This window comes from Dendropsophus ebraccatus, chromosome 14, assembly GCF_027789765.1.
Source record: "Dendropsophus ebraccatus isolate aDenEbr1 chromosome 14, aDenEbr1.pat, whole genome shotgun sequence".
NCBI lineage: Eukaryota > Metazoa > Chordata > Amphibia > Anura > Hylidae > Dendropsophus > Dendropsophus ebraccatus.
Window position 1 is genome coordinate 19,190,634 of NC_091467.1, and position 144,179 is coordinate 19,334,812.

Genomic DNA, 144,179 nt, shown 5'->3' on the forward strand with positions numbered 1-144,179 from the left:
ACATATTTATATACACCTGGGAATGAATTGCACTTAGTCACTATAAATTATGTTTGGAGAGGGTACCAGGCGGTATACTATCCCATCACAAAATAGCATTGGAATGGATGGAATAGTGAATATATATATATATATATATATATATATATATATATATATATATATATATATATATATATTTCTCATTGAATGGGGCTAAATCTACATCTGAAACCTATGGCTGTATCTATGTTTTGCCGAACTCTCTAGGTCTTTTTACATGAATAAATGTTCACCCTCCGCGGCCGCAAAATAGTGCCAAACAGCCAGATCAGCGCTCGTTTCTAGTGCTTTTAAAGGACTGGATTAAAGGGGTACTCCGGTGAAAATCTTTGTCTTTCAAATCAACTGGTTTCAGAAAGTTATATAGATTTGTAATTTACTTCTATTTAAAAATCTCATGTTTTCCTATACTTATCAGCTGCTGTATGTCCTGAGGGAAGTGGTGTATTCTTTCCAGTCTGACATGGTGCTCTCTGCTGCCACCCCTGTCTATGTCAGAGGTCGGCACCAGGCCGACCTTGCAAATGTGCACCTTTACTAACACGCACACCGTTGCGTTCACTATGAGAGTTGCGTTCCCCTTGAGACTTGTCTCCGAAGTATCTGTGCTATTGTGTCAACCCCCTTGTATCCGTTGGCTGGTGAGCTACTTTCATCATATGTTCATTTTGTTTATGATTATCTTATTATACTATTTTTGCACTTATTTGACTAAAACTGACTGATAACGACTCTCAGACACTGACAGACACTGACTGCCTAACTGACACTGACGCTGACTGACTGCCTGATAATGACTGACTCTGGCTGACTGACACTGATGCTGATACTGACTGACACTGACTACCTAACTGACACTGACTGACTGACACTGACTGACACTGCCTGATAATGACTAACTCTTGCTAACTGACACTGACGCTGATACTGACTGACACTGACTGCCTAATTGACACTGACTGACTGCCTGATAATGACTGACTCTGGCTGACTGACACTGATGCTGATACTGACTGACACTGACTACCTAACTGACACTGCCTGATAATGACTAACTCTTGCTGACTGACACTGACGCTGATACTGTCTGACACTGACTGACTGACACTGCCTGATTATGACTGACTCTGGCTGACTGACAGACACTGAGCACCGGGCTCCTCTCCCTCTCTGGGCTCCTAGAGGCACTGTGGGCCTCCGCACTTGCCTGGGTAAGCCCTGTGCCGGCCCTGATCGTGACACATAAACAGTTAGAAGGTGTGCCATTGGTGGTTCGGGGGTCTGATTGGGACCCCCGTACTGCAATTACAGAGTGATAATCAGTTGCCACGACAATCAAAGCTCTTCTGAAGGCTATTAAGAGGGAAGGCTGTCAATCACTTATAGGACCACCCACGGGACTCCCAAGCCAGAATGAGCATGAATTACATGAATAAATGTCATGTTCTATGGAATTCTTTCTCACAAAACTATATATTGTTGCTCGTGTCCTCCTGCCCTATTACATGCCTCCTGCAGCTCAGACATCATGGTCAGCGTGAGAGGTTCCCTTTAATACACCGCTATGCTTACTCAGCGTTACACAACCTGGCCAACAGATAAAGTCTCTTGTGTCACCTATCTGCTAATATTAAGTAATGTCTGACAGGACGGCCGTCTGATAGCCTGACATCTCCCAAGGTAATGTTAGGTCGGAAAACTGTAAAACAGTTCATGGTGTGTTCTCTAAGTTCACTATGTGTCAAACACGTGACTACCTTAGGGACAGATTTATTATAGCTAATGCACTGGAATTCTGGGATAAGCTGCAAAAAAAAAAACTTGGATAACTTGTCCCAACAAAGAGTCAAGGACAGGAGTAGGGAACCTTGGCTCTTCAGCTGTTGCAAAACTACAACTCCCATCATGCCTAAACAACCATATGGCTATCCAGGCATGATGGGATTTGTAGTTTTGCAACAGCTGGAGAGTGAAGGTTCCCTACCGCTGGTCTAGGAATTAGTCTGTACAGGGAAATCTGTCCCTTTGTCTTTTAATATACCAATGGTGGCTCTCCATAAAGTCATCTGAATAAGGTTTCGTTCACACTGCGTTTTGTGCCTCCATTATAGATACTTGTTAACATCCTGGTGAGAACATATACTGTGGCGGAGAGAGCTGAAGAAGGAACCTATTGGTGCATATGATTCCATTCGTCCTATATATGCTTTTTGAACAGGGCTCAGCTGTAATGCAGCAGAATTAAAGTGGTAGTGTGGAGCTAAACATTTATTCACAAAATAACACACATTACAAAGTTATACAACTTTGTAATGTGTGTTATGTATGTGAATGGCCCCCTTCCCCTTGTTCTCCCCCCCACCCCGGAAGTGTGGTGCAGTTTAATTACCGCATTCGTGTCGACCCCTGGCCGCCATCTTGTGACAATGATGACATCTTCGGGAGGCCGGCCGAACCGCTCCAGCCATCCCTCATGTCGGCCCCCCTCTGCCGCGATTGACTGAGCACAGTTATGTGCCGGGGGTCGACACGAATGCGGTAAGTTGGCGGCCGGGGTTCGACACAAATGCGGTGAGTATAATGCACCACACTTCCGGAGTGGGAGGGAACACGGGGAAGAGGGCCATTCACATACATAACACACATTACAAAATTGTATAACTTTGTAATGTGTGTTATTTTGTGAAAAAATGTTTAGCGCCGCACTATCCCTTTAAAATTAGCGTACATGGCCTGATCTCTACCACAGTACACATTGGCATGAGCGAGATCGAGATGCCGACTAGACATGAGCGAACATCGAGTTCTGAGAAGTAGAGTGAGCTGACAACAAAAGATAGGAGCTTGCGCTGAGGCTTCAGAGTAGTGGAGAGGAATTTGTGCTGAGAGTCCCAACCCAAGGTAGTAGTGTGCTCTGCCGGAACTTTAGAAGAAGAAATAGAACACTGTATAAATACTTGAAGATAGAAAAAAATTTGTGCCCGTGTTTTGACCTTTGCTGTCGTTGTACAACCTGTTGCCCTACAGTGTCGGGTGACCCGTCCTATCAGGGTGACACAACCCCTAGACCTTGTTACCAGAGTTGAGCAGAGTGGCCAAGATTTCCTGGTTACACCCACGCTGTGAGTTAGAGTACGTAGGCTTGTAGCAACTTTGCTCTATCCGGATCAGTTCCCCTTGTTATCAGGATACTGTCCTGCACTGTCTCTGACTTGTCCTCTCCTGAGTAGCTTAACACTGCATAGTGTGTAGAAGTGCTGCTTTCAGGAAACTGGTGTCTGCATCTCCCATGTGCGTCTGTTCACTACCACCGACTAGACTACACTGGACACTGACTAGGTGTGAGTGTGTGCTTCCTCTTCCCATGTGACGACTTCCTACAGAGTGGTGGAGAAGAAAGTATAAAGAGAAAGGAGCATAAAGATAGGTAGAGAAGAAAAGAGGGCTCTCATTGGTGTGCAGATGATAACAAACAATAACCCCTTGGTTACTGCATCTGTGCAATATACAAGTAGTTACATACAGTAGCGACATCTTGTGGTAAAACTTAGGTACTACTTCATTACCACTTTTACTTGAAGTACAGACTTTTGCGAGGGGTGTAAAATACTAGTAACACCCGTGGTGGGATACCACTGGCACACTGCATGTGCTGATAGATGCACAGGGGTCAATGTACTCTATGGTACCGCAGATAGAACAGGGTGCAGCTATGTCTCAACGTTTGGCAGAACATGCCACAAGGTACATGGGTGAAGTATGGGCTCTTAGATTTTTATAGGTCTGTAATACGGACATGTGCATGAGCCCTGACTCTGGTTTAGGGGTGTATAGGCATGACACCAGAACCACTAAATCTACCTTCTTGTAACAATATCACAATTACCTGCCGGAGCTGATCTCCTCCCCACCACAGCTACTCTCCATACAGTTCCTGGCTTCCCTGCTCGGCATCATGTCTGTGGTCACTCTCCTCCTGCTGGGTCCTCTAGGGATAGATAATGCACATGCACTTATTCTTGGCATCTTAAAGGGCCTGTGTGTCCTGTCATCTGCTATTTCGCAATCCCTATCCCATCGCTCCATGCCTGATCAATAGGTTTCCTAGATTCCTGCATTAGTTTGTCCTGTCAGTCCAGTTTGTCAGTTCAGTCCAGAGCTGGTTTATTTCCTAACCTCATCTGGTTGTTGCCTGTCCTGATCTCCTTACCATTAAACATATTGCAATAACTCTGCCTGTCTTCACCTCGGCTGGTCCACTGCATAAAAAAAAAAAATCTGCCTGCTATGATCTTGGCCCATCTGATCCTGCTATTTATTTCCTGCATTACTGCCATGCAATTGTCAGATGCTACCAATGGAGACTGCCCTGACTGCTCTCATTGCTCTGAGGGTTTACACCTGGGGAATCCCTAAGGGCCCTATTCCACCGGACGATTATCGTTCAGATTATCGTTAAATCGTTCGAATCTAAACGATAATCGTTCGGTTGAAATGCAGTTAATGATTAACGACCGAATGAGAAATCGCTGATCGCTTTATAAGACCTGGACTTATTTTTATCGTTGCTCGTTCGCAAAACGTTCGCATTGAATAAGACGTCGTTCGGTCGTTTGCAGTAGATACGAACGCAATAGCGAAGAAATAGCGAAGAAAAAACGATCGCAAATACGATCATAAGTAACGATTATCGTTACATGGAAATGAGTGAATGTTTTCAGGTCTTTCGCAATAGCGGTCGTTTGAAATCATTAATCGTTAACGATTATGTGAACGATAATCGTCCGGTGGAATAGGGCACTAATGCCCCTATTCCACGAGTCGTTTGGAGGAGCAAACGAGCGCTATTAGCGCTCGTTTGCTCCTCGTTCCCCGCTCGCTGCCGCCGCTATTCAACGTGGCGTCAGCGAGCGGGTGAGTGCAGGAGGGGCGGCGGGGAGCTGCTGGGGGGGCTGCCCGGGGGATCGCTGATCGTCCGGGCAGCCCATAGGATATAGCAGCATCTGCTGCCGATGCTCCTATTCAACGGAGCGACGGCAGCAGATCGCTGCTATATCAGTCGCTTGTTTTTCAACATGTTGAAAAACAAGCGACTGCAACGATCAGCCGACATGAACGATGTCGGCTGATCGTTGCATTCTATTCCATGGGACGAATATCGTTCGTAGCGGCCGATATCGGCCGAATACGAACGATATTGCTCCTCTAAACGACCCGTGGAATAGGGCCTTAAGGATTGGATTCTCGTAGACTCCACTCCTCCATTTAGCTCTGTGTCAAATCCACTGCAACTCAAAGGGGGAGATTTATCAATGGGTGTAAAATTTAGACTGGTGCAAACTACCCACAGCAACCAATCACAGCTCAGTTTTAGGCAGTGCTGAAAGGAAAGCTGAGCTGTGATTGGTTGCTGTGGGCAGTTTGCACCAGTTTAAATTTTACACCCTTTGATAAATCTCCCCCAAAGGATTTACCTGCTCGGTATTTAGTGTCCCAGTACAGTCCTATAATCCACCTGTCCAAAGGTAACTCTATCAGATGTCACACTCTGGATGATAGGTGCCTTTCCGCACCATCACCACTTGGTGTCTCACTCTCCTCTGTTTGTTGGCACAGCTGAAGGTTTGCCAAGGGTTAAAAGGGGTATTCCACTCGAACATAACTTTTGCTATGTTTCTGCCCATGGTGAGACTAACAATTCCTTCCATACTTATTATTATCTATTAAGTCTCCTTCCCCCAGTTCTCAGCTGCTGCTTTCTGCTTAAAACACAAAAATCTGTGTGTGAACTTTTCTCTCTGTCTCCCCCCTCCCCTCTGAGACACTGATGTACCAAACCCCTGGCTGGCTTTATCTGACACATTGTAGCTTCCTTGTATTGCTGGGAGGGGTTAATCACATTAAGTTCCTCAGCAACTTGACCTCATAATAACCCTTCCAGCATTACAAAGAAGTTTCAATGTTGCAGATAAAGCCTGCCAGGGACTTGTTTACATGAGCTGCCTCAGAAGGGAGGGAGGAGGAGTGGGAGAAAGAGAGAAAAGCTCACACACATTTTTTTATGTATTCAGCAGAAAGCATCAGCTCAGAACTGGGAAAGGAAGACTGAATGGATAATAACAAGTATGGTTAGTCTTATCATGGGCAGCAACATACCAAAAGTTATGTTTGAGTGGAATACCCCTTTAAGTTTGTTCTCACTGTTATATGTTAGCCAATCACTATCTTGGGTGACTCACACTCTTACCCTATCACACTCTTAACCCTCACTCTTTCTGGCACTTTCTCCACCAATAGGAGGTTAGTCTCAGTTACCACTATTTAGGAAGGTTTGTTCCTGGTGGAAGGGTCTTTTGTTCCAGTTTCCTGAAGTGAAGAAGATACACAGAGAGAGAGTTGCTGCTGCAGTCTACAGCCAGGGCCCTGCTATAGTCTTCTGTTAGCTGGAGGAGGAGAGAGAAGAAAGTTTTGTGAGAGTATGTGAGGAACTTCTATGCAGCGCTAGTAGGGTAACTCACCCGAGTGGGGTAACTGTCATCTGGGTTCAACCTTGCCTACACCTGGGATTCTTATACTAGTCAGGACAGTCCAAAGCCTGGATATGTCTGTAGTGGAGCAAACAGCATAAGCTGAAGTACTCCACTGGGTCTTGCTCGGCTTTTCAAGTAATCTTGAGAGGTTAGCTTCGCCCAGTTGTTCAAGCCTGGTACTATTAAACCTGACACTAGCTAGACTTGTTTGGCATAAGGCGGTCTTCTTCACCTATCTTCTGATTCTAACCGCCAGTACGAGAGTCTTCATTCTGCACCAAGTCACTACCAGTCATCCCCTGCACCCATAGCCTACTCAGCTACATCTTCTTATGTCTGCCCATAGACTTTACGGGGCAGGGATCTGCAGCGGATCTCGCTGCGAATTGGCAGCGAGAAATCTGCTTCGGATCCGTCCGTGTGAATTTAGCCTAAAGTGTTATCCTGGTTTAAGTGTTGGACTCTGTGCTCATTACTACCTGTCGCACCTGCACCCGCACACCTGGTTCTACCTTTACAAAGCCCAGTGCTTGTATACCCAGGGGTGGGCATCACCACTCCTGGCCACTGTGACAAGTGCCCATTCAAATACCAACTAGCCCACTGCTATCACCACCCAGAAATCCCAGGTTATGGCAGGTAGGCCTTTTGGAAGTGGCAATGAGACTGTAAATAGGGTATTATTTCCTATGTGCTGTAAAGAGGAACCTTTCTGTATATTCTCCATTCCACCTCTCTGTGTCAGCAATGGGTGTGGTGTATGAATAGCAAATATGATCTTATTTACCTGTGACCTAAACCAGTGAAAAGGATGTGATAGATCCTGCTCTATGCAAACCTGCTGACTGCAGCAGTCTTTTTCTGGTAAGTCTTTTACATAGTTTTCTTATGTAATTTTATATTTGCTTTGTAATATTTTATTCTTTTGGCAAATATTGTTTGTTCTTTCTGCATTATGAGACGTTATGACATTATACTATTGACACTAGTCACATTGCAGCTGAGAGGTGTCCAGCCAAGACCATTGCAACAGGGGTATTTCAGGCTGTGTTCACACAAGGGGTATTGTAAGATACATTCGTCTGACTGCCTAAGCCAGCTGTCCAGCACGCTGACCACCGATCTTGTCAAGAGTTTATGCACTTGAGTTTCTCTTGTTGCACATTGCTATACTGTGGCACTTATGGACTTCTTTGGGGCTATATTGTCCATTGATTTATACAGAGATTATTTAAAGGGGTCGTTCACCAAAATAAAATTATTTTAAGTCAACTGCTACCAAAAAGCGCCAGAGATTTGTAATTTACTTCTATTTAAAAATCTTAAGTCTTCCATTACTTTTCAGCTGCTGTGTGTCCTGCAGGAAGAGGTGTATCACCTCTGTGCCACCTCTGTCCATATCAGGAACTGTCCAGAGCAGGAGCAAATCCCCACAGAAAACCTATCCTGCTCTTCTAACTGGAAATAATACAGCATTTCCTGCAGAACATACAGCAGATTTTTTTTAATAGAAGTAAATTACAACTCTCAGGCACTTTCTGGCACCAGTTGATTTTATAGAAAAATTTTTGGGTGAACTATCCCTTAAAATCTATCAGGGTATGGACAAGTGATATGGAGCCCATATATTAAAAGGATACTCCAGCGTGGGGGAACTTTTTTGCTGGGACCGGGGAGGAGGTGGCCGGGGAAAAGACGTCCATTCACCTCCCTGGTTCCAGCGGCGGGGTCCCGCATCGCGGCGCTCCGGTAGCCAGTTCCCGGCCGCTTCTGGGTGTCTGACTCGGGCCCGAGACGTGATGTCTCAGGTCCGCTCAGCCACTCCGGGCGGGATCCGTTTGAAGTCCGCTCAGATCCCACCTCCTTCACTGAGTGGCTGAGCGGACCTGAGACGTATCGTGAACCGGCCACCGGAGCGCCGCGATGCGGGCCCCTCTGTTGGAACCGGGAAGATGAGTGGACGACTTTTCCCTCAGCCACCTCCTTCCCGGTCCCAGCAAAAAAGTGCCCCCCCCCCCGCTGGAGTACCCCTTTAACTTTGCCATTAAGAGCTTTTTAAGGGGGAGCCAAAATGAAGCAGAGGATAACTGAACTTAAGGGAAAGCAGGATCAAAGTCATGTTCTTAAAGCAACTCTCTACCCACAATCTGACCCCCCCCCCCCCAAAACCACTGGTACCTTTAGATAGCTGCTTTCAATCCAAGTTCTGTCCTGGGGTCCGTTCGGCGGGTGATGCAGTTATTGTCCTAAAAAACAACTTTAAACTTGCAGCCCTGTGCCAAACGACCGGGGCTTAGATTGTGTATGCATTAGGCTGGCACCACCTCTCTGTCCCTCCTCCCCACCCTCCTCATCATTAGGAATGCTCCAGGCAGATTGTCTCCTATTCATCAGCTGTGTGAATACTGAACATGGGCTGGATCGTTAAGGCACCTGTGCAGTGTTTAGACAGGAGAAATGATGAGGAGGGTGGGTAGGAGGGACGGAGGGGTGGTGCAAAGTTAGAGCACAGATTCTCCCGTTGGGCACTGCAAGTTGAAGGGTACAAACACACTTGCCGGATCCGCAGCGAGAGGACTCCATGTATTTCCAGCAAGACTCGCTGCGGATCCCGGCCCTATACTTTCAATGCCAGACAAACTCGCAGCAGGGATATACATCCCTGCTGCGAGTTTGTCCGCAGCCCGCCCCGTTAACCCCCCGCCGGCTGGACACTATACATTACCGGGTCCCCGCTCCTGCTTGCTTCAGGGCTCCCGGTGTCTGCACGTCCCACTCGGCCAATCAGTGCGCTGTGGCGGGGCAGCGCACTGATTGGCTGGGCGGGACGTGCCAGGAACCGCCGAATCAAGCAGGAGCGGGGACCCGGTAATGTATAGTGTCCAGCCGGCGGGGGGTTAACGGGGCGGGCTGCGGACAAACTCGCAGCAGGGATGTACATCCCTGCTGCGAGTTTGTCTGGCATTGAAAGTATAGGGCTGGGTAAGTGTGTTTGCACCTGAAAAGTTGTTTCTTAGGACAATAACTGCATCAACTGCTGAATGGACCCCAGGACAGAACTTGGATTAAAAGCAGCTATCAGAAGGTACAAGTGGTTTGAGGGGGGGGTCAGATTGTGAGTACAGAGTCACTTTAAAGGCAAAAAAAATCTTTTTTTCAAATCAGCTAGTGTCTGAAAGTTATACGTATTTGTAAATTACTTCTATTTAAAAGTCTTCCAGCACTTATCAGCTGCTGTATGTCCTGCAGCAAGTGATGTATTATTTCCAGTCTGACACAGTGCTCTCTGCTGCCACCTCTGTCCATGTCAGGAACTTTCTCCATAGAAAACCTATTCTTCTTTGGACAGTTCCTGACATGGACATACAGCAGCTGATAAGTACTGGACAATTTGAGATTTTTTTTTTATTGAGGTAAATGACAAATCTGTATCCCTTTCTGATACCAGTTGATTTTGAAAAAAAAAAAATTGTACTCCTTTAATCGATAGTGTTGCTAATACTATTGGTGAAATAGGGCCCCATTGCTATTGCCATTCTATGGAGCCCCATAATTGCATGTGACGCCCTTTGCAACTGTGACATAATAAGATTCTAAACAGCTTTCTATTTCTGGAACTGTAATTTGCAGATTACGCTCCAGTCCATGAGTCAGAGGCCATTATATGATTACGTCTCTTTATTTACTCACTGCTAATGTGCCTGGACCAGACCTGTTAGTATACAATTTTTCCCAATTAGCCTCTAAGATCATTTCTACCTAGAATAAAGAATTCAAGGATGAGCTTCTGACTTCTTTCTATGGGCCCTATTCCACCGGACGATTATCGTTCAGATTATCGTTAAATCGTTCGAATCTAAACGATAATCGTTCGGTTGAAATGCAGTTAACGATTAACGACCGAACGAGAAATCGTTGATCGCTTTATAAGACCTGGACCTATTTTTATCGTTGCTCGTTCGCAAAACGTTCGCAAATCGTTTGCATTGACAAAGACGTTTGGTCGTTCACAATAGATACGAACGCAATAGCGAATAAATAACGAAGAAAAAACGATCGCAAATACGATCATAAGTAAAGATTATAATTATAATTACAATTATCGTTCCATGGAAATGAGTGAACGTTTTCAGGTCTTTCGCAATAGCGGTCGTTTGAGATTGTTAATCGTTAACGATTATGCGAACGATAATCGACCGGTGGAATAGGGCCCTTATAAAGCGATCAACGATTTCTCGTTCGGTCGTTAATCGTTAACTGCATTTCAACCGAACTATTATCATTTAGATACGAGCGATTTAACGATAATCTGATCGATAATTGTCCAGTGGAATAGGGCCCTAAGGCTGCCTGGAAAACATGAATACAGCCATAGGCCTATGGTTATATCCATGTTTTCCCAGGGCTCCCTAGGGCTGCATCCAACTTCTTCAGGCACCAGTAATCAAATGCTGAACGATGAGACGCGAGCATGAGTGAGTTGTGCTCATCGTTTTCATTGGCATTTTTCCAAGATTTTTAAGAGGTATTTAAGGGAAAAACAGTATGGATAGGGGAAAAGTAGGAGATCGCAGGGGTAGGACCTCTGTACCCCCCCAATGATCTCCGTAAGGGCCCATGTCTTCTGTATTATGAATAGAGCCGGGGGTACGGCATGTGACTCACGCCCCTATTCTTTCCTATGGAGCCGACAGAAAGAGCACAGTGCACAGTGCTCCTCCTGTGTACTTTCCGTTGCTCCACAAGAATGAATAGGGCCGTGGTTCACGTGCCGTACCCCGTTCATGTACCGTTCATTATACAGAAGCCGGGGCCCAATATGGAGATTGCTAGAGGGGACAGAGGTTGGCTCCCATAACCCCCACCCAAGATCTCCTACTTTTCCCCTATCCTGTGAAAAGGGGAAAAGTTGTTTTTCATTGGAATACCCCTTTAAGGCAGCGTGAGTCCAGCTTAATACAGTAGTTAAAAGTGTTACTGTTGTTTATTTTTAATTTTTTTTTGCAGAAATCACTAGTACAGGCGATTTTAAGAAACTTTATAATTGGGTTTATTAGACAAATATGCCATTATCTGCATTCAAAAAGACTTTCCCCAGGTGTCCCCCCCCCCCTTCCTCTCCCTCATTCACTGCTCATTATCAGGAAATCTGGACGCTTTTACATCAGTTGAGCCTTGTGTAATCTATGGAGAGGGGAGGGGGGAGATTAGTCACCAGCATAGAATAGAGAACAAAGGATTACACAGCAGGAGCTGCATGAAAGGCGGTATTCAGAGGTCAGTGCTGACTGTCAGAGGAGATAGCTAGTGATGTAGCTGTAAATTAACTCTTTGTTGTCCTGTTTTGGTGCCTCATCTCCCTCCACCCCTCCCCTCTTCATAAGAGAACAATGAAGACAGGTGGTAGAGCTTCAAACTGCTTTTTCATGATAAAAATGCATTTTGCGGCTAATAAACCTAATTACAAAGTTTCCTAAAATCGCCTGTACTATTGATTTATGAAAGAAAAAAAAATTAAACGACAGTGACACTTGAAAAAAAAAAAAAAAAAGTTGAGATATTAGCCATATTGCATGCTGTTCCACACTGTATAAAAGCCTGTCTTGTGCCTTATTGTGTCATATTTTCCCCATATGCAAAAGAACACTGCAGAGACACCATCACATGTCTCGGCGTCAGTGAACTAGCCAGACCTTCCCTCCGGGAAAGAACAACCAAGCCAGAGGCGTTTTCCAGTCAAGGAAACCACCTCAGCAAGTTATCCATTCACATACAGCTGTTTCGGGGTTTTTGCCCCTCATCAGTGTGGAGTAGGATTCTGGCTAGTGGGAGCAATGACTAGTAAGTGCATGCAAAAGGACGCTGGTTGACCTCAGGGAGATCAACCAAAACACCCCAGAGACACCATCATGTGTCTCAACGTCAGTGTATTCTAGAACATTGCCCCCTGGGAAATCAAATATGCAGAAGAACACTGCAGAGACACCATCACATGTCTTGACGTCAGTGAACTAGCCAGACCTTCCCTCCGGGAAAGGACAACCAAGCCAAAGGCGTTTTCCAGTCAAGGAAACCACCTCACCAAGTTATCCATCCACAGACGGCTGTTTCGGGGTTTTTGCCCCTCATCAGTGTGGAGTAGGTTTCTGGCTAGTGGGAGCAATGACTAGTTAGTGCATGCAAAAGGACGCTGGTTGACCTCAGGGAGATCAACCAAAACACCCCAGAGACACCATCATGTGTCTCAACGTCAGTGTATTCTAGAACATTGCCCCCTGGGAAATCAAATATGGAAAAGAACACTGCAGAGACACCATCACATGTCTTGACGTCAGTGAACTAGCCAGACCTTCCCTCCGGGAAGGAACAACCAAGCCAAAGGCGTTTTCCAGTCAAGGAAACCACCCAAGCAAGGTATCCATCCACAGACAGCTGTTTCAGGGTTTTTCCCCATAGACTTTAGGCCAGGAAAGTTAGAAATAACAAAAAGCAGCTTGTATGTATTGATGATACTGCAGCATGGTCTTCCGTATAAACAGATCTACATGCATTTCCAGGAACTGGTTCTCAAAAACATCGTTCCGTGTAAAACGACCATTAAGGTGCATGGGAGAGAAGACCAGGAGCAGGGAGAGGTAAGGTGTCAGGTGTTTGGGCAATCGTCAGCCGTCGCCTGCTCATCACTATTACACGTATCGATGCACGGTCGACGAAACACAATTTTAGATCTAAAGCTAAACCAATGATCAGCCAATGATCGCTGTCATCGGCTGATTGTTGTCTCTATTACACGGATTGGCTGATATTCCCGATTGGCCAATTATCGCTCCGTGTAAGGGTCCATTTACACAGAAAGATTATCTGATAGATTATGTGCCAAAGATTTGAAGCCAGAAACAGACTTATAAACAGAGATCAGGTCATAAAGGAAAGATTGAGATGTCTCCTCTTTTCAAATTCATTAATGGCTTTGGCTTCAAATCTTTGGCAGATAATCTGTCAGATAATCTTTCTGTGTAAATGGACCCTTATAGGGCCCTTAGACGAACCCCACTGTGCTTTCCAGGGTAGCTTATCTTCACACCATACTAACTAATTTCTTTTGGAACAAATACCTTCAAATGAAGAAAAATAAGAAGACGCGTGCCAGAATAAGCAGGTTTTTCCCCATAGACTTTAGGCCAGGAAAGTTAGAAATAACAAAAAGCAGCTTGTATGTATTGATGATACTGCAGCATGGTCTTCCGTATAAACAGATCTACATGCATTTCCAGGAACTGGTTCTCAAAAAGAAAAAGACATCCCCAGGGCATCTGTATAATTTACATATGGGGGTCATCTGGGCACTGCAGGCTTATTCTATCTATACTATAAAGCAAGGAGGAGGAACCTCCGGCCCTCCAGCTGTTGCAAAACTACAATTCCCATCATGCCTGGACAGCCAACGGCTGTCCAGGCATGATGAGAATTGTAGTTTTGCAACAGCTGGAGGGCCAGAGGTTCCCCATCACTGCTAGTTCTGATTAAATGATTCTATATGTATATAAGAAAACATGGAATCAGATCATGAGCTCCATTGAAATGAATTGACGTGACTGCACAGTTTGCCATGTTCTCGTCTACGTATCAGGGTGGCGGTAACGTGTGACATGAATGGCGTGTCTGCTCCATATATTCTGCAGTTTCAGGAGACTGAGCACAATTTGTCTGAAGCAAAACAAGCGTTTCCACCAGATGCTGTCAGGTTACCAATCACTCCAGGAAAACAGACTGGATGAATTAGAAGACACAGCAGGAATACTTCAGCCCCCCCCCCCCCCCCTATAGATCTGACATCCCTGTTTAGGTAATGTATATTGATGAATAAAAGCAGAGAGAAAGAGAGAGAGAAGGCGACATTTACTAAATTGCTATTCGTAATGGATTTGCTGTTTAAAGCTACGGCCATATAAAATGTTCCCTATATTAGATTTGGTTACCATTTTCATTGTCGGTGGGTGAGCGGGAACACCAAGGAACCAAGGAACGCCCCCATCACACCAAACTAGAGATGAACGGACCTTGAGTCCATCATTCTGCTAGATCTACGCTCGTTTACTGGACTCATTAGAAGTCCTGATAATCCAGCAGTAAGGGCTGCATGGACATCGATAGTGATGTCCATGCAGCCCTTGCCCAAACACCTGATACCTTACCTCTCCCCGTTCCCGGTCTTCTCTCCTGTGCTCCGCAGCTTCCCAGTCAGCTGATAGGCAGCTCATCCAATCACATGCCGGGACTGCCGCAGCCTGCGATTAGTTGAGCAGCTTGTCAGCTGCGCTTGACAAGCTGCGGAGAGTTATAGTGGTTTTACACGGAGCGATAATTCGCCCAATCGCACGATTAACGATTTTGAATGAACAATTTTTTTTTATAACGATCGGCGTTTAGACGGAAAGATACATCGTACGGAATATTCGTTTTGCAATCGCTTAAGCCTATCTCACACATAGGGGAAATCGTTGAAAGAATGTTTACACTGAACGATCTGCGAATTTTTTGCGAACGATCAACGACGATTTGAGAACTTGTTGAAAGATCAAAATGAACGATTTTTCGCTAGTCGATTGATCGTTCGCTGCGTTTACACGTACGATTTTCGTTCCAATTCGACCGTTATCATGCAAATTCGAGCGATACATCGTTCCGTGTAAAACCACCATTAAGGTGCATGGGAGAGAAGACCAGGAGCGGGGAGAGGTAAGGTGTCAGGTGTTTGGGCAATCGTCAGCCGTCGCCTGCGCATCACTATTACACGTATCGATGCATGGTCGACGAAACACAATTTTAGATCTAAAGCTAAACCAACGATCAGCCAATGATCGCTGTCATCGGCTGATTGTTGTCTCTATTACACGGATTGGCTTATATTCCCGTTTGGCCAATTATCGCTCCGTGTAAGGGTCCATTTACACAGAAAGATTATCTGACAGATTATGTGCCAAAGATTTGAAGCCAGAAACAGACTATAAACAGAGATCAGGTCATAAAGGAAAGATTGAGATGTCTCCTCTTTTCAAATTCATTAATGGCTTTGGCTTCAAATCTTTGGCAGATAATCTGTCAGATAATCTTTCTGTGTAAATGGACCCTTATAGGGCCCTTAGACGAACCCCACTGTGCTTTCCAGGGTAGCTTATCTTCACACCATACTAACTAATTTCTTTTGGAACAAATACCTTCAAATGAAGAAAAATAAGAAGACGCGTGCCAGAATAAGCAGCTCTGCAGCAATAAGTACATATTAGCAGGCTAGCAGATAGTTCCACTTTAATGGTGCGTTCACACCTACAGGATCTGCAGCTGATTTTCTGCAGCAGATTTCATTTAAATAACTGAACACAGCATCAAATCTGCTGCAGATCTGCTGCAGATCCTGTAGGTGTGAACGCGCCCTAAAGAGGTTAAAAGGAAACAGAAAAGTTCCTACTGGTCCTGCTTAAAGGGGCTCCACTTCCTTTTTTTGGTCTACCTCCAAGATGAAAAGGGGCTGGGTGCATGTTGCAATTAGGTGATCCAATTCCTTCATGCAATAGCCAATAGCTGCCAGATATTGCCATAATATCGGTAACAAAACCGCGCCCGCATACGAGGCTAACAACGTGCACCCCCCTCACATCTTGGAAGGTAGACAGAGGAAGTGAAGCGCCTGGATTTAATTAGTTTACATCATCATAAACCATGCCCACTGGCAAGGACATGAGTAAGGGTCCACAGCAAGTTTCTCGCTGTGAATCCTTGCCCTGTACCCCCTATGGGCAGACAAACTCGCAGCAGGATGCACATCCCGCTGCGAGTTTCACCGCAGCCCGCCCCGTTAATCCCCCGGCTGCCGGAGCCTATACTTCAGGTCCCTGCTTCGGGGGTTCCTGGCAGGTCCCGCTCAGCCAATCAGTGCGATGCCCTGCCGCAGCACACTGATTGGCTGAGCGGGACGTGAAGACATCAGGAGCCCTGAAGCAAGCCGGAGCGGGGACCAGGTGACGTATAGGCTCCGTCAGCTGCTGATCCGCCCAGTGAGTTTGAACCCTTAGGACTTGAGATGAGCGAACCTCGAGTACTCATGGGTTCACCCAAACCAGAACATTCGGCATTTGATTACCAGTGGCTGAAGAAGTTGGATGAAGCCCTAAGCCTGCTTGAAAACATGGATACAGCCATAGGCCATAGGTTATATCCATGTTTTCCAGGACTCCCTAGGGCTGCATCCAACTTCTTCAGCCACCGCTAATCAAATGCCGAATGTTCAAAGTCAATGGAGCAAAGTCATAAAGACTTCATAAATGAGGAGAATTGGGTACAATTCCTGCACTATGGGGGAAATTTATCAAACATGGTGTAAAGTAAAACTGGCTCAGTTGCCCCTAGCAACCAATCAGATTCCACCTTTCATTCCTCACAGGCTCTTTGGAAAATGAAAGGTGGAATCTGATTGGTTGCTAGGGGTAACTGAGCCAGTTTCACTTTACACCATGTTTGATAAATCTCTCCCTATATACCTATATTCAGTGAGATTGGCTTTGGCTTTCTCATAACTTTTATTATGTTCATTGGTACACCAAGTCACATGGCATTGCCCTTTCTGTTAGATACGTTGAGAGTCGTATAGTCTTCTAGAATAGTTGTCATGGCAGTGTCATATTATAACACAGGGTGGGGAAGAAAAGCATGTTCCCCTATTATAGAGGACAGACCACATTCCTGAGTCACACCGGCCCTTTAAACAATGTGAGTGACACACCTTTCAGTTATAGTATGGAGCCATTGAGATGAACGTGTCCATTATCCGCCATCAGACAGAGTTACCACTGGTAGTATTCAAGGGACAGTCGCCTTCAAGGCAGAGTCAGATATTAATTTACTTTCTCCCGGGGAAAAGGTTAACCTAACCCTGTATTTAAATACCTGAGACAGGACAAAGTGGCTTTTTGGTGTCCCACCCCAGCAGTCAGCGACCAGGGTACATTCCCTAGTGTCCGTCCCCTCGCTATGTGTGACCATAATGGAGAGCGAGACCCATGGCAAATATGAAATTATTGTTCCCTGCCACCCCATATTATCATGGAGGGTGATGTACACGTCCAGCTTCCCCATCCCTTAGGACAGAAGCATATAGGCCTAGATCCCATGTCCATCCATATCCAGCATTGTTCTGATCCTGAGAGGACCAAAAATACTTTTTTAAAGGGAACCTGTCACCCCCCCCCCCCCTGTGCCGGGGTGACAGGCTTCCGACCCCCCGCTACAGCCCCCTATACTCACCTGATCCCGCCGGGTCCCGCTTCTAGATCCGGTCGGGTCACGGAGATCTCAGCGCTGGACTCTCCTGTCATTCTCTATGAGTGTTGGACTCATCTCTCAGCGCGCGCGCCAGGCTGCAGAGGCTGAGATCTCCGTGACACGACTGGATCCAGAAGCGGACCCGGCGGGATCAGGTGAGTATAGGGGGCTGTAGCGGGGGGTCGGGAGCCTGTCACCCTGGCACAGGGGGGGGGGGACACATGGTTCCCTTTAAAGGGTTTAAAGGGGTTATCCAGTGCTACAAAAACATGGCCACTTTCTTCCAGAGACAGCACTGCTTTTGTCTCCAGTTCAGGTGCAGTTTGCAATTAAGCTCCATTCACTTTAAAGGGGTTATCCAGCGCTACAAAAACATGGCCACTTTTCCCCCTACTGTTGTCTCCAGTTCAGGTGTGGTTTGCAATTAAGCTCCATTTACTTCAATGGAACTGAGTTTCAAAACCCCACCCAATCTGGAGACAACAGTAGGGGGAAAGTGGCCATGTTTTTGTAGCACTGGATAACCCCTTTAAAGTGAATGGAGCTTAATTGCAAACCGCATCTGAACTGGAGACAGGAGTGGTGCTGTCTCTGGAAGAAAGTGGCCATGTTTTTGCAGCGCTGGATAACCCCTTCAATGGAACTAAGCAACAAAACCCCGCCCAAGCTGGAGACAAGAATGGTGCTATCTCTGGAAGAAAAGTGGCCATGTTTTTGTAGCGCTGGATAACCCCTTTAATATGTAATGTTAAGATATAGGTATATATACTTAGCAGGCTTTTGAGTCAGAGCAGCCTACAGTGTCGCCCAGCCTAATGTCCCAGCCAGTCAGATCAAGCCACAAACATTACGGGAGGCATTTATTAAGTCCGGCGTTTTTTACGCCGGACATAAAAATGCCCCCGCAGCTCCGGCGCTACGGAGATTTATGTAGAGGCGGACTGCCTCTACATAAATCCCGTGCGCGCCGTTGCGCACCGCCGAAAACCTACGCCAGCTGAGGACTGGAGTAGGTTTTCGGCGTACATTTTGGCGGAACGGATGATAAATCGCGCGGACTCTGAGTCCGCGCCCTCCGTTCCGCCCACTCTCCGCCCCTTTTCCGCCCCCTTTCCGCCCCCTGGCGTACTCGGCGGAAAGTGCCGATTTGCGGATATTTTATTCGCAAATCCGCCATTTTTGCTTAAAAAAAGACACAAATCGGCACTTTCCTCCGAAAATCATCCATTCGCCGGATGATACATGTGGCCCTACATGTTTTCCATTTACACCATGATTTAGGCTGCGATAGCTTTTGCATGATGATGTTGCAGCCTCACAGGTAAAGCAAGTAAATGGAGTCCAAAGTGGTCACCAATGCAACCTGACAAGGGGTACTCCATAGAGAACATTTTTTTTAAATCATCTGGTATCAAAAAGTTATACAGATTTATAAATGACTTCTATAAAAAAAAATTATTTCAGTACTTATCAGCTGCTGTATGTCCTGCAGGAAGTGGTGTATTCTTTCCAGTCTGAGGGTATGTTCACACTACGGAATCTCGGCCGATCACCCACCTCGGATTCTGCAGATCACCCCTACGCACATCTCCGCTGGTCCCATAGGCTTCATTCTATGGTTTGACAGATTCAGCCGTCCGCCCAAAGAATGTGCGGATTCATTCTTCGGCTGGAGGTGGAATCCCCATAGTGTGGACATACCCTAACACAGTGCTCTCTGCTGCCACCTCTGTTCATGGCAGGAACTGTCCAGAGCAGCAGCAAATCCTCATAAAAAAAAATTCCTGGACTGGAAAGAATACACCACTTCCGGCAGGACATACAACAGCTGATACGTACTGGAAGACTGGAGATTTTTTAATAGAAGTAATGTATAAATCTATATAACTTTCTAGCACCAGTTGATTTAAAAGAAAACAAAAAACATTAAAGTTTACTCCCCTGCAAAAAGAAATGTTTCTAATAATAAGGCAAACAGTTTACAATTAGTTTTTATTACATTTATGTCCTATATTGGGACATCTCTGTGCAAATCCATATAGTTATAATCAGTATCACTAATAACAATCATACTTATAATAAAAGGTGCCTGCCCCTTTAAAAATAAACGGTTCCTTGAGTTGCCTTCCATGTTTGTATCCATTACAATTCATTCATTTACGATGTCACAACTCTTGTTTTGTATACTGAGGTGGGAACGCTTTAAGACTACAGATCCCAAGCGCCTTTGCGGCGAGTTGGTGACGTGTCGGGAGGGAGGAGCCGTTCTAAGGGAGCCGCTAGAACCTGATTGGTCCGTGGTTGGCGTGCGGTACACGTGGTGTGGGCAGAGCCAATAGGAGGCTCGCTAGGTGATGTACCCATGTCAGCAGATGGTGAGGAGAGGCAGTGGTAGGAAGAGGGCTCTCATAGGCAGCAACAAAAGGAGAAGGAGCTGCCAGACATCCAGATACAGGACAGCGGAGCCGGGTAAGTGCAGTGCATAGTCAGTGTGCTGGGCATAGGGTGGCATAGCTGGCACTGGGAGTCCATAGAGCCTTACACTCTTTCTATGTAGCAGTGCCCTCCTAACTTGCATCTCTCAAGGCTGTGCAAAACTACAACTCCCAGCATGCCCAGCTGTCATTGCATGCTAATACTTGGCATTGCCTAATTTCATTAACTAATATAGAGTCCTAGTATCCCCTATACCAGGGGTAGGGAACCTTGGCTCTCCAGTTGTTGCAAAACTACAACTCCCATCATGCCTGGACAGCCAAAGCTAACGCTTTGGCTGTCCAGGCATGATGGGAGTTGTAGTTTTGCAACAACTGGAGAGCCAAGGTTCCCTGCCCTATGCTTACAGTTCACCCTGATACACACTGGCTGAGATATAGGATGCTGTTTGCTACCTGTCAGCCCTGACCCCCATCAGTAATGTTCTCTGTCTGTGTACCCCTGTATTATGTCTACAGGTGAGGGGGATGCTGGGTACCTATACATACCAAGTCTGAGAGCACCCCAGATCTCAGCATCCTTGACTTTGCAGTTCTGATGTTTATTCTTCAAGGGCTACTGTTTATTATGGGGTTATAGTTTTTCAGAGTGTGTGTTTTTTTTTTTTTGCTACATTGTTTATTTCTTTATTTACAATTTGTTACACAAAGTATCTGATCCCATTCAGCAATGTGGGTCCTGTGCTGTGCAGTCTTCCTGGTCTACCACGTGTCCGGGCTGTAATTCTTATGAAATCGTTTAGAAATCTCTGTTGTCCTGGTAGTATAGGATGTATATATAGTATAGCAGTATAATATAGTATTTGTGTGTATATAGTATAATATAGTATATCGGGTGTGTAAATAGTATGTGTGTGTGTGTATAAATAGTATAGCAGTATAATATAGTATATAGGGTGTGTGTGTATGTGTGTGTGTGTGTATATATATATATATATATATATATATATATATATATATATATATATATATATATATAGTATAGCAGTATAATATAGGATGTGTATAATACGGTATATAGGATGTATTTATAGTCTAGCAGTATAATATATTGTATAGGATGTGTACATAGTATAGCAGTACAATATAGTATATAGGGTGTGTGTGTATAAATAGTATAGCAGTAAAATATAGTATATAGGGTGTGTATATAGTATAGCAGTATAATATAGTATATTGGGTGTGTATATAGTATGTGTGTGTGTATATAGTATAGCAGTATAATATAGTATATAGGGTGTGTGTGTATATATAGTATAGCAGTATAATATAGTATATAGGGTGTGTATATATAGTATAGCAGTATAATATAGTATATAGTGTGTGTGTGTATATATAGTATAGCAGTATAATATAGTATATAGTGTGTGTGTGTATATATAGTATAGCAGTATAATATAGTATATAGTGTGTGTGTATATATAGTATAGCAGTATAATATAGTATATAGTGTGTGTGTATATATAGTATAGCAGTATAATATAGTATATAGGGTGTGTATATATGGTATAGCAGTATAATATAGGATGTGTATAATACGGTATATAGGATGTGTATATATAGTCTAGCAGTATAATATATTGTATAGGATGTGTACATAGTATAGCAGTACAATATAGTATATAGGATTTGTGTATAGTATAGCAGTATAGTATAGATGTGTGTGTATAGTATAGCAGTATAATATAGGATGTGTATATAGTATAGCAGTACAATATAGGATGTGTGTGTGTGTGTGTGTATAGTATAGCAGTATAAGGCTATGTTCACACTACGTATATTTGAGGCTGTATAGCAACCAAAACAAGGAGTGGATTGAAAACATATTTGCTGTTATTTCAAAACAACGGCTGTTATATTGAAATAATGGAAGTTATTTACCGTTATATGGCGGCCATATAGATTTCCTCCATACTTGTTGTTATCTATTCTGTCTCCTTTCCCCAGTTTTGAGCTGCTGCTTTCTGCTGAAAACACAAAAATCTGTTTGAACTTTTCTCTCTTTCTCCCCCCCCCCCCCCCCACCTTCTCTCCCCTGCCGTCTGAGACGGCTGATGTAAACAAGTCCCTGGCAGGCTTTATCTGCAACATTGTAGCTTCTTTGTAATGCTTGGAAGGTTGTTCTGATGTCACCTTGCTGATGGACTCTCTGTGATTAATCCTCCCAGCATTACAAAGAAGCTACAATGTTGTAGATACAGCTGGCCAGGGACTTCTTTATATTAGCTGTGTCAGAAGGGAGGGGGGGGGGGAGGAGAAGACAAAAAGCTCACACAGATTTTTTTTGTTCAGCAGAAAGCAGCAGCTCAAAACTGGGGGAAGGAGACTTAATAGGAAATAACAAAGTATGGACTAAATTGTTAGTCTTATTATGGGCAGCAACATATCAAAAGTTACGTTTTAAGGGCCAGTAATTGTAACAGTTCTAGTATCTGAGAACAAGACGGCTCACTGTGTCCTGGTTATTTTCCATTGTGCTCCTAATCTCCGGCTCCTTCAGATCAACTTGTAACTAAATGCTTCTTAAAATCAGCTTTCTTATCAGATTCAGTCAGTTTCCTTCTTCTTCTCTGACACGTCTGCTATGTCATGTTATTTCAGTATCTGGAACTTCAGGTTTCTGTGTTGATGATACTTTGACCTTAGGAGGAACATAGAGACTTCTCATAGGTTATGTGCCACCTTAGGGTCTATGATTAGAATATAGGCCAAAGACGTGGCAAGATAACTTGTTCCGATGTGTGATGTCATTTATAGGTCATAAGGTGTGCCTGGGACTGTGACACTATTTTAGAGACATTCTTCTGTTCTATAGTCATTCTAAGCAGTGCTATTGATATGTTATCTAGGACTATTTGGGCGCTTCTCCACCTAACATAAATGGAATGGGTTGACATGGGGGTTTCCTTCTTGTAAAGCAGGGATAGGGAACCCTTAACCCTCCAGCTGTTGCAAAACTACAACTCCCATCATGCCTGGACAGCCAAAGCTAAAGCTTTGGCTGTCCAGGCATGATGGGAGTTGAAGTTTTGCAACAGCTAGAGAGCCAAGGTTTCCTACCCCTGATATATAGTGTGGAAGACCCCAACTGCTGTTTTTAAACTGTGCCCCTTAATGCACCCCTCCTTGTACAGCTGAATTCCTATTCCTGTCCAGAACCCCCCCCCCCCTCCTCCTCCTCCTTCTATACGTCATCTTGTTAGATCCTCAGTGAGTTCCGTCCCCTTGGCTGATCCCATAAGCCCCTAATAGCAGTTCCCACCCAGGTCCTGGGCCGTCATCTCTGTCTTAATAAAATAAATTCTTCTAACCTGTAATTATTTTTGCTGTAATTTTTTATTGCTAATGTCTGTGTCCAGCGGTCGATCTGTCATCTCCAGCTTCTCTATGTTCCTGTAGACACAAGAAGACAATGTCTTACGTTGAATGGAAAGCAGTGAGGTGTCTAGGTCAAAAACCACACGCATAAGGCCAATGTGTATACAGCCTTAAAGGGGTACTCTGATGAAATCTCTTTATTTCATATGAACTGATGTCAGAAAGTTATATAGGTTTGTAATTTACTTCTATTTAAAAATTTCCAGTCTTCCGGTACTTATCAGCTGCTGTATGTTTTGCAGGAAGTGTTGTATTCTCTCCAGTCTGACACAGTGCTCTCTGCTGCCACCTCTGTCCATGTTGGGAACTGCCCAGAGCAGGAGAGGTTTTCTAAAGGAGCTCACTACTGCAGGAAATGTTGTTTATTTTCAGTCTGAGACAGTGCTCTCTTCTGCCACCTCTGGCCGAGACAGGAAGTCCCATAGAAAACTTCTACTGTGGAGAGTTTCTGTCTTGGCCAGAGATGTCAGCGAACTGCACTGTCTGAGACTGAAAATAAAACATTTCATGCAGGACTTACAGCAGCTGATAAGTACTGGAAGACTTGAGATTTTTAAAGTAAATTACAAATCTATATAACTTTCTGACACCAGTTGATTTAAGGGTGTGTTCACACCTACAGGATCCGCAGGAGATTTAATGGTGCAGATTTGATGCTGTGTTCAGTTATTTAAATGAAATCTGCTGCGGATCAGCAGCAGAAAATACGCTGCGGATCCGGTAAGTGTGAAAAAGATTTTGCTGGAGTACCCCTTTTAAAGGGTTCTCTGGGATTAGAAAAAAACACTGCTACCTTCTTACAGAAACAGCGCCACCCCTATCCTCAGGTTGTATGTGGTATTACAATTCACCTCCATTCACTTAAATGGAACTGAGCTGCAGCAGAACTGAGGATAGAAATGGCGCTATTTCTGGAAGAAAGTGACCATGCCTGGACAACGCCTTTAACGGTTAGGATATTAGGAACAACTACTCATTGACCAGGGTAACACTGCTCTTATTTTTTCCTTGTTCTGTGAGCCAATAAAACTTACACTTTTTTGGCACCTGTTCATTTTGTTTTATTGACTGGTTGTACTGGACACAATGGGGTGGATTTATTATTCCTACCTTCCATCTAGACCAGGCAGGCAGGAGCTGCACCATGCTTATCACTGTATGATAGATGTGGCACATCTTGCTAGACAGGTTAGGCTCTTTTGGCTTTCTTACACCACCTCTTGGTTAACTTACTTTAGACCAATGCTTTCCATAAAAAATCTCTTATTAGGGTCCCCATATACCAGGGATAGGAGGAACATAGAGACTTCTCACCTTAGGGTCTATGATTTAGTTGGCCGTACCCGCCGCTCGCGTTGGTCCTGTTACACGGAGTGATAATCTGCAGATTCAGGCAGACTCATGTAATAAAGGCAGTGATCAGTGAAAGACGCTCATCGGCTGATCGTTGTCGTTTAGAAAGTTTAAAAATGGTCAGAGATAACTGACAGCTGAAAAATTACTGAAGGTATAAGGCCAGCTTTAGGCTGGTTTCACACAAGGCAGTGCTGTCACTGCAGTTTTTGTGCCAAAGCCAGAAGTGAATTCAAATGAGATGAAAAATATAGCAGTGTAGGAATCACGGAACAAGCCGGAGCGCGGACCAGGTAATGTATGCACTGGGCCGTGGGGGTTAAGGGGGCTGCCGCTTACATAATCGCAGCGGATTTCACTGTTTTTTTAACGACTAACGATAAACGATCGCAAACAAGATTGTTCATCGTTAACCTGAAATCGTTCACCATATTACACAGAACAATAATCGTTAGATACGATCGTTACTATGTAAAGTGCTGCGGAATCTGTGTGTGCTATACAAATAAAATTATTATTATTATTACTATGATCGTTATTGCGATAGGTTCTATGATCGTTTATTCCTTCTGATCCCAGCAGAACAATGTGCAATTACACTGAACGATTAGTGAAAAAACGCGGAACTTGAGCGAACGTGGAATTACAGCGAACGATTAACGATAATTTTAGGTTTAGATCTAAGTCAACGATCAGCGACATACGAATGATTTTTCGGTCGTTGCCTGCAATTACACAGAATGATTATCGTTTAAATTCGAACGATTTTTCCCACGATAATCGTCCCATGTAATAGGGCCCTTAGTCTAGCCTAAGGGTAGTTTCACACTGTGTTTTTGCGGTATGCTCATGACTGTTTCATTTCAAAATACCTGTGCAGCGCATTGTGTGTGTTTAGTTGTTGTTGGTCTGCGGACACATTTGCCAATTGCATTGGGAAATTTCTTGATGATGTATGTGGCATATGTACTATTCTTACGCATATTATATTAAAATTGTGCATTTTTATATTTTTGCAATAATTTTATATAACATATATATATATATATATATATATATATATATATATATATATATATATATATTTTTTTTTTTTTTTGTGTGTGTGGGGGGGTGCAAATTTAGCCAAAATCTTGAGGCATTATGCATAACTGTCTCAGTATTACCATTCTACTTGGAGCCCTGAACACTGATTTATTATTTGAAAAAGGAATTATTTATTATTATTATTAGTAGTAGTATTATTATTAATAAGATTCTTTGTTTGTTCTTTTTTTTTTTGTTTTACATATTACTGATGGTTGTATTTTTTGAACCTTAAATGACTATTTTCCGACAGACTAGGTGATAAATCTTCTAGGCCAAACAGAAGAAGCCGTTGACCTCTGTGTGGCATTATAAATTGCCTCTTTTCTCCATTGTGTCCTAAAAAATAAATAAATAAATAAATAAATAAATAAAACTAAAGTACCAGCTATGAAATAACGAAAAATATCATAAAGCCATAATTCTCTTGCAGCATTAAATATCCTTTCTCCTTGGCTATGGCCCATGTCTTTTCCCCATTAATCTGCACTTTTAACTGGGAATTGGTTCCCCTATCTAAGCGACACTTTATCATCGGAAGCTGAAGCGTGCCATTCATTCTCCCTGATAAAGACAATCCATTATACACACAAGGCCGTAAACCATAAATTTCACATCACTTCTGACCCATGTGGATTTTTTAAATTCGCTAAAGACTTGCCCCCCCCCCCCCCTCTACATTGCTTCCCTAGACACATGGCTGCGACTGCTAATGGCAGATACAGCCCTGCGTACATGTATCCACCCGTCACCACTGATTTTGCTTACTGTGCAAGCAAATATTTAGGCAAATACACCAGTGCTGTTTCCTAGGAACGCCGGCCTCTATATAAGGCTAGTACAGCAGCATAGAGAATGACAGCACTGCTATGTTTTTCACATTTTTCCTTAAAGGTGTGTTCACACCTACAGGATCTGCAGCAGATCCGCAGCAGACTTGACTGTGCAGATTTGATGCTATGTTCAGTTATTTAAATGAAATCTGCTGCGGATCCGCAGCAGAAAATATGCTGCGAATCCAGTAAGTGTGAATGCACCCTTAGGGTACGATGTACAATGCGTTATGTGCCATAAAGTGGTTTTAGACTTTTGAAAAGTATCTAGATCTAGAACGTAGGTGTCAAACTGAGGCCCTCCAGCTAATGCAAAACTACAATATCCAGGCATGATGGGAATTGTAGTTTTGCAAAAGCTGGAGGGCCTGAGTTTGACACCCCTAATCCAAAATAATGGGAGTGGTAATAGGTGGCATAAAATGGGTCACATTTATTTATATATATATTTATTTTAACAGTATATTTAATTGCCAAATGATGGATTCGTTAGAATTAAATTATTGAACAACGGAAGGGACTTTATTACAAAGAAAATGTGTTTTATTAATTCAATATATTAACCATGAGAGGCATCGGCATCGGCATTACTGCAGAGGATCGCAAACCCCGGTAATAGCAATTCATGTAAACTGTTTCCCTGCTTTCCCAGATGCATCCAGAGGTGTTTGCATCACTTTCTTAAGATTTTATTTGATATTTTTAGTTGAACCAGATTTCCAAGTAAATGACCGTATGTTTTCAGCCGCATGTCTATTTTTTTCCCACGGCCGTAGTTTCATCCGCACACTTACAGCCGCACAGTTACATAGTCTGAACCTAGCCTAAAGCTGTAATTGGTGGTAGACTGGACCTAGTTCTATAAGGATTCCAATCTCGATTGTTTGCCGTGTGTTGCTGACAGCTCTGCCTGTGAACAAGTGTTGTCATATTTGACCCCTATGCACCTGCCAGTCTCTTCTTCCATCATTGATCCGGCAGGTTCAGAAAGGTTTTGTCTGTCACTTTGCAGCCATAACATTGCCGTCCTCTCCATCTATCATAGGACTCAGCAATGTGGATGGAGGGCTGTGGCTGTTTCTGCTGAAGTAAAAGATCTGTAAAGACTAGAGATGAGCGAACCGGGTTCGGGTTCGAAACGTTCAGCATTTGATTAGCGGGGGCTGCTGAACTTGGATAAAGCTCTAAGGTTGTCTGGAAACATGGATACAGCCAATGACTATATCCATGTTTTCCACATAGCCTTAGGGCTTTATCCAACTTCAGCAGCCACCGCTAATCAAATGCCGAAAGTTCGGGTTCGGATCTATTCGAGCATGCTCCAGGTTCGCTCATCTCTAGTAAAGACCGATAAGAAGCCTAGAGGTTTAACCTCTGCAGTGGTACCTTGGTTTAAGAGTAACTTGGATTAACCCCTTAGCGACCCATGACGTATCTAATACGTCATGGCGCCGCGGGGGGTGTTCAGAGCGGGGTCCCGCCGGGACCGCGCTCTGAAGGGCGCTGATCCCGGCTGACACGTGCAGCCGGGCAGTGCCTCTGTTAGCCGGCGCGGGTCCCGTTGCCGCGCCGGCTAATTAAGCACTTCAATGCAGCTGTCAAACCTGGCAGCTGCATTGAAGTGCTTCGTATACAGCATCCCTGGTGTCTAGTGGCACCGATCTCCCCCCCGCGATGCGATCGCGGGGGGGAGATCCGTTCTTCTGCCCGTGCCGGGCCTCAGCGTCGGAATGACGCTGATCCCGGCTCGGCAATAGATTGCTATGGCCTGCAGCAGGCCATAGCAATCTATGACCGATCTCATGGATCTTTGCTGTGTATATACACAGCATTGATCTCTATGAGAGATCAGTGCTATGTATATACAAGCCCCCCAGGGGGGCTTCTAGTCCATGTAAAAAAAAAAGTAAAAAAGTGTTTTTATTAATAAAAAATCCCCTCCCCTAATAAAAGTCCAAATCACCCCCCTTTTCCCATTTTATAAATATAAATAAATAAATAAATAAACATATTTAGTATCGCCGCGCGCGTAATCGCCCGAACTATTAATTAATCACATTCCTGATCTCGCACGGTAAACGGCGTAAGCGCAAAAAAATCCCAAAGTGCAAAATTGCGCATTTTTGGTCGCATCAAATCCAGAAAAAATGTAATAAAAAGCGATCAAAAAGTCGTATATGCGCAATCAAGGTACCGGTAGAAAGAACGCATCATGGCGCAAAAACTGACACCTCACACAGCCCCATAGACCAAAGGATAAAAGCGCTATAAGCCTGGGAATGGAGCGATTTTAAGTGACATATATTTGTTAACAATGGTTTGAATTTTTTACAGGCCATCAGATACAATATAAGTTATACATGTTATATATCATAGTAATCGTAACGACTTGAGGAACATGCATAACAAGTCAGTTTTACCACAGGGTGAACGGCGTAAATGCAAAACTCCCCGAAATCAAAACAAATTCGTTTTTTTTTCAATTTGACAGCGCAAATGATTTTTTTTCCGGTTTCACAACATATTTTATGGAAAAATTATGCCTGTAATTGCAAAGTACAATTGGTTTCGCAAAAAATAAGCGCTCATATACGTCTCTAGGTGAAAAAATGCAAGCGCTATGGACTTTTAAACATAAAATGGAAAAAGCAAAAGCGCAAAAACGAAAATTGGCTTGGACCTTAAGGGGTTAAAGAGGATGTACCACCAAACAGCTTATATTGAAATATACATACCACCGTGTAGGCGCTGTAATGTATAACCCAGTGATGCGGAGCTTTTTTCAATCCGTTGCCCGGTTGCCGCTAAAACCGCCGATAAAGTAATCTGCTTAGCACAGGAGGCTGACCCTGCTCCGGTTATTCACATCCCTCTCCTCCCCCCTCCGTGACGTGCCAGCTTCTCCTCACGCTGGCACGCCTCCTATTCTAATGCTGAAACGCCTCCTATGCTATTTCCCGACCTCCTGCTGACTGCGCTCGTGATCCTGGCGCTGATCACGTGATGACGCTGCGGACGAGCAGAAGAGATGTCGCGGCCGGGCAGAAAAGATTAGGAGGTGGGGCTGTGCAGCAGGAGGTCTGGAAATAGCATAGGAGGCGTTTCAGCATTAGAATAGGAGGCGTGCCAGCGTGAGGAGAAGCTAGCACATCGCGTTGGGGGGAGGAGAGGGATGTGAATAACCGGAGCAGGGTCAGCCTCCTGTGCTTGAGCACAGGTCATTAGCATATTACTTTATCGGCGGTTTTAACGGCAGCGGATTGAAAAAAGCTCCGCATCACTGGGTTATACAGCGCCTACATGATGGTATGTATATTTCAATAAAAGCTGTTTGGTGGTACATCCTCTTTAAGAGATCACAGTTTTTCAAAATTGTAACTTGGTTTAAGGGCATTGCTTTGGTTTAAGAGCTCCCTGTACTGGGTGAGAGGGGGAGTGGAGGAGGGGCATGGTCTGCATAGTGGGGTCTACAGCCCTGTACTCTGACACAGGAAGTCTCCCTCATCTTCCAAATCATAGCAGATCCACTTCAGGCTGGGGCTTACATCAGGGGACAGGACTGTGGAGGTAAACTCTTCATAGCTGTAACCCCTCTCTCCCCGGACAGAGAGTGCTGTATGTATGTGCCCACATATGTCCTGCTCCATTCCTTCATGCTCCCTGCAGTCTCTGTCAGCCCTTGTGTTTCCCATCCTCTCCATTCCTGCTATAACATGCCTGCACTCACACTCAGCTATACACACTGCTGATATAATGTGCCTGCATCTACACTCAGCTATACACACGCCTGTTATACTGTGCCTGCACTCACACTTAGCTATACACACACTGCTGTTATAATGTCCCTGCACTCACACTCAGCCATTCTCACTGCTGTATAGAGAGGTTTCTGTCACTGTCCTCCTGCACAGCTCTGTGATTCTAACTTCCTGATTGGTCCAAGCTGAACACACGCCCCTTCCCCATTGCTGTCATGTGACCACACAGACCTCTGACAGCAGCCCTGCTTCTCTATTCTAGCCTGTTGTACTACACTACTGCAGTATGGGGATCTGCAGTTCCATCCTGTATCTACAAACTGCTGCTGTTTTTCAGGTTTATGCACTTACTATACATTACACTCCACATGCTGATTGCTATACTGTACAGTAACTTATATCATATATTCAGCTGTTCCTGAATGTTTGTTTCATTTGTTCTACATGTTATTCAGAATAATAAATCATTATTTTTGGTGTGGGACCAATTGTCTGCATTTTAGGGATTCCTTATGGGAAACTTTGCTTTGGTTTAAGAGTGGATTTGGATTACAAGAACGGTCCCGGAACGAATTAGGTTCCTAATCCAAGGCCCACTGTATATAGTGAAAGAAACCTATTGCATCCCGGATCACCAAAGAAATTTTTTTTCTGGTGTCAGAAAGTTATGCAGATTTGTAATTACTGCTGTGTACAAATCTCCAGTCTTCCAGTACTTATCAACTGCTGTATGTCCTGCAGGAAGTGGTGTGTATTTTTTTTCCAGTCTGACAGTGCTCTCTGCTGCCACCTCTGTCCATGTCAGGAACTGTCCAGAGCAGTACCAAATCCCCATAGGAAACCTCTCCTGCACTGGACAGTTTCTGACACTGACAGAGGTGGCAGCAGAGAGCACTGTCACATTGGAAAGAATACACCACTTCCTGTAGGACATACAGCACCTGATAAGTAATGGAAGACTGGAGATTTTTAAATAGAAGTGATTTACAGATCCGTATCACTTTCTGATACCAGTTCTTTTTTTCCCCTCTGGAGTTCCCCTTTAATATGGAGCAGCTCCCTTTTACACTTCTAACAGATAACCCATTCTATCGTGGATGTTTGTAAAGGCAGGCTGTGTAGGTAAGGGCTGCCACCCCTCCACTTATCATATTTTACTGTCTTTGCAAACACTGTTGATTTATGGTCATATTAACCATGTAGGCGCTTCGCTGCCCTCGCTCTTCGGCAGCCGGTCATTGGACCATTACTGAGAGTCAAATGTATTTGCTTTTGCTCCATTTTGTAGGAAGTAAAAGTCATTAGGCCGCAAATTGCTGATGCTTTACCCTAACCAAATATTATGGTGGAGCCGGCAAACAATGGGGAGTTTAATATTAACAACTTTATCTATAAACGTCAATAGACATGTTTGATAAATCTCCCCCAAGTTCATAACCCTATTACACATACTGTCCACTTACTTTTGGACCACCCTGCACCTGTGGTACCTTGGTTTAAGCGTAATGGCCCTATTCCACGGAACGATTATCGTTCGTTTTCGGACGATATCGACCGCTACGGACGATAATCGTTCCGTGGAATAGAGTGCAACGATCAGCCGACATCGTTCATGTCGGCTGATTGTTGCAGTCGCTTGTTTTTCAACATGTTGAAAAACAAGCGACTGATATAGCAGCGATCTGCTGCCGTCGCTCCGTTGAATAGGAGCATCGGCAGCAGATGCTGCTATATCCTATGGGCTGCCCGGACGATCTAGCGATCCCCCGGGCAGCCCCCCCGCAGCTCCCCGCCGCCCCCTCCCGCACTCACCCGCTCGCTGTCGCCGCGTTGAATAGCGGCGGCAGCGAGCGGCGAACGAGGAGCAAACGAGCGCCGACAGCGCTCGTTTGCTCCTCCAACGACCCGTGGAATACGGGCTTTAGGCTACGTTCACACATAGCAAAACTATCGGAATTCTGTGACGGAATTGTCCGCCGCGGAATGCTGTTAGCCTCCCGCTCATAATGGGAGTCTATGGGAGGCGCGCGCTCCTGCTCTGTCCGCGCTGAAGAATGAACATAGTTTTGCTACATGTGAACGGTGCCTTACTTGGATTGAAAGCGTTTTGCAAGAAGAGCTCACAGTTTTCCAAAATTGTAACTTGTTTAAGAGCATTGCTTTGGTGTAAGAGCTCCCTGTACTGCGTGGGAGGGAGAGTGGAGGAGGGGCATGGTCTGCACAGCGGGGTCTACAGCACAGTACTCTGACCCAGGAAATCTCCCTCACCTTCCAAATCATAGCAGATCCACTTCAGGCTGGGGCTGTGGAGGTAATCTCTTCATAGCTGTAACCCCTCTCTCCCTGGAGTGCTGCTATACTGTGCTCACCCAATACCTTGCTCATTCCTTCCTACAGTCTCTGTCATCCCTTGTGTTTCCCATCCTCGCCATTCCTGCTATACTGTGCCTGCAATCTCACTCAGCTATACACACTGCTGCTATAATCTGCCTGCACTTACACTCAGCCACTCACACTGCTGTATATAAAGTTTCTGTCACTGTCCTCCTGCACAGCTGTGATTCTCACTTCCTGATTGGCCCATGCTGAGCACCCCCCCCCCTTTCCCATTGCTGTCATGTGACCACACAGACCTCTGACAGCAGCCCTGCTTCTCTATTCTATCCCATTGTACCACGCTACTGCATTATGGGGATCTGCAGTTCCATCCTGTATCTACAAACTGCTGCTGTTTTTCATTCTTACTATACATTATACTCTTCTTACTATATATTATACACCACATAATGATTGCTATACTGTACAGTAACTCAAAATAGGACACCTTTAGTTTTCTTTCATTTGTTTTACCTGTTATTCAGATTTTAAAAAAATCATTATTTTGGGGTGTGGAACCATTTATCTGCATTTCAATTATTTCTTTAGGGAAACTTTTGCTTTGGTTTAAGAGTGGATTTGGATTACAAGAACAGTCCCTCAGAGGTAGTGGCTCTCGGTTGTTGCTACAACTCCCATCATGACTGTCCAGGCATGATGGGAGTTGTGGTTTTGCAACAGCTGGAGGGCCAAGGTTCCCTACCCCTGAGATAGATAATGATAGATGTGTATGTTGTGAAATGGTTTCTACATAGAGTAATAGTAAAGTTCTGTAGACATGACTCAAGAAGGGGGCGGTGGAGTGAGTAAAGTCTCATGTACGTCACGTTACTTAGTGATGGTGTTGATACGGTGGTCCCAGCCCTGGTTTTTGCTGTCGGGGTGCTCACTTAGATTACTCAGATCTGATGCACGTCTTCATCATGTCTCATTTGGGGTGATAATGTTTCCAGGCTGTGGGCAGTACAGGGAGGGCCCTGCACACACTGCACAAGAACAAGGCCTCTCTGTTCACTTGTCCTGTGTAATCCCTTCAGCGGCGAGTAGGTATTGTGGTCAGGGGGAAGACTTTAGATGTACTGGTATGCATCTCCGTCTCTGTAAGGATACCGCATTGTATAGTCACTGTGTGCCAAGCGGATGCCTAATGCAGAGCCTGCGGGAACGGCATGACGCAGGGATTCACAGAACACCACACAGAGAATCCCTGAGTCATGCAGAACGAGTGGATCTGTGGGCAAACAGTGTACAGCTGCAGAGTATGCTGGGAGTTGTAGTTTTGCAGGGCCTGATGGGAGTTGTAGTTTTGCAATGCTGCAGGGCATGCTGGCTGTTGTAGTTTTGCAATAGCTAGAGAACCTCTGGTTAAGCAGACAATGCTGCACAGTTGCAAGGCATGCTGGGGGTTCTAGTTTTGCAATGTTGTACTGCTGCAGGGGATGATGTGCATTATAGCTGGATAACCACAGCTTTGGCAGACAATGCTATACGGCTTCCAGACATGCTGGGAGTTGTAGTGGTGCAATGCTATACAGCTGCAGGGTAGAGCGTCCATCACAAATGTGAAGAGACACTAAAACGGTAGAATGTATTAAAATATATAATCTTTGCCTTATTAACCCCTGATTGTTGTTCTTCCCCAGTCACAGGTAGCATTCATCCGGCAGCACTATGTCAACTAAAGCAATCTCCGAGCAGACCGGAAAGGAATTCCTGTATAAATACATCTGTACCACAGCTGCTGTGCAGAACCGCTTCAAGTATGCCCAAGTAACCTATGATACTGACTGGGACAGACTGGTCCAGGACCATCCATGGCTGCTGACTGAGGTAGGCACAGCTGGTGGACTCCCAGGACTTTTATATATTGTTATATGAAAGCTTTTATTGTTGGGCCACTAATAGGGTCCTATAGGCTCGGGAGTGTTTTACTCTCGGGTACCCCAAAAGATGGCCATAGGCTGTATCCATGTTTTCCAGGACTCCCTAGGGCTGCATCCAACTTCTTCAGCCACCGGTGATTAAATGCTGCACGATTGGACTTAAACATGCTCCTGCTGTGCTCATCTCTAGTAACAGACTGACTGATGCTGCAAGATGGCGCAAAGCCACCCCATGGCATAGCTACTCATCCTCTACAAATTTACGATGGTGCCTGTGCCATTTTGATAAATTTGGTGCAGGGAGTGCCCTGAAGGCAAAATGCGTAATGCTGACTACTTTCCATTTAGAAAAATGTTATGAATTTCCCCACTAAAGGCCCTATTACACCAAGTGATTATTGGCCGGATTTGTCCGATTATCGGCTGTTATGGCCGATAATGGCTTGGTGTAATAGCTAGTGTTAAAAGGCTACGGTCAGCTGACATGCACAATGTCGGCTGATCCTTGTCTTTCATGATGTTGGAAAAAAAATGATAATGACGGTCTGCTGGCCGTCGCTCCGTGTAATAGGAGCAGCAGTAGCAGACTGCCGCTATCTCCTATGGGTTCGCCAGACAATGTAAAGGTTGTCCGGGGTACCCCTACCACAGCTCCCCGCACCCCCACCACCGCTCTTACCCACTCACTGTTGGCATGTTTAATAGCGCCGGCAGTGAGCAGAGAACGAGGAGTAAGGGATCGCTGATCTGACAGGTCGGCGCTCGCTTGCACCTCCAGATCGGCCCATGTAATAGGGGCTTTATTGTATTTGTTTCCAGCACAGGCAGAAGCAGGCCAATCTAAAGGGGGTTTTCTAGGATTAGGAAAAACACAGCTACTTTCTCCCAGAAACAGGGCTACTCCTGTTTCAACATGTCTGATCCATTTGTTCTTTGGTAGATAAGTCACCGCCAGACTACATACTTCTCTTCACTCTGCTGCCCACTCCTGATATACGCATAAAGCAGCAATTTTTCCTGATTTTTGGTGTTTTTTTTTTTTTTTTTCTCTTCTCCTGGCATTCTCATTTTAGTGTTTTTATCTGCTGCAGTCATGTGATTGCAGATTTTCTATTGAAGAATTGTGGTGGGGCGGGGGCACCAAAATGCATATAAGCGTGATGTTTTTTTTTTTGGCGTTTTTACCCCCTTATAGAAGTCTATGTGGGAGAAAAACACTGAGCGCTGGCCCTGCTGCAATTTCACATAATTGTTAACGCACTGAAAATGCCAGAGAGAGGCAAATTTTCAACAACTTCTTCTTTTGTTCACTCTAACAATTAAAAGAGAACTCCTGCCGAAAAACCACCCCAGCCCGAATGCTGGGAGGGGGAGCATGAAATAGATAACACGCTCTCATCTTCCACGCTCCAGCGCTGGTGGTGGTGTCCCCTGGTCCAGGCTGCGTCAGAGTCTGAGTGGGGACCTGGGACGTGATGTGTTAGGCCTGCTCAGCCAGTCAGCAGCTTAGGCGGGATCCCTCTACAGCCGCTAACTGGCTGAGCAGGCCTAACGCATCCCGTCCCAGGTCCCCACTCAGACCCAGAAATGACCAGGATCGGGGAACACCACCATCAGCGTTGGACAAGAAAAGGTGAGAGCATGTTACTACTTTCATCCTCCCCCCTCCCCAGCACTCTGCCAAAAATCACGCCAGCCCAAAGTTCTTCTTTAATCTTGCAAAATAGAATTCTGTAATATATTTGACCCTTTCCCATCACAACAATATAATCTGCTTTCAAAACCCAGTTCTCCGAGTCCTTGGAAGCCTCCACTTAATGCAGATAAATGACAGAGATGTGCGATCATAAATCCCGGTATCTGCACATTGCCCATTTGGCTGGAACCCAAGTCTTTGAGCAAGATGTAATCATCCGAGTGTTAATCTGGTTAATGCACCGCTGCAGGGAACCCTGGGAGTCTGGAGATTGGAGGACGTGCAGTCATTTCTGAAGTCATAAGAAAGGTCACAGTCTCTGCGCTCCCACCCAGCTCTGCTATGCCGTATGCTGTAATGCAGAGTCGAAATCCTAACCGAGAGTCAGTTTATTACCCATCGAGCTGGAGCGCTCCCCTTTGTAATGGAAATTGGCGGGGTGCCGAAATGGGAAGGATGACTAGGTCTATCATTGACCTATTCAGCCTCAGTATATATACAGTGATCTTATGTTCGGCAGGTATATTCCTTATGTATCTACCCATAGGACAGATACTGTGTGTTAAATGTGTATTCCCACCTCAGCTAATATAGTTATACTTGTAGGATATTAAAAAATATTTTTTCCAATACGTTCATTTAGCAAACTTGTCTCCTTCTCCTGATATGCTGTTCTTTTCCTCCCATTGTTGACGGCTTGTTGTCTAGGTTACAGGCCACCACTCTGCTCTAAAAGCAGTGGTCTGTAACCTAGTGGCTGTATATAAATAAAGATATAATGTAGATGTATAGCGATATAGGGGGACATTTATCAAAATGTGCCACAGAAAGGGGTCAGATTTGCCCCTTTTCTGTGGCGTTCACCGAGCAGGGGGGGGGGACGACAAAGCGGTAGGAGGCGTGGCTTCTTCCTGCATCTGTTTTATTATGATTTACACCTGTGAGGCTTATACCCTCTTTATTGCCATGTGTTACTTTTGTCTTCCAGCCTTTGGTGGTGAAGCCGGATCAACTCATCAAACGTCGTGGAAAGCTCGGACTTGTCGGTGTCAACTTGAACTTGGACCAAGTCAAGAGCTGGTTAAAGCCACGGCTGGGACATGAAACCACTGTACGTATCTGTTGTATTATTATAGATTGCATATAGTTCAGTCGGTTAAAGGGGTTTTCTGGGCAAAACATAGTGATGAGCAGTCCACGGGTAGCACCCCGCTGATCAGTGACTGATGAGGTATCCTGGGGATAGCTCATCAGTATGTTTTGCCTGGAAAACCACTTTAACACTTTCAAAGAATCCTCTTCAGAATCTTTTTTTTAATTTTTACATATTGCTAGGCTTAGAGTTTCCGATACCTAATATTCATGGAGCGTTGATAACGTCACTGGATGTTGTATTGTTACTGTTGACGGTCCAGGTATCAATGCACTCATAGCTTATTTGTTCCGTATTCTGTTTTCATATTGCTCCAGGAAGAGACCAGGATGGAGTTGTGGCATTGAATTTTTTTTATTGTATAGTTCTGCATCCCTGCTAATATTTTTAGCTTATTTTTTTTACCGTTCTTTCTTTTCTAGAAGTCCTGAGCCCTGGCTTATTTAGCACTACTACTTTGGATGCTTGATTCCTTCTTGTGTTTTATGCAGTTCCCTATTTTTCAGAGAGTTTTATGCTTCCTGTTGATTTATATGGCATTTTCTGCTGATTGTACTGGTCTTTCCCATGACCTTTTTTGACCCTTTTAGCCTATACTACTGCAAATCTGTATTGGTCTTTGCTTAGTATTCCTAGGAGTGTGACTGATCAGTAAGGCCAGGTTATATTATATATTGTTTGTTTTATATTTATTATACTGATGTCCTATAGCATGGGTCTCCAAAATGCGGCCCTCCAGCTGTTCCAATACTACATTTCCCATCATGCCTGGACAGCCAAATCCAAAGCTTTAGCTCTCCGGGCATGATGGGAGTTGTGGCTTTGCAACAGCTGGAGGGCCGCAGTTTGGAGACCCATGTCCTATAGGAATACCCGAAGTTTCATTGGGAAAAGTTTGCCAACTTGTTTTCCAGTGATGTAGGGTGCGTTCCTGCTTAGCGGCCACAGCAGCATTACAGTAGTTGTACCCACAAAGCTACATTGCTGTTCAAGGGAACCTGTGATTATTTTATGCTGCCTGAGCAATCAAGGTGGTCCATGACAGCTTCTCACTATGCCACTGGCCCTGACTGGTAGACCTGTCCCTGACTGGGAAGGAACCCCCCCGATGACTTCATTTTTAGGCACCATGAAAGGAATGACTGCCATATCTGAATGGTTTTCGACCATGTTGTGCTCACTACGTGTAAACTTAGCTTCTTAAGGTGCAATTTAAATCTTGTTTTTTTTTCCTTGCTGACTCTCGGCATTGATCCTTAGAATAAATCACTGTAATATCTGGATCCACTTGTTTTCAGCTGTCAGAATGTCCAATTAGTAGGATGTTTTCCCGGTGTGTGATTTGGCAGGGAATGGAGCTCGGCTCCTGAAGATTGATTGTCCGCCTGCTGTCAGAACGCTGGATCATCCAGTACACTTTGATAAGGAACAAACAAACAAGTGTCTGACTGGAATTCTTAATAGGAGAGAGGGGGAGGGGAATGATTATAAAAATTAATCATTGCAAAGAAAAAACTATCTGCAGCCGTCCTGATGATTTATCTACATTGTGTAACCTGGTCACTATCTCAGTGGACCATGTAATTCACTATAGAAATAATACAAGTGAAAAGCAGTCTAGAATCTTATCTACTTTTTTTTTTTTGTATGGGCTCTTGCAGTTCCATCTCTATATCCTTATTTTTGAAACTTATCCATTTGAATCCCTGCTCATGCTTAGTTTAGGAGTCCAGTGGGCGGTTCTACTCATGATCATACAAGGCTGTCATCAATTAGGACCATCCACTATATATATATTTTTTTTTTTTTTTAATTCTTTGCTCATTTTAGTGGGATCATGAGTCCTGTGGGCTGCCCTAGTGATGAACTGTATTTGTATGCTTACATAGACAACTGTCAGTCAGTGAGTAGGACCGCCCACTTGACTCCTGAGTCTAAAATTAACAGAGATTCTAAATTAGTTAATAACTTTAGTGGAATTCCTGATTTATGGTTCACAGCCATCCTCATATGAGCATGCATACAGTCATAGCTGTCAGTCACTGAGTAGGACTGCCCACTGGACTCCTAAAGTGAGATTTAAAGGAATAAATTACTAGTCCTGCCTTAACTTTTCCCATAATATATATCAATCTTCTCAGTTTAAATCCTAAAGTTCAGCAATGTTTATTCATTTCAATATTTTCTTACATGTAATGTAAATTTTTCTTAGATTGCCAAAGCAAAGGGGATTCTCAAGAATTTCCTGATTGAGCCGTTTGTTCCACATAAGCAGGTGAGTACAACAGATTGGGTTACATAGTACAATAAGCACTAGGTCCGGCACTGTTCTAGATCCTGGTTAACAGATGCCTCATGCTGCATTTGTAGTGTCAGTCAAATATGTAACTACATACCACCAATGGATGTCATTGTAGAGGCATATAATGGCATCTGTTGCCCATTGACAAGTTAAAAAAAATTAAACATCAAATCAACTTCTACAGATTTGTAAATTTCGTAAATCTTGTCTTCCAGTACTTATCAGCTGCTGTATGTCCTGCAGGAAGTGGTGTATTCTTTCCAGTCTGTCACAATGCTCTCTGCTGCCACCTATGTCCTTGTCAGGAACTGTTTAGAGCATTAGCAAATCCCCATAGAAAACCTCTCCTGCTCTGGACAGCATAAAATTGTCCTGGAAAATTGACACTGCAAATGCAATGGGAAAGCAGCACAGTGGAATGAATGTTAGACATGCTCAGAAGATTCTCTTTGTAGTGATGTGTCCTAATGGTTTTGCACTACTAAAGAATTATCATGGGGGCGCCCATCACCTTTTTGTATCATCTTAAAGAACTAGACCCCCCCCCCCCTTCCGCCTTATAACCATTAATACAAGCCCTCTCGATGTTAAACTTTGCACCTACCCATGAGTATTTAAAGTTCTGCACATATTGACTTACAGGTTTATTACATGTTCCGGCAGTATTACTGACTCTTTATTGTTTTTTGGGGCAGGAGGAGGAGTTCTATGTTTGCATCTATGCGGCCCGGGAAGGGGACTATGTGCTCTTCCATCATGAGGGCGGTGTGGATGTTGGCGATGTTGATGCTAAGGCACAGAGGTTGCTTGTTGGCGTGGGGGATCGCTTGACCGAACAAGATGTGAAGAACCATCTACTCGATCACGTAGCCCCTGATAAGAAAGAGTAAGTAACAGAAGACTATCCTACGCTGCTGCAGCTCTTATTGCTTGCGACTACTTTTATCAGTATTTGCTTGCTGCCAGTGGCGTAGCTACCATAGAGGCAGGATAGGCAGTTGCTATAGGTCCCGTGCAGGAGGGGGACCCAGGGGAGAAGGTAAGAGCCTGTGTCCTTCTGCTTAACCCCTTATGTACTGCAGTGTGTAAGTGTCCCAATGTTTACTTACATGCTGCAACACAAAAAAAGGGTTAAGCAGAAGACAGAGATCTCTGCTTCACTGCACTGATAACCCCTGACCTCTGTTCTCCAGCTGTGCAATCAAGTAGGAAAGGAAAATGTGCAGAGGTCAGGGGTTATCAAAATATATATATTTTGTGTTGTGCGTAGGGGAGGGGGCCCCTTAAAAATTTTTTGTTATAGGGCCCCATGAATCCTAGCTACGCCCCTGCTTGCTGCAGTATTCTTCTGTATGCTACAACTTGTATACACTCCCACTGCTCTCCTGCTCTTCTGAATCCGGCCTGAGGGCTGTAGCTTTTCTCCAGATTGTATTGCCAAGTGCTGTATTGTTCGTAGGGTTGTAATGGATTCCTTTAGAAGGGACAGCACAGTTATGTGGTGGTGTAATGGATTATTATCCCTCCAGGTTTTTTGGGGGTAAATTTTTATGTATCTTTTTGTAGAGTATATGTCATTTTCAATTCTTTAATCTCCTTAGATGTAATCTCTCCCCCTACTTAAAGGGACCGTCTAGGTTTAGAAAAACATGGCTGCTTTCTTCCAGAAACAACGCCACTCTTGTCAGTTTGGATGTGGTATTGCAGCTCGCTTCCATGGAAGTGAATGGAGCTGAATTGTAATACCACACAAAACCTGTGGACTGGGGTGGCGCTGTTTTTGCAAGAAAGTAACGGTGTTGTCTCTAATCCTGGATAATCTCACTTAAAGGGGGTTTTCCGGCCAAACAAAAATTCTTTAAAATCAACTGACGTCAGAAAGTTCTACAGATTTTTAAATTACTTCTATTAAAAAATGTCAAGTCTTCCAGTACTTATCAGCTGCTGTGTGTCCTGCAGGAAGTGGTGTATTCTTTCCAGTCTGACACAGCGCTCTCTGCTGCCACCTCTGTCCATGTCAGGAACTGTCCAGAGCAGTAGCAAATCCCTATAGAAAATCCCTACTGCTCTGGACAGTCCCTGACATGGACAGGGGTGGCAGCATAGAGCACTGTATAGGATTGGAAAAAATACACCTCTTCCTGCCGGACATACAGCAGCTGATAAGTCAGAAAGACTCAACTTTTTTAAATAACAGTAAATTACAAATCTATATAACTTACCAGTTTGAAAGAAAAAAAATGTCGACGGAGTTCCAATTTAACCTCAAATGTTTGCTTAAACTCCTGATTTGAATATATTTCACTTCCTCTAAGCCAATCCCAGATGTGTTCATTGTTCTACCTTAGCGCCTTTCTCACTGTAACCTCTCTGTTCTGCACTGCAGGGTCCTTGCAAGCTTTATCGCTGGGCTTTTTAACCTGTATGACGACCTGTACTTCACTTATCTAGAGATCAATCCCCTAGGTAAGTCCTGTGCTTAGGCTTATATGCAAGTTCTATAGATGCCAGGTGATTGTGGACATGTCATCTTTTTCCTTTATTTCTACTTTCCAGTTGTAACCAAGGATGGCGTGTATGTGTTGGATATGGCAGCCAAGATTGACGCCACTGCTGACTATCTTTGCAAGGCTAAATGGGGCGACGTGGACTTTCCACCTCCTTTTGGGAGAGAAGCTTATCCAGAGGTAAGAACGCCTGATGCTTGTGAGCGGCTCTGAATATGTCATCTATAATATGTCTTTCCCGTTTCATATACTTGTTCTATGATTCAGGGTTGGTTAGAGGATTCCCATTTGTTACCTAACTATGTGCTGGATATTCTACTACATTCCAGATGTGGCTGTCTGTGGTCAGGTTAATACAGCACTGTAAGACCATGAATACTCTTTAGAAAATATTCAGGACCTTAATGGGTATTCCACTCAAACATAACTTTTTATATGCTGCTCCCCACGGTCAGACTAACAATTCCGTCCATACTTGTTGTTATCCATTCAGTCTCCTTCTCCCAGTTCTGAGCTGCTGCTATCTGCTGAAGACACAAAAATTTGCGTGTGAGCTTTTCTCTCCGTCTCCCCCTTCTCCGTCCTCCCTTCTGAGACGGCTGATGTAAACAAGTCCATGTCTGAAACTTTGTAGCTTCCTTGTAATGCTTAGAGAGTTAATCTAAGGTCACGTTGCTGATGAACCCACCGGTATTACAAAGTTACATCAGCTGTCTCAAAAGGAAGGGGGGAGGAGGAGACAGAGAAAAGCCTCACACATAGGTTTTTGTGTCTTCAGCAGAAAGCTGCAGCTCAGAACTGGGGGAAGGAGACTGAATAGATAATAACAAGTATGGAAAGAATTGTTAATCTCCTGTGGCTGTGCCCCGCCCTATTGGCTTTGATTGATAGATCTCTCCCTAGACAAGAACACGCTAAGATCTATTAATCAAGGCTGGTGGGGTGGAAAGAAGTCACCAAGGACCGTTCCAATGACTTGTGGTTTGGGCAGCATGAAATTGATGACTGCTTCTTCTTTAAAGGGTGCTCATCTATAAATGTAGAAAATGGCAGGCAGTCTGTTCACCACACTGGGACCAATACACCAAGATGTACAGAAAGGGCTGATCTGCCCCTATAGATCTGCAGCCAAATAATAATCCTTTTGCCATCACTGTTCCATAGAGCAGGAAGGAGACGTTCCGCCTGAGTAATAAAAGCATTTTATGAATTACAAATGTTGTCCCTGCAGTCATTCCATTAGCTGGAGATTCTGTCGAGATGCCAGAAGTCCGTGCATCTCCAGCCCCCACCGCATCGGCCGTAACTCAATTTCCTTGTTTTAATAAATCAGCCTTAACAATGCTTCTCCTTAGAGGTCCGTCTCCTCAAGGTTGCCTCAAGGTGATTTACAGCTGAATGACACCTCATCCTCTATGGACAAACAAATCATAACCTATTTGTGGCAAACATGTAGATTGGTTCGCACTAGGATCTATATCCCCATCATTTTAGATTTATATTGGTATACAAATTCCTTTCTGTGTTTTTTTTTTATATGAGATATATGTATCTTCACCCTGACAATGTAGAACAATATAAAATGCATTACACTAAGCACTTCTGAGGATTCCCCACTTAGATCTACTTTGTACCATTCAGGACCCTCACAATTGAAATTGTGTAATACTTCATTTTTCCTGTAGGGGTGCTGTAGGGAAATAACACAATGCAATTTTCTGCAGCAGACTGTCCCAGTTAAAGTGACATGTCTTAATCAGGTTTTCTCTGTAGTTTCCTTATAACAAAGGGAAATGGGACTTAAAAATATAAAAAATATATATTTTATATAATAATAGAATATATATATATATATATATATATATATATATATATTAGAATATATATATATATATATATATATATATATATATATATTAGAATATATATATATATATATATATATATATATATATATATATATATATATATATATATATATATATATATATTCTAATATATAATCTTCCAAAAAGAAAGTATTGCCCTTATAGTTTGGTTGTATCAGCGTCTTCCTTTTTGTCACAGGAAGCCTATATTGCTGATTTGGATGCCAAAAGTGGAGCAAGTCTGAAGCTTACCATTCTGAACCCACGTGGCAGGATCTGGACCATGGTTGCCGGCGGAGGAGCCTCTGTTGTGTACAGGTAAGGGGGTAACTATATAAACAATTGTGGTAGTGTATTCTTTCCAGTCTGACACAGTGCTCTCTGCTGCCACCCCTGTCTATGTCAGGAACTGTCCAGAGTAGGAGCAAATCCCCATAGAAACCTAAGCATATATGCTATTAGGGCAATGAACCACTGCCTTCATCTAAAATACAGAAATGAAGGTAGTTAGCATGCATATTTGCATGTTTAAAATCAATGTGTCATTGTGAAGACCACATGTAATTGATGTCCATGGGGTGATGTCTCTACAGTACTCACTGACTGTTTGTTAAGGAGAGTGAAGAAAGATTAAAGTGTCACTGTCATTATAACTTTAAAAATCTAAATCAACAGTAGATGTGATATAAAGCAAATTTACCATATACATTTATTATTTTTGTTGCCATTATCATGCTGTAAAACAAAACTGAACTTACCAGAAATCCAGGTCCAGTCTCTGTAAGGCAGATTTTCTGACTTGTGCTGGTTGTAAAAAAACAGACTAAACACAGGAATTCCGGCCGGTACAGAGAGTCACGGCTCAATGTGTCAATCAGTCACATGACTGCTCGCTCTCTGTGAGCGTTTAGATGGCCTGGGATACAATGGACTTCCCGTTTTCATACTCTTTGAGAAAAAAACAGGAGTCAGAAAACAGGAAGTGCCGTGTTCTCCACTATAACTAAAACAAAATATAATGACTGTATATTGCAAACTTGCTTTATCTCTCATCTACTTTTAGTTTAGATTTTGAAAGTTATAACAACAGATACACTTTAAGGTGAGGGGAGCACTCTCTTTGACGCCTCATCACTTGTCATCTGAGGGGGTACATTGTATAATGCAAGTTATTTTACTCTACATCATTGTACTGTACTGTCACATCATGTTTCCTCTGTGAACTGTGGCTCGCTTTTCTACAATCTCACTTGCTTGCTCGGTGGAGATTAATTGGCAATATTTGTGGGAGAGACCAGGAGATTGTAGATGAGCAGAGCAAGTGCAGCCAATTCGGTGGATTCCCTAAGATAGTTGTACCCTAGAGTAACAGTAACAGGTTGTACCCAAGAGTAACAGAGTTTGCACTTCATAGTTACATTCAGACATTCTTTTAACTATAACAAAAGGATCTGTTTTATATCTAGAGGAAAGAAGTGGAAGGGATTCTTTACTGTAAGAGCAGTGAGACTATGGAGCTATCTGCTGAACTTAGGAGTTCAGTAGGGGCCTGGATATATCTCTACATTGAAGTAATATTACAGATTATAGTTATTAGATGGGGTTTTTCATCAAGAGAGTTATCCTAAATGGCAGATTTTAAGTCAGGAATTATTTTTTCCCCCCTTTTTAGGTAAGAGATCAGCATTATAGGAGGCTAATGAACACTAGTGACTTAGGGTCCTATTCCACGGACTGATGGGCGCCCGATCAATAATGTAAATGAGCACTGATCTGCTAAATCGGCGCTCGTTGACTGGGCCTATTCTACAGCCTGATAATCGTTTAGCGAGGGCTGCAGGGACATTGTTACCGATGTCCTTGCAGCCCTTTTTTAAACTGTATACATTACCTAACCATGCTGCAGGTCTTCTCCTGTGCGCCTTCTTTCTCCCAGTCCCGCATGCAGCAGCAGCAGCTTTGTTGCAGCCTGAGCTGACAGACCGCTCACCCAATCACTGGCCGAGGCGGTCCTGGCCAGTGATTGGCTGAGTGGTCTGTCAGCTCAGACAGGCTGCTCCAAAGCTGCTGCTGTGCACGGGATCGGGAGAAGGAGCGCAGGAGAAGCCCTACAGCATGGTAAGGTAAAGTATGCTGTTTGGGAAATCGTCGGTCGCTAGCCGCGCACCGCTATTCCACGTAGCGATGTTCAGTCGGTGCCCGATGAATTTAGATTTGCACCTATTCCACGGCCGATTCGGACGATTATCGCTCCATGGAATAGGGCATAAAAAATGCTATGATGTTTCTTAAAGGAAGAAGTGTTGATCTTCACTTTATTTTTCTACCAGTGACACCATCTGTGATCTGGGTGGGGTGGATGAACTAGCAAACTATGGGGAGTATTCCGGAGCCCCAAGTGAACAACAGACCTATGACTATGCTAAGACCATCCTGTCTCTTATGACAAGAGAAAAACATCTTGATGGTAAGAGATCTTTTAATATACTTGTTAAGAAATCCATCTAGATTGGCTTTTTCTTATAGTTCTTCTAGAGATGAGTGCAACTGGAGCATGCTAGAGTCCAATCGTTCTTCATTTCAATACCGGTGGCTGAAGTAGTTGGATGCAGCCCAAGGGAGTCCTGAAAAACATTGATACAGCCTATGGCCTATGACTGTATCTATGTTTTCCCAGACTCCCTAGGGCTGCATCCAACTTCTTCAGCCACCAATATTGAAATGCAGAACGATTGGACTCTAGCATGCTCTAGCATGCTCCAGTTGCACCTATCTCTATATTCTACTAAATTCTATAATTGAGTGTGTGTATGTCTATTTGTGTAGGTAAAATCCTCATCATTGGGGGCAGTATTGCAAATTTCACCAACGTTGCTGCGACCTTTAAGGTGAGTTGTCAGAGGGTCATACATCTAATGAGAAGATATCTGATTTGATCTTGGATAGGCTTCACACTTATTTTTCTGCTCTCAGGGCATTGTTCGAGCCATTAAAGACTTTCAGGGACCACTAAAGGAACATGAGGTGACGATATTTGTGAGAAGAGGTGGACCAAACTATCAAGAGGGACTTCGTGTGATGGGTGAAGTAGGTAAGTGAAATTAAATGGTCACAGTTTTAAAAACATTTGATTCAGTCCATGTGATCTGTAAATAGAAAATAGAAAAAAATAGGTGTAAAGTCTTAAGGCCCTATTCCACGGGTCGTTTAGAGGAGCAATATCGTTCGTATTCGGCCGATATCGACCACTACGAACGATATTCGTCCCGTGGAATAGAGTGCAACGATCAGCCGACATCGTTCATGTCGGCTGATCATTGCAGTCGCTTGTTTTTCAACATGTTGAAAAACAAGCGACTGATATAGCAGCGATCTGCTGCCGTCGCTCCGTTGAATAGGAGCATCGGCAGCAGGCGCTGCTGTATCCTATGGGCTGCCCGGACGATCAGCGATCCCCCGGGCAGCCCCCCAGCAGCTCCCCGCCGCCCCTCCCGCACTCACCCGCTCGCTGAGGCCGCGCTGAATAGCGGCGGCAGCGAGCGGGGAACGAGGAGCAAACGAGCGCTAATAGCGCTCGTTTGCTCCTTCAAACGACTCGTGGAATAGGGGCATTAGTTACTGGGTTTCTCTCTTTTTGCAGTCTGCTGTCGACTGCCTGTTGTTAGGGAAAATTTGTCTCTAGTAGCAGGTAGATCAGGACAGAACTCAGTAAGTGGGGTCAGGGTTAGCAATATGATATTTGCAGGGGAGAGCAAGTGAGCCTGATAATCTTGGCTGTGTATCTGCATGATGAGCCATTCAGCCTGCTTGATGCCCCTATTCCACGAGTCGTTTGGAGGAGCAAACGAGCGCTATTAGCACTCGTTTGCTCCTCGTTCCCCGCTCGCTGCGGGTGAGTGCGGGAGGGGCGGCGGGGAGCTACTGGGGGGGCTGCCCGGGGGATCGCTGATCGTCCGGGCAGCCCATAGGATATAGCAGAATCTGCTGCCGACGGTCCTATTCAACGGAGCGACGGCAGCAGATCGCTGCTATATCAGTCGCTTGTAACATGTTGAAAAACAAGCGACTGCAACGATCAGCCGACATGAACGATGTCGGCTGATCGTTGCACTCTATTCCACGGGACGAATATCGTTCGTAGCGGCCGTTATCGGCCGAATACGAACGATATTGCTCCTCTAAACGACCTGTGGAATAGGGGTTTAAGATGGTCCACACTGTTCCTGAAAGGTAAATCAAAGCTTTCCTTTCATCTCTAACCACCTATAAAGCTCTGGGACTTTTTCCTTGCATAAACACTGTAAAGCCCACAGTACTGCAGTGTAATACATATAATTTATAGGGTACATTGCAATATTCATTTTAACCATACACTTATCGAAATGTGAACAGATTGTACAAGAATAATCTAACCAAGAAATAAGAGAGTGATGTGCTGTGTATAAAACTTTTGTCAAAAAAAAAATTTTTTTTAAAGTGTCATGCTGCTTTTTTTCTTAGGTAAAACCACTGGCATTCCAATTCACGTGTTTGGTACTGAGACCCACATGACCGCCATTGTGGGAATGGCTCTGGGCCACAGACCAATTCCTAATCAGCCTCCTACTGCCGCCCACACTGCAAATTTCCTGCTGAATGCCAGTGGCAGCTCATCGGTAAGTCACTGCCATCTAGACGAGGAAAGTTGAAAGAAGACAAAATGTAATATGGATTATTTTTTTCTAAAACATTACCTCATTTTCTGTAGACCCCCGCACCCAGCAGAACAGCATCCTTCTCAGAATCCCGCCAGGAGGACATCACTCCAGCAAAAAAGTCCAAGCCAACTATACCTAATGGTAATTACTTTACATTATCTCCCATTAGACATATATCTTATCAAATACATGCAAATCTTTAAGGTGAGCGGTCACATCTGTCCAGTACTCTAGGCCCGGAAATGGTTTAAGTTTCCTTGTTTTTTAGGCCAGAGCAGAGTTATTTAGGCCAGAGCAGAGTTACTCTAAATCTAATCCACGACTCTTCGACACCAGGTTTCAATTCTCAGGCTATTACCAGATAGATCCTTAGAATCTCCTAAATCCTAAAGAAGCCGTCACATTTGGTTTTGTGTTTCGAGCAAGCTCTATAAGGCCATTTTAATGAAACAGCTAGAACCCCTTGAACAGTAAGAGGATAGTGAAGCCTCCTCAATCTGGAAACTGTTAAAGACTATAGATGAGCGCAAATGGAGCATGCTCGACTCAGATCGTTAGGCATTTGATTAACAGTGACTGAAGAAGTTGGATGCAGCCCCAGGGAGTCCTGAAAACATGGATACAGCCATAGGCTGTATCCATGTTTTCCAGGACTCCCTAGGGCTGCATCCAACTTCAGCCACCGGTAATCAAATGCCAAGTGATATGTGAAATGTGCTCATCACTATTCATCACTATTCATATTGTTGGTTTCTTGATGGTTGGGCTGCACATTGGCTCAGTGGTCACATTTAATGAGAGACAACATCTGCAAGGAGTTTGTATGCCCTCCCCATGTTTGGATGGTTGCCTTCAGGTACTCCAGTTTACCACTCTCCAAAGCATATAGATAGCTATCGGGAAATTAATTGGGACCCCAAATGGGGACAGGAACCGATTTGAGCATTGACAAGCTATTAAATGAGGCTCCACTGGCTCTTTATTTGCATATTCATATTTCCCAGAGAGCAATGCACCTAGGATTTCACTGCATTGAGCGCTTTAACCAGCAGCCGGCAGTGTTATCTTTGGCTTGTCTCCTTGAGATCAGTGATCTGTTTTTTTTTTTTTTATAGCTCTTCTAGGCATTGCTCCCACCTAGCCAGAATCCTGCTCCACACTGATGAGGGGCAACATCCCAAAACAGCTTTCTGTGGATGGATACCTGGACTTGGTTTTTCCCTTGTCATTATATTGACTTCTATGGCCACTTAATATGGTGGTTTTGGTGGTTTCCCTACAGGAGCCACCCCTTGGCATGGTCCTTCTCGGAGGGATATCTGGCTAGTCCTGTGTTTTGCGACTCTTAAATAAGGCTCTACAGGCTCTTTTTTTGCATATTGATGTTTCCCAGGGAGCAATGCACCTAGGATTTCACTGTATTCTGCGCTTTAACCAGCAGCCCGACAGCGTTCTCTTTTGCTGGTCTCCCTGAGATCAGTGATCTATGTCCCCAATGATGAGCTATGTAAAGAGTTGCGGAAAAAGTTGATGGTATATAAATAAAAGAATAATAAAATATCTGCTGTATATATAAAAAAAAAATAAAAGTCTGTAGAAGTTTGTAATATAAACAATGATGGTAATACACAGTACTGGGCAATGTGTAGAATGTTGAACCACATTGAAGCAGCCGTTATGGGCATGCACCCTAATGTTCTCATTTTAACAGATACAGCGGCCGTCCATGGACCAGCTAAAGGTAGGCTAGCGGCTGAGAGCTGGGTGTTGGCTGTACTCTGTTTCAGTCTGCAGTGTGGTGTTACAACCTAGTGTGTGTATTCTGCTGCCCTTCCCTTCTCATCTATTCCTTTTCGCAAAACATGGCTCCAAACCAAGACGAACCATTGTTCTGTGTAAATAAATGTGGTGCATTTCATTCCTCCCTCCAACAGACCAGGACCTACATATAGTTCTTCGGTTTGTTCATGCATCTTTTACTCTGTGGTTGTTGTATACTATACATAACTAAGCTATTCTTTTTGCTTGGCAAGCAGGGGAGGGGGGGGGTCTACTCTCGGTTTGACTTCACAAGCTTAAAAGCTCCACTCATCTATTGGCATGCTCTTCCAACTCGACTTCTATATGTGGTTATCTGTTCTTATACTATGGACTTGGGAATGGGCTCCTCTATGGTTGTGGTTTGGTATCAGTGGAACATAAAATAACCTGCGTGCCATGGTAAGAAGTATAATGATCGAGACGTATGAATATTCAGCTATGCAAAAGGTTAGGCTTAAAGTGGTGGTCCGGGAAAAAATCATACTTACCCATTCTTTGACATGACAGTAATATATACTTACCTGTCCCGCTGTCAGTTCCCAGGCTGCCTACTCTGCATCACTGTCAGTGTTTCTCTGACATCCCTTTCCCATAGAAAATGACCAACCAGCATAGACTCTATGCTGAGTGGCCATTTCTGGTGGGAGTGGCACGTCATCGGATGTATTCAAACCACTGACAGTAGCGCCAAGAGGGCGGCCAGGGAACAGTCAGTCGCTGGGGAGCAAGAACAGGTAAGTATAAATTACTGACATGTTCTTGGCAGCATAGCTAAGTATTTTTCCCACACAACCCCTTTTTAAGAGCTTTAATATAACAGTTCTTTAGAGGGAACCTGTCATCAGGTTGGTCCTTAGTGGCTTCTGCCTGCCCTGTTAGCCTGGATTTAATAGATCTCTCTGTTTGGGTATAGGAAGAATATCACTTACATTGTTTAAATTCTATTTTTATTTTAAAATATTTTTTAAGAACTTTTGGTGATTTTTATATTTTTTTTCAAATTTTCCATCTTTTTCTATCTATATTATAAAAATAACCCAGAAATCTTGCAGTTTTGATTCTCACCCCTGGGGCTAAAGCTAAACCGAGACTTCCTGTTGTGGCTGTAGTGATAAGAGAAGGCTGCTGCAAAGTGATCTGTACAGCATTACAGCAACATGTGAATGACCTCTTGAAAGGTCACAGAGCGCGCTCAGTAATGTTTCACATTCATCTTGAGGAGGCAGACGCTGTCTATTGACGTCTATCTCCTGCTGTAAAGCATGTCACTAAGTGCTGCTAGGAACAGTCCAGGCAATATGGCAGCCCCATAACAATGTACTAAAGTAAAATAAAAAAAAATGTAAGTCACAAAATAGAAACAAATTTAGAATAAAAGAAAAAGTTTTTATTGTCTAACTCTAATCAGTAAAAAAATAATAATTAGGTGACACATTCCCTTTAAGGTTCGGGGCTCGGGTAGCAGAAAAGTGATGACAGGTTCCCTGCAATATTAAAGGGGTTTGCTAAGTTTTTACTTGTTACTATCCACAGGACAAGTATGGGATCAGGGGAGTCCGACCCCTGGGGAGTGCTGTACTCTACTATCTCCGGTGGCTCCATGGAGAATGAATGGAGCAGCTGGCCATGTGCCAACCTGCAGCTCTAGTCAAAACTGAGGAATAGGGGAACCGTTCTAGAGATCCCTGAGGGGGTCCACTGTTCCCTTCATCTGGTGGATAGGGGACATTTCAAAATACATTGGCTAATCTCTTAAAGAGGACCATTTAAGTGATAATGCTTTGAGAGTAGAAAAGTGGTAGGTGTAAGGCGTTGATGGTACTTCTATATTGTAGGGTAGAACATTCTTTAAAGCGACTCTGTACCCACAATCTGTCTCCCCACAAACCACTTGTACCTTCGGGTAGCTGCTTTTAATTCAAGATGTGTCCGTTCAGCAGGTGATGCAGTTATTGTACTAAAAAACAACTTTTAAACTTGCAGCCCTATGTCAAACTGCCATGGCCTAGAGCAGTGATGGGCAACCTTTTGAGCTTGGTGTGTCATTTTTCGGCAAAAAAACGAGTATAAAAAAACACTATAATTTTGTGTTATTTGTAGTTTAAATAACTATGAATAATTAATAACTACTATTATAATAATTACTGTGTGAAGTAAACTAAAAACCACAAACACACACTACCCCACCTTACCCTCATCCCTCCCCACTCATACACACAATACCCCACCTGGCCCAATCCCTCCCCACACACAATACCTCACCTGGCCCCATCCCTTCCCCACACACACAATACCCCACCTGGCCCCATCCCTTCGCCACACACACAATACCCCATCTGGCTCCATCCCTTCCCACACACAATACCTCACCTGGCCCCATCCCTCCCCACACACACACAATACCCCACCTGGCCCCATCCCTCCCCACGCAAACACAAACTTTACTTATCACCTGACCCATCCCTCCCCACACACACTTACAATCCTGCTGCCGTCCAGGATCATGCTGTGGCACCAGGAGACGACACTGCAGGCAGGAGCAGGCGGGGCTGGAAGCAGGAGCAGGCGGAGCTGGAGCACGGCACTGCTCCGGCCGGCCGTACGCAGCTATTGTGCCGGGTGACGTCACAAGAGCTGCGTCCAGCGGTACGTGGGGCGGGGAGTACGTGGGGTCAGGGTGCACTGTAAAGACGCCGAACTGCCTTGGAGCTTGTATGCGGCTGCATACAAGCTCCAAGGCAGTTCAGCACACTTTTCTCTATGCGGCCACGTGTCAGCATCTATGGCTACGCGTGTCAGTGCTGACACGCGTGTCATAGGTTCGCCATCAGGGGCCTAGAGTATCTGTGCCCTAACCTTGCACCGCCCCTCTGTCCCTCCTCCCCACCCTCTTCATCATTAGGAATGACACTGGCAGGATTTTTCCTATTCCTCTGCAGTGAACACTGCACATGGGCCTTAACGATCCAGCCCATGTGCCGTGCTCACACAGCTGATGAATAGGAGAAAATCTGCCTGGAGCATTCCTAATGATGAAGAGGGCGGGGAGGAGGGATGGTGAGGTTGTGCCAGCCTAATGCACAGACACTTTAGGCCAGGCCAGTTTGACACAGGGCTGCAAGTTTAAAGGTTGTTTTTTTAGGACAATAACTGCATCACCTGCCGAACGGACCCCAGGACAGATTTTGGATTAAAAGCAGCTATCTGAAGGTACAAGCAGTTTGGAGGGGGCAGATTGTGGGTACAGAGTCTCTTTAATAGCCAAATGGTTATGATGTCGGCAATAAGAATCTTTGGAGTGAAGACTTTTTGAAACAGTCCGAGCCTATCCACATGAGACTCCTAACACTTTAGATGCTTTGCTTGACGACTTTGCTTTGATTGCGTTTTTTGCCACCAATTAATCTGTAGGTTTATTACGTCTCTATAAAGCCGCAAGTTTAAAGATCTGGGACCTAAGGGCCATCTGTTTTGCGTTTTATAGCCCCCCAAAGAATAATATGATTTGCATATATATCTTTTTATCTATACCCAGATTAGATATTGAGAACGTTTTATATATTTATTTATTTATTTATTTTTTTTATGCATTTGACACCTTGACCTAAATCGCCATCCTGTGCATCTACCCTCCTGGTATTAGCAATGCTCTGAATTGGATAAATACAATTTCAAGGTTGACTGTAATAATAAAATGCAAATCATATTATGGATTAAGCGAATAGATGAGAATTACAGGAAGAAGCTATAAAAGGTATAATATATCAAAGAGTCCGTAATAGAGTGTAAAGGAGTCATCCTTAGGTACTAGGGCTCAGTGTGTGCACCTTGTCTTATTACACCGCTCTGCTTGAATTCATTGCCATGTCCATTGTTGCCATTAATCCATTGTCCTTGGGTACATGCTAATCCATCTCCATCTTTCTTTTTTTTTTTTTACTATCTAAAGCTAAGGCCACTACCCTGGTCAGTCGGCACACCAAAGCCATTGTGTGGGGCATGCAGACCCGGGCCGTGCAAGGCATGCTGGATTTTGACTATGTATGTTCACGATCTGAACCGTCCGTTGCGGCAATGGTTTATCCTTTCACGTGAGTCTGAGCCTTAGTACTTTATTCTGCTACTCGTACTATGTTCACATTCTGTATGTTGAAATAATAAAGCAGTTTGAATAGAGACCTCTTGATTTACCCTAGAGGAGGACATGATTGAAACCATTAAGTATGTTACAGGACTAAATAAGGTTCTGGAGGGAAGTGTTTTTAGTAAAAAACTGAACTCAAGAACAAGAGGACACAGTGAGAGGTTATCTGGGGGAAAGATCAGAAGCAACGTGAGAAAATTATTATATTACTGAAAGAGTAGTAGATACTTGGAACAAACTTCCAGCAGAGGTGGTTGGTAAATATGCAATAACTGAATATAAACACGCCTGGGATAAACATATATCTATCCTAAGATAATAATAAAGGAAATAATAAAAGGGCAGACTAGATGGACCCAGTGGTCTTTTTCTGCCGACAATCTTCTATGTTTCTATGAGTTATAAACCTAAAATCTGAACATGTCTATAGTATATTGAAAATGGTATTACTATCAACTATGTCTAGAATGAGCCAGGAGAATTGCTCGCGCTCTCCCAGCTATGTGACATCCTATCATGTCCACTTTACATGATAACTGGTACTCCCGGCAAAAAAATATTTCCGGTGTCAGAAAGTTATACAGATTTGTAAATTACTGTTTAAAATTCTTCAGTCTTCCAGGACTTATTAACTGCTATATGTCCTGCAGGATGTGGTGTATGCTTTCCAGTCTGGCACAGTGCGACCTCTGTCCATATTAGGGACTGTCCAGAGCAGCAGCAAACTCTGATAGAAAACCTCTCCTGCTCTGGACAGTTCCTGACATGGACAGAGGTGGCGGCAGAAAGCACTGTGTCAGACTGGAAAGAATACACCACTTCCTGCAGGACATACAGCAGTTGTTGCTTTAGGCCATGTGTTTTGCCCTGTAATCCTAATTTTTCATTTGCCTTTCACTTTACCAGTGGGGATCATAAGCAGAAATTCTATTGGGGGCACAAAGAAATTCTCATTCCAGTTTTTAAGAACATGGCCGACGCCATGAGAAAGCATCCAGAAGTAGACGTTCTTATCAACTTTGCCTCTCTGAGATCTGCTTATGACAGCTCCATGGAGACCATGCATTACCCTCAGGTTAATATCCTCTCTTTATATCTACATCTGTTTATTACAGCTGTGTTATACTGTGTGCCTAAGTTTTTTTTTTTTTTTTTTTGTTAATAGATCCGCACCATTGCAATAATTGCTGAAGGAATCCCAGAAGCTTTGACCAGGAGGCTTATCAAGTTGGCTGATGAAAAAGGAGTCACCATTATTGGACCTGCAACTGTAAGCATTGCCTATAGTAGGGGTATCTGTCTGTATATTATCTCACCCCACTGCTGGATTCTCAGTATAATGTCATCCATGAGGCTCCTCATTATGAGGATTAGTCTAATACAGAGATGTATACATACGGCAGACCTCATCGTTTTTTTTTTCTTGAGCCAAGTGAAGAAAACTGGTAAAAATTCCAGGTACAGTTTAAAGGACAACTCCCACAAATTTTTTTTTTGCTTATTTAACACACATTACAAAGTTATATAACTTTGTAATGTGGTTAAATACCCGGTCTGGTCCCCCTCCCCCACAGGGCTATCTCCTCTATAGTCAGCACTGACCTCTCTGACATCTGAATACTGGCTTTCATACAGCTCCTGCTGTGTAATCCTTTGTTCTCTGCTGGCGACTAATATCCCTCCTTCCCCCTCCCCTCTCCATAGATTACACAGGGCCCGACTGATGTAAAAGAGTTGAGATTCCCTGATAATGAGCAGTGAATGAGAGAGAGGAGGGAGGGGGGGGGACCTGGGGAAAGTCTTTTTTTTAATGCAGATAATGGCATATTTTGCTATTAAACCCAGTTTCTTAAAATCACCTGGACTATTGATTTCTGCAAAAAAGAAAACACGACAGTGACACTTTAAGTTTCTTACCTATTTCTTATTGTGCTATTAGGAGTTTAATCTATATGCAAATTGGGTGTTTTGGCACATTGGGGGCGCAGCGCAGAGGGTCGGATCAGTGCTCTGAGGACAGTAGCCCCACCCCCAGTGCACCAAAACCACCTAATTAGCATAAAGATTAAACTCCTACTAACACGGAAACGGCACGAAGGATGGAGGTAAGAAACGTAACTTCATCCTCATTGCCCCTTACGCTATCGAGAGATATCCGCAGGTTGAATACTGATAGCTTCTCTTTAAGCCCTTCTGCCCTTCATTACAAATTCTGACATCTCACTATGACATGTCAGATGTGTGTGTGTTGTTTTTTTAATATATAATTTATTTTTATTTTTTTTAAATAAACTTTTATTCGTTATTGGAATGATCACTGATCTCACATAATGTTTATACTATCTTTTAGGTCGGTGGCATTAAGCCTGGTTGTTTCAAGATTGGAAACACTGGAGGAATGCTGGATAACATCCTGGCCTCTAAGCTTTATCGCCCTGGAAGTGTCGCTTACGTATCTCGCTCTGGGGGTATGTCTAATGAACTTAACAACATCATCTCCAGGACCACAGATGGAGTATATGAAGGTGTGGCCATTGGTGGCGATAGGTAAGGACCTTAGGAGTACTTTTTATAATGTGTTACATATCATGTTCCTAATATCTAGAGATCCCTTTATAGCAAAAAATATATAATGGGGGAAGATGTGCTTTTTAGACAGTGCAGGAATGCACCAGATTTTTCAGTCGCGCAGACTGTTTGATAAACCTGGCACATCCATAGACTTAGGGTACTATTACATGGCCCAATAATAATTGTATTACACGGCCAAGACAGGCTGCTCTGAAGCTGCATCGAGCGGGACCCGTGGAACAGAGCGCAGGAGGAGCCCTGGACCATGGATAGGCGATGTATTTACTTTGCAAATCGTAAGCTGCCAGCTATTACGCGTAGCGATGCGTGGTCGGTGGTCGGCAATTTATAGGTCCAAACCTATATCAACGATCAGCCGATGATCGTTGTGTTTATTACTCTAAACGATAATCGGCCGGATTTCGTTCTGTGTAATAGTACCCTAAGTTAGACCATCTGTTGGCTTACCTTACTCCCGAATAGAGTTCAGCAGGACCCAAGGATGCTTGAGTCAGATTGTTTAGCATTTGAATACTGGTGGCTAAAGACTTTGGATGCAGCCCCTAGGGGGTCCTAAAAAACATGCATACAGCTTATGGCCTATGGTTGTATTCATGTTTTCCAGTACTCTCTAGGGCTACATCCAATTTCTGCAGCCACCAGTATTTAAATATCAAATGATTGAGCATGAGTCACGCTCATCTCTCCTCCTCAATTTAACCACACCCTTTTGACCAAATTCACACCCTCTTCTGATAAGACACGCCCTTTACCAGACGAGGTCACGACAACTGCTTTTGTTTTTCTGGCTAGGTACCCAGGTTCCACCTTTATGGACCATGTTCTCCGCTATCAAGACACTGAAGGAGTTAAAATGATTGTGGTTCTCGGAGAGGTGGGACATTTTCTATCATTTATGTTTCTAACAGAGATGAGCAAACTTTGAACACACTTGCTCAATTCTAGTTTGTACCATTTTGTACTTTTTTTTTTTTTTGGGGTCAGGCCAAGGTTTATGAGCTACAAGTAGTCTACTCACTGCAATAAAATGTGGCTGATTGATTTGTTTCTTTCAGATCGGTGGCACCGAGGAATATAAGATTTGCCGTGGTGTTAAAGAAGGCCGACTCACCAAGCCCATCGTGTGCTGGTGTATAGGCACTTGTGCAACCATGTTCTCATCCGAGGTACTGATGAAAAATGTATAGACTGTTGCATTGGTCTAATTTTGTATTATACAAATTCCATTAAAGGGATTATGCCTGCTCTATATCATGCTGTCAAGTGTCAAAGAGGTGTTGCTGAGCCGCAGCATGCTTGCCTCCTCCCTCCCAGGGAACAGTGCTGGAAGCAGAATCCTGTACATCATGCAGGCAGGACAGGAAGGGGTGAGGGAGGGAGAAGGCATGTATGCTGTGGCTTGGCAAACACCTCCTTGACCCTACTTGGCTGAACAGGTCTAATGAATTATAACCCTAAAGTAATAGTATATCATTTTGTGCTTACAGTTGCCCATTTTTTTTTATGACCATGTAATTTAATAGCACGTGTTTTTACATCAGCTTGAATAAAATCAATGCTAAAAATCCTTTTATTAAGGTCCTGTCTCCCTTGTCCCTATTGAGTTAGCATTTTTAGAAAGGTTTTCCTTTGTATTCTTTATGATTTGGCAGAAAGAAACTAGTGCCAACCCATAAATCTGACTTACAGGTGCAGTTTGGGCACGCTGGAGCATGTGCCAACCAGGCGTCGGAAACCGCAGTTGCCAAAAACCAGGCCCTGAAAGACGCCGGAGTGTTTGTGCCACGTAGCTTTGACGAGCTGGGAGATGTAATTCAGTAAGTGCCGTGAGAAAGCCGAACTCTTCAGCTATAACTATAGTAATGAATATAGTGTAGCTAGTATATGATTGTCTACATGTAAGCATGTCACATCGAATTGTTGGCAAATGAGAATTTTTACATTTTCCATTATCTCTGTTTGCTATTTATCACCTAAATAAACATACAACTATATCAGGTACCTATCTGTAAAGTGTAAAGGCTATGGAAGCATTTTTAATTCTACTTTTGTACTTACCAGGGCACTGTTGCAATATTTTTTTTAACGAAATCAATACTGGTTGTGATCGCAAGCAATATAGTTTTCTATGTTTAAATCAACATTATATATGGCCACCAGGTGTCTCCCTTCGCATCCACATTCAGTAGCAGAGAATCTTGGGAGTGCTCGCATTGTATGGTCAGTTCTCCTGTCACCTAGCACCAAAACCTCTGTAACCACACAGTGACATTATGCTGACTGAATTGTTGCGTAACACAGAGCATTTTCTCCTGGTAAGTAGAGATGAGCGAATTTACAGTAATAACGAAGCGAATCGCTTTGTTATCTGAGAAATCTGCTCATCAGCCGTCTGCCTTATTACTCACTGCAGCTCTGTGCCCCTCCGCATCAGGTGCTGGGAAAAGATAGATCCAGCCCTGGGAAACTGTGGGAACTACTGGTAAACTGCAAAGCTGATAATATATATTATAATTAGCCTAAGTTATTTGCATTATGTACAGGTGTCTGTGTGAGTGCACAAAGGACGGGGACTTCCTGTGTTTTTTCTCTCTTTTTCAAAAAAAAAAAAAAAAAAAAAAGACCAAATCTTGTCACAGAGGGAGCGTGGAGCACAGTTTGGCCGTATGTTTAACATTGACTTAAACATAGAAAACGTAATAAAAAAATAAGGTGAATATATTGCAAAACTGCTTGTGATCACAACCACTATTTATTTATTTTTTATATATTTATAAGAGGTACGCTTTAACTTTTAATGGGTTCATATATTAGGTTTGAGGCTGGCTCAGGAGAAAAGAGGCTGATAAGAAGCTCATCAGAGAACTGCTTCTCTGAGGGACATTACTCATGAGAGATGCTGTAGAAAACAAACTGGACTTTTAAATTTTATACTTATTTATTTAATTACCACCTATGAAGAAATTTTATTTTGTCTCCATAATAAGTACAAAATAAGAAATAAAAAAGGTGCTTTTCAAAGGTGTCTATAAATTACATGAAGCAATGAATGAGTTAATCTTTGTGTACTTTCTTGAGGTCTGTGTATGAAGATCTGGTATCCAAGGGAGAAATAGTGCCAGCAGAAGAGGTACCACCGCCTACAGTTCCAATGGACTACTCATGGGCAAGGGTAGGTGCCCTTTATTAGAGCATCCCATCCTAAAGTGGAAAAGTAGTTATTTAAAGGGGTTATCCAGCACTGCAAAAGCAAGGCCACTTTTCCCCCTCTCTTGTCTCCAGTTCAGGTGCGGTTTGCAATTAAGCTTCATTCACTTCAATGGAACTGAGTTTTAAACCCCACCCAATCTGGAGACGGGGAAAAGTGGAAATGATTTTGTAGCGCTGGATAACACCTTTAAATTGTTGTTCCTATTGCATGAAGTCACTGCATATTACTAGGATTTGCTATCACTTTCATCTAGGTGGAGGTCTGACTGCTGGGACTGCCTCTCGTCCTGAGATTGCAGGGCTGCAGCGCTGTTGTAATGTTATGTGCCCTTCAAAGTTTTTCCTGGCCATTGACTTTACACAAAATTTCAGCACAATGCCATTTACTTGAATGGATTGGTGTTATTTGTATGAATGGTAGACTGCAGTGTTTGATGGGTTTCAGTGGGGCTTCCCTTCAGTCAGACCCCCACAAATCACAATATCCTATCCAAGCAATAAGGATAGCCATTTGGCAGATACAAGACATCTTGCATTTTTACATTCTGTTATCTTGTGGTTTCCTGTTAGGAATTGGGACTGATCAGAAAACCGGCCTCCTTCATGACCAGCATCTGTGATGAGAGAGGTCAGGAGCTCATTTATGCAGGGATGCCCATAACTGATGTCTTCAAGGAGGACATTGGGATCGGCGGAGTGCTGGGACTACTTTGGTTCCAGAGACGGTAAGCAGAGTTTCCGGTAAAGTAGATGGCGGCAAAATATTAACCCTTTTAACTCTAACTTTAATATCCTGTCTCTACTTCATCCAGGGTACCCAAGTATGCCTCCCATTTTATTGAGATGTGCCTGATGGTAACAGCAGATCATGGACCGGCTGTGTCCGGAGCCCATAACACTATTGTGTGTGCTAGAGCCGGGAAAGATCTCATCTCCAGTCTTACCTCTGGCCTGCTCACCATAGTAAGTTTACTTATAATTATTGTCAAAGAGAATGAGAACGTGCTTGGTTTTTTGGGAATTTACATTGTGCTAACATACTATATATTCTTACTACAGGGCGATCGGTTTGGTGGTGCCCTAGATGCCGCTGCAAAAATGTTCAGCAAAGCTTTTGACAGCGGTCTAATCCCAATGGAATTTGTGAACAAGATGAAGAAGGAGGGAAAACTTATTATGGGTATCGGTCACCGAGTCAAATCTGTAAGCGCCCAATATATGGACTAACATCTACTTCTGATATGATTTGTATTGTTATGATTGATATATTACAAATGACACACCCTGGATGATGGATAAATGGTTGTCCAACAATTACAAGTTAAGAGTAACTATCTCATCACATAGATCAACCCCCACCCCCTCACAAGTCTGTCTTGCTGTTCCATTCTAATGAGAGACTCTGTTTCCCACTCTGCAGATAAAGCCCCCCCATGAGTTAAATTATCCCCTAATGTCAGGATATGGAATAACTGTTTGTTGTTGGACAACCCCCTTTAACCACAAATGCAGAAAATGATGAAATCAGACATATATACCCCAAAATACCAATTTAAAAAAAACCTCACTTTGAGCAGTATATGGCCATTTATTGTATTAAATTATGGCCATAAAGTTTTACTGAATGTGTAAAAGACATTTTTCCATTGAGTTCAGTAGAACTCAAATATAAAAAAAACAGCTGTTTTATGGCTTCAAAATGAGCCCAGAATACTGTGTGCGAATATGATCTCAGTCACTGAAATAAAGCTATAGAATATGGTCTCAGGGTATAAACAAGCTCTCAGGGTAAAAGTAAGATTATTATGATTATTATTTTTTTTTTTAACTAAAAAGTACAGTGACAACATCTATAAATGTGGTATTGCTGTATTTTTACTGACCTGCAGAAAGGGTGTTTGAATTCCTATAATTTTTTTTTTTTGTTTCCAGATCAACAACCCAGACATGCGAGTACAGATCCTGAAAGACTACGTCAAACAACACTTCCCTGCTACCCCCTTGTTAGACTATGCTCTGGAAGTGGAAAAGATCACCACCTCAAAGGTTGGGATGGATGGATGGAGTTGGTCTTGATGGACCAATTTCAGATTGACACTGCGACATTAGAACTGATGTACATCTTAATTTTCTTCCTTTTTTTTCTTTCTTTAATGTAAAGTCCTTTTTTTACTCCCCCTGCAGAAACCTAATCTGATCCTGAATGTAGACGGACTCATTGGTGTTGCGTTTGTGGACTTACTGAGAAACTGTGGGTCCTTCACAAGGTAAATTGTATTTCAGTATATTGCAGGGATTGTTGTCTTTAGTCTTAGCATGTGCTGTGTTTGGGATTACAATATTCCACTGTTATGTGTACAGTACAGGGTTCAATGGCTGTGTTGTGAACAGCAGGGCTGCTCAAGCCCAGGTCCTAGCAGTTACATATGGCTAGCACTGTTGCATGCTGCACTAGTGATATTAAGCCATCTCTGATGTCTGTTGCAAAACATGTTGGTATTAGAATAAATATTATACTTGGGTAGGCAGCCGGTATCACTAGTGTTGCAGCTGCGGCAGCAGATGAGTCCTTACTGCTACTACCAATTTAACTCTTAAAATTATAACCTTAAAGGAGAAGTCCAGTGTTTTTTCAAACCCAGCAGGGGCAGGGGGGAAATTACAAGTACTGTATTAACTTACCTCTTCCCATGCCCATGATGAGTGGCAGGACCACCTTAGCACCCCCAACCAGAAGGCGTTTTCCCCCGAGTTGTCATGACATCACGACTTGGGGGCAGAGATCTGTCCCAGCTGATGAACTGGCAGCTCAGCCAATCTTGACTGGGGCGGCGTCCCGTCCCAGTCACTGACTGGTTGAGTGGGCAATCTATCAGTCGTGACGCATCATCGCCGGAGAACCCTGGCAGGGGTCCCGAAGCCAGTCCCGCCACTCACCGTGGGCGCGGAGAGAGGTAAGTGCCTACTTATCAGATTCACCCCTGCCAGATACTGAATGTTTAAAAATCGCCGGATTCCTCCTTTAACTGTAAACAAAAATAGATTTTTTTCCACCAGACTATTCCTTTTAAGTTATTACTGTTTAGATTGCACTGGTTTCTGCTGTGATTGTGAGTTATAACCAGGGTAAGCGCACCTCACTCCCCAGTCTCCTTGATCTAACTGATGCTTGTCATTATAATCTATGGAGCGCATCAATCTTATCACACAGCCTGCCAGAGAGTGAAGAGCACTACTAAAAGCTTCCCTTGAAATGGTGCGATCTAAACTGTATACATATCTGGAAAAAACGACAGTACCACTTTAAATACAGTAAATGGCTGCTTGTAAAATCATTTGCACTCTAATTTTCGGGGATGTTTTAATATTTTGTTTTCGCCTTATCAGGGAAGAAGCCGATGAATACATTGATATTGGTGCACTGAACGGCATCTTTGTATTGGGACGAAGCATGGGCTTTATTGGTAAGGTTACGCTACCTAGTTCTCTTAAGGGGGTACTCCAGCAGAAAAAAAATGTTTTCTTTCAAATCAACTGGTACCAGAGATTTGTAATTTAGTTTTATTTAAAAAAAATCTCTAATCTTTCAATACTTATTAGTTGCTGCGGGAAGTGGTCTATTCTTTTCTGTCTGGAGAGCAGGAGAGGTTTTCTATGGTAATGTGCTACTGCTCTGGGTAGTTCCTGTCACAAACAGAGGTGGCAGCAGAGAGCACTGTGACTGGAAAGAATACACCACTTCCTGCAGGATATACAGCTGATAAGTACTGGGAAGACTTGAGATTTTAAAATAGAAGTAAATTACAAATCTATATAACTTTCTGACACCAGTTGATTTAAGAGAAATATTTTTTTTCCGCTAGAGTACTTTTTTTTTAAGTCTGTTTTGCTTATTCTTCTACCATAGCTTACATAATCAATGGACAAGCAAAAAAATTGTAATTTTCCATGTTAGTCAAGTGTGTTGAAGTGGATAATCTCATTCATTGGGTTACAAGCACCTCTATTCTGGTGACCACCTGAGGGTCTCGCCAGTCAAACCACCTAGTATCCCCAGTTCTATATAGGTATATGGCTTTAAGGATTCATGTTTGTGTTTGCAGGGCATTACTTGGACCAAAAGAGGCTGAAGCAAGGACTGTATCGGCATCCTTGGGATGACATCTCCTACGTTCTGCCAGAACACATGACCATGTAGAGATTTGAAGGACACTCCGATTAGAATACTTGATATGACGTCTCACACAAGATGGACGCTTCCTGTGTGCAGGCTCATCGCAGTAGTTCCTGCATTCTCAAGCAATGCAAACCAAGACTAGAATATATCCAGCTCTTTAACGTCTTAATTTCATTGTCTGTGTGCGTCTTCTCTTTTTTTTTTTTTTTTATTACTTGTTTGGCAATTTTTTTCTTAATGCTCCCACCACCGTTACTGGTTTATGTGTTACATCCTTTTTATTTTGATATGTGTAGAAATTCACGTCAGCTGAAATTGTATTGACAACCGTATTTATTAAATGGAAATGGCATTCATTCTGGTGACTTTGCATTATTATTTTGCTGATTTTTTTTTTTTTTTTTTTTTATTGTCAGACGAGGTTTAGCCTCTTCAGTTTGAGTCAGCAGAGCCTTGGCTACATATATGCATTCTGTGTTCCCACTTAGTAACTATGCAGTCTCCACTTTGTGGCTGCGGTTCATAAACGTTCCTACTCGACCCCCCTCCTGCTACTTATTATTCTCTCTCTTTCATGGGGCAATACCAGAGCTGGGATCTTTGCCAGTAGTGCACACACAGGTTCTTTATTTCCCTTACTTGTCTGGTCAATCACATAAAAACACAGCACCTACTCCTCTCTGCTGTGTGCTGTAAAGGTGTACTGAACTGGATAGGTTTCACTGCTGCTATAATCTGCCTGCAGCCATTCACACTGCTGTATAGAAAAGTTCCTGTCACTGTCCTCTTGCATAGCTCTGTAGATACCAGAAAGTGAGAATCACAAACTGCTGTTTTTTTTTTTTCCAGGTTTATGCACTTACTCTACATTATACTCCACATGCTGATACTATACTGTACAGTTACTTATAATATGTCATACTTGGCTTATTCTAAATGTTTGTTTCATTTGTTTTACATTTTATCCAGATTAAAAAATCATTAGTTTTGGGGTGTGGAAACAATTGTCTGCATTTTAATTATTTCTTATGGGGAAAACTTGCATTGGTTTAAAGGGGTTATCCAGCACTACAAAAACATGGCCACTTTCTTTCAGAGACAGCACGACTCTTGTCTCCAGTTCAGGGATGGTTTGCAATTAAGCTCCATTCACTTCAATGGAACTGAGCAGCAAAATCCCGCCCAAGCTGGAGACAAGAGTGGGGCTTTCTCTGGAAGAAAGTGGCCATGTTTTTGTAGCGCTGGATAACCTCTTTAAGAGTGGATTTGGATTGCAAGCACAGTCCCGGAACGAATTTATGCTCGTAAAGCTCCTAATTCAGTTCATAGGCATTTTTAACAAAGTATTTACAACATACCTTACAGATCACATGTTACCAAATAGAGGGAAGTTACAGTATCTGAAACAACAGTGACCATTTATTAAGGCTGAGCTGTAGTACCAAGAGGAGAAGCATGTACATACAATATGCACTGCTATGGTCTGCTTCATTCTGTTGATTGGTGGGGGTCCCTGGACTTCTGTACTTCAATTAATGGCCCATCCTAAGAATATTAGCTTCCATCAATTACTATTTCTGGAATTCTGCTTTAAAAAAAAACTGTCACTAGGACGGAACCCTTTTAATTTATGGACTCAGAAACAAAAAGGACATATCTACGGTAAGTGCTCAATTAAACTGTTTTAGCAGATTGTCTAGGATTCCGCAGCTTGCAGACTCTGGCGGCTGCGCGTCTCCACCCCCATCTCCGCCCATGCCATAGACTCCATTCTATGGTTGGGCGGATTCCGCCGTCTGTCCAAAGAATGAACCTGTTCATTCTGCGAGCGGGTGTGAGCTGCGGAATCTGCAACGGGTTTTCCATCGGGATTCCGTAGTGTGCTCGTACCCTTAAAGAGATTTGGTCTATATTATAGGTGGTGGCCCACTTTCTACTTTCTGACAGTTATTTTTCTAATATTATTTTCCAGTATAGTGTATTCCTGCTCCTTGCTTCCACATCCTTTTGTGTAGACTATTTGGCATTCCCATCCATAAGATGGATGAGCGTAAAAATAAGTGACTCTACGTCCTCCCCTGCTATACACTCTTTATGCGCTTTATTGCATCACCTCTCAGTATTGTACAGGAGCAGGGACTCCATTGATAGACATGAAACCCTGCTACTGTACTTTATATAAATTCTCATCTGCCCTACACCAATAGCGTAGTACACTGTGCAGTGTATGTAGAGGTGCAAGGATGACTTTATTTCATCACATGCTGCCTGGAGGTGACTGGAAACTGAGAGGAGAAGGGAGAAGCTGGCCTAGCTATAAAAAAAATTTTGTATGCCTCCTGCTCAGTCAACCAGGGGTCTATATAGGTCTCTGCCTACTGTACTCCCTACTTGCTGGACTGGAGGGGTAAAAAGAGAACTCCAGCCACAACGAAAAATCCACTGCAGAAAGGGGGCGGGGAGGAATATAATAAAGAACGTATACTTACCCTTTCTCGTGCCCCTACCTCTCTGAGCTGCTTCCTGGTGCGTCACGACCCAGGGAAAAGTACCTGCTCTGCCAATTGGTGACTGCAGCCTTGTACCGTCCCAGTCAATGACAGACTAAGAGGACATTCCTGAGGACGACCGGGGGGAGGGAGGGAGATGAGTGGTGAAGCGAAGCTACGGGGGCAGGTATATATACATTATTATGTTCCTGCACTTCCCTGCCTGCAGTGGATTTTTAGTTATAGCTCAGAGTAATCATTTAGTGTCAAATATATCAATTTTATTAAGATGCGAATAAGGTATTGGACTCCCATTGAGTCATGTAAGGGAGTTTTTGGTCGCCTGGGAGTTCTACTTTAAGTGGTAATGCACAGTATGGTCTGTTAACTCTATTGGAGCCAAAGAAAAAGCAACGATCTATAAAGATGGCTGCTTACTGTAGAGCAGCAGAACACCTACCAGTAGTGTTGAGCGAGTGTAAGAAAAGTAGCCAAACCCGAACACTCAACATTCAACTCATGGCATGTGGAGAAGTTGGACGAAAAACGCAGGGAAGATCTTCTATCTAGTCCTAGTGCACGTAAAAATAATATCCAGAAGGTTGAAACAATGTTGGGTTTTTTTTCCACAGGATATAGTAAACATAGTAAACATCTGTAGCCATAAAACACATAGTACAAAGATATCTATTTTGTATCAGGACCAATTCTTGCGAACAGTTCTGTAGGATTGTAGCAAGAGGAGAAGGAAAAAACTAAAACTACATGGCCAACACACAAAGGTTTTTAATCCTGTAATGGAGCATGATGCAATAAGTGCCAGTTCACACACAAAACCCAAACATTCAGCGATTCTAAACAACAGGCAACATATCATATACAATCTTTTATAAATTGCAATAGTAAAGGAGTTGTTTATTGTATAGAATGTACAACTTGCAGGGTCAGTTATGTTGGATGTACATTCCGCAAATTAAAAGACCGCATTTCAGAACACATTCATGACATACGGTACCAAACTTCAGGTGCAGCTAGAACGAGCATCAGGGACAAGTTCACACACTGAAGTTTTTCGGATTAGAAAAAATACGTCAGAAGATCCGAGGGGGCAACATACAATGGACTTTAGTAAACCGGGAAGCTTTCTGGATTCTGAAATTACAAACTAAAATACCAATCGGAATGAATTATAGATCAGATTTGCTTTATATTTACTAATTTATTACATTTATTTTTTTTCTTTTTCCCTCTTATTTCTAAATTCACATTTTTTTTTTGTTTTCTGTTTTGTATATAATTTTTTTCCTTTTTTGTTAGATTAACAATCTTTAGTTAATCTTTAGACATGTCACTTCTTTCGGCGGATAGCGGAATACGCCGGCCCATAGAATGGTGTCTATGGAGCCGGCGGAAAGGTGCGCGGAAAGCCGACGGTATTCCGCGGATATTATTTGCGAGAATTCCTCGGTATGAACCCACCCTTAGCAACGATTGTTGGAGTAGTAGCGGTAAAAACTTTTTTCTTTGGAGAAGTTGGATGCCACCCTAGGCATTGCGGGAAATCCTGGATACATCTATAGGCCGGACACTTTTCTGAAGTTCGCTCAACACTGCCTGCAGAGTGTTAGATACCCCCTTCTCAGCAAACTGTATCACACAACAGGCTTATTATGTTCTATACTGTGTGAGTGAGCCTGTGTAGCTGAGCTCATCCTTTTGTAAATCTAAGCATCCAGCCTGCACTACTACTACAACATAATCCATAGTACTGGTCTCCACAAACATGGAAGCCACAGGAGACATGAAGACACGCCCACCACTAACTGTAGCTTCTCTCTAGTAACGCAGCAATAAGGACGCTGTAACTACACGCAGGGCAGCGTGATGACGTAACGTGCACTGACAGGCTGTGGTGACGTCGGCGGTTGTCAGGCCGGATTCCCGGCGGCTTCTCCACCCTGGAGACCGAGATGGCTGCGGCTATAGCCATGACGTCGCTATCTCCCCAACTTCCAGCCCCGGAGGATGCGGAGCAGCGGGACGGAGCCCTGGAGGACGGGGAGGCCGAGGTCTTCATGTCGGAGAGCCACTGCTCGGAGCTGGCCTGGCGGCAGAACGAGCAGAGGAAGCAGGGCCTGTTCTGTGACATGACGCTGGTGTTCGGCGGAGGAGGACGCGAGTTCCCCGCTCACCGCTCCGTGCTGGCCGCCGCCACCGACTACTTCGCGCCGCTGCTGTCCGGGCAGTTCGAGGAGTCCCGCTCCGGCCGGGTGGACATGAAGTGGAGCTCGGAGCCCGGGCCGGACCTGGAGACTGTGGAGGCCGTGATCCAGTACATGTACACCGGGCAGATCCGGGTGTGCACCGGCAATGTGCATGAGGTGCTGGAGCTGTCCGACAGGTGAGACCGGAGGGGAACCGGGAGCGGGAACCGGGAGCCCTGTCCATAGGAGGAGGAGGAGGCTGTGCGGGAGCCCTGTCCATAGGGGGAGGAGGAGGAGGCTGTGCGGGAGCCCTGTCCATAGGAGGAGGAGGAGGCTGTGCGGGAGCCCTGTCCATAGGAGGAGGCTGTGCGGGAGCCCTGTCCATAGGGGGAGGAGGAGGAGGCTGTGCGGGAGCCCTGTCCATAGGGGGAGGAGGAGGAGGCTGTGCGGGAGCCCTGTCCATAGGGGGAGGAGGAGGAGGCTGTGCGGGAGCCCTGTCCATAGGGGGAGGAGGAGGAGGAGGCTGTGCGGGAGCCCTGTCCATAGGGGGAGGAGGAGGAGGAGGCTGTGCGGGAGCCCTGTCCATAGGGGGAGGAGGAGGAGGCTGCTGTGCGGGAGCCCTGTCCATAGGAGGAGGAGGAGGCTGCTGTGCGGGAGCCCTGTCCATAGGGGGAGGAGGAGGCTGTGCGGGAGCCCTGTCCATAGGGGGAGGAGGAGGCTGTGCGGGAGCCCTGTCCATAGGGGGAGGAGGAGGCTGTGCGGGAGCCCTGTCCATAGGGGGAGGAGGAGGAGGCTGTGCGGGAGCCCTGTCCATAGGGGGAGGAGGAGGCTGTGCGGGAGCCCTGTCCATAGGGGGAGGAGGAGGAGGCTGTGCGGGAGCCCTGTCCATAGGGGGAGGAGGAGGAGGAGGCTGTGCGGGAGCCCTGTTCATAGGGGGAGGAGGAGGCTGCTGTGCGGGAGCCCTGTCCATAGGGGGAGGAGGAGGCTGTGCGGGAGCCCTGTCCATAGGGGGAGGAGGAGGCTGCTGTGCGGGAGCCCTGTCCAGAGGGGGAGGAGGAGGCTGTGCGGGAGCCCTGTCCATAGGGGGAGGAGGAGGAGGCTGTGCGGGAGCCCTGTCCATAGGGGGAGGAGGAGGAGGCTGTGCGGGAGCCCTGTCCATAGGGGGAGGAGGAGGCTGTGCGGGAGCCCTGTCCATAGGGGGAGGAGGAGGCTGTGCGGGAGCCCTGTCCATAGGGGGAGGAGGAGGAGGCTGTGCGGGAGCCCTGTCCATAGGGGGAGGAGGAGGCTGTGCGGGAGCCCTGTCCATAGGGGGAGGAGGAGGAGGCTGTGCGGGAGCCCTGTCCATAGGCAGAGGAGGAGGAGGCTGTGCGGGAGCCCTGTCCATAGGGGGAGGAGGAGGAGGCTGTGCGGGAGCCCTGTCCATAGGGGGAGGAGGAGGCTGCTGTGCGGGAGCCCTGTCCATAGGCAGAGGAGGAGGAGGCTGTGCGGGAGCCCTGTCCATAGGGGGAGGAGGAGGAGGCTGTGCGGGAGCCCTGTCCATAGGGGGAGGAGGAGGCTGTGCGGGAGCCCTGTCCATAGGGGGAGGAGGAGGAGGAGGCTGTGCGGGAGCCCTGTCCATAGGGGGAGGAGGCTGCTGTGCGGGAGCCCTGTCCATAGGAGGAGGCTGTGCGGGAGCCCTGTCCATAGGGGGAGGAGGAGGAGGCTGTGCGGGAGCCCTGTCCATAGGGAGAGGAGGAGGCTGTGCGGGAGCCCTGTCCATAGGGGGAGGAGGAGGAGGCTGTGCGGGAGCCCTGTCCATAGGGGGAGGAGGAGGAGGCTGTGCGGGAGCCCTGTCCATAGGGGGAGGAGGAGGAGGCTGTGCGGGAGCCCTGTCCATAGGGGGAGGAGGAGGAGGAGGCTGTGCGGGAGCCCTGTCCATAGGGGGAGGAGGAGGAGGAGGCTGTGCGGGAGCCCTGTCCATAGGGGGAGGAGGAGGAGGCTGCTGTGCGGGAGCCCTGTCCATAGGAGGAGGAGGAGGCTGCTGTGCGGGAGCCCTGTCCATAGGGGGAGGAGGAGGCTGTGCGGGAGCCCTGTCCATAGGGGGAGGAGGAGGCTGTGCGGGAGCCCTGTCCATAGGGGGAGGAGGAGGCTGTGCGGGAGCCCTGTCCATAGGGGGAGGAGGAGGAGGCTGTGCGGGAGCCCTGTCCATAGGGGGAGGAGGAGGCTGTGCGGGAGCCCTGTCCATAGGGGGGAGGAGGAGGAGGCTGTGCGGGAGCCCTGTCCATAGGGGGAGGAGGAGGAGGAGGCTGTGCGGGAGCCCTGTTCATAGGGGGAGGAGGAGGCTGCTGTGCGGGAGCCCTGTCCATAGGGGGAGGAGGAGGCTGTGCGGGAGCCCTGTCCATAGGGGGAGGAGGAGGCTGCTGTGCGGGAGCCCTGTCCATAGGGGGAGGAGGAGGCTGTGCGGGAGCCCTGTCCATAGGGGGAGGAGGAGGAGGCTGTGCGGGAGCCCTGTCCATAGGGGGAGGAGGAGGAGGCTGTGCGGGAGCCCTGTCCATAGGGGGAGGAGGAGGCTGTGCGGGAGCCCTGTCCATAGGGGGAGGAGGAGGCTGTGCGGGAGCCCTGTCCAGAGGGGGAGGAGGAGGAGGCTGTGCGGGAGCCCTGTCCATAGGGGGAGGAGGAGGCTGTGCGGGAGCCCTGTCCATAGGGGGAGGAGGAGGAGGCTGTGCGGGAGCCCTGTCCATAGGGGGAGGAGGAGGAGGCTGTGCGGGAGCCCTGTCCATAGGGGGAGGAGGAGGAGGCTGTGCGGGAGCCCTGTCCATAGGGGGAGGAGGAGGCTGCTGTGCGGGAGCCCTGTCCATAGGCAGAGGAGGAGGAGGCTGTGCGGGAGCCCTGTCCATAGGGGGAGGAGGAGGAGGCTGTGCGGGAGCCCTGTCCATAGGGGGAGGAGGAGGCTGTGCGGGAGCCCTGTCCATAGGGGGAGGAGGAGGAGGAGGCTGTGCGGGAGCCCTGTCCATAGGGGGAGGAGGCTGCTGTGCGGGAGCCCTGTCCATAGGGGGAGGAGGAGGAGGCTGTGCGGGAGCCCTGTCCATAGGGGGAGGAGGAGGCTGTGCGGGAGCCCTGTCCATAGGGGGAGGAGGAGGAGGCTGCTGTGCGGGAGCCCTGTCCATAGGGGGAGGAGGAGGAGGCTGCTGTGCGGGAGCCCTGTCCATAGGGGGAGGAGGAGGAGGCTGTGCGGGAGCCCTGTCCATAGGGGGAGGAGGAGGCTGTGCGGGAGCCCTGTCCATAGGGGGAGGAGGAGGAGGAGGAGGCTGTGCGGGAGCCCTGTCCATAGGGGGAGGAGGAGGAGGCTGTGTGGGAGCCCTGTCCATAGGGGGAGGAGGCTGTGCGGGAGCCCTGTCCATAGGGGGAGGAAGAGGCTGTGCGGAAGCCCTGTCCATAGGGGGAGGAGGAGGAGTCTGTGCGGGAGCCCTGTCCATAGGGGGAGGAGGAGGCTGCTGTGCGGGAGCCCTGTCCATAGGGGGAGGAGGCTGTGCGGGAGCCCTGTCCATAGGGAGAGGAGGAGGAGGCTGTGCGGGAGCCCTGTCCATAGGGGGAGGAGGAGGCTGTGCGGGAGCCCTGTCCATAGGGGGAGGAGGAGGAGGCTGTGCGGGAGCCCTGTCCATAGGGGGAGGAGGAGGAGGCTGTGCGGGAGCCCTGTCCATAGGGAGAGGAGGAGGAGGCTGTGCGGGAGCCCTGTCCATAGGGGGAGGAGGAGGCTGTGCGGGAGCCCTGTCCATAGGGGGAGGAGGAGGAGGCTGTGCGGGAGCCCTGTCCATAGGGGGAGGAGGAGGAGGCTGTGCGGGAGCCCTGTCCATAGGGGGAGGAGGAGGCTGTGCGGGAGCCCTGTCCATAGGGGGAGGAGGAGGCTGTGCGGGAGCCCTGTCCATAGGGGGAGGAGGAGGCTGTGCGGGAGCCCTGTCCATAGGGGGAGGAGGAGGCTGTGCGGGAGCCCTGTCCATAGGGGGAGGAGGAGGCTGCTGTGCGGGAGCCCTGTCCATAGGGGGAGGAGGAGGAGGCTGTGCGGGAGCCCTGTCCATAGGGGGAGGAGGAGGAGGCTGTGCGGGAGCCCTGTCCATAGGGGGGGAGGAGGAGGCTGTGCGGGAGCCCTGTCCATAGGGGGGGGGGGGGGGGGGAGGAGGAGGAGGCTGTGCGGGAGCCCTGTCCATATGGGGGGGGGAGGAGGCTGCTGTGCGGGAGCCCTGTCCATAGGGGGAGGAGGCGGCTGCTGTGCGGGAGCCCTGTCCATAGGGGGAGGAGGCGGCTGTGCGGGAGCCCTGTCCATAGGGGGAGGAGGCGGCTGTGCGGGAACCCTGTCCATAGGGAGAGGAGGCGGCTGTGCGGGAGCCCTGTCCATAGGGGGAGGAGGCGGCTATGCGGGAGCCCTGTCCATAGGGCGAGGAGGCTGTGCGGGAGCCCTGTCCATAGGGGGAGGTGGCGGCTGTGCGGGAGCCCTGTCCATAGGGAGAGGAGGCGGCTGTGCGGGAGCCCTGTCCATAGGGGGAGGAGGCGGCTGTGCGGGAGCCCTGTCCATAGGGCGAGGAGGCTGTGCGGGAGCCCTGTCCATAGGGGGAGGTGGCGGCTGTGCGGGAGCCCTGTCTATAGGGGGGAGGTTGCATACGAGCCCTGTCCATGGGGAGGCTGTGTCCATAGTGAGGCCGTGTATGAGCCCTGTCCACAGGGAGGCTGTGTACAATGTATGATGGCAAACTGGCTGACCGGTATACAGACATATACTTGACTGGATCCTTTGCTTTCTATGTGCTGAAAATAATCTAAATATGACTATGTTCTGTATGTTTGCATGTTTAGGGTGCCTTCACACCTACCGTATCGCAGCAGATTTATCTAAATGAATGAACACAGCATCAAATCCGCACTTACAAATCTGCTGCGGATCCGCAGCGGATTTTCTGCTGCGATACGGTAGGTGTGAAGGCACCCTTATACTATTTATCTACAATAAACAATGTCCAGTCCATTGAAATCAGTGGATCCGGCAGTTGTACATTGTATTGTCCATCAACTTACCGATCATCCAGTTTGGGCTCATCTACTGCTTATAGCAGACCACCGACTTTTATTTCTCCTATGTGATATAACCTCTTTTATCGTGTTTTGCTACTTTACAACCTTTTAGATTTTTGTTGCTCCGGTTGAAGGAGTTCTGCGGAGAATTTCTGAAGAAAAAACTCAACCTCTCGAACTGCGTGGCCATTCACAGCCTGGCTCACATGTACACCCTCAACCAGCTCGCTTTGAAATCGGCCGACATGATTCGTAGAAATTTTTACAAGGTCATCGAGGACGATGAATTCTACACGCTTCCATTCCACCTTGTCCGAGACTGGCTTTCCGATCCGGAGATCACGGTAGATTCTGAAGAGATCCTCTTTGAAGCCATACTAAAATGGATTCAGAAAAACACAGACGAGCGAGAGAAATATTTCGAGGAGTTGTTCAGGCTCCTTCGACTCTCTCAGATGAAACCCACTTACCTTACTAGACACGTGAAAGCTGACAGGCTGGTGGCTACAAATGAGGCCTGCCTGCAGCTGGTTGCGGAGGCCGTTGAGGGTCACGCTTTACGATCAGAAAACTTACAAGCCGGTAATCTGCAGTCACTGGCCACCCACATGACGTCTTTGCCACGCTATGGTCAGAATATGGACGTGATTATGGTCATCGGAGGGGTCTCGGAAGGAGGCGACTACTTAAGCGAATGTGTCGGTTACTTTATTCATGAAGATCGCTGGGTGAACCTGCCTCACATTCACAATCACCTCGACGGACACGCAGTCATGGCCACTGACTCCTATGTGTACGTGGCCGGTTCCATGGAGCCCGGGTTTGCCAAGACTGTTGAGCGATACAATCCGAGCAGAAACGTTTGGGAGCAAGTATGCAATCTGATCACTCGAAAACATTCCTTTGGCCTTATGTCTGTGAAGGGGAACTTGTACAGTATCGGCGGTCACGGCAACTTTAGCCCTGGCTTCAAAGATGTCACGGTGTATGACCCTGAGCAGGACAAGTGGCAGATCTTAGAATCTGCCCCTAAGATATTACGAGATGTCAAGGCTATTAGTGTAGAAGATCGCTATGTTTACATAACTGCTCGCACGCCGGTGGATAGCGATAATGAAGACGGCCTTAGAACAATAAACTGCAGGTATGACATTGAGAGTAGCCGGTGGCAAGATATAGAGTCGCTGCCGCTCTTGGACAATTACTGTGCGTTTCAGATGTCTGTTGCATGCACCAATTTCTATAATACCGCCTCTTGCTGCCCTAAGAGCTACCCTGTGACCGTCGATGAGGCTCAGAGTAAAATTTCTAGACAAGTCTCCAATGAAATTCTGGAGAGTTTACCGCCAGAAGTCCTAGGCATAGAAGGGGCAGCTATCTGCTACTACAAAGATGATGTTTTCATCATCGGCGGTTGGAAAAACAGCGACGATATAGACAAACAATACAGAAAAGAGGCGTATCGGTATTGTGCCGAACGCAAACGCTGGATGCTGCTCCCACCCATGCCTCAACCGCGGTGCCGCGCCACCGCCTGTCATGTGAGGATCCCCTTCAGATACCTGCACGGCACACAGAAATACCCCATGCCGCCAAACCTGATGTGGCAAAAAGATAGAATCCGACAAATGCAAGAGTTGCATCGGCACACAATGAACTTAAGGCGCACTCCGCGGTCGCAGATCGAATGCTAAAGCCACATTCTCCAAAACTTTTCCGGTAACTTTTTAGAGGCAGTTTGCACGAGATGCTTTTTTTTTAATCTTAAATGTACAGTAATGTAAGTATCAAAGCTTAAAGTGTTTACATAGTACTCGTAAGTGTGAACACTCTAAATAGCATGTCGGTGTACACATAGGAAAATGTGTATGGTAAATCACACAGGTAATTGTGTATAAAAACTATTAGAAAGTCTTACTTGTCAGGACCGATGAGACATACACAAAACATTCCTACTGGAGAATCTTGGTTACATGTGAGGTGTTGAATTTCAGTAATGGTGTTTATTGGCAGCTTAGTCAGAGTAAGGGGGCCATTCACACAAACGTTCCGTACATGGTCTGTAAATACGGGTAATGGGCTATGGTACAGAGTTTGGAGCTCCCGTATCATTCATTCATTGCGATGCTGGGAGCTCCGAAACTGTTTAAAGGAGAAGTCCGGCGAAATGTTTTATTAAACTATTGTATTGCCGCCAAAATGTTATACAAATCCCCAATATACACTTATTACGGGAAATGCTTATAAAGGGCTTTTTTCCCTGCACTTACTACTGCATCAAGGCTTCACTTCCTGGATAACATGGTGATGTCACTTCCTGGATAACATGGTGATGTCACTTCCTGGATAACAAGGTGATGTCACTTCCTGGATAACATGCTGATGTCTAGAGATGAGCGAACCTCGTGCATGTTCGAGTCCATCCGAACCCCGTTGGGGCTGCTGAACTTGGATAAAGCTCTAAGGTTGTCTGGAAAACATGGATACAGTCATTGACTATATCCGTGTTTTCCACATAGCCTTAGGGCTTTATCCAAGTTCAGCAGCCACCGCTAATCAAATGCCGAACAACCGAGTTCGGATCGACTCGAGCATGCTCAAGGTTCGCTCATCTCTAGTGATGTTACTTCCTGGATAAAATGGTGATGTCACAACCCGACTCCCAGAGCTGTGCAGGCTGTGGCTGCTGGAGAGGATGATGGCAGAGGGATGCTCAGTGCCCTGTGTCCTTCATCCCTGCCTCATCCTCTCCAGCAGCCACAGCCCGCACAGCTCTGGGAGTTGGGTTGTGACATCACCATGTTATCCCGGAAGTGACATCCCCATGTTATCCAGGAAGTGAGGCCTTGATGCAGTAGTAAGTGCAGGGAAAAAAGCACTTTATAAGCATTTCCCGTAATACGTGTATATTGGGGATTTGTATAACATTTGGGCAGCAATACAATACTAAAATAAAAATGTTCGCCAGACTTCTCCTTTAAATCTTCGCACTACTGTACTGACACACAGTGGGTCAGTATACTAGCGCGAACAATTGGAGCTCCTGGCATCATATTGAATAAATGTTGCAGGAGCTCCAAACTCCTTACCATAGCACATCGCCCGTATTTACAGACCGTGCGAATGCCCCCAGGTCCTGGCTTAAAAAGGAGATCTGATCGGGAATATACTGTAGTACTGGATTTTCTAGAAGATTGATATTCCCCACTCAAGACAACCATGCGTGGTTTTATAATTCTGTGAAATTATGACAACCAAAAACAGGGAACATTTGATATGTTAGACATATATATACTTAAAGCATACCTTCCAGCAGCATTCCTTTTGTTTCCCATGCTTCTTTTACATTCCTACACTACTCTTCTATTCTTCTCTTTCTGAAAGGGACTCGTAAGATGAACGCGGTCATTAAAGGCTATGGACACCTTTTGTAGCTATAGTGCATGAACCTTTTTGCTATAGGCTTATGGCTGCGTTCACACTACGTATATTTCAGTCAGTATATGTATATTTCAGTCAGTATTGCAACCAAAACCAGGAGTGGATTAAAAACACAGCAAGGATCTGTTCACACAATGTTGAAATTGAGTGGATGGCCGCCATATAATGGCAAATATTTGCTGTTATTTTAGAACAACGGCTGTTATATTAAATTAATGGCCGTTATTTACTGTTATATGGCGGCATCCACTCAATTTCAACATTGTGTGAACAGATCCTTTCTGTGTTTTTAATCCACTCCTGGTTTTGGTTGCAATATGAGGACCACAATACTGACTGAAATATACGTAGTGTGAACGCAGCCTATAGCTGTATCCATGTTTTCCGGGACTTCCTAGGGCTGCATCCAACTTCTGCAGCCACCAGTATTCAAATGCCGTGAGATTCACTCAGCTCTAGTCCTTACTAAACACTTAGTTTCTGTTCTGCAGCCTCTGCAGTTTGCTGTGGGTGCTTTGCTTCCTCTAAACACTTGAACTTGTTTATGAAGGCCATTTAGTTGCTTTATTTAGCATTTAATTAAAAATAAAAAGTAATGGCATTCCAAAATTACTTTTTCCCCTTTCTTAATTCAGTGAATATATTTAGATTTTTATTCCAAAGAGATTCATTAAAAATGTTCAACAGTTTGGCTCGGTCCCTGAGTCCCAAGTGATCGTCTAAGATCAGGTATGATCGCATAACTGCGAATGGGATTTATAATATAAGATTATTTGAAATAGAAGTTAACGCAGAACGCGTTTGATGAATAGAAAATGCCTCCTACAGTGCCCATAGCCTTAAAGGGGCACATGGGTGACGCTGGTGAAAAAAGAAATCTTTCAAATCAGCTTTTGTCATAAAGTTACAAAGTATATATTTGTAATTTACTTTTGTTTAATAATCTAAAGTTGTCCAGTATTTATCAGCTGCTGTATGTCCTGCAGGAAGTGGTGTATTCTTTCCAGCCTGACACAGTGCTCTCTGCTGTCACCTCTGTCCATGTCAGGAACTGTGCAGAGCAGGAGAGGTTTTCTATAGGGATTCCCTACGGTTCTGGACAGTTCCTGACACGGACAGCGGTGGCAGCAGAGAGCACTGTGTCAGACTGGAAGGAATACACCACTTCCTGCAGGACATACAGCAGCTGATAAGTACTGAAAGACTTGAGATTTTTAATTATTTGTAAATTACAAATATAAAACTTTCTGAAATCAGTTGGTTTGAAATAAAAAAATTTCACCAGTGTAATGCATTTAAATAAACAGGTGTCCATAGCCCTAATTAGGAATAAAGCCGTCTGCACCTTCACATTAAAAGAATTTGAAGAAGCTTACATTCTGAAAATGTTTTTTTCCTTATGTCTTAGGTGTTTGTCTGTATTCTGTTAACGTTGGTTAATGAAAGGGTCTTTTAAAAAAAATCCAATGTAAAATATGCGCTGGACCACATTAGATGTTTGACCTTTTGTTAATGACCTCTGGACCATTGATGTCACTTGGAGACGCTGTACATGTTTATGGGCAAAACGTAAATTTCCTTTCTTTTTTCCAGTTTTGCATACTGTATTCACCCGTGCCTCTTCGGATATCCTATTGCATATTTATGATGTAATTTTGCACAAAGGTTATATGGTTACTGTATAACTAATCGCGGGGGGTCCAACCTCTGTACCCCCCCCACCAATCTCCATATCTGACTCCGGCTTCTGTATTATGAATAGAGCTGCAGGTACAGCACGCAAGCATGGAGTGATGGAGAGAGGTGAGTACACTGGAAGAGAGGTTGTACTCTGCTCTTTCTGCCATTCCATAGGAATAAATAGAGCCGCAGGTCACGTTCTGTTCCCGCGGCTCTATTCATAATACAGAAGCTGGGGCCCGATATGGAGATAGGCAGGGGGGGTACAGAGGTCGGACATCCCCCCCCCCCCCCCATCTCCTACTTTTCCCACCCCATCTCCTACTTTTCCCACCCTGTGGATAGGGGAAATGTTCATTTTTTCTGGAATCCCCCTTTATACTTGTTGAATCACCTATAGCTACCATTATTTATAACAAACACTCCTTCATGGCTTTCATGTTCTTTTATGGAGCACTTATTGGGTTTTTTTCTGTATACACTAAGTTCACTAAATTCTTTTCTCCCCAGTTCACCATTGCTGACGCCAGGCAAGTAACGTGCATGAGCCCTATCCTAATTAATAGGGCTTGTGCACGAAACTCGCCAGGTGTGGGATGGATTCATGGAAAGAAGTATTATTTTTCCTGAGGTGTACATTAAAGGGGACCTGTTAACACTTTTTTTTTTTTAATGCTTTGTGCAGGACCTGAAGGATAGTGGGAAATAAAAACCAAAAAATGAATCCATATGTCATGCACCTCCCTGTCCTGGATATACACACTGTGCACGTCTTGGCTAGAATGCTTAATAGCATAACAAAGGGGTGTTTGATTGTTTTTCTTAACAGGGATGGGGAACCTTCGGCCCTCTAGCTCAGTGCTTCTCAATTCCAGTCCTCAGGCCTCACCAACAGCTCATGTTTTGAGGATTTCCCATACAAAGAACAGCTGTGATAATACCTGATGCACTGAGTATAATTATATCACCTGTGGAAGACTAAGGAAATCCTCATCCTCAACCCATCAAATTGAAAAGCAAAATGACCATTGAAGACTAAACAAATCAATTGGCAATTCACTGCATTTAGTTTAGCAACAGAGATGGGCTCGACTGGAGTGTGTCTCTAAGGCTGTATCCGTGTTACCTGGACAGGGCTGCATCCAGCTTCTTCAGCCCCTGACATTCAGATGTTGCACGATTGGACTCGAGCATACTCAATTTGTGCTCATCTGTGTTTAGTAACCATTCCTATACTCAACATTACTGCTAAGTGGTGATATCACAAAGGTAATAAATATGCATCTATATGGGACATCCTGAGAAGGCTCGGGTGGCGGGTGTCTCTGTGCACGGTAGTTCTCTCTACCTCTTTTTGTTTTGTCTGTCTTCCTACAATTTGTGCCTTATGTTGCTTCTTCCCAAATGCACTATTTAAATTAAATCTATTTACCATTGCCCTGAATTTGTTTCCTTGTTTTTTTTTACTTCAAGGAGTCCTATGAAGAAATGTAGGAAAGATCCTTTAGGGTGCGTTCACACATACAGGATCCGCAGCAGATGGCGATGATATCAATGTAACTAAATAACTGAACACAGCGTCAAATCTGCGCCATCAGATCTGCTGCGGATCCTGTACATCTGAATGCACCCTTAAAGTACATGTTAGAAATGTAATCCGAATATAACAGCATCGGATTGGACCCACCAAATCTTTATCCTACTTTAAAGGGAACCAATCGAAAAAGAAAAAAAAAAAGGCTATTAAACCACTTTTAATACATCCCATGACACTTTGCAGACATATGTATATTGATTCCCGTCTGCTAAATGCGCTTCCATCTAGTCATCTGGGCGTTTCTTTAGGTCTAGTCCCGGTCCCAGTGATGGGTTTGGCTGTAATCACACTTCTATGGGCGTTGATTCACAGCCCTTTGTCATGTGATCATCATCCTAAGGTGGGCTTAGCAGTGTGTAGCAATTTGGTAGACATGCGCAGTACAGCTGCGTCCTATCCCCTCTGTACTGCACATGTCTGAAATAGCCTTGTACTCAGTCCGAGGCTACATCTGACATATGCAGTACAGGGGATATATACTTATATGCTCCGAGTAACTCAATTCTTCACAGGTGCTTTATAGGATTATGATTTTACAAGTAAATCACTTTATAGCAGCAGTCTGCTGCCTTATAACTCCGTGCTGCTTCCCCCCAGGTGTTGGGAAAAACTGGATCCAATCATGGGAGATATTTACCAGGACCGGATCCAGCTTTTCCTGCCGAAGCTATGTTAACATCAGTGGACGACTCATGCATTTAAGTAAGTACCCTCTGATCTGCAGAGGGGAGGGCGTCTGATTCACCTAAAAAACCTCACTGTTGGAAATGGATGCTTGATTCTCCCTTTGAATTTAATGGGGTTTGTTAGTGCTTGTTCCACACTGAGGGTACAAACACACACGCCGTATACGCAGCTAGATACGCAACAGATATGCAGCAGATTAGATCTAAATAACTGAACACAGCATCAAATCTGCTGCGTATACGGTGTGTGTGCTTGTACCCTGAAACTGATCTTTAGGAGACTTACTAACTGCCATGTGTTTCATTTCTATACAGGGAAGCTGTAATTCTGAAAGGACAGGTGTGTCTAACAAAGGGGTCATTCAGTATATAAATATTGCTTATGTACAGCTACAAATGTATGGGAAAATGTTTTGGGAGGCTATGTTCACACACAGTATTTTGCAACCGAAGCCAGGAGTGGAAAGGCTATGTTCACATACTGTTAAAATTGAGTGAGTGCCATTTAATGTCAAACAACGGCCGTTGTTTTAAAGCAGTTATTTGCCATTAAATGGCACTCACTCAATTTCAACAGTGTGTGAACATAGCCTCAGTGTTTTGCAAATTACTAAGCCAAAAAAAGTGTGTGTGAACATAACCTAATGGTACTTTTACATAGACAAGATTTATCTAGCAGATTATTGAAGCCAAAGCCAGAACAGACCATAAACAGAACAGGTCATAAAGGAAAGGCAGAGATTTCTCCTTTTCAAATCCATTTCTGGGGCTTTGGCTTCAATAATCTGTCATATAAGTCTGTGTAAACGCACCATAAAAGTCATTAACTCCCATAGCTACAGATATATAAAATCCAGCTCCTCCGGCGGTTTCCCAGTTCTCGGATGATCACTGACACTTTTACAGGGGCCTAGTATTAGCTGAATCAGGGTTTCTAGTAACCATTGTTGCTAATCACTGGCACAGGTCAGGGGGGCCGTAACTGAGTGGCCCTCTGAAAATTATCTTCAAGAATAGCAGTGACTGGATCTATAGAGTAAAGTGTAGCTCATCACACACAGAACAACAGTCATGGAGCCCGCCTAGATGGCACTGCCCGATGAAATGAAGCCATATTAGAGCAGAAAGAAGAGACAGACCAGTGTTATACAGGTATATAGTGAATCTGCAGCACTTAAACTTTTGGAGAACCGCACATAGAGTAAGGGGGGGGGGGGGGGGGGGGGTGACAAGTCAGTTGTGCCACATGGTTGTTTGAGGAGCAAACGGTGTGGCACAACCAATGAAGCAGATGCCATGGGCTGCCCTTCTCTGTTTCCTCTCTGGGTGGGTCCACCACTGGGCAAGTATCAGGAAAAAAAAAAAAAAATATGATGGCAATACTCACCCTGTTATTCACCGACAGAGATGATCAAACCTTAGGATTTTGCAGGTTCGAGCGAACTCAAACATTCTCGAACCTACAGCATTTGATTCCCAATGCCTTCTCGTTTCGTGGGGAAGGAAGAGACAGCCCGGGTAGTGCCTGGAATTCCGGGATACAGCCTATTACCCAGGCGGTACCCGGGCGTCTCTATGGGAGGGCTTGCACGCCTCCACTCAAAGAATATCATAAAAGTTCAAATCTCAGCACTCACCATTTTCATGCTTCCAGAAATCTTTTATTATAGAAAATTCATCAGATTTTTTTACAGCGGTAAAAAACAGGATGTTTCAACTACCGCCCAAAAAGAATTTCTTCCACTCAAAGAAAAGACATGTCAATTCTTTGAGCGAAGAGTGAGCCTTCCCATAGAGACGCCATTTGAGACTGAGAGACAGGAATTCCGCCACATTTGCTCAGTGTGAACATACCCTTACACTGCCTCAATGCGTTTACCCTTCCATATTTTGGATCTTCAGGAGACATATTAAAGCGGATAAACCAATAAGATACATGTTAGGGTGCCTTTACACAGATTTATCTGACAGATCATTGAAGCCAAATCCAGGAACAGACTATAAACAGAGAACAGGTCACAAAAGGAAAGATTTCTTCTCTTCTCAAATCCATTCTTTGCCTTGGCTTCCAAAATCTGTCAGATAAATCTGTCTGTGTAAATGTTTAAAGCGACTCTGCACCCACAATCTGCAAACCACTTGTACCGTCAGTTAGCTGCTTTCAATCCGAGATCTGTTCTGGGGTTCGTTCGGCAGGTGATGCAGTTATTGTCCTAAAAAACAACTTTTAAACTTGCAGCCCTGTGTCAAACGGCCGTGGCCTAGATCAGTGATTTTCAACCTTTTTTGAGCCGCGGCACACTTTTTATACTTAAAAAAATCCCGCGGCACACCACCAACCAAAATGGCACTAAAACAGTACATATTATACATATAGTTAATAATATCGATTCTAAATGTATTTATACTCACTCATTGTGAAACCTGGGCCTGTATGCTTCTTTCCACCATGCTTCTCTCCTGTGCTTCTCTCCACCATCCCCATGTTTCTCTCCCCCATGCTTCTCTCCCCTGTTTCTCCCCCATCCCCAGGTTTCTCTCCCATTGTTTCCTCCTGTTTCACAGGGGCACCATAGTTTGGGGAACTTTCCCCACGGCACACCCGACCATGTGTCGCGGCACACTGGTTGAAAATCACTGGCCTAGATTGTGTATGCATTAGGCTGGCACACCCTCTCTGTGCCTCCTCCCCACCCTCCTCATCATTAGGAATGCTCCTGGCAGACTGCCTAATATTCATCAGATGTGTGAATACTGAACATGGGCTGGATCATTAAGACAGGAGAAAATGTTCCAGTAGCATTCCTAATGATGAAGAGGGTGGGGAGGAGGGACGGAGGGGTGGTGCAAAGTTAGGGCACAGATATTCTAAGCCCCAGCCATATGGCACGGGGTTGCAAGTTTAAAAGTTGTTTTTTAGGACAATACCTGCATCACTTGCCGAACGGACCCCAGGACAGATCTTGGATTAAAAGCAGCTATCCGAAGGTACTCCTGTCACACAGCACCGAATCCTCTGTAACCACACAGTGACATAAAAAAATTTGTGACAGATACACTTTAAGGCTACGTTCACACAACATAACTTTTCTATTAATCACTGCCATTGTTGCCGATTTGAAACAATGGCCGTGATTAATATAAAAGTTATGTTGCACTGCAGTCAGAGGGAATCCTGGCCGGAGTGTATACACATTGTACATGTCAGTTTTGTGCGGCTGCTATTCACTGAATAGCAGCCGCACATTCCTGACAGGTCACACAATGGACAGTGCGGCTCCGGCCACATGCTCCATTGTGTGCTATGGCGAATTGGGATGAGGGTGCACACGGATACGCCCGCATCCCATTTCAATACAAATGAAGTTTATCCAGCCGGTACTGCAGTACCGGCCAAGATAAACTTCACTGACACCGGCCGTTCTGTGACACAGCTGGGTCACAGAACGGCCAGTGTCACACTAAGTGTGAACGTGGCCTAACTATGCAGTAAAATGTATGAACTGGGGTACTACTCCACGTTCATACTAAGCAGCATTTGCCCCCACACCTGCCTAAAACCTTAGCACCAATGTGTTATTTAGCTAGATGTGCCTGGTGGATGAGCTCATTCCAAATCATTCCATATAATGTATTGGTCTGTAAAACTGAATGAAGTTATAAAAATGTATTTTATTATATTTGGAGATAAGGATTAAGTGCAGCCTATATATACACTTGCTTATTTTTACCAGGTATGCTGTACACAGATACTTCTGTCCAGCGATTATGCATTACATAGAGTAGTTGAAGCAGTGGCGGCGTAACTAGTACAGTAGTGATCCTCTTCTGTTAACGGCCAGGTACAATTTGATCGACGGCGGCCGACTGTTAGAATGATGAACGGTTTATGTCAGGCTAAAATGGAAGAAAAAGCAAAAAGGTCAATGAAACCTTAGGATAATAAGTAGTAGAGCTATAACTAAATAGGGTTACATAGTGGTGACACTCAGGGAATCTGTGAGCCTGTAGTGCTATGCCTTACAGACAGCCCCAATAACAGCTCCACTCGTGTGTAATCTTGCAGCTCAGTCCCATTGAAGTGAATGGAGCAGAGTTGTAATACTACAAACAAACCTGAGGACAGGGGTGGCGCTGTTTATGGAAGAAAGCAGATAAGTAGAGATAAGCATACCCAAACTCTCTGCATTAGATGACCGGTGGCTGAAGAAGTTGGATGCAGCCCTAAGGCCATTTCCATATTTTCCAGGGCTGCATCTAACTTCTTCAGCAACATGATACATTTGTTTAAGTAAAGGAAAGTCGCATACCTGTCAATCAGAGAGTCTCTCATGCTGGTGGCAATGGTGCTTGGCTGAGCATCACTAAGCTTAAATACACTTTCAATGACGGACAGTTCTGTACTTGTTGTGTCCAGGCCACAAAAAGCGCACCAGTCATTCACGACCATTCCTGCTGCAATCACTTCACTGCCTCGGTTTACTGTACCAGCCTGGCAATTGAGAAGATAACACTTGGGTTAACAGGTGCACACAGCCATCATCACCCATTTTACGCAAATACACAGATTTACATAACACTTTAACCCCTTCATGACCAAGGTCATTGGTGCCCGGATGTCCAGGTCAAATTAATCCCTTGCCGAACCAGTTAGTAAATTTACTTCATGATGCATTTAAATGCAGCTGTCAAAACAGGTGCATTTAAATGTATTATTTCCCCCTTTGCCTGGTGCCTAGTGGGATCTCCTTCTGCTTACTGGGCCAGGGCTCAGCGTCGCACTGACACTGACCCCAACTCGGCAATTGATGTATCTGGTCTGCTGCAGACCAGAGTAATACAGCAATGATCTAATTGATCATTGTTGTATTAAGTATAAAAAGAAAAAAAAGGTTTTATTAATAAAGAAAACCCTCCCCTAATAAAAGTTTGAATTAGGGCTGGGCGATAATGGCCTAAATTAATATCGCGGTTTATCGTACATATTGCCGCGGTAACGATAAATTGAGCAATAGTTATGACACGCCCCCTTTTGAAAACCACACCCATTTGAAACACGACGTTTCGGCGTCTCCTATGTCATTTTCAAGTGGCACATAGACGCCAAAACCCTGTGGTTTACTTATGAAGTTTGCTGCACATCATTTTATGGAATAAATCCACATTTTCACATTTGTACTACAATCAGAGTGCTGCGGAGTATTTTTTACTAGCTGATTTGATCCAAGGTTTAGGATTTGTCTGCTGGCACCCACAGTGCTGCCTATATTGTTTGCTATAGCTATCTATCGATCAACCTCTCTATCTAAGATAGATAATAATATATAGATATTAGAGAGAGGAGATATAGATAGATTATATATCGATAGGAGTCCTATCTATCTTGTATCTATCTACGATCTGTATATCATCTATCTATAATATATCTCCTCTCTCATATCTATCTATATATCATCTATCTCCTATCTATATATAATCTATCGATCTAATATAGATAGATTTTATATAGATAGGAGATTTGATGATATATAGATAGTAGATACTAGATAGATAATAGGAGATAGAGAGATAGATAGATGAGATAGATATATGAGACATCTATATCTATCTAATTTCTCTCATATCAATCTATCTATTTTACCTGCTGTTCTGCCCTGACCCCTCCCCCCTCCCGCACATACAATTGGGGTCAGGTATGGGGTCGGCACCTCCTTGCTCCCCCGGGCACCGCTCTCTCCCGCACAGGAATCCTCCCTGTCACATATATCTGCTGTCAGTGTCCCGGGCAGAGTGTCACTCATGCCTGCTTCCAACACTGACAAATGATAACGGGCCCCGAGGATTCCTGAGCGGGACAGAGTGCGGGGCCCGGTGGAGGGAGGATGTGCTGACCTATACCTGATCCCCTGCAGCCACTGTATGTGAGGGAGAGGGTGGGCACGGCCCGCTGTGAGTGCAGCTTCCAGAGCCGTCCGGCAGCAGCAGCAGCAGCGATGAGCACACACTGGAGGGGGAGCTGCTATTTGGAAACAGCCTGTCACATCTCCAGCCTTCTTCCTTACCCCCAGCAGCATTGTTAACAGTGTCCTGAGCCGAGCGTCACACATGGCGCACTCTCCGCGTGCATAATTGCCTGAACTATCACTATGTTTAGATGAAACAAATACGCAAAAACAAAAATTAGCCCAGTCCTGAAGGGGTTAATATAATTTTCCTCCCCACCTTCTAAGAGCCATAACGCTTTTATTTTTCCACCTACAGGGCTGGTTGGGTTTTTTTGCACCATGACCTAGTTTTTAATGGTATCATATTGGTGTAATAAATACATTTTTATATTTTTTTTTAATTAATAAAAAACAAATCAGCAATCCTTGTGGTTTTTTTTTTTCGCTTTTCATTTACGCTGTTTAGTGCGGGAACAATATTGTTATATTTTAATAGATTGGATACTTCCACACACTATGATATGCAATATGTTTACTTTTTGTTTGTTTGTTTTTTACATAGATTTTGATTTGTATAAATCTTTATTGGGGCTTTTATTTTATATATATTTTTTAAAATTTATATATTTATTTTTTACACATTTTGTATTGCATATGTAAGTCCCAGGGGTCTTATATATGCAATGCTCTGATTGCATATACTGATGAATGCTATGCCATAGCATAGCATTCATCAGTATTATCGGCTATCTTTACATAGAGTCTGCCAGACCAGACTCTATGCACAGATCGAAGATCCGACAGGACGGAATGGCCATGCTGCGGGGGTCCCAATCAGTCAGTGACAGGTCCTTGTCCTGTCACTGACTACCTTAAATGGTGCAGTTGCTGTGCATCGTGGCGCTTAAGGGGGTTAATGACTGCGGCTGCCTGTCATTATGCCCAGGCCTGGGGACAGTAATCTGTGCAGGGCTAATCGCACTAAAACGGCCCTGTACACATTTAAAACCCCTTCACAGCCAGGAACGTTTATATATGTTCCTGCTGCACGAGGTACGTGCAGCAGGAGCGTATATAGCCGTATCGCTGACGTGAAGGGGTTAATAATGTAGTAAAGACTTCATGTTGTTGCGTGTATAGGATTTTCCCACAAAACACATGCTTAAAGGGTATTTCCAGGACTTGTCATCAATGGTCTATCAATATCTGATCCATCCATGTATACAGACAGATCCATGTTTCATCTAGTGGCTGGGCTGAGCAACTGCGGCTTAGCTCCCATTGAAGTGAATAGTAGCTGAGGATGAAGCTGAAATTCATGAAGAATCCAAAACCAAAAGTGAGTTTCTTACCACTAAGGGGACTTGGAGTAATGATGACAACTCATCCTGGTTCTCTATGGATGTTTTGGGGTGCACCAACCCCCCCTGATTACTGAAGGCGCAGTAACTGCCAACAAGGACCTGATCAGCAACCGTCTGCCTGAAAACCTCTACTTTCAGTATATCCGCTAGGATCTCCTCCGTCTCCTGAAACACAGAAAGAAAAATGAGAACCTAATATGTTCTGAGACATAGAAAGTCCAGAGTCTGCTAAATCAACAAACACATGGACCACCCTGTATGTGTGTGTATATATGTATATATATTAAAGCATACCCGGTCCAGATCGGGGTGTACGAGGGCGACATAGTCATTACAGGAGATTACGTTTCCCAGCGCTGACAGCCGCTCCTCCACCCTCTGGATGCGCACGGTGTCCGGCAGACTGTTCCTTATGTGCTGGAGCTCCTGATCTGTTGTGCTGTTTGGAACTAAGAGGCCATTTCGGTTTCCTATAACAAAAGTGAACACGTATACAGATCCAATATCTCAGTATTTCCATCATGTCTTTTCTTTGGGCTTTACGGGACAGGCCATCAATGTTATCGGTGGGGGTCCGACTCTGAAGAGGCCACAGCACTTGTATGAGCAACCCTGTTGCCTCTTCAAGGTTCACTCCTTCAGCAAGTCTGTGCTCTGTACTATGAGTAGCTATGGGAAGTAACGTGCACCACCACTATAACAATCATATGTAATGATTACAGCCAGAAGAAAAAACTGATTGCTCTATCTAATCAATGGACACAAATCAATAGAAGGCTGAGAGTTGTAATTTTATATATATAGCATATACGCACCTACACACATTCTTCCTATGATTCTGCATCCGGCTATTGAGGCGTGCACAACCGGTATGGTCTCAGAAAGCTCCCCCTCAAATACACTGTAAGATGAATATACAGAGAGACAGGGGGTTTAGTTGTATGAAGTAACATTATGGGGGAGATTTATCAAACATGGTGTAAAGTGAAACTGGCCCAGTTGCCCCTAGCAACCAATCAGATTCCACATTTCATTCCTCACAGACTCTTTGGGAAATGGAAGAAGGAATCTGATTGGTTGCTAGGGACATGACAGAGCTCCCTGACCCTGACGGCTGTCATCTTCTCCCCACTTCCGGGTACGTCACAACCCAGGTTCAATGTCACAGATGGATAGGTTTTAGCCTGCTCAGCCAATCAGTGATTGCAGCGGTGTCCCGCCCCAGTCACCGTGTAGCTGAGTGGGGCATCCATCAACCAGGTCGTGACGTAGCCAATCGCGGCTGAGCGGCTGATGACGAGGCCACGTCATCAGCTGCTCAGCTGCGATTGGCTGAGCACAGTTATGCTCAGCCAATCGCGGCTGAGCTTCGGATGAGGCTGCAGAGGGCGGCCGGCACTCGGGAAGATCAGCCGGCCGCCCGAAGAAGACGTCACTGCTGAGGATCGGAGACCGTGGTCGGCACATGACAGGTATGTATAGCGCACCACACTTCCGGGTACACGGGTGGGGGTGGTGGGACACGGGGAAGGGGGCCATTCACAGACATAACATACATTACAAAGTTGTATAACTTTGTAATGTGTGTTATTCTGTGAATAATTTTTTTGCGCCGGACAACCCCTTTAACGTGTACGATAACCCCGGTTGTTGCTGTTTTTTTGGCAGAAGGCTGGCTTCACGATACGTTTTTGCAATCCTTTTTTTTTTTTAAAACTGATGCATTTGTGTGCATCTTTTTTGATCAGTTTTTCCATTGACTTCCATTATTAAAAAAAGGGATCAAAACGGATCCGTTTTTTTTAACGGACACAAAAGTAAGGTCAGCTATGTTTTTGTGTACGTTAAAAAAATGATCCTTTTTTTTTTATAATGGAAGTCAATGGAAAAACAAATCAAAATGGATGCACACAGTTGCATCCGATTTTTTTTTGCAAAAAACGGATTGCAAAAACGTAGTGTGAACCCAGCCTAAGAGACAAACCTGTCACAAAACCTGCACAATGTGAATGTGTATTTTCTGCTGGAAATGTTTTACATGTGTGAACACACCCCTATGGTGCTTCTCTTCTCAGAGCTGACATCAGGCGGGCAGAGACACTGGGCTGCACAGATGCCAAGACAACTAGCTGACATTTGGCAGCCACTGGGATCAGATTAACATAACACGTGCACAATACCCGCCCCAGTGACTGTCCTACCCAGTGTGCAGCAGCGTCTCTACACTCCCGAGGTCAGATCAGGCAAGAGCCCCTCCATGACCTCTTTATATGAGAAAATATGCTAAAAATAAAACTGTTAAATATTTTACATTGCTCCTAAACTAGAAGTAGTAGAACCCTCCCCCCCCCCAGTGGTTTATTAAATAAGGACATCCCCTGTCTGTGTACCTAGGACACCCCTCTATAAAGACCTGCTCTACAACTGTATCAGTGAGCATGGGGTATTCAGTAGCTCCAGCAGAAAGGTTGTTATATATTCCTCTGTGTTCTTTCCAGTCTGGCACAGTGCTCTCTGCTGCCACCTCTGTCCATGTCAGGAACTGTCCAGAGCAGTAGCAAATCCCCATAGAAAACATCTCCTGTTCTGGACAGTTCCTGACATGGACAGAGGTGGCAGCAGAGAGCACTGTGTCAGACTGGAGAGAATACACCACTTCCTGCAGGACATACAGCAGCTGATAAGTATAGGAAGACTTGAGATTTTTAAACAGAAGTAAATTACAAAATCTATATAACTTTCTGACACCTGGTGATTTGAAAGATGTTTTTTTCCACTGGAGTACCTCTTTTAAATGGAGATCATCCTTTAAGGAGTCAGGAGGCCACCATATTTGTTAGAAGGTTAGCCAGCGTTGCCTTAAATGGCGGTTTGGCTGACTTTTTCCTCTAATGTGTACGGGACACATACCCTTGATGAGACCATCTCTTCAAACGGGCTCTGTAGACATGTACCACCGGTCAGGATCTTGGGCCTAGATTTATCACAGTGTGTAAAATATAGACTGGTGTAAACCGCCCGCAGCAACCAATCATAGCTCCTCTTCCATTTTACCAGAGCTGAAAGCTGAGCTGTGATTGGCTGCAGTGGGCAGTATACCCCAGTGTATATCGTACACCCTGTAATGAGTCCCCCCCCCCCCCCCTCAGTGTTCAGACCCCGACCAATTGACAGAACGTGTCGGGAGAAGAGCCTGCTAAGTGTGTTCTCTCCGTCTTGGTCACCGCACGGAGAGCGGGGGAAGAAGCGCTCAGCCGCACACTTGTTCTGGTGACTGGTCGGGAGGGTTACAACACTTAATTAAAAACCTTTAACATGTCAAAAGTTCCCCCCCCCTTTTTTAAAGGGACAGAAACACTTTAAACTGAATCATCAACATCATTTTTAAACCGGTTTATACCCTTGAAGGAAAGCAGAAGGGTTTTTCTAATCACTGCGCACATGATGTTACACAATGTTAGCATTATTGGTCATGTGACCACTGGGTATGACGTCACTCAGCAGGATATAGCATCACTTATAAACACAGCTCCATATAATGGCTGATCCCCCCCCCCTTTTGCTTTATCACATACAGCTGTATTTATAAGAACTGGTCTCCTCACCACGTGACCAACAAGTGACATCAGAGTAGAGTAAGCCCAGGGTGACGTCACCCACCTGTAGAAGTTCTCCGAGCCTCCTATGGCCACCAGGCAATACGTGTTAGTCAGTTTGGCGAAGCAACCGATCTCATTGTTGTTCTCAAACGAGGCGCGGACTGCCATGGCTGCTCGGGACGGGGTGTTGTCTCTGGAAACACACAGCAGAGGAGCTGAAACACTGGCGGCCTTACCGTCAGTCCCCGCCTGAGCACCGGCCCCGGTACTTACCTAGCTCCGGGACCGATCACTCTGCCGACTTCCCGTCCTCAACCAAACACGTGGCCGGGCTACTGACCGGTTGTACTTCCGGGTTGCACCGAGCTGTCAGACGGGGTCAGGAAGGCGACCAATAGGAAGCGAGCATCTTAGAGGGCGGCGCTTGAGGCGCAGGACGCCATCTTTACTGTGTCTGATTCCAGTAATACCATGCTGTTTGCTACACTTATTTCCCCCCAAAAAATACCTGGATACAAAAGATGAATATACAGGGATGGTTTGATGCAAATACATATTGTTATATGCAAATCCTAGGGTCTTCTGCCCCACACACTGCACCTTCTGAATATAATACAAATGAATTATAATACACATGGTACCCCTCTTATTTTATATTAATATAAAACGTTTCAATTATATTATAATACACAGGAATAATGGGAGTGATACAGTGCATTTTGCTGCCTCCCGTATTCCGCCGCTTCGGTCCCCTGTATGCAGCCTGGTATTGAGACGGGAGGTGGCAGAATGTGGAGCGGAGGGAGACTACCCCATTAATGAGGTATAATGTACTGTGTCCCCTTAACTCACTGTGCCCCCTCACAATGAGGTATAATGCACTGCAACCCCCCCCCCCCCCTTTAACCCTTTAGCCCTTTAACGGGGCCAATTTTTGTTTTTGCGTTTTCGTTTTTTCCTCCTTGTGTTTAAAAGGCCATAGCACTTGCATTTTTCCACCTAGAAACCCACATGAGCCCTTATTTTTTGCGTCACTAATTGTACTTTGCAATGACAGGCTGAATTTTTGCATAAAGTACATTGCGAAACCAGAAAAAAATTCCAAGTGTGGTGAAATTGAACAAAACAAACGCATTTCTTTTATTTGGGGGGACTGTGTTATTACGCCATTCACCCTGGAGTAAAACTGACTTGTTCCTCAAGTCGTTACGATTACTATGATATGTAACATGTATAACTTATCTTGTATCTGATGGCCGGTAAAAAATTCAAACCATTGTTAACAAATATACGTTCCTTAAAATCGCTCCATTCCCAGGCTTATAGCGCTTTTATCCTTTGGTCTATGGGTCTGTGTGAGGTGTCATTTTTTGCGCCATGATGTGATCTTTCTATCGGTACCTTGATTGCGCATATACGACTTTTTGATCGCTTTTTATTACATTTTTTCTGGATTTGATGTGACCAAAAATGCGCAATTTTGCACTTTGGGATTTTTTTGGCGCTTACGCCATTTACCGTGCGAGATCAGGAATGTGATAAATTAATAGTTCGGGCGATTACGCACGCGGCGATAGCAAACATGTTTATTTATTTATTTATTTGTTTACTTTTATTCAAAACATGGGAAAAGGGGGGTGATTCTGACTTTTATTAGGGGAGGGGGCTTTTTACTAATAACAATACTTTATTTTTATTTTTTTACACATATACTAGAAGCCCCCCTGGGGTTAGGGTTATTCCCCCTGAGGTTAGGGTTATTCCCCCTGGAGGACTTCTCGTATATACACTTTGATCTCTCATTGAGATCTTTGCTGTATACGTATGCTGCAGCCAAAAACAAACGAGTGCCGAGCCGGGGTCGGCAACACCTTGGAGCGGTCCCCGGCCGGCTGCAGACAAGGAGATCGCTTCTCCGGGACAACGTCCCGGAGGAGCGATCTCCCCCACTAGACACCAGGGAACGGCTGCCTCCGGTAATTGAAGGCAGCTGTCAACTTTGACAGCTGCCTCTGATTACTTGATTAGCGGGCACGGCGATCAGACCGTGCCCGCTAATAGCCGCGATGCCCGGGATCGCGGCGGTTCAGAGCTGGGTCGCCGCGCGGCCCCGCTCTGAACACCTGGGGACACATGACGTACGGGTACGTCATATGTCCTTAAGAGGTTAATACACTGTATCCCAGTTTTCCAGGCGTTCTTTACAATGTATCCACCCGCTGCACGGAGGAAGCAGGCAGCGGGAGTCAGCCGCCAATATTTCTGATTCATACAAACCAGAAATCTTCGCTCATCTCTACTTATAACATGTTATATATGTAATATGTACGTAGCTAGGATTCACGGGGCCCCATAGCAAAAAATTGTAAGGCCCCATAGCAACTGCCTACCCTGCCTCTATGGTGGCTACGCCATTGTGGCCACTCTATACTTCCGGCAGTTGACCAAAGGGTTCAGTCGACTTTAGTAGAAGTTGTATGGGCATCTGTAGAGACACAGGTGCAGACTGGGTACAATGGGACCACTGACACATTAGCAACGGATTGGATTTAATAAATAATCTTTATTTGTATAGCACCAACATATACCGGAGTACTATACAATTCTAATGGTATGTATATAGACAAAACCAGACATTACATAGTAACAAATTATCAAGTTCAAACAAAAGGGGGTCCTGCTCACAAGAGCTTACAATCTATTACGAAATGGGGTTGAAACAAAAGGCAGAAAGTGCTTGATTTGTACAATAGTCCAGCAATTTCTGCGTCGTAAACCAACTCTGGGGAACATAGCCTTATAGTGTTATAAAGGCATGAAAAATGGATATACAGACAACATAAATATATTTTAATAGGAGCCAAACAGTACAAAGGTCCAGCAACACATAACATGCTCAGTAACCAAGCCAGAAAGAAAGAAAAGTTATAAAGTGGTGGTCGTATATAATAAAAGAATAATAAACAGTATATATTAGGCATTCCCCCATCTGTATACATTGTCCTAAGCTTAAATACATATTTACATAGAGTAGAAAAGCAGCTGGAATGGTCTCCCCCACAAAGTAACAGCAATATAGCTTTAAGGGGGGGGGGGGGGGGGATTGTGATTTATTAGTCTATGGCTGGTGCAATACATCCGTTCACCTATAGATGGTGCTGTCCAAAGCTTTGTGAACTTCACGTATAGTTATGTATAGTCTCTTCCAGGAGGAGGAGCTAACTGTGAGTATTTAAGAGGTCGCTAGAAATTACGTTGCCCTTTCCGCTAATCACAAAGTTTGCCCAATAATAATAATAATGATAACAATAACAATATAATATGCATGGTAAGCTTTACTCCTAAACATTTTGGTTTTGGGGCTTAATTGGTTGTCCGGTGCTACAACAGCTGTATGGGCTCAGGGTGGCATAAAATTTTTTAAAAAGTTATACTCACCTGCCCTGATCTCCCACCTGATGGTGTCCAGACCTCTCTGTGCAGCGTTTACGGCACTTATGTAAATACTTGTACAGTCAATGACTGAACATAGAGGGAGATTTATCAAACTGGTGTAAAATAGAACTAGCTCAGTTGCCCCTAGCAACCAATCAGATTTCACCTTTTATTTTTCAAAGAATCTGTGAGGAATGAAAGGTGGAATCTGATTGGTTGCTAGGGGCAACTGAGCCAATTCTACTTTACATCAGTTTGATAAATCTCCCCCATAGTGTTGACCCACTCCAGTTAGTGATTGGCTAGGAAGCATTTGCTGTTGGTTCACCAAAAGGTAGGAGGGGCTTCTGGGAGAGGATCAGGCACCTTCAGAATGGTGGATTGGGGCACATGAGTACAACTTATTTTTTATTTTATTTTTATGTCCATACAGAAAAATGCTGTGGTGCCAGACAACCTCTTTAACTCTTTTGGTCCTGAGGTTTTATCCTTCGTGGACAGGGGTTTTGTACACTTTTTGCTATTTAAGTGTCCCTGGCATCTCATAAGTTTTGATCAGCTGGAGTCTGGTTGCTCAGGCCCCTCCTGATCCTAGATAGAACTGGGAGAAGCGCTTGCTAATGACTTCATTCCCTGCAATCTCACTGCCGGAGATGTTATATTTAATTGTTTTGCTAGTTTCTACCACCATATAATCCGAGTGTTAACCTGACCTAATAAACGTAACTTGGAATAATAACAGATTCCATAAATCCGTCATCCCTCCAGTCCAGAACAGGCAATTGTGTTGAAATCAGGTATTAAGTTATTATTTATACCAGTGATTCATCCATCGGCCGCACCCAGTTTGTATTTAAAATACTTTACGAGCAGACTAGTAAGATGCACAGGATACACAGTATACACACCCATGATGGTGTGATGGATCGTATATAGGAATATGACTTTGTATTATAATCATTTATGTCTGGAATACTCGCTGAGGTGTCAGCCTTACATTGGATAATCATTAATGACACTATTGGAAATTCATATCACCAGTCATAGAGCTTGTATGCAAATGACTTCTTTTACTCTGTTTCTGTGTTATATACATTGTATATAGTGTTTGTACAGACTTAAAGGGGTACTCCAGCGGGGGGGCACTTTTTTGCTGGGACCGGGGAGGAGGTGGCCGAGGGAAAAGACGTCCACTCACCTCCCCGGTTCCAGCGGCGGGTCCCGCATCGTGGCGCTCTGGTGCCCGGTTCCCGGCCGCTTCCTGGTGTCTGACGCAGGCCCGAGATGTGACGTCTCAGGTCCGCTCAGCCACTCAGTGAAGGAGACGGGATCCGTTTCAAGTCAGCTCAGATCCCACCTCCTTCACTGAGTGGCTGAGCAGACCTGAGACGTCACGTCTCGGGCCCGCGTCAGACACCCAGAAGCGGCCGGGAAGCGCACCGGAGCACCGCGATGCGGGACCCGCCGCTGGAACCGGGGAGGTGAGTGGACGTCTTTTCCCTCAGCCACCTCCTACCCGATCCCAGCAAAAAAGTGCCCCCCCCCCGCTGGAGTACCCCTTTAAAGGAACATTTTTACAAATATTCCAATTCGTCATATAGAATCAATAAATGCTCTTCTGTCTAGATATTGCGATCACTAGGGGGCATTGCGATCACTAGGGGGCACCATACCAAGTAGGTTATCACATCACGTTTTTTAAGTTACTATACTATTACTATAATTACTATAACCCCCTATTGTGCCCATCGACGTGAGGAGTCACCTATTCCAGAGATAGGGAACCTTTGGCTCTCCAGTTGTTGCAAAACTACAACTCCCATCAGGCCTGGACAGCCAAAGCTTTAAATTTGGTTGTCCAGGCATGATGGGAATTGTAGTTTTGAAACAGCTGAGGGGGGGGCATAAGTTCCCCATCCCGCAGACTGGTTCCTGCGCACAGCGCCTGTCTATTCTCGAGCACCAGCCCGTCCTGAAGCACAGGAGGCGTGCCCGCCCGACCCCAGTGTTACAGAACTCCCTCCCCTCTGTGACTGGGCACCATTGATTCCATGTAAAAATATTTATGCGATATACCCAATGATACATTCGCTTTAAGATTCCGATTGTTCTGTGTTTGTAGAAGAGGAAAAACGTATCTTTAGGACCTGTAACGATATCGTAGTGATTTCCCTCTGAGGATGTGCTGGATTTTTCAGCCATTCTAAAACTGGAAACTAGGTAGACGGGTGAGGCTGTCACTAATGTCATCAATTATTATAATGAATCCTTTACATATTTTATAACCAATTAGGAGATGACTGAGATGGATATAATCCATAGATTCTAGAACAGACCTTCTTCATACTCCATGTATGGTCTCCCAAGCTGGTGTAACATTTCACCCTTTTTGGTGTTTTAAAGTTTTTTTTTTTCCTATTTTATGAGCTAACTCTGAAAGCGACTGTACACTTTATTCTCTAGTAGTTTGTTATTAACTTTGGTGATAAGTTCTAATTTACTATGTCCAAGGGTCATTCTTTTAAAATCTTTGCTGGTATCCTCCCTTTTACTATCAGCCAGCGTAGTCTTACTTGCGGGCGCGCTGTCGTGATTCGTTGCTTTATTTATCGCCACATCGCTCTTCATTCTTGGCGACATCTTGCTTTGTGGATTGAGAAGTTTGTTCTGAGAATTTTCAAACTTGGCCCTAATGGTCAAAGGTTTGTCGATCAGATCGGGGGTGGATTTCGATAGCGCCTGTTTCTGCATGGATAACAGGTTATTCTGGTCGGTGTGAGGAATGGACGGTCGCCTCTGGTCTTTGGGCGATTCCACTTTTAGTTGACTTCTCTCATCATGTTTATCATTTGGGGTTCTATGGAAAAACCTTGACATGACTGGTTTCTCTTCTCGAATCACAGTGATCGCCTGGTTAGTAACAAAGGGCGGCGTCTTTACGCTATTTTGACTGTCCGAACTAGAGTTACTGTCTGAATTGATGGAACGTTCAAGAGCTATCGGGGGTTGAGGAGTAACTATAGGCTTCCATCTGTTCCTGGTGGGCGGAGGCCCGAATGGTTTGCCGTTTTCATTTTCCAGGTTAGAAAAGTAGTCATTTTCTAGGGAATCTGCATACAAACATCGAAATTCTCTGTCAAACTCTTCCACTATATTCCCTTTGAAGTAAGTCGCCATATTGCTGTGGACGTGACCGGAAAGCCAGCTGAAACTGAAAGGTAAGAAATGTCAGAATAGGTTTTCATAGACAAAAGAAGGTCAACATAACAAATAATACATAAATAGAATAAAAAATATGATATTAAAAAATCCTCGAAAAAGTAAAAAAAAATAGAGTTGAGCAAATTTAAAGGGAATCTGTCACTAGATTCATGCTGCCCTAAATGAGTGCAGCATAAACTGGTGATGTAAATGCTGAACCTGATCAGTGTATTACTTACATCATTCTGTTCAGACGTTCTCCTAATATGCAGGAGAATAGGATTCTTGCCACACCCTTCCCCCCGCCCCCCAGCTGCTGATTGACAGGTGACTGCCTATACATAGCATGGATAGATAACTGCCAATCAGCAGTTGGTCAGATTGTATATAGAGCTATGAAAAGGTATTTTCCTCAAGAATTCATATGTAATCTGTGTAAAATGATTATTATTCATATGTAGTCCTGTATTAAAAGGGTACTCCGGTGGAAAAAAAATGTTTCAGATCAATTGGTATCAGAACGTTTTACATATTTGTAAATTACTTCTATTTTAAAATCTTTAGTCTTCCAGTGCTTATCAACTGCTGTATGTCCTGCAGGAAGTGATGTATTATTTCCAGTGCTCTCTGCTGCCACCTCTGTCTGTGACAGGAACTGTCCAAAACAGAAGAAGTTTTCTATGGGGATTTGCTACTATTCTGCACAGTTCCTGACATGGACAGAGGTGGCAGCAGAGAGCACTGTGTCAGACTAGAAAGTCTACACCACTTCCTACAGGACATACAGCAGCTGAAAAGTATTGAAAGGTTTTTTTTTTATAGATGTAATTTACAAATCTGTATAACGTTCTGACTTTTTTTTACTCTGGAGTAGCCCTTTAATTCCTTTAAGTATTTGTATTTCTGTGTGTTTGCCACTGCATAAGAAGGTAAGATTACCTGTAAGAACCGGCAATGACATGCTCGCAGTCAATCAACAGAAACTTCTCCAGCGACTGTCCAGAAAACTTCTTCCCAGACTTTGTACAATAGGTGTCACCAGTTATAGTGCGGATCTTAATATTCTGCAATAAAACAGGCAGAAAGATGTCACACATGACAGTAGTTTTAATCTGACTCACTTCTAATAAAGCATATTCACAGATATTCAGCTACATCCACTGTCTCCAATATGTTGGTGTCAGAACTTCAATTCTAAGTAATGTAATGAAAACTCCCAGAGCAGAAAATTCAAAGGAAGAAAAACATAAGAAGAAAGAAGTATGGTAAAGACAACTTCAAAGTTAAGAAATAATGGCTCACAAGCATAAGTAACAGCTAAAAATAGAGGGTGAGCTCATCCGCATTATCCACGCAGCTTAAGGGTATGTTCACACAGGGCAGATATGGTGAGAATTTTCCATGCGCACAGTCCTCCCCATACTACAGTACCAGCAAAGTGGGTGATGAGATTATAACAGCGCTTCTCTTCATAAATTGATTTGCGATGGAGATGGCTGAATGTGCAAGCGTGTCAGTCCACGCTGTATTATTGCCTTGGATTTGCTGCAGACTAATGCGTTCCGGATTTTAAACAATGTAAACAGTTTAAAAAAATTATAATTTAACAAAATAAAAAAATGAAAAATCTTCAAAATCTACCGAACCAGAATAATTGGCATTTGATTACCGGTGGCTGGAAAAGTTGGATGCAGCCCTAAGGCTGCCTGGGCTGCATGGATACTACCTATATCCATGTTTTCCAGGACTCCCTAAGGCTGCAACCAACATCTTTAGTCACCGTTAAAGGGGTTATCCAGCAAAAAATTTTTTCTTTCAAATGAACTGCTGTCAGAAAGTTATATACATTTGTAATTTACTTCTACTTAAAAATCTCAAGTAGGGATGGTCCGAACCCTCCGAGGTTCGGGTTCGTATAAACCCAAACGCTCGGCATCAGATTCCCGCTGTCTGGATACAGCGGGAGGACCGCCTGGATACAGGCGGTCCTCCCACTGGATCCGCGGGCAGACAGCGGGAATCATTACCGAGAGTTCGGGCTCGCACGAACCCGAACCGAACTCGGTTCGGACCATCCCTAATCTCAAGTCTTCCAGTACTTATCAGCTGCTGTATAACCTGCAGGAGATGTTGTTTTCTTTTTAGTCTGACACAGTGCTCTCTGCTGCCACCTCTGTCCATGTCAGGAACTGTCCAGAGCAGGAGAGGATTTCTATAGGGATTCACTACTACCCTGGAAAATTCCTGACATGGACAGAGGTGGCAGCAGAGAGCACTGTGTCAGACTGGAAATAATATACCACTTCCTACAGGACATACAGCAGCTAATAAGTATTGGAATTTTTAAATAAAAGTAAATTACAAATCTATATAACTTTCTAGCACCAGTTGATTTGAAAGAAAAAGATTTTCGCTGGACAACCCCTTTAATCAAATGCCAGACATTCGGCTTCAGAAGAACCCTGGGCGTGCTTGAGCTTCACTTATCTCCACTTTTCGCGTTCCAAACCCACTATACTCCCTTTCCCTATCACCCCCAATTCTTCTTTGTTCCTCTGCTGGTTTCTGTACACACAGTGAGGACCTATTTGGGTTAAACGGAGCCATTATGAATGCTATACTTTCTTATAATGCAGTCTATGGCTATTACATTTATATATGGGAGCGACCCTTACTATATTTAACTGTCATGTGCTGTCAATGGAAGGATATTGTGCAGTCCTCCGCCCGCTGTCTAAAAGTGAACACCCAGTCATTGTCCTGAGTAATACATAAATCCTACAAGTCAGCAAGTCTTTAAGAAAAATGTGAGCATTTCAAGTCCAGACGTGTCAAATTAAAGGATTTTTTTCAGCACCTTCACAGTATTAAAAAATCAAGTTTCCACCCAGCAGTAAGAGGAGTAAGTGGTAGCAGTAAAAATTCCAAGTCCATCTAACATTATGCAGAGTCAGTGTCATTTAGGATTCATACACTGTAAACATCAGCTCGGGTCATAGACAGTGGCATAACCCTATGGCTTCTTCATGTAGATCCTCAACGACCACTTCAGAAAGGCTTTCTCTCTTTACTATGACTATGGCTTTAAATCTAAAGGTCCCTATAAACATTATAAAAAAATTCCTACTGTTGGCATGAACGGACCATTGTCTAATGTGTATGGGGCCTCCACAAATGAGCTTTTGTCCAAGAGCTATTGATGATGTATAATCTATAGATGTAGAGACTACTATGTAGAGATAACTGGGGCTAGAATGCTAGGTGAGTATGAGAGTAGTTTGGGGGGGGGGGGAGGATGCAGGGAAACATTATTATATAGACGATATATAGATTATATATACTCACCTAGCATTCTAGTCCCAGTTATCTCACCTTACTAGGCTCCATCTTCCCCATACACGGTAAGGTTTGGCATGGCCAAGCGATCCTGTGTTCCCTATGGGGAGGGTTAAAGCCCCTATTACACGGGGCAACCTCTGGGAGCAAGCGAGCACCAACCTGTCATGTCAGCGCTCACTTGCTGGCGCAACTACACGCTGACAGCTCGCCAGTGGGGGGGGGGGGGGGCTTGGCACGGTGAGGTGCAGATAATCTCCCCAGATAATCTCTAAATCATCTGGGTGGACCTTAGAAGGTAGCGGCAGTCTACTGCCACCCAGTCCTAATACACGCACTAACAGTGAGCAAGTAAGTCCGGGGGGGGGGGGGTGGAGCTGTCGGAGAGCCCATAGAAGATAGCAGCAGTCTTCTGCCTCCGCTGCTATTACAAGGCGCGACGGCAGCAGATGATTGCTCTCCACGTCGTTTGTCTTTCGACATGTTGAAAGGAAAGACAACAATCAGCTGACATCGTTCATGACGGCTGATCATTGCCTTTTATTACACAAAACGACTATCAGAGAACTCTCGCTTCGGCTTATCTCTCCCAGAACAAAGGGGTCGGGCAGTGATTTTCCATCACGCTCAAACCCTAACTGCATGATCTTTTAAAGTAGAAGTCCAACGAAAATTTTTATTAAAGTATTGTATTGCCCCCCAAAAGTTATACATATGACCAATATACACTTATTATGGGAAATGCTTGTAAAGTGCTTTTTTCCCTGCACCTACTACTGCATCAAGGCTTCACTTCCTGGATAACATGGTGATGTCATTTCCTGGATAACATGGTGATGTCACTTCCTGGGTAACATGGTGATGTCACAACGCGACTCCCAGAGCTGTGCGGGCTGTGGCTGCTGGAGAGGATGATGGCAGGGGGATGCTCAGTGTCCCTCCAGTGCCCTGTGTCCCTCAGTGTCCCCCTGCCATCATCCTCTCCAGCAGCCACAGCCCGCACAGCTCTGGGAGTCGCGTCGTGACATCACCATGTTATCCAGGAAGTGACATCAACATTTATTTCAGGAAGTGACATCACCATGTTATCCAGGAAGTGACATCACCATGTTATCCAGGAAGTGAAGCCTTGATGCAGTAGTAAGTGCAGGGAAAAAAGCACTTTATAAGCATTTCCTGTAATAAGTGTATATTGGGGATTTGTATAACTTTTGGGGGCAACACAATACTTATAAAAATTTTTGCCAGACTTCTCCTTTAAGTAATAATTGTGCCTTGAAAAGGCACTTCAAATGAGCACCAATCTCACTGAACAGCTCTTGTTTGCAGTGGTGACGGCCCCATATGGCTCTGTCTAAACTCTAGGGGGGAGATTTATGAAAGGGTGTAAATATACACCTGGAGTAAAGTGCCCACAGCAACCAATCACAGCTCCTCTTATATTTTACCAGAGCTGAAAGCTGAGCTGTGATTGGTTGCTGTGGGCAGTTTACACCCTTTCATAAATCTCCCCCTTGCTGTCCTTTCTTCTATACATACTACACAATATACGTGAAATCTATAAATGTATCTTACTGGTATTTGAACTTTATTAAATCCCAACTTCTCAAACATCTCTATAAAGTATATGAGGTTCTTCTCGTCGAGTAACAGGTACACAGGAACTCTTCTCTTACTTGCTGCTTCTATCATATCACATAAGAGGTCCACGTCTGTGAAAAGATCCATGACCAACGCAATGACCTAAACAGATAACAATGATTATAATAAATATGACGAGTATAGAAATAGTCAAATATCTGTAGACAAGATGGGCTTCGAGGTCAACTCCACCCAAAATATGAAATAATGCAGACGTACTGTAACTAGGTAACTTATCAGTGGATAGAGATATGGTTATGATCTAAAATATATATAAAAAGTGGTTCACGACAAAAGCAAAAACTAAGCGAGTGCCAGACTGGTTTAGAGGAAGAGAGGACCCTGTCCAGATGGGCTTATAGTCTTCTGGGGAAGGAGGTTTGCAGAAGTGGAGAAAATGGAATTTCTCTTTAATATAGTTATACAGGACTAGAAAAACATTTCTCCTTTCTTCTGAAAACACCTGTCCGTGGGTTCTATAAGGTATTGTAAGTTGGCTCCATCAAGTGAAATGAGGAAAAACCACAAACAACCTGAGGACAGGAGGGACTGATTTCAGAAGATTTTCCAGTCCTGTACGACAAGGTGATTGGTGGGATTCTGAGTACGGGGACCCTCACTTATATGTCTTCTAGTGCAATCCAATGCTCCATTCATTCTCTATGGCGCCACTGAACATTGCCAAGCACTGAGCCCCATAGAGAATAAATGCAATGCACTGTGTATGAAGACCCAGCATGCTCCATTCATTTTGGGTAGGGATGGGGAACCTTTCAGCCCTCTAGCTGCTGCAAAACTACAATTCCCATTATACCTGGACAGCCAAAGCTTTAGCGCTCCAGACATGATGGAAATTGTAGTTTTGTAACAGTTGAAGGGCTGAAAGGATCCACATCCCTAATTATGGGGAACATTTGCCCTCCATTCTCAGAATTTAGCAGACCCCAGCTATTTATTCCCTATAGCATAGATAGGAGATAACCTTTACTTGTGAGATTACCCCTTTAATTTTTCCTATTATAAGAACACACCAACATTTTAACATTGTTTTTATGGGCTGCCAGATCCAGCTAAAAACCAAATGCGTCAAACAGTCAAAGCTAGGGGTGAAGTGTAACGACATTTGACACATTCCATGTATTCTCGGTCCGTCGTGTTTTAGTCTTTGTCTCAGGGCCATGCTAGACTTTCCCGAGAAGGACTGTCTTCACTAGAATCTTGCTGCTAAGGTATTTCTGAAAGTTCAGTAAATCTTGTATGGTCGGTGTATGAGACAGGATGTACATACATACCAACAAAGTAAAAAACAAACAAACATGTAAATCTTAAAAATTTCTGATGGGCAAAACCATTCCTTATATGAGTGACGATGTACTAGAAGGAGCCTGTCAGTGCAGGGCTGCATAAATGCTCGATCATTCTTGTGGCCCTTTAGTTACGTCATTGCCGTCTACACACGTTTATACATAGAAATGTGTTGCACTATGCCAGGGATCAGGCAATAACAAATATATAATATAATACGGGGCAATAGTTGGTCAGTGTTAAAGCCCCTCCAGACATGAAGATTTTGCATAAAATTACACCATGTGAGGATCCACGTTTATAGTCAGTGGCCAGTCATACGGCTTTTGGATAATGAAAAAAAAGTACTCACCTGCTTCCCCACTCATCAATGCCTACTCCTGGCTCAACACACGGAAATGCCTGTTTAGCCAATCACTAGTTGTTGCAGGTAACTACTGTGGCCCATGATTGGCTGAGCAGGCATTTCCTGTGTCAAGATAGTACCAGGCATTGATGAGCAGGGCACCATTGACACAGCAGCTATGGAGGATCAGGAAGGTAAGTATCTTTTAATTTTTTTAAGGTACCTTTAAATTATTTTTCTGTTGTTTTACAATCCCTTTAAATATAACCAACAAGTTAATAACCTTCATGTATCAGTAAAAAGATTTTAATATTGAGGATAAAATAAATTTACAGCTGACTCGTTCTTGCCTCACTGTAAGATCCCAGAAGATTCTTGATAATGATCCAAAAAGTGTCTGTAATACAGTATGAAGCTGCTCTGTTAAGATCCAAAGTAAACATAGCTATTGTTTGGAGAGTTCATTGTACCAGCTCAGGTAGTGTAGGCGGGAAAAGCCCAGATATGATCACATAAACCTATTACAGTGACACGGTGCTTCTGTGACTCACAAGTACTTTATTATTTATGCTGAAACCAATGACTTTCCCAACAGGTGTGAATCATGTTTATCTATGGGATATCACACAGAGTGATAGTGAGCGCGACTGCTTCAGCCTCATTGATTGTAAACGAGTGATTCATCATCTGCTATGATGTATCCAGCACATGATCACCTGTCTACTCCAAATTTCCAGTTTTGGATCCGTTCAAGGATAGAGGATAGGTGTCAGATTGTGTCCAAACACTGGAACCACCATGAGCTATAAAATGAGGCCTTTACTGGAGAACAAGGCCACAGCTCAGCTCTGCCTAACTGCTATCTCCATAGACATTAAGGGGGGGATTTATCAAACTGGTGTAAAGTGAAACTGGCTCAGTTGCCCCTAGCAACCAATCAGATTCCACCTTTCATTTTCCAAAGAGGAATGAAAGGTGGAATCTGATTGGTTGCTAGGTGCAACTGAGCCAGTTTCACTTTACACCATGTTTGATAAGTCTCCCCCTTTAAATGCCCATAAGAAACACACAGGGCCCCTTTCTGGAGATCGAGAGGGACCCAGTGGTTGGACCCCTCTCGACCTAACAGGATGGGGGAGATACATTATTTTAACTCAGAATACCCCTTTAAAGTATATATGTGCACAGGCAACATAAGTCTACCCCAAGCCTAATATGTGCCTTGGCTCATGTAGATGCAGTCCCAATGTTGAACTTAAAGGGCTATCCTCATGATAGGCCATCAATGTTAAATTGGTGGTGGTCTAAAGGTGCCAATTAGAAAGGAATAAATCTCTAGTGTGATTGGGTTCCTCCTGATCCAAGTGCAGCATTTGATTACCGGTGGTTAGATGCAGCCCTAGGGAGTCCTGGAAAACATGGATACAGTCTATGACCTATGGTTGTATGCATGTTTTCCAGGCAGTCCTAGGGCTGCATCCATCTTCTTCAGCCACTGGTAATCAAATGCCACGCTTGGATTTGGAGGAACCCGCACGCTAGACATTCGCTCTCCTCTAGTGCTCATATATCTTATACTAAAGTCAGACAAACCTGTCACCGTCGGAGCCTCTAAACTTTCCAACGACATCATTGGTTGGGCATGATGAATTTTCACTGATGGGCCCTTATGTAATGTAAGGGGTAAGCTGGCATCAGAACTACGGTGGCCCAAGTGTTCCATCTGGGCTTCAATGTTACCCCTTTTACCCTGATTAGAGATTGACCAGGTGGGGGAATAACCAGGTATCATTTTCTATTCTGTTTCCTTTCATTCCTGAGCAGTTCACACTTGTAATAAATGATGGCAGACAGCGGAGACAAGGTATCTGTTACCTTTAGTATTTGCTGTAAGGTTATTGATTTAAACAAGTGTGCCAAGTGTATGTGGCAACAGGATATGGCCTCACCCCGGTAGTGAGGGTGGCAGCATGTGATGATTTATTGTTAATTGTTTGTCTGAACACAACCCGCAACCAAAGAACAACAAAACTGCACATGGTACAAATTATACCCTTCTAGTCCGCTTCATTTCAGAGATATTGTAATTTAATAAAGATAAGCAATCCTTCTGGAATTCACTTTGGGACCACTTTGCAGCAAATTGATTCAGATTTGACAGCAGATTTGTACAGGAGCAGAGACTTCTGTCAAAAGATAGGAGTTCCTGCTCCTGTACGTAGTAAGGAGTGAGGCATACTCTGTATACAGCATGCAGCATTGCTTTGGATCGTCTCAACACATTCAGTAGTAGCATCTACCTGCTCAGTACTGTATGTACAGGAGCAGAGACTCCTGAACTTACTTTCTATAGAACCCTATGCTACTGGTGTGGGGTGCAATACAAACTTTGAATGTGAACAATGAGGCATACTGGGAAGGCCCGGGGAAACTCCAATGATGTAAATGTCTGTATATGGACAGTTACATAATCAGGACTTTCTTAAAGGAGAAGTCAGACGAAAAGTATTGTATTCCCCCCAAAAGTTATACAAATCACCAATATACACTTATTATGGGAAATGCATATAAAGTGCTTTTTTCCCTGCACCTACTACTGCATCAAGGCTTCACTTCCTGGATAACATGGTGATGTCACTTCCTGGATAACATGGGGATGTCACTTCCTGGATAAAATGGTGATGTCACTTCCTGGATAACATGGTGATGTCACAACCCGACTCCCACAGCTGTGCGTGCTGTGGCTGCTTGAGAGGATGATTGCTGAGGGACACTGAGCATCCCCCTGCCATCATCCTCTCCAGCAGCCACAGCCCGCACAGCTCTGGGAGTCGGGTTGTGACATCACCATTTTATCCAGGAAGTGACATCACCATTGTATCCAGGAAGTGAAGCCTTGATGCAATAGTAATTGCAGGGAAAAAGCACTTTATATGCATTTCCCATAATAAGTGTATATTGGTGATTTGTATAACTTTTGGGGGGCAATACAATACTTTAATAAAAATTTTCAACGGACTTCTCCTTTAAGGAAAGTTCTGAGCTTCTACCCAGAGCGGTGGTGGAGTTACCAATGTGCATTGGGAGGCTCTCTACAGTACCAGTGAACATGATGATAAGGAGAGGAAAGAGGTTCCTTCCATCAATTTAAATATTAGGTTAATCTCCTTACCATAAATCTAATTTTCTTAAAAGTGCAATGGACCAAATGTGATTTTTGAAACTAAAAAAAATTAAAAAAAATAATATATATATATATATATATATATATATATATATATGTAAATTTTTTTAAAAAAATTAGGGTTATGTATTGGGATATGTACGGCTGTATATGTTGATATGATATGTACGTATTCCCACTGATTCCGTGCCCGTGTTGTCCCGTCCTTAAAATCTTGGCTCGGAGAGTACATTGGCATACAGAGAGAGCATTAGAAGGTTTGTGGGGTCAGTAGACACATTCTTCAGTCGCAGACAATGCCAGACAGTGACAGAATTCGGTCCAGATAGACTTGTATGTGCTCAGAATACTGATATTCATCGTCTTTTCAGCCTTATCTTGCAAATCCTGTCCTTCACCTATGGTTGAATCTGTTTGTTTAAGGACACTTGTACCTAGGCGACACCTTATGCTAAAACACAATGCATTCATTATAGTGATGTAGGAAATATGTACAATCACAACATTATCCAATACATACACTGTCCGAGGGGTGTACATAGGGACAAGACAAGGGTTACGGTATACGCCACTCTCTTTACCCTATTTTATTTAACCCTTTGCTTGCTCTCCATATAGATCTCTTATACAGCTACATTGGATCTTAAATACCCTTTAGCTTATTGGGGAGAATAAAATAAATGATAGTTTACCTGCAGCAGAACGGTTTAGTTTAGGGATGGGACAGGGTAGGATAAAGGGTGGTTAATGTTACTGCTTAGGGCCTTTGTTTTACAGAAACACAGAGGGGAGATTTATCAAACTGGTGTAAAGCAGAATTGTCTTAGTTGCCCCTAGCAACCAATCAGATTCCACCTTTCATTTTTCAAAGAATCTGTGAGGAATGAAAAAAGGAATCTGATTGGTTGCTAAGGGCAATTAAGACAATTCTGCTTTACACCAGTTTTATAAATCTCATCCAGAGGCTCTAAAGGTGGCCATACACATTTGCTAAAAGTCGATTGATGATTGAACAACTGTTGGACCACTGGTCTAATAACCAATCTCTTTTAAAAGGAGAAGTCCAGTAATTTAGAAAATCTGGTGTCCAGCCCCAGTCACTGACTGGCTGAGCGGTTCGTCCATTAGTCGGGTTGTGATGTGTACGGCCCAGAGATCCCAGAGCCCGACGGGGGTCCCAAGGCCGATTCTGCCACTCACCGTGGGCACAGGGAGCAGTAAGTTGGTACTTGTTATCAAATTTTTCTCTGCCAGCTGCCAGATTTTCTAAATGCCCAGACTTCTCCTTTAAGCGGCCCATACATTTTATACTACAGTCGTCTGCACCCACCAACAGGTTCAGCCAACAGTATAAGGTGTATAGGGGGGCTCCTGACTTTACACTGATGCTGGTGGCAAGATGGATTTCCATTGTTCTTGGAGAGATAAGGCGGCACCAGAGCAGTCTGGCTGCAGCTTACCCTACCCCTCCCCATAGACAACACAGGAACATTCAGCCATGGCAAATATTCATGTGTATGGTGGGACGGGAGAGAGAACTGTTGGCTGAACAATCCTTTGGCCAACAGTTATTGTAGGTGTATAGCCACCTATAGACACAGACGAAGGACAGTCTTTCTGGGCACATTCTAGAAACATTCCTTTGTTAGTGTGGAGCAAACTTAACATTTGGCATTTGACTCCTAGTGGCTGGAGACGTTGGATGTAGCCTAAGGGAGTCATGGAAAACAAGAATACAATACAATAATATTTCCGTATTTTTCTAGCAGGCCAAGGGCCAAACCTTAAAGGGGTTATCCAGCGCTACAAAAACATGGCCACTTTTCCCCCTCTGTTGTCTCCAGTTCAGGTGGAGTTTGCAATTACGCTCCATTTACTTCAATGGAACTGAGTTTTAAAACCCCACCCAAACTGGAGACAACAGTAGGGGGAAAGTGGCCATGTTTTTGTAGCACTGGATGACCCATTGAACATTCGGCAAGTTTGCTCAACACTATTTGTGATCTTTCTTAATCAAACAATCTTTTGCCCGACTAACGTCCAAACATTTCCAATATGGCTGACTTCTTTTCAGATGATAACAATTTGTCATTAGTTGGCTAAAACGATCATTTTTTGTTAATGGCAACAAACCATCTGGTCGAAATTGTCCACTTCCACCAACTTTAAAGGAGAAGTCTGGCAATTTCTAGAAGCCGGCAGGGGGGAAACTGATTGCAAATAACAACTTACCTCTCCTGGTGACCGTGGTGAGCGGCAGGAGTAGCTCTGCGGGACCCTCGCTGGGCTTTGGGATCTCCGGGGGGGCCAGGTCACAACTGATGGATGGAGGGCGGGATGCCGCACCAGTCACTGATTGGCTGAGCGGCAAGTTCATTAGCCGGGACAGGCAATTTCCACCAAGTTGTGACATCATCACAACTTGGGGGAAAATTACTTCCGACGGGAGTCCCGAGGGCGGTCCTGGCACTTACCATGGGCATGTGGAGAGGTATGTTGTTACTTGAAATCAATTTTCCCCCTTCCCCTGCTGGCTGCTAGGTTTTAGAAATCTTTTAAGGTCTATGGGCACTTTTAGGCTTTGTTCACACACAGTATAATAAAAGCAAAACACATCAGTAAAATAGGTATAAATCGGGGCCGCATTTTGAATCGAATAATGTGCTCCGTTAAAGCCTATATATATATATATAGATATTCGATCAAATAGTGAGATATTCGAATATTCGATATTCGTACGAATATCCCACGAATATTCGATAAATATTCGATAAGCGTTCAAGTCCCCCAGCTTCCCGTTTTACCCTCCAAATGGTCAAATAGATGTTTTTTACTAATCGAATACTTGTTCCCATAGACTTTAATGGAATCGAATATTCGTGGGATATTCGTACGAATATCGAATATTCGAATATCTCACTATTCGCTCATCACTAATATATATAATACTATATAATATTTTTTACAATGTGATCACAAAACTTCCTACCAAAAAGAGGCAAAAATTCTTAGTATCACAAATCAAAATAATTGAGTGATTTCCCGGTATCTAAACCACATAAAAGCGGCAGGTTTAGAAGGACTAGCACACCTCCGTGAACAAGTAAATCGCGAAATGTGCGTTGGAGGCGGTACAGCACGCGCATTACATCAGGTACAGTCAGTGGGACTTGGGGGGATACATTCCTTATTGTTTGGAACGGCTCTTGAGCACACTTAGCACTTTATGTTATACCTTACTAGGGGTGGTGCAATAGTGACTTGGTCTACTATAGTAATTGAATAGTGGAGCCTGATTGCAGTCAGACAAATTGGTTATGCTGCGAGTTGTAGTCCCTCCATAGACTACTTGCACTTTATACTTTACATACTTAAATTATATGTGATTGAGTGTATCATGTTTACAGATTAATGACTGTACCTCTATGTACATACTTCCACACCTTGTGATCAATTTTAATATATTTTATTGATTGTATTTTTTGGTTGTTAATAAAGTTATTTTGATTTGTGATACTAAGAATTTTTGCCTCTTTTTGGTAGGAAGTATTATGTTCGGCCTGAGGCGGGCTAGGGTTGTTTTGTAGGAATGTGATCACAAAGTAACATTTTTCCATAGACTATATAATATAAAATATAATAATTAGATTCGAAATACAGCCACATTTTATACCTGTTTTACGGGTGTATTTTGCTTTTATTTAACTGTGTGTGAACATAGCCTTAGTGTCAGATGAAACAAAATGGCCAGCTACCTGACCCCAGCCCATTGGATGTCTATGTTGTACTAGAAACACGTTCTTTATTGGTATTTTACAGTGTTCGGCTACCTGGAGTATAGGGCAGTCTATGTTTCAGCTGTAAGCGATTTTTATTGGTCAATTTGCATCCATTGATAGAGTTTACATTTACATGTACCAGTTATGCAGCATTAGCTTGTTCTTCTCACGAAAGGCCAATTCCACCAAAAAACAGATCTGAATTCAGGTAGGAACAAAGTGGATCATATATGTATAGGATACATATAAAGGGGTAGTCCAGTTTTTCAAATAAACTGGTGTCAGAAAGTTATATAGATTTGTAATTTACTTCTATTTTAAAATCTCAAGTCTTCCAGTACTTATCAGCTGCTGTATGTCCCGCAGAAAGTGGTGTATTCTTTCCTGTGTGACACAGTGCTCTCTGCTGCCACCTCTGTCCATGTCAGGAACTGTCCAGAGCAGGAAAGGTTTTCTATGGGGATTTGCTGCTGCTCTGGACAGTTCCTGACATGGACAGAGGTGGCAGCAGAGAGCACTGTGTCAGACTGGAGAGAATACACCACTTCCTGCAGGACATACAGCAGCTAATAAGCACTTTAAGTGTTGAGATTTTTAAATAGAAACAATTTACAAATCTGTATAAACTTTCTAGCACTAGTTGATTTAAAAGCATTTTTTTTCTCTCTGGAGTATTCCACCAACTCAGTATTCCACCACCCCCATCCTTCCTCTCAGGCCACAATGATAGTTGTGGAATCTTAAAGGGGTTGTCCAGACTTAGAAAAACATGGCCGCTTTCTTTCAGAAACACCACATGTCCTCAGTTTCTTTGTGGTTTTACAGCTCAGTTCTATTGACGTAAATGGTACGGAGCTGTAATACCACTCACAACCTGAGGACAGGGGTGGCGCTATTTTGCAAGAACGTATATGTGCTTTACCTAATCCTGGATAACCACTTTAGAGTGGCCATTCATTTAGACGACAACTATCCCGCCCACTCTCTCCATACACATGAACATGTGTTTATGTTCATGTGTTCTCAATGGAGATAGGAGAGATAAGCCGCCAGACAGCTTATCTCTCCTAGAACAAAAGGGATGGCAGTTAAAATCCAATGATGTCTAATCCTTTTCTTCCCAACATCATCATTACCGGAGATAACTATTATAACGAATAAGCTTGAGGGTGCGTTCACACCTACAGGATCCGCAGCAGATTTGATACTGTGTTCAGTTATTCAAATGAAATCAGCTGCGGATCCGGTAAGTGTGAACGTACCCTGACGCTATGTTCACACAACGTCTTTTTTTTTTTTTTTTGGGCGTATTTTTGGACGGACGCGAACATATAGCCGTGTAATGCAAATTATAGCCGAAAACTGTCAGAATTAATAAAATTCTCTGCCTCATAGTATATTATAATAATGATTCAGGAGGTGGACACTTACCGATTTGGCTTTATTGATGAGCGATCTGATCAGATCTTTGATACTGTTGTTGCGGTGTCTTTGGAAGATGACTTGCACTTCCGTCCCTTTACTACGAGTGAGTAGTGGGATTTCGGGCCATCCCAGCTCCAGATTAGGGGTCTCGATATCCGACATCATTGGAAAATAGGTGCCGGAGGTCAGCTCCGAAGGACAGCCGTCCGGAAATCCAGAGCCGTCTCCGTCCTTGTCGAACAAGTCATCTTCCAACTTATTGACATTGGTGCTACTGCTGATATAGTCAATGTCCAGGGTGGATAAGAAGGGTAACTCTTTCTCCTCGCTCAGTGCCTGGAGATACGCCTTCTCTCCTTGTTCCACCAAGGCATCTGTAGCCAGACGTGCCGACTCATTGTAGTTCAACGCCAATGGAGAACTTTGTCTCCAAGGGTTCTTGAGTTCTTCTACCCTGGTTTTCAGTTGTCCGGTGCTCCTCACTCCCCTCCTTACTTCAGGATTGAGCATGACTGCCAGAGGATCGGTCGTTCTTCCTCGGTGGAAACGTTGACAGCTGCGGCTGGTGCGTTGCCCTTGGTCGTGTGGATATACTGATCAGCTGACTCTGTTGCTTATATACTTGTCACATGAAATGAGTTTCACTATGTATCTCCATGATCTCTGCCGCTCTTCAGGACTTCCTCATAGTTCTGCAATCTCCTTGTTACTACTGAACTCACTTTTGTGATCTTGCAGCCAAATGTTGCCCTACCCCCACCCGGCTACCTGTCTGTTGAGTTTTTTTTTTTTAACCTACTCTGTGACTGTTGAAGTAGTTGCTATCCGACTTGTTCCAGCAGGCTGCAGATAAGGCTTCCTGACAACGCGTATGCTATTTCATGGGACAATGCCGGGCTGGTAAATGGTTCCTTCTATTGTTCTTTTCTACATTGTAACAACAGGACGGATATTTATGACCGTGAAATTTCTCTTCTGTTTGTTGTTTTTTTTTTTTTTTTTTTATGCTTGTTACAGACAAAATTTTATAGTTTTTTTTTCTTTTTAGCGTTTTTGGTGGTGTTTTTATATGGTTATATGCTGCATTTTGTATGCACCAACCAAACCACTTTGAGAAGGAATCTGTAAAGACTGGGATCTCACATGTCGGTCTTAAAGGGGTTATCCGGGATAGGAAAAATTACAGCTGCTTTCTTGCAAAAACAGTGCTCCACCGCTTTCAGGTTGTGTGTGGTATTACAATTCAGCTCCATTCACTTCAATGGAACTGAAGTGAATGGAGCTAAATTGTAATACCACACAAACCGGAGACAAGAGTGGTGCTGTTTCTGAAAGAAAGTGGTCTTTTTTTGTAAGCCACGATAACCACTTTAAAGGGATACTCCGGCAAAAATGTTTTTCTTTAAAGTCAACTGGTTTCAGAACGTTATATAGATTTGTAATTTACTTCTATTTAAAAACCTTAAAAGTCTTTCCAGTACTTATCAGGTACTGAATGTCCTGCAGGAAGTAATGTATTCTTTTCAGTCTGACACAGTGCTCTCTGCTGCCACCTCTGTCCATGTCAGGAACTGTCCAGAAGTTTACTACAGTGTAGGGATTCGCTGCTGCTCTGGACAGTTCCTGACATGGACAGAGGTGGCAGCAGAGAGCACTGTGTCAGACTGGAAAGAATACACCACTTTCTGCAAAACATGCAGCAGCTGATAAGTACTGGAATACTTGAGATTTTTTGATAGAAGTAAATTACAAATCTATATAACTTTCTGACACCAGTTGAAAGAAAAAGATTTTTTGCCTGAGTACCCCTTTAAATCTTCTCCCAGTGCATGTGTAGTTCTCAGCTATAATTTCTGCCTGTATTTGGTATTTTGGGAGGACACATCCCCTTCATGCCACGCCGTGCCCTCTGTGCGTCCACCTGGTGAGCGATGCCCAAAACTATTAAAAATAAAAAAGTTGCAAAATTTGTTCAACCTTTTGCAGTGTCTGAGCTCGGCACAGCTGCACTTGCTGGCAGCGGGATTGGCCAACAGTATAAGATGTATGGAAGTGATAAGCTGCAGTTTTTCCACTTCAAAAAAATTCTCACCAGATTTAGTGAAGAAAAAAAACCAAACTATTCTGAAGTCAAAGGAGAAAGTTTGCTTATGGCTGTTCTCAGTACGTGACAATGATGCACATCTTTCCGTATGGATGTCATTTTAGCGCAAAATGATGGACGTCTATCGGTCATGATGGCCGCAAATGACGTTCATGATCATCATCTCCTTATTTACGTCCATCATTGCCGATAGATGGCCGTCATTTGGGTCTAAAATGATGGCCATCCAAAACAACCTAAATTCAAAGCTTAAATTGACATGTTGCACGGTCATATTCATATATGACAGATAGTTGTCAATCAGTAACTAGCTCCGCCCACTTGACTATTAAGCCCAGAATAAGCAGACATTTACATAATAAATTAACTTTTTCTTCAAGCTCTATACAATACGCTCAGCTCCACCTGCTCTATAACATAATCCCTGAAGATTGGACTCCATTTTCAATGTGACAGGTTCCCTTTAAGTACCAATATACTAACATATTTTGTTGTTTTTATGTGGCAGTAATAGTCTTACAGTGCAGTGCCTATAGCTTTATTCAGGATCTGTATATTTAGAGCCAAGGCCGGATTTGTATCAGTCCTGTTAGATCAGGAAATCCTTTCCCCAAGCTTGCGTCTTCTGCGAGCTAAATATATCTACAGTAGAAACTCTGCTGGAAATTTGCTCCAATGTCTCAGAGAAGGTCATGTTTATCAGCCGGGATTCTGGGTATGGGGGGTTGTCAGCTCTCAGCGGTAACAAGTATTAGGTCTGTAAACAATAATGTTTCCATTCCCTGACAGCAAGCAGAAGAAGTCACGGTAAGGCCCCTTTCAGGGCCCTATTACACGGGGCGATTATCGTTCGAAAAATTGTTAGATCGTTCAGATTTGAAAGATAATCGTTTAGTGTAATAGCAGACAACGATTAAATGACCAACGAGAAATCGTTAGACGTTTGATAGAATTTGGACCTATTTTTATTGTTCATTGTTTGCAAATAAGACGTTGTTCGGTTGTTCGCAGTAGCGACGAACGCAATAGCGACAACAAGACGTCCGCAAGAGCGATCATAAGTAACGGTCGTCGTTACGTGTCATTGGGTGAACGATTTCAGGTCGTTCGCCATAGCGGTCGTTTGAGATTGTTTACCGTTAATCGTTGAAAGATCGCTTTGTGTAATAGTATCTTTAGGAAAATCTATCTGGATTTCCTGACCCACAGGGGCGCAGACACCCTTTAGGGCATCCAGAATTCCGGACAGTCCGGATGTGGTTCCAGAAACTATCCAAAATTCCGTATGCACTGCATGGCAGCCCGATCCAGCGCCATTGCCAGCACCCGGGCAATTGCTGCCAGGTGCTGACGCTGACCCTTTAACTGTATGCACCCCTAATCAGGAGTGTATACAGTTAAATGTTCCACTGTGTTTGACAGGGCTGGGAGCCATTCTCAAGCCTGGCTGGAGGCAGCATTATGCCTCTGGCCACAAGAGGCTGCCCTCTCCCCCCCCTGTGCCGCGACGCATGAGCTTGCAGAGCCAGAGGACAGAGGGAGAAGCCTCCTTCTGTTTTTGTTTTTGTATGACTAAATATCTCCTTTCAGACCTATTATTTCGGTTGCTACCGATACCTGGGGTTTCTTCAAGATCAAAATTTAGGGGCCTATTCCACCGAGCGATAATCGACCGAATCGGCCCGAATAGTTTATTTAGGTGCAAACCTAAAATCATGGGGCACCGACCGCGCATCGCTGCATGGAATATCGGTGCGCGGCCGGCAACCGACACCCATGCTGCAGGTCTTCTCCTGCGCTCCTCCTTCCTCCCGGTCCTGCGCAGCAGCAGCAGCTTCGGAGCGGCCTGTCTTAGCTGCAGACCGCTCAGCCAATCATTGGCCGGGACCACCTTGGCCAGTGATTGGCTGAGCGGTCTGTCAGCTCAGACAGGCTGCTCCGAAGCTGCTGCTGCATGCGGGTACGGGAGAGAAGGAGCGCAGGAGAAGACCTGCAGCATGGACAGGCAATGTATGCTGTTTACACATGGGCTGCAAGGACATCGTTAATGATGTCCCTGCAGCCTTTGCTAAACGATTATAAGAACGTGGAATAGGCCCAGTAAACAAGCGCAGATAAAGCAGATCAGCGCTCATTTACATTATTGATCAGGCCCCCATCGGCCCGTGGAATAGGACCCTTAGCTCTTGTGTAATAGGATAAAGGAAATCTAGCTGATCAGCTGATCCCATCCCAAGAAGGTCAATTATGTCCTGAATGAATGGAGCAGCAGCAGCAGGCCATTATTCTGTTAATTCTCTATGGGACTTATGAACATTGCTGAACACTAAACCCTGCAATGTTAGGAAGCCCTATAGAAAATGAATGGAGTGGTGGTTGAGCATGAATGGAGTGGTGGTGGAGCATAAATGGAGTGGTGGTGGAGCATGAATGGAGTGGTGGTGGAGCATGAATGGAGTGGTGGTCGAGCATGAATGGAGTGGTGGTGGAGCATAAATGGAGTGGTGGTCGAGCATGAATGGAGTGGTGGTGGAGCATAAATGGAGTGGTGATGGAGCATGAATGGAGTGGTGGTGGAGCATGAATGGAGTGGTGGTCGAGCATGAATGGAGTGGTGGTGGAGCATGAATGGAGTGGTGATGGAGCATGAATGGAGTGGTGGTGGAGCATAAATGGAGTGGTGGTCGAGCATGAATGGAGTGGTGGTGGAGCATGAATGGAGTGGTGATGGAGCATGAATGGAGTGGTGGTGGAGCATGAATGGAGTGGTGGTCGAGCATGAATGGAGTGGTGGTGGAGCATAAATGGAGTGGTGGTCGAGCATGAATGGAGTGGTGGTGGAGCATAAATGGAGTGGTGGTCGAGCATGAATGGAGTGGTGGTCAAGCATGTGCGCTGCGGATGCCAGAAAATGTTAGATTTTTTTGATTAGGACAAATTGTCGCCTAAGAAAGTACCAAGAAAACACAAGGGGCTGAATAGTCATACACAGTGCATTGTTGGGTACAGTAAACCTCTGTGACAGCTTTCCTGTTTCCTCTTTATGACTTGGTCCGATACCTTTGTCTCGCAGGGAGTGCTCTGAAGCTGCTCGCCCAACTAGAATTTCCTCTCCTTTTAACCTTTTATCAGAACAACTTCACAGGTAAAGTCAAGGTGCAGCCGAAAAAGAAAAGAGAGTTTGTTTAGCACAATTGCACAATTTTTTACTAGGTGACCATGTGTCTGTCAATCAGAGAGTCCGTCCGAACCTGGAAGTCTCAGCATTTGATTATCGGTGGCTGAAGGAGTCGGATGCAGCCCTAGGGAGTCCTGGAGAATATAGATACTCAAACGCTAAGAATTCCAGGTTTGGACAAACTTGAGCTTGCTCGAGTTGTGCTTATCTTTACTGTCAATCACAATATATACATCTGGTAATAAATGGGTAATTAGTTTCAGAAAGTTATATAGATTTGTAATCTACTTTTATTTAAAAATCTCTGGTCTTCCAGTACTTATCAGCTGCTGTATGTCCTGCAGGAAGTGGTGTATTCTCTCCAGTCTGACACAGTGCTCTCTGCTGCCACCTCTTTCCATGTCAGGAACTGTCCAGAGCAGGAGAGGTTTTATATGGGGCTTTGTTACTGCTCTGGACAGTCCCTGACATAGGTGGCAGCAGAGAGCACTGTGTCAAACTGGAAAGAATACACCACTTCCGGCAGGACATACAGCAGCTGATAAGTACTGGAAGACAAGATTTTTCAACAGAAGTAAATTACAAATTTATATATTTTTTAAAACCAGTGTCAGTTCATCCCTATGAGAATACATACTCGCAGCAGGATTGACATCCCACTGCGAGGCTATGTTCACACTACGTAAAACTACGGCCGTTGTTTTGAGGTTCCCTATAATGACTGCAATGCAATGTAACTACGGCCGTTGAATTCACACTAGGTATCAGATAACGGACGTTGTTTATACGGGCCCGTGAAAAATGAATATGTCAATTATTTCTGGCCGGTAATACTGCAACAACGGTCGTGGATTTCAATGCGGCCGCGAACGTAAAACTTATATCTGCTGAATTAAACTTGATTTTGATGTAAAAAATTTTCTGAGTTCTTTCTCGGGCTGGGCGCATTATGTAAAGTAAATGACCTGTTTCATCCCGTTAACAATCATGCTAGGAATCAAAATTAGTAGTTTCACGACTAGCCCGTACGATAGTAATTCTACGGCCGTTGTTTTGGCCTCAAAATAACGGCCGTTATTTTACGTAGTGTGAACATAGCCTGAGTATGTAAGTTAACCCCCCACCAGCCGGAGCATACATCACCTCCTCCCCGCTCTGGCTTACTTCGGGGGTTCTGCTCGTCCCACTCAGCAACTGATTGGCTGAGCGGGACAACCTACCGAGAACCCCCAAAGCAAGCCGGAGCGGAGAGAAGGTGATGTATGCTTCAGCCGGTCGGGGGGTTAACTTACATACTCGCAGCGGGATGCGAGTATGTATTTTCATAGGGACAAACTGGCACTGGATCTGCAGCGGATTTCGCTGTGAATTTGCAGCGTGAAATCCGCTGCGAATTCAGTGTGTGTGAAGGCACCCCACGTTTTTTTGTCTGGGGTCTGAGTGTTCTACATAGAGCTGGGAGAAGCATGCAGCTGTGTGCTTCACTCCTTGGCTCACTGCTTGGCTAGCTGGAGACTTTACTGCTTTGGTAATGTGACTAATATTTGCATAAAGTCACCTCAGTGAACTTTCAGTATGTCACCGAAAAATTGTAAAGGAGGAAAGGACATTCTCAGCCATGGGCCATGCAGGAAGAAGTGCTGATACAAAACTTGTACAAAACAAGTCACATAAGTGGCTAAGTGACTCAGGATTGGAACGGCCGGCATGTGTATGGCTCACGCCAGTATTGGGAAATTTTCCAAACCCAATATGGCAGGGGTAGGGAACCTTGGCTCTCCAGCTGTTGAAAAACTACAACTCCTACTCCTCCTACAAGCTAAAGCTTTGGCTATCCAGGCAGGATGGGAGTCGTAGTTTTGCAACAGCCGGAGGGCCAAGGTTCCCTACCCCTGCAATATAGTGGTGACCCAGGAGGTGTAGATGTTACAAGCAGGAGCTAGACGTTGCAGTACCGCTTGGGCTCGGAGTTAGCTATTGTATTGTTGTGTGGGCACCATAGACTTTTGTTGGGCTTGAGGTCCATGATGGCGGACGGACAATGGATGACACTCTGTGGGCCATTTGTGCATTTTACGGACCATGGGGGGAGATATATCAAACATGGTGTAAAGTGAAACTGGCTCAGTTGCCCCTAGCAACCAATCAGATTCCACCTTTCATTCCTCACAGACTCTTTTGGAAAATGAAAGGTGGAATCTGGTTGCTAGGGGCAACTGAGCCAGTTTCACTTTACACCATGTTTGATAAATCTCCCCCCATGACTATCATATATGAAAGTGGCTCACAACCTGGTAAAGGATGGGGACCTCTGCCCTAGTAACTGTACAACCTACACAGAATATTGTTAAGACCTGTTCAGAATTTGAGTGTAGATGTCACGGCCTTGTCCACATCACTGTGCTGCCCTCCATGACACCTATACATTGGCAAATAAGATGCCGACATATAGACTGGCATGGTTGCCTTAACTTTAGTAGCCTGAATGTATTGAACTAGTGACTATATTTCAGTCATTTCCGGAACGTATATGTGCATTGACTATAGTAGTGCTCAAGTAAATACACTTGTATATTCAGAATATGATCTAAACATAGGCATTATTGTGGGCCATTAAAGTCAATGGGGCTTGTTCCTGTCAATCCTATTTTGATAGTTTGTAGATATGAGGGCAGCTGGAGCATGCTCGAGTCTGATGATTCAGTATTAGATTACTGGAGGCTAAAGAAGTTGGATGCAGCCCTAGGTAGTCTGGAAAACATGGATACAGCTATAGGCCATAGAATTTCCCTAGGGCTGCATCCATCTTCTTCAGCCATCGGTATTCAAATGCTGCACAATCGAACTTGAGAATGTCCAAATTAGGGTACTATTACACGGGCCGATGAAGGCCATTCAATACTGTAAATGAGCTCCGATCTACTAGATCGGTGCTCGTTTACTGGGCCTCTTACATGGCCCGGTAATCGTTTAGCAAGGGCTGCACAGACATTGTTAGCAAAGTTCGTGCAGCCCTTGCCCAAACAGTTAATACTTGTAATACCACTGCGGTGGTTCCAGCCAGTGAGCGGCCTGTCAGCTCAGACAAGCCGATCTGAAGCCACAGTGCACGATGTCAGGACGCATACAGAGGGCAGGAGAAGACCTGGAGTGTGAACAGGTACAGTATTAATAGTATTAACTCGTATTCAATCGTCAGCCATCAGTCAAACATCAGACGTTGGCTGCATGATCGGCGGCCAATGATTTTAGGTCAGGGCCTAAAGAAATAATCCTTGTCTCTAGTCCCCGAAGTGATAATCGGCCGAATCGGGCCATGTAACAGGGCCCTTATGCTCATCTCTAATAGTTTGCTGATGTATAAATGCCATGGATGTAAACTCATTCAGTAGATTTTTCACTTAAAATAAGTCCAAGAACCGGACTCTGAAGTTTTGAGGGTCACATACAGTATGTGAAAGCAATGGTAGAGTGCAGTGTTCAGCCCATCTTTTGCATAAGGACACACACAGATCATTTCCAGGAATCTGTAATATATTCCACCTTTGTGTAAATGTGTAGCCTACAGCACAACGGACGTAATGCTGGGAGTTTGTTGGAACCTGCATGATTCTTGGTGACATCAAAACGTATCACTTCCGCTTGTGTCAGATCTCTGAACTTCCCCTGAAGCCAGACGCCGCCTTAGTTAACGCTCTATGCTCACTCTACTGCATGCTAAACATAGGAAGACTTTATATCCCTTACATGTAGAATTAATTGGAAATCCAGGGTCCAAGATATATTGGCTTCAGTTGCAACAAGTCAATGAGGTTAATGCACTGCTAAGCACCATTCTCCTTTGCAGGAGATGGGCTCCATTGACTCACTATAGAGTCTGTTTCCTTCACCGATTGCTTCTCCTGACGTTATCTGGAGACCGGTGGAGGTCTGAAAGCCCAAACCCCAACCGGCCAGAACTTATGTCTCTATCCAGATGTGGCCTTTGGCCACAAGAGTGATTGGCAGGGTGGGGAGCCAATGCGCTCCTCGCCCTGTCAATCACACTGGCCATATTATAACTGTATGCGCTCCTCAGGGGTGCATACATTAAATTTATGCACTACACTGATATATTGGAACCATGAGCACCATGATTTGCATTAAGTGCTAACCTGTGTGCACCATTGGATATATTAGTTGATCACAGCTTGAGCTTTTATTAACCCCTTAACAGTATACAGTTTAACAGAAGCTATATAGTAATACAGAAAAACATATGGCTGGGACCGTATGGTGTACACACGTTACATCTGTGATCTGACCTCACTTTCTCAGACCTGGACTAGGGCACTATTTAAAAGTCACTGGATACATCATATATACTATTATATACATTATACTATTGGTATATTTATAGTCTTGCTGTTTCATATAAGGTTTGCATTATAGGACTACCTGGAGGTTGTGATACTACATGCAGTGCTGTTATAGTCATATAATGCACACAGATGTAAAACTTATAAAACTTATATAACAGGGCAGGACTATACGTTATACTTATTTATGTAATTAACAAATTGTAACAATATAAATCATATGTAATACATGCAATTCACATGTCATTTTAATTGGAAATCAGCTAAACTATCTTCTTTCCTACACTAGGGCTATGATTATACACAGTAAAGTTATATATTTTTTTACTGAATGTGAACATAACCTGGAAGTTGATGACTGGAAACTCTCTTTCGAAAAAAAAGTCAGGACCCATCATAAATACTTGCTGATCTGGTTGCTAAATAATTTCTCAGCTCCCCGGGCCTCCAGGTATGAGACAATAACATTTCATGTCGCCCACTCCCATCACTCTTCTTTCATCTTCCTCCCATTGTTCCAGATTTTTCAGGTTATAATTCTATGTGCTTGATCGGTCGCGTATACAGGTATGGAGTCAGGCTACCACCTGTTGCACATCCATTATTTCTTTTTCAGGCAGACATACCGTACTTCTGTATTTCTTTGCGACCACCTTTCATCTGTACAAAGTAAGAGGTAAAAATAAGAGCCGCCACTCACCAGCATATAGTCATTTATTAGTACATGGATGAGCGAACCTGGAGCGTGCTCAAGTCCATCCGAACCCGAACGTTTGGCATTTGATTAGCGGTGGCTGCTGAAGTTGGATAAAGCCCTAAGGCTATGTGGAAAACATGGATATAGTCATTGGCTGTATCCATGTTTTCCAGACAACCTTAGAGCTTTATCCAAGTTCAGCAGCCACCGCTAATCAAATGCCGAACGTTCGGGTTCGGATGGACTCGAACCCGAACCCGGTTTGCTCATCTCTAAAGGTTATGGATATGTTCACACCGAGAAATAGGTGAGGAATTGAAGAAGAAAGTTTTCTGCTTGAAATTTCCTTCAGCTCTGGTGGAATAGGTGAGGAATGGAGCGGAATTGGAGCGGAACTCAAAAATTCACTGTGTGATCAACAGAACAGAAATCCAGATTGAACACAATGGGACATTGCTCTGTTATTTTACAGGCGGAATTTCGAGTGGATTCAGCTTAAAATTCTTCACCTATTCCTCAGTGTGACCATGTTCATCCTCATGATCAGATTGCCCCAGATGCCAATTGCCCCATCATAGGGAGAACAGTTCCTTCCCAACTCCAATATGGCAATTAGAATAAATCCTGGGATCAATCTCCTATCTTCCTTCTAACGTCTACTCTTCCCTCAACCACGTCTTCTAATAGTCACCCAACTAGCTGCCTCATTTTCCTGCTTCTCCATGCTATCCCCCTCTCCCAGCTCTGCCCCTGTGAGTGCTTGCTCAGTGAGCAGAGGGCTCCTTTCCAGTTCAGCAATTTCTCCTAATGTTGCCAGCTGCGCATTTAGATTCAGAATCTGGGCTTTCATACCTGCAACGTGCATACATCACACAACAATATGCACCCTTAAACGGTTGTTCAAGGATTGCATACATCACACAAGATGTACATTGGACCACATTGTCAAACATGGAGCACATTGTACAATGGGGATATCAGATATAGTAGTTAAAAAACAAAAGCAGACAGATAAAGAACAATTTGCTTTCCTTTGAACTCCCAGAATCTAAAGTCCCTAAATCTTAAGTCCTGCACTTGAGACAAAAACACACTTTGGCTCCCAAACTTGCTGTGCAATCAGCAGTATATAGAAAATAGCTGCTGTATCTACAGCTAGGGACTCCTCTGTGCAGTGTCAGTCATTCCCTATGGGAGAAAAAAAAAATTCAAGTGAGTTTGCAACTATCATAACAAACCAAAATGATAGCGGCATGGCTACTGCTGACTTGTGGCCCTATAGGCCCAGCTGTAAAAGCATAGTTACAGCCCCTGAGCTTTCCCAGATGTTTTTTTCCTGCTGCATAATTCAGGATGTACTTACCATAGGACTCCCATGACCGCAGCTTAACCCATGTGGACCCTAATTATGACCCCAATTAACCCTTTGCCTGCCAAACCTGTTAACATGAATTCTTTGTGTAACCTTTTCTTGATCCTGACTAATCTCTGGGTGTTATAGAAAAATTAACAGGGAATAAAAAGATATATGGATACCTACTGTGTGTGTCTGTTTAAAAATATACAAAAAATTTAATTTTTAACCATTTTGGTCACTAAATACAGGAGAACGATTATCAGTGAAAAGGTATACATAACATTTAAAAGGATATTCCACTTAAACATAACTTTTCATATGTTGCTGGCCATGGTGAGACTAACAATTCATTCTGTACTTATTATCTATTCAGTCTCCTTCCCCCAGTTCTGAGCTGTTGCATTCTGATGACACAAAAACTGCGTGTGAGCTTCCCTCTCCGTCTCTCCCTCCTCCCTTCAAGATGTCTGATGTAAACAAGTCCCTATCTGCGACTTTGTAGCTTCTTTGTAATGCTGGGAGGGTTAATCATCACAATGAGTTTATCAGCAACTTGACCTCAGATTAAAAAAAACCACCAGCATTACAAAGAAACTACAAAGTTGCAGATAAAGCCTGTCTAGGACTTGTTTACATCAGCTATCTCAAAAGGGAGGGGGGAGAAGGAGGAGACAGAGGGAAAAGCTCGCACAGTTTTTTGTGTCTTCTGCAGAAAGCAGCAGCTCAGAATAACAAGTATAATAACAAGTACGGAAGGAACTGTTAGACACCCCATGGGCAGTAACATATCAAAAGTTATGTTTGAGTGAAATACCCCTGTGAGGTCCATTAACATGGGCTAATGATCTGTGTGGCATTTAAATAGGTGGTTTACCCAGATTACCACTTGTTTTTTTTTTAAGTTATTATTTATGAGGCTTTGCATTTGTTTTAAGAAAACAGAAAACCTTTAAATATTGCAGTTCTCACACTGACCACTGGGAGCAGTCTCAATATGCAGACATTTAGAAATCCTTGTAGCTCACATGTCGGTCCTGCTGTAGGTACAGGCACAGGATGAGGGGCTCATCACATTATCAGCTAGATTGCACTGCTGGAAGCCTTACTAAGGCAGATAGCCATAATATACACTGTAGAAACAGAAAATGCTCTGTATACCTGACCCTTGACCCTGGGGGAGGGCCTGTTCTCCATTATTTCCTGAAGATTGTAAAAATTTATGACGCTTTCCAGTTAACCCTCATTTTTAGGTGCCATAAAGTGCACATAACCTGCTGTACTCTATATACAGAAAATGCGTAAAAGTCTCCTATATTGTTATGTTACCCAAGTAACAACATTTGAAACAAAGCCAAACATATTGGGGAGATTTACCAAGATAAATGAACCTGGCTAAATAAATCATTTCTACATTATTATAGCAGCCATCTTGACTGTGCTGTTTTAGTGATTTAGTGATTTATTTAGTGATATGCTTTCTATCAAATCCCACAGACATAAATAACATTGGATAGATGCTGTCCCATTGACAAGTGATTGATACAGTAAGTGACTGATCAGTGACATAGAACGTCTATTTTCTAACTCATAGTATGGAGTACCAGTGTTTACCTATGTGATGCAGCCGCGGCTTCCCTACCTCCTGCATGTGGCTTTCCCCTATTAGTTATTAGAAGCATCATAGAATACACAGGAAACTCTGCACACAGCAGTCAGCGTATCTGCTATATCTATGTATTCCTGTATAGGGTAAAAACTATCTTCAGCTGCGCCAAAATGGGGGACATACCAAGAAACAAGAAGGACAGAGCATGGTGGGTTTGGGGAATAGTGTTGAATGGACTTGCTAAATTGTTTGGCAACCCTGAGAGGGGAATGGGAAGGGGCTTTGAGGCTGAGCTTAATGTATACAAATGTAGCATGTGCTTCCTTAGCCAGCGACCCCAGAGGGGCCCCCTGGCAGCCACTTACCCTGCCCAATTGGAAAGACGGCTCTAGATGAATAACTGTTTTCAGATATCATGTTCAATGAGTCACATGTCACATGCTCAATAAAACAGAAAGAGGATATTATCTGATATGCAAATCCCAAAGCTAGAAGAGGACATTGCCATTGCACGTGACAGGTTCCTACTTGTTAACAGTAAAAAACATTTCCTGATAATAAAAGATTGCAGGTTATTTCCGAAGAACAAAAGTAATATAAGGTTAATCTGCCGACAATCATCCATGGTACTAGGAGATTAGAGGTGGTCCGACCTCTCATGGAGAGAATGGAGGTCAATTGTCTGACGTGTGAATGAAGCGGGAGTGCACATGCTTGGATGCTGCTCCATTCAATGTCTATGACAGCGCCGAATATTGCAGAATGTGGGTCTTGGCAATTTGTATGGCAACTTAAAGTGTTCCTTTAATTTCAGAAGAATTTTATAAACGAGAATTTTTTTTTTGTTAAAGTAACCCTTAAAGGGGTTTTCCGAGTTATTTTGACATAACCTTAATAAACTTGTCTTGCCATACAGTTAATATGTGTCATTGGCTTTTATAGACACTTCTGTCTCTTTCTCAAATTTTCTTCATTATTTAAAAAGTGATGCCCCAGTCCAGGCCTGCACCCTCAGTGGGGACCATTCTCCCTCATGTTGGTGAAAGTACCACGCCATGTTGGTGAAAGTACACTGGACTGAACTGGCTGGCACTGTGCTGAGCTTTACGCACTACCGTACAATAGATGGAGGGAGAAGGGGTTACTGATGCACTGGGCGTGAGCAGAAAGGAAAGAAACAGCAGCAGAATCACAACAAGGAAAGGGCACTGAACTGCAACTGTAACTGGTACACAGAAAAACAAAAAGGATAAGTGGACACCACCAAGTAATAGGGGTGCAAAACCCCTCCAGGTACACCAATAGCATCATATATACACCACAATGGATGTGTACATATATATATATATATATATATATATATATATATAGAGGGTGAACTCGTAAAGTTATAAAGCAAATTCTAGTTGGTATTACATAGAAAAAAACACTTTAACACATTTAAAAACACCAAAACCCACACCTGGAGAATATGAATCCCTACTCTTTCCACCAATCACCATGTATTGAAACAATAATAACCATGTAAACAAATGTGCAAATGTAAGCAGAATATCAGGGGAGGCTCTGTTCGAAAGTGCGACCTGGGATGGTAACCACAATGAAAAATAAAGCACAAAGCGGAGATGTAAACAATGCCTCCAGTTAAGGTCTCCGATGCCCCATATGTCCTGTCACACCAGTGGCTTTATCAGGGGTACTAACACAAGGACAGCTACCCCTGCCCCCAGGCTTATAGACTGTAGGTGTCCAGGCAAAGATTTCTCAGGTTCGTGTTCCTGTGATATGACCTGATCTAGCTGTTACTAGATTGATTAAGACAGGTTTCCCCTGACAACATACAGTGGCCAGCAGATTGCTGACAGCTGGGCCCCCTAGTGGTCAAGACTTTGGAGATGTTTTCTCAGACAAATTTGACCATTCTGCCATTTTATCCTTCATGCCAAACCAGGGATCCTAATCCCACGCTATAAGGAGAGTACAATAGTTCATGTTTTATTTACTTTGTATGTGTACGTGGCCAGTCATTTACAAAGAAATATTGATGATTAATCCATTTTTATTTCCTTCCAAAGAAATATTTAAACAGATTAAGCGAAGATTGTTAAAGCATACACGCGTATCGTTTCACTCCCGAATAGCATGCCCTATGTGTACAGAGAAAAGCTTTGTGTACTTAAAATACACATGACTTGTACTGTTATATTTGCTTGTCCTGAATAAGATTAAAGATAATCAGGATGATTTATTCAGGTTATTATAACCAGTGCTGAAAATAAAGAACACATATTAACATCAACTATCATATGATATGAAATTAAAAAAAATTGAAATTAAAATGATAAAATAATGAATACCTGGTGGACACTATGGAGATTAACAGCCAGGAGGGGGCAACATAATAGTCTACAACTACTTACCTCTCCCTGTGCCCGAAACGCCATAAGGCATTTCCCCCCGAGTTCTGATGACGTCACTACTCTGAGGAAAATGCCTGACTTGGCTGATGGATGCCCCATCAGCCAATCAGTGACTGCAGCGGTATCCCGCCCCAGTCACTGACTGGCTGAGCTGGGCATCCATCAACTGGGTTGTGACGTGGAAGAGTTGAGAAGTTTGGCACAGGGCTGCAAGTTTAAAAGTTGTTTTTTAGGACAATAACTGTATCACCTGCCGAACGGACCCCAGGACAGATCTTGGATTAAAAGCAGCTATCCGAAGAGACAAGTGGTTTGGGGGGTCAGATTGTGGGTGCAGAGTCACTTTAAAGTGAATCTGTATCCACCAAAGTTCCCATCTGCCCTAACAATTAGTATCAGTTTATTTAATTCCAAGAAATCCGCCCTGTCGAGTTTTTCAAAATGTGCCTGGTGCCATGGTTGGCGTAAAAAAAATGATCTTTTACTCTTCAGAAGCTGTGTCAAAAAATTTCTTAAAAAAATGTCAATGGGGCCTAGAACGTCTGTGCCCTAGGCCTGCGATGCCTCTCCTCCTTCCTCCCGCCCCCCTTGTCTTTATGGATTTCTCATGGTTGAAATAAAGTGCATGCACCAGAGCGATCTGAAGCAAGCTCTGTGAAAGCACTTTGCAGTCACTCTCACAGCTTAGGGCCCCACAAATGACAGATCCTGAATGCTGGTGAAGACAGCGCAGGCGTTAATGTACCCACTTCGAATCGCTCCAGCGCATGTGCAGTATTTCAACCAGACCTGAATAGGAGAAATCCAGCCGGGGGTATGACTAAAGACATAGGGGGCAGGAGGAAGAAGGAGGAAAGGTTTTGCAGACCTAGGCCTAGGCCCACTCTACAGGTGGTTTGGGGGGTGGGTTGGAGGTTTGGTGGATACAAATTTGCTTCAAAAGGGGTTGTCCTGAGAAATATTTTTATCCTTAAAGCGGATTTTTGCTGACTAAAATAGTGGCAGAGTACAGTGGGGCTTTTTACCCCAAATCAGGAGATATAACTCTTTTTTTAATCCATCACTCCAGCACTGAGCTATAGGATTTAGAGGTTTTATGCAAATTAGGAGATAAAGCTCCCAGAGTGTTCCCCAATACTGCAAAAGCCCAGCAAAAGGTTCTATCTTCTGATTCAGGGTAAGAAGCCCTATTGTACACTGTCTTTACTGTTGGCTGCAAAACACTGCTTACAGGTCCACTTTAAGGCTATGTTCACACTACGTACATTTCAGGCAGTATTTGGTCCGCAAGTCAGGTCCTCATAGCAACCAAAACCAGGAGTGGATTGAAAACACAGAAAGGCTCTGTTCACACAATGTTGAAATTGAGTGGATGGCCGCCATATAATGGTAAATAACGGCCATTATTTCAATATAACAGCCGTTGTGTTAAAATAACAGCAAATATTTACCATTAAATGACGGCCATCCACTCAATTACAACATTATGTGAACAGAGCCTTTCTGTGTTTTCAATCCACTCCTGGTTTTGGTTGCTAGACAGCCTCAAAAATACAGCCTCAAATATACATAGTGTGAACCCAGCCATAAGGTGTCCAGGATGTTCATCAGATATTTCCTATATACCAGGAGGAAGAACAAAAAGATTCTCAATATTCTCAGATGATGGCTTCCTGAATCTTAATATATTTGGGCATGGGATTACCTCTAGTTGTAAGGATTCAGCCCCAGTGTTCTCATATTATCAAGTTTTAAGCGGACTTTCTTATTGTTATAAAAGGCAATGACTCCAGGTGGTATAATTGTGTATTAGTGGGAATCTGTCAGCAGCCATTGAGCCATTAAAACTAGAGTGGTAAGTCATAGTTCAGAGCAGGTTACCTGGAAGATCTCAGTACGAGAATCTGTGGACACCTAATACATAGCGCTCATCTCCCAGACACCTGCCATGGTGGCGGCCAGGACATCAAGCAAATGTTTTTCTTGATCATACAAGTTGCATAACTAACACATAAGGTATCTATACACCCTGACCCCTGTTCTGTCAGCAGCTTTGACTCCATTTAACCAATCCCATCTAACTTGATTTTTCACTAATTTGAGAATAGCCAGTGTTGTATCTGTAAGAGAAAGAGAAGGGTAGTAGAGAAGAAGCTGGTGACTACTGGCAAGTAGTAATAGAAGGTAAAAACTCTTCTTAAAAAAATGATCACCTAAAAACCAACAACTTGATGGATCTAAACCAGCATGGCTTTACTGCAGGCAGATCATTATGTTCCAGGAACGGGAAGCTGCGGAGTACAGGAGAGAACACCGGGAGCCAGGAGAGGTAAGGTATTAGGGGTTTGGGTAATCGTCAGCCGTTCATCGCTATTACACGTAGCGATGTGAGGTCAGCACCCAAGGATTTTAGGTCCAGCAGCCATTTGCCCGGTGTGCCAGATTACCAATCCGGGCCTGGTAGGTAAGGATAGTGACATAGGAGAAGGTTTAGTAGGTAAGAATAGTGACATAGGAGAAGGTTTGGTAGGTAAGGATAGTGACATAGGAGAAGGTTTGGTAGGTAAGTATAGTAACATAGGAGAAGGTTTGGTAGGTAAGAATAGTGACATAGGAGAAGGTTTGGTATGTAAGTATAGTGACATAGGAGAAGGTTTGGTAGGTAAGAATAGTGACATAGGAGAAGGTTTGGTAGGTAAGGATAGTGACATAGGAGAAGGGTTGGTAGGTAAGGTTAGTGACATAGGAGAAGGGTTGGTAGGTAAGGATAGTGACATAGGAGAAGGTTTGGTAGGTAAGGATAGTGACATAGGAGAGGTTTGGTAGGTAAGTATAGTGACATAGGAGAAGGGTTGGTAGGTAAGGATAGTGACATAGGAGAAGGGTTGGTAGGTAAGGATAGTGACATAGGAGAAGGTTTGGTATGTAAGTATAGTCTGTAAGTAAGGTCTGAGCTATAAAATGGATGGTCTTATGCACAAAACTAACCAGGAAACATTAAAGAGCTGCAGTTCCTCCCCATGTGAAGTACACATACATTTCGATGAGTGAACTTGTACACATGTCCACAAGAGGGAGCTATTGTACCATCAAGGAGAAGAGGCACTACAGTTCTTTATATTAAAAATGCATTTCTACCTTTTAATGGAAAGTGTGTGCATTTGTGAGTGTGTGTGTCTGTGTTTGCGAGTGTGTGTGTGTGCCTGTGTCTGTGTGTGTCTGTGAGTGTGTATCATACCTGAGCTGGACACGACGCTGTATTTAACATTTTTCTGTCTGGAATCCCAAAAAAGTTGTCAAATTTGATACCATGGGAAAGCATGGGGTCAGTTCTGCCATGAATTTCTCTTAGTCTCATCATTTTCTCTACCATCCAGGTAGAAAAGCAAAACCTGATCACTGAGCATACAGTATGTGAAGAGGAGGTAACACATACCAGCTGAGGCCTGCCTTATGTCTTCTTTTAACCTCATATAAGTTTCCCTATTACTATTCACAGCCCTTTGCTCCAATCTGTGACATGGGGATGTCCGGCTATAGGTATTAACCTAACACCACTATTCTCAAAGGCTTTCATAGTGATACTGTGAGGCACTCCATAACAGGGCCTTCATAGCCTAGTGACCCTGGTAGTCTTCCTTTAGCAGATGGCCCCTAGTATAGTCTTATTTTAGCAGATGACCCCAAGTATAGTCTTCCTTTAGTAGATGGCCCCCATTGTAGTCCCCTTGTTAGTATATGGCCCCCAATGTAGTCCCCCCACCCGTATATATGGCAGACCGTATAGTCCCACTTAGTAGATGGCCCCACTGTACATAAATAGAGAAAGAAAAAAAAACCTCACCTCCCACATGCTCCCCTGTTGCTACAAGTCACCCAGCGCTTCTCTCCCGTTCTCTCGTCCAGCACAGGCAGATTGTGTTACAGACTGTTACTGCCTGTGCTGGATTAGAGAACAAGGGAGAGAAGCACCGGGAGACTTGTAGCAACAGGGGGGCATGTGAGGAACTGTGGGCCCCAGCAGTTGCCCTAATAAGCACCTGCCCTGATGTAGGTACCTTTCTCTTGACTCCATGATCCTGTGCCTTTGTAAAAAAAATTGTTCTTTATTCTATGCTGACAGTGTCGCAGAGGCGGATCTCTCTGGCCACGGCTTTGTTTTCAGCTACTCCGCCTTCTCTGAGAATGATAGACAATCAGAGGTGGCAGGGCCAGCCTGGAAATAAAGTGGTGGCCAGACAGCAGGGCGGGCACAGACCGTGTCACAGAGCGATTTTTCCAAAGATTTGGCATCATGGAGCCAAGAGAAAGGTACCTACTTGATGCTCACTTTGTAGGTAAATGGAACCTGGCAGCACGGATCAATAAGGCCTATTCGTTTGTGGTGTCCCACCATGGGTGTTGCTTGTAGTTACACCCTTCGCAAAAGCCTGTACTTTTTGTGTGTCAGCTGTGGTGAAGTAGTGTTCAAGTTTCACCACAAGATGTCGCTATTGTAAGTGTATATACTTAGTTGATGCACAGCTGCAGAACTGTAAGGGTTATTGTTTACTGATATGTCACATGGATCTGTAGACCAATCAGTGTGTTCTCTTCTTCTGTCCTATCATTTCTCTCTTTACTTCTTCTGTATGCACTCTTCACCCATTCACAGCACACCTTACAGGGGCTGTAGATAGGAAGTCACATGGGCAGAGGAAGTGTAGTGGTCTTTGTCACTAGACTTTGTAGAGGAAGGACACAAGCCAGAGCGCTCTCTAGTTGTCTAGTTGGGCCATGGTTCTCTGCCAGGTCCCCAGCCTTAGTGTGTCGTCCAGAAGCAGACACAGGCACATGAAGTTAACTGTTTCTCCTCAAGTAACTCTACTCGACACTATGCAGTGTTAAACCCTTCCTTAGAGAGGACAAGTCAGAGACCATCTCAATCCATGCCGTGGACTAGGAGAGTCACAGTGCAGGACAGTATCCACAAAGCAGAAGGCTAGGAACTGATCCGGATAGAGCAAAGTTGCTAGAAGCATATGAACTCTATCTCGCAGAGCGGGTGTCAGCAGGGAACCCCCAGCATTCCGCTCATCCCAGGTAGCAAGGTCTGGGGCTTGTGTTACCCACTAGGACGGGTCCCCCGACACTGGTAGGGCATTAGGTGGTGCGAAGATCCAAAGATCAAAACATAGGCACAAGTATTCTCTCTTTCTTTTCAACTATTCTTTTACCTTATTCTCCAACATCCCGGCAGAGCACAGTACTAATTGGGTTGGGACTCTCATAACATCTTCCTCTCTACTCCTCTGACTCTATATTCTCAGCACGCAACTCAGTCCACACGACTGTACTATTCTCTATCCGCTCACTACAGATCTGGATCCTAACTTATCAAGTGTCTTATTAAGTGTGAAGTATCATTTCAAGGCAAAGCTGTATGACTTGCTGTACACCGATATTCTACAAGTAAAGCCAACCTTATTTATAATAAAGAGACTCTGTGATTCCTCACCCCGCACCAACACAGCACACAAACACTCCTTGGGTTATCTCTAGAGATGAGTAAACCGGGTTCGGGTTCGAGTCCATCCGAACCCGAACGTTCGGCATTTGATTAGCTGGGGCTGCGGAACTTGGATAAAGCTCTAAGGTTGTCTGGAAAACATGGGTACAGCCAATGACTATATCCATGTTTTCCACATAGCCTTAGGGCTTTATCCAACTTCAGCAGCCCCCACTAATCAAATGCCGAAAGTTCGGGTTCGGATCAACTCGAGCATGCTCGAGGTTCGCTCGTCTCTAGTTATCTCCCCTTTCTGTGGGTGGCAGTGCCAATAGTCCAGGTGGGTCATAGCTCCACTCCGGACCACCGTGACTACAACCCAAGGGACCCCGCAACAGCCCGGCAGGTCACTGACCACAGGGGAACAAGGTACAAGCGGCCCTTTAAAATAAAAGCAGGTGTGCTGCCATACCTGTGTGCCCAACCGGCACTGGCGTCACAACATAATATCACTGGGCCCGGCTGTATCTCGGCCGACCACCATAGAACTGGCGTCACACTGCCATACCATCTGGCAGGTGACCAGCTGTTCCTCCTCCATAACACCGCAGGAGGTCACCACATGTGCTGTCAGTTTAATGACCTCGCTGATAGCATGCCAACGTGGATGTCTCCAATACTGAGTCAATACTGAGTAAATCAAGATCATTTGCATGTCATTACCATGTCCATCCATCCTGTGATCTCCATAATTCCAGGGCTTTCCCTTCTTATTGAGGAGTGTCATAGGTTTTAACATGACCGCCTCCTATCTTTCACTCTCTCATACATTTTGTTTTCCTGTAAAGGGACAATGGATGACTTTTTCCAAAGAAGGAAATGCAAATCCCTTTATCAGAAACATATTTCTTCCTCATTGTCTTAAGCGAAATCTGTTTCTGGGCTGTCAGTCTAATAATGCTATATTTTTAAAGGCAATAATGTGACAAACATAACACGGCCATAAACTTCCTATATACTGTAAGTGTTAGTTTTCTTTTCTTACTACCAAGTAGAATTGAATGAAAATTTATCCTTCCCTTTTTAGCTTTCACATTAATAATTGGTATCTGACCAGTGGGGTGCTGTGACCTGGCCCTCATGCTAATCAGCTGTTTACCAGAGCAGGAAGTAGACAGCTCCATACCATGTGTAGTGGCCACACTGGGTTACTGCAGCTCAGGTCACCACACAATATGTGAAGTCATTGCTAGGGTCTTAAAACATCCGGGGCACAGGACCTCTGAGTTGCAATTTGCTTAATAAGAGGTTCAACACATCAATATGTTTAACTAACACCTATTAAAGGACAACTCCAGCCAAAACTTATTTTTGTTAATATTTTATTACATTAGCAAAGTTACACAAATTCCTCACGTACACTAATTATGGGAAATGCACATATAGTGCTATTTCCCTCAATTTAGTAGATCAGGCAGGCTTCAACTTCTCTAAAAAAAAAAAGTGATGTCATGACTCGGGTACATATACCTGAAGGGTCCAGCAGGGGGCGCAGTATATGTAGAAATTACATGTAAAAAATGATAACTTAGAGACACTGCCTGGATCAGTGCCATCTTGGATGTGCCAGAGAACCTTGAGACTTTATTCTCCCCTACACTTGATGTAATTTGGAAATTTTAGCAGAGGGACACGTGGTTGTCTGCTTTAGACTACCTCTTTAGCTGAGTGTCTACCTTGTTAAGAGCTGGAACTGGATCTGTAATGGAGAAAAGATACTTCCATCTAGCCACTGTTAATGTGACAGATAGGGCAGCCAGATCTCCCTCACATCCAGTGTAGTATATTTATAGTCTATTTTTGTTGTGTTATTGTCTGTAAATAAAGATAAAATGTACAAATTCTTAAACTACCGTATGTTACATTGGTATTATCCTCAAAGCTCAGGGGAGGGGAAACTCTCCAGCCAGGACTCCCTTGAGGTTTCCTCCACAGGGGGTTCTTCCTCACCTAAGAGCTGAAGGGTGACTCTTTGTGAGTGAGGGATATGACTCTTTTTCAGTGTCATATGATTTTTGAATAAAATTGTCACTATTTAACACCTAATTACAATGTTTTGTGTCTCTATTTTGTGATCTTTGGTTTAATAAATTTTGCTTAGGAGTTCATCACATATTGCAGGGTCATAAAGCCAAGCATCTGCCCTCCAAAAAATACCTCTTTTGTTCCATCTTTGGCAAGGGACCAGCTGATATCTCTTTATGAGCTCACCATCAAAACTGGAGATTTAGGGAGGGAATCGAGGAATAGAGACCATTCCCTGGTGCTTGGCTGACATTTCGCAGGGATGATATCTAGCTCTCGCTGTGGCTTGCCCCCCCCCCCCATAGAGAACACAGGAATGCCATACGTTCCTGTGTATGGGGAAGATTGGGGGGGGGGGCGGTAGTGATAATTAATAGCCAGATGATTATTGAAGGTGTATGGGGGCCTTTATCTACAGTGTCATTAAATGGTTAACATATGCTTTAATATAGAACCTATGTTTTATTACTTTTTGTGTGGCATAAAAGTTATAGTTTGTTCATTACCAGTGAAAAGCTAGCAGTGAGACTGTGTTCTCTGCCAGCACATCCTGAACAACCTGTACGCAAACATAACCCAATACTTCGAAGCCCCATGGCAAAATCTACAGCATGCCAACCCATCAATCCATCATATGTCTAGTACTGCTCTATTATTTGGGCCACATAGATCTCAGGGCCACACAAGCACCAGGGCCCAGATATGACATACAGTCTCTGCACACACTACACTATAGTTAGGGTGCCTGAGGTTGTCAAATGCCCCCGCTGCCACATATGAAGATGCCAGCATTAAAAATGGCATCTGTAACACCTGTCTTTAGGGTGAGCTGTAATACCTAATGTTGCAAGAGTGCTGCTGTTTCTATGCTTTTTCAATCATGGATAACCCCTTTATGTTATCATAGCAACATTTTCAAAGTAGCTCTCCGTCAGAAGGAAGGTTTTCTTTGGGGATTTGTTACTGCTCTGGACAGTTCCTGACATGGACAGAGGTGGCAGCAGAGAGCACGGTGTTAGACTTGAAAGTATACACTGCTTACTTATCAGCTGTTCGTTTAACGGGAATCGATCACTAGGTTTTAAATGAGGGTAGCATAAACTAGTGATATAAAATGTTTAATAGCTCAATGTATTACATCATTATCTTCAGACGTTCTCCTAATATGCAGGAGAATAGGATTCTTGCCACACCCCTCCTTCTGCTGCTGATTGACAGTTGACTGCCTATACGCAGCATGGATAATCAGCAGCTGGTGGGTGGAGTTTTCTGCTTCTCATAAATATCCAGGACTACTGAGCTCATGCACATAATGGAGAGGACTACTTATTGTCCATATTATTCAGGAGGATATGTCTGAATCAGCTGCACAGAACAATGTAAGTGATACATCATCCTGTTCAGCTTCTCTATCACTAGTCTTATGTAGGGGAGCATTAACCTACTGACAGAGTCTCTTTAAGCTTTGGGTATAGTCTGCAATGTCTGACGAATAAGCTTTATGCCCAACACATATGGCGAAATACCTCCAAACACCCATCAATATACGGCAATCTGGTTGGCTAGTAGATTCGACATCCTATAAGACCTATTTACCAACATGCATAAAAATTTACGAAAAAGCAATAACTAGAAATGGAGGAGAAAGACGAGAAGGGAAGTGCGTCGTCCATAAAACCTTGGGGATTAAATAACACATTTCTATATGCGGTAAAATATGCCAGAGTGGCTGCCATTAATTTTTCCATATATAATAGAAATGGCAAAATACACAGAGCAAAGTTTATTTTGGGCACCGATGTACTTTTCTCCCATTAAAAATAAATTAATCAGCAAATTCCTCCCCAGTTAAGCCCTCTTTCTGTAAATATAACACAGCTGTAATACATTACAAGGTGAGATTGCTCGAAATTGACTTTAGAATGCTTTACACATAAGTAGGTTCTCTGCAGCTACCCTTGCAACAAAAGCATGTTAAATAAACTGAGAAAATTCTGTTTGCTTTGTAATGTTTTGAAAGAAGTGGGATATACCTTACACTTATAAAGTTTCTTTATATGACTCATTTTATAAGATGTTAAAGTGAGGAAGTTTGGCTTTGAAAACAGAATAAACAAAATTGCCTTCTTTCGACTTGTGTACTCGGGGTGGGGGTGGGGGGAATCGGTGGCGGTTGACAAATGTTCACACCGATATTTCTACCGTCAAAGGCAAGAAAGGGTGTGACATAAAAAAAGAAAATGAAAAAAGGGCCATGTGGAAGACAGACAAATCACAATGATTAATTATTATGAAATATGATTATGAATAATAATAATAATTATTATTATTATTATTGTTTTCATTGTTAAATGTTATAATTTTTATCAATAAATAATATTACATTCTTACATATTTGTATTATATTAAATGTTATTATATTATTACAAATTATTGATAATAATAAATATTATTATGAAATATTTAATAATCAATTTATAATTGAATAATTTGTATATAAAAAATAAATATATATATATATATATATATATATATATATATATATATATATATATATATACACTCTCACCGGCCACTTTATTAGGTACACCTGTCCAACTGCACGTTACCACTTAATTTCTAATCAGCCAATCACATGGCGGCAACTCAGTGCATTTAGGCATGTAGACATGGTCAAGACAATCTCCTGCAGTTCAAACCGAGCATCAGTATGGGGAAGAAAGGTGATTTGAGTGCCTTTGAACGTGGCATGGTTGTTGGTGCCAGAAGGGCTGGTCTGAGTATTTCAGAAACTGCTGATCTACTGGGATTTTCACGCACAACTATCTCTAGGGTTTACAGAGAATGGTCCGAAAAAGAAAAAACATCCAGTGAGCGGCAGTTCTGTGGGCGGAAATGCCTTGTTGATGCCAGAGGTCAGAGGAGAATGGGCAGACTGGTTCCAGCTGATAGAAAGGCAACAGTGACTCAAATAGCCAACCGTTACAACCAAGGTAGGCAGAAGAGCATCTCTGAACGCACAGTACAGCATGGGCTACAGCAGCAGAAGACCACACCGGGTGCCACTCCTTTCAGCTAAGAACAGGAAACTGAGGCTACAATTTGCACAAGCTCATCGAAATTGGACAGTAGAAGATTGGAAAAACGTTGCCTGGTCTGATGAGTCTCGATTTCTGCTTGAACATCACAATGAGTTCACTGTACTCCAATGGCCTCCACAGTCACCAGATCTCAATCCAATAGAGCATCTTTGGGATGTGGTGGAACGGGAGATTCTCATCATGAATGTGCAGCTGACAAATCTGCGGCAACTGTGTGATGCCATCATGTCAATATGGACCAAAATCTCTGAGGAATCTTCCAGCACCTTGTTGTATCTATGCCACGAAGAATTGAGGCCGTTCTGAAGGCAAAAGGGGGTCCAACCCGTTACTAGCATGGTGTACCTAATAAAGTGGCCGGTGAGTGTATATATATATAACACACACACACACACATAGATAGATAGCTAGGAGAGAGATAGATATACATACAGTGATGCCTTGGATTACGAGCATAATTTGTTCCGTGATCGTGTTTGTCATCCAAATCACTCTTAAACCAAAGCAAATTTTCTCATAAGAAATCATAGAAATGTAGACAATTGGTTCCACGCCCCCAAAATAATGATTTTTTCCCCCCAAAATTCTGAATAACATGTAAAACTTAGAAACAAATATTTAGAAAGCTGAATATGTGATATTATAAGTTACTGTACAGTATAGCAATGAGCATGTGGTGCATAATGTATAGTAAGTGCAGAAACCTGAAAAACAGCAGCAGTTTGTAGATACAGGATGGAACTGCAGATCCCCATAATGCAGTAACGTAGTACAACAGGCTAGAATAGAGAAGCAGGGCTGCTGTCAGAGGTCTGTGTGGTCACATGACAGCAACAGGGAAGGGGTGTGTGATCAGCATGGACCAATCAGGATTGACAGAGACTGCAGAGAGCAGGAAGGAATAAGCAGGGTAAATGTGGGCACATACATGCAGAGTTCTCTGTCCGGGGAGAGAGGGGTTACAGCTATGAAGAGATTACCTCTACTGTCCTGTCCCCTGATGTAAGCCACAGCCTGAAGTGGATCTTATGACTCTATGACTTAGAAGGTGGGGGAGAATTCCTGGGTCAGAGTACAGTGCTGTAGACCCCGCTATGCAGACCATGCCCCTCCTCCACTCGCGCTCCCACCCAGTACAGGGAGCTCTTAAACCAAAGCAATTCTCTTATACCAAGTCACAATTTTGAAAAACTGTGAGCTCTTAAACCAAAACACTCTTAAACCAAGGTACCACTGTATGTGTGTATGTATACATATATATATATATATATATATATATATATATATATATATATATTTATATTTTACAAACGGTTGTGTAAGGAACTGCAGGGATGCTCAAGCCCTGGTCCCAGCAAAATTACAAAGATAATGAGCCTCCCCTGATGTCCATTCTAATGTTAACATTAAATAGATATTAGACTTGAAGAAGCATCGGTGCCAGTCATATATAATTGTGCTGAGATCAGGGCTTGGGCAAACCTGCAGTTACTGGGGGAAAAAATTAGTTCTCCGCATGTCCTGAAGTAAACTTCACATTCAACTCATCTATTTCCTTTCATCATTAAAATTGTAGGTGTTTCTTAAAGGAGAAATCTGTTGAAATTGAAAAAAGGAAGAAAGGTGTGGGAAAATAATAAGGAAGTATTCTTACTAGTCGCTACGAATTACCTTTCGATCCCATGGTCCATATCCAGAAAAGGAAGAAGGAGCAGATAAAAATGTGGTTTTGGCAAACTTAGGTTTTTAGCTATGAATCCAGGTTCTGTTTGAGATCTGATGATGGCTAAGTTGGAATTTGGAGGCTTGAGATCAGAGCCGTTTTAATACATTGGTGGGCCCAGTGCACAGCCCTCAAGAGTGGGCCCCCCCCTTCCCTTTCGGCACATTGTATAATGTACTGAATTTGCCCCCACACTGTATCAAGAGCCCCAATACATACAGTAGTTACCTTATAACACTATTTCCACCATACAGTGATTACATATTACATAAAAACTGCACTAAACAAAACAGAAAGATATCACCAATTATACCATTACATAATACCGCCACACCATGACCCCTAACACTACAACCCTATAACAGAGTGTAGTTACATCCAGTGACTCACTGGGGGCGTCTTCTCCGATCAGAGTCTGTCACCTTTTCTTTTTCTCTCCATCTAGCCTGGGCCACCTTGAGGTCTTCTCCTGGCTGTGAATCTTCTCTCCAGAATCTGCCAGACAAATATTTTAGGCTCCAACACATACAGTAGTTACACCCCTCTGTACCCCTACATAGTTACACCCCTCTGTGCCTCCATAGTTTTAAGGTGTCCCTGTAGTATATAGCCCCTCATGTGCTCCTCCAGTTATATACAGCCCTCCTGTGCGCTCCCCCATTAGTATATAGCCCCCCTGTGCACTCTCCCCAGTAGTATATAGCCCCCTGTGCTCTCCCACAATAGTATATAGCCCCCCTGTGCTCTCCCCCAATAGTATAGCCCCCCTGTGCTCTCCAACAGTATATAGACCCCTATGCTCTCCCACAACAGTATATAGCCCCCCTGTGCTCTCCCCCAATAGTATATAGCCCCCCTGTGCTCCCCCCAATAGTATATAGCCCCCTGTGCTCTCCCCAATAGTATATAGCCCCCCTGTGCTCTCCATAATATATAGCCCCCCTGTGCTCTCCCCCATAGTATATAGACCCCTGTGCTCTCCCACAATAGTATATAGCCCCCCTGTGCTCTCCCACAATAGTATATAGCCCCCCTGTGCTCTCCCCCAATAGTATATAGCCCCCCCTGTGCTCTCCAATAGTATATAGACCCCTATGCTCTCCCACAATAGTATATAGCCCCCTGTGCTCTCCCCCAATAGT

General features: G+C 44.2%; 4 protein-coding genes and 1 long non-coding RNA gene across 7 annotated transcripts in view; 2 read left to right on the forward strand and 3 right to left on the reverse strand.

Annotated features, from left to right (window-relative positions):
- Nucleotides 1–7,416: 7,416 nt before the first annotated feature.
- Nucleotides 7,417–65,576, forward strand: ACLY (ATP citrate lyase). Of its 3 annotated transcripts, none has more exons than XM_069953746.1 (29): nucleotides 7,417–7,436; nucleotides 34,814–35,000; nucleotides 37,738–37,860; nucleotides 40,115–40,177; nucleotides 40,900–41,090; nucleotides 42,591–42,670; nucleotides 42,761–42,891; nucleotides 44,779–44,897; nucleotides 46,910–47,046; nucleotides 47,406–47,467; nucleotides 47,553–47,670; nucleotides 49,080–49,234; nucleotides 49,327–49,417; nucleotides 50,988–51,017; nucleotides 55,047–55,188; nucleotides 56,148–56,316; nucleotides 56,407–56,511; nucleotides 57,592–57,788; nucleotides 58,626–58,707; nucleotides 58,889–58,999; nucleotides 59,523–59,650; nucleotides 60,912–61,005; nucleotides 61,614–61,768; nucleotides 61,856–62,006; nucleotides 62,103–62,246; nucleotides 62,976–63,089; nucleotides 63,228–63,310; nucleotides 64,431–64,507; nucleotides 65,147–65,576. In XM_069953746.1, the coding sequence occupies exons 2-29, from the start codon at nucleotides 34,842–34,844 to the stop codon at nucleotides 65,239–65,241; spliced, it is 3,306 nt and encodes a 1,101-aa protein (XP_069809847.1). In that variant the 5' UTR covers nucleotides 7,417–7,436; nucleotides 34,814–34,841; the 3' UTR covers nucleotides 65,242–65,576. The 3 variants fall into 3 exon arrangements, with proteins under 3 accessions (XP_069809847.1, XP_069809845.1, XP_069809848.1); XM_069953744.1 differs by lacking the exon at nucleotides 7,417–7,436 and adding an exon at nucleotides 20,250–20,360; XM_069953747.1 differs by lacking the exons at nucleotides 7,417–7,436; nucleotides 50,988–51,017 and adding an exon at nucleotides 20,250–20,360.
- A 4,010-nt stretch (nucleotides 65,577–69,586) lies between these two features.
- KLHL11 (kelch like family member 11) lies at nucleotides 69,587–77,166 on the forward strand. The gene is made up of 2 exons (XM_069952158.1): nucleotides 69,587–70,110; nucleotides 75,069–77,166. The coding sequence occupies exons 1-2, from the start codon at nucleotides 69,680–69,682 to the stop codon at nucleotides 76,648–76,650; spliced, it is 2,013 nt and encodes a 670-aa protein (XP_069808259.1). The 5' UTR covers nucleotides 69,587–69,679; the 3' UTR covers nucleotides 76,651–77,166.
- An 8,846-nt stretch (nucleotides 77,167–86,012) lies between these two features.
- EIF6 (eukaryotic translation initiation factor 6) lies at nucleotides 86,013–93,648 on the reverse strand. The gene is made up of 7 exons (XM_069951777.1): nucleotides 93,542–93,648; nucleotides 93,330–93,461; nucleotides 90,485–90,570; nucleotides 89,964–90,139; nucleotides 89,658–89,834; nucleotides 86,671–86,852; nucleotides 86,013–86,257 (listed from the first exon to the last, which is right to left on the reverse strand). The coding sequence occupies exons 2-7, from the start codon at nucleotides 93,434–93,436 to the stop codon at nucleotides 86,248–86,250; spliced, it is 738 nt and encodes a 245-aa protein (XP_069807878.1). The 5' UTR covers nucleotides 93,437–93,461; nucleotides 93,542–93,648; the 3' UTR covers nucleotides 86,013–86,247.
- A 4,708-nt stretch (nucleotides 93,649–98,356) lies between these two features.
- On the reverse strand, nucleotides 98,357–115,709 carry FAM83C (family with sequence similarity 83 member C). The gene is made up of 4 exons (XM_069952851.1): nucleotides 114,927–115,709; nucleotides 104,816–104,983; nucleotides 100,844–100,968; nucleotides 98,357–99,914 (listed from the first exon to the last, which is right to left on the reverse strand). Exons 1-4 carry the CDS (start codon nucleotides 115,428–115,430, stop codon nucleotides 99,131–99,133), a joined length of 1,581 nt encoding a protein of 526 aa, XP_069808952.1. The 5' UTR covers nucleotides 115,431–115,709; the 3' UTR covers nucleotides 98,357–99,130.
- Nucleotides 115,710–124,121: 8,412 nt separating this feature from the next.
- The window catches only part of LOC138772454 (uncharacterized), a 22,762-nt gene continuing 2,704 nt past the window's right edge, over nucleotides 124,122–144,179 (reverse strand). Inside the window, exons 2-3 of the long non-coding RNA XR_011359770.1 lie at nucleotides 143,460–143,532; nucleotides 124,122–125,220 (exon numbers count right to left, since the gene is read on the reverse strand). This is a non-coding gene — a long non-coding RNA (uncharacterized lncRNA). The remainder of the gene's footprint in view (nucleotides 125,221–143,459; nucleotides 143,533–144,179) is intronic.

Bases quoted from the DNA above. Each gene is read 5' to 3' on its own strand.
- FAM83C (XM_069952851.1), bottom strand. From the start codon at position 115,430: ATGCTCAATCCTGAAGTAAGGAGGGGAGTGAGGAGCACCGGACAACTG. The intron at 100,969-104,815 runs GTAAGATACATT...GTTTTATTGCAG, and splicing joins TTAATAAAGTTCAAATACCA to AATATTAAGATCCGCACTAT. The intron at 99,915-100,843 runs GTAATCTTACCT...CTTACCTTTCAG, and splicing joins GTCATTGCCGGTTCTTACAG to TTTCAGCTGGCTTTCCGGTC.
- EIF6 (XM_069951777.1), bottom strand. From the start codon at position 93,436: ATGGCAGTCCGCGCCTCGTTTGAGAACAACAATGAGATCGGTTGCTTC. The intron at 90,140-90,484 runs GTGCGTATATGC...CTTTTGTTATAG, and splicing joins CATAGGAAGAATGTGTGTAG to GAAACCGAAATGGCCTCTTA. The intron at 86,853-89,657 runs GTAAGAAACTCA...CTCAATTGCCAG, and splicing joins TACTCCAAGTCCCCTTAGTG to GCTGGTACAGTAAACCGAGG.
- ACLY (XM_069953746.1), top strand. From the start codon at position 34,842: ATGTCAACTAAAGCAATCTCCGAGCAGACCGGAAAGGAATTCCTGTAT. The intron at 42,671-42,760 runs GTAAGTCCTGTG...TCTACTTTCCAG, and splicing joins TCTAGAGATCAATCCCCTAG to TTGTAACCAAGGATGGCGTG. The intron at 59,651-60,911 runs GTAAGTGCCGTG...TACTTTCTTGAG, and splicing joins GAGCTGGGAGATGTAATTCA to GTCTGTGTATGAAGATCTGG.
- KLHL11 (XM_069952158.1), top strand. From the start codon at position 69,680: ATGGCTGCGGCTATAGCCATGACGTCGCTATCTCCCCAACTTCCAGCC. The intron at 70,111-75,068 runs GTGAGACCGGAG...ACAACCTTTTAG, and splicing joins GTGCTGGAGCTGTCCGACAG to ATTTTTGTTGCTCCGGTTGA.